The 144179-nt window shown below is 40.9% G+C and overlaps 4 protein-coding genes across 24 annotated transcripts in view; 3 read left to right on the top strand and 1 right to left on the bottom strand.

The window, feature by feature from the left end:
- The first annotated feature begins 2617 nt into the window (after window positions 1-2617).
- On the top strand, window positions 2618-65666 carry LACTB (lactamase beta). 16 transcript variants are annotated; one of them, XR_012330171.1, is made up of 15 exons: window positions 3013-4249; window positions 4701-4767; window positions 6235-6425; window positions 6710-7061; window positions 7988-8153; window positions 18464-18554; window positions 20774-20902; window positions 24000-24211; window positions 26239-26345; window positions 29524-31095; window positions 36979-37900; window positions 38214-38387; window positions 48633-48763; window positions 63211-63308; window positions 65069-65666. XR_012330171.1 is itself a non-coding variant. In XM_033851765.2 (9 exons), exons 1-8 carry the CDS (start codon window positions 3887-3889, stop codon window positions 22076-22078), a joined length of 1467 nt encoding a protein of 488 aa, XP_033707656.1. In that variant the 5' UTR covers window positions 2993-3886; the 3' UTR covers window positions 22079-22123; window positions 24000-24125. The 16 variants fall into 16 exon arrangements, 4 of the variants coding, with proteins under 4 accessions (XP_033707656.1, XP_033707655.1, XP_073657215.1 ...); XR_012330169.1 differs by lacking the exon at window positions 29524-31095 and adding an exon at window positions 36169-36275; XR_012330168.1 differs by lacking the exon at window positions 29524-31095 and adding an exon at window positions 54564-54756.
- On the bottom strand, window positions 27554-31076 carry RPS27L (ribosomal protein S27 like). The gene is made up of 4 exons (XM_004316253.4): window positions 30936-31076; window positions 29941-30049; window positions 28866-28976; window positions 27554-27751 (listed from the first exon to the last, which is right to left on the bottom strand). Exons 1-4 carry the CDS (start codon window positions 30939-30941, stop codon window positions 27723-27725), a joined length of 255 nt encoding a protein of 84 aa, XP_004316301.1. The 5' UTR covers window positions 30942-31076; the 3' UTR covers window positions 27554-27722.
- A 4970-nt stretch (window positions 65667-70636) lies between the features above and the next one.
- RAB8B (RAB8B, member RAS oncogene family) lies at window positions 70637-137954 on the top strand. Its single transcript, XM_019947818.3, has 8 exons — window positions 70637-70816; window positions 119227-119287; window positions 122359-122419; window positions 127480-127557; window positions 128535-128624; window positions 129834-129899; window positions 132690-132740; window positions 133663-137954. Exons 1-8 carry the CDS (start codon window positions 70693-70695, stop codon window positions 133753-133755), a joined length of 624 nt encoding a protein of 207 aa, XP_019803377.2. The 5' UTR covers window positions 70637-70692; the 3' UTR covers window positions 133756-137954.
- Window positions 137955-138938: 984 nt separating this feature from the next.
- APH1B (aph-1 homolog B, gamma-secretase subunit) overlaps window positions 138939-144179 on the top strand; it is a 120957-nt gene continuing 115716 nt past the window's right edge. For 3 of the 6 annotated variants that reach the window (XM_019947881.3, XM_073801127.1, XM_073801128.1), the window contains exon 1: window positions 138939-139275. The gene's annotated coding sequence lies outside the window, so the exon portion shown is untranslated. The remainder of the gene's footprint in view (window positions 139276-144179) is intronic. The other 3 variants (XR_012330177.1, XM_073801125.1, XM_073801126.1) reach the window with 2 other exon arrangements.

Genomic DNA, 144179 nt, shown 5'->3' on the forward strand with positions numbered 1-144179 from the left:
TTTTGAGTGACCGTTGTAACCTCAACACTTTGTCTGGCAAAGAGCAGATGCCCATAAATATGTGTTGGATGAATAAAGTAGGGTTTTGCAAAAGCTTTCAATGGACCTGAGGTCAAGATTGCAATGGGAAACATTCAGAAGAGGAAAAAAGAAGAGGAAATAGAAGTACTATCTTCATGATAGTACTAGAGGGTCTATCACACTAGAGGGTCACAAAATAGTCACAGAATAGCAATGATGAGCTTCCATCTGTTTGAACAACCATATCAAAAGAGTATTGGCTACTGGACCTCTGATCTCCTGGAGAGAAGTTTCTACTGGTGTACTAGTGGGTTCTACTTAAGGTCCAGCCCTATTCAGTATTTTGAACAAGACAGAAAGTTTGCCTATCTTGTTTGCAGATAAGATGAAAGTCAAAGGTTTATTTTGACAGAATTTAGATTTAAAATAATACCGTGGAAATACAAAGCCAAAACCAATAAGATAAACGTCAATAGAGACACTGTACATATTAAATCAATCTTGCAAGTACCTGATATGGAAGAGAAGCTGGGTTTGACTACATGGTTTATGTAAAAAAAGACTTGATTGCTGACAACAAATTCATTATGAACAAATGCCATGATACAACTGGTAAAAAATGGTAACTGTCCAGAGGATGGGAACTGATGGTCTCACTTTACTGGTAGATTCTCGAGTACTGTGTCTAGTTCTTAGAGCCAGTTTGAGGCTTGGAAACCTTGAGAAATGAAGAATAGTTAGAGCAGCTGGAGACGTTTAGCCTGCAAAAGTAAACATTAAAGGAAAACAAAAACTGACCTCGGATAGAGACAGCTCACCAAATTTGTACTTCCAACTTAGGAAGAGATACTCTTTCTAAAGCTCTCATGAGTTTTTATTTATATGATTTCTGATAAGTTCTTTTTCATCCTTATATTCTTGTTTCATTTATTATTTCATAATTCCTTGTTTGTTTTGTGAATATTATGATTCACTTCTCTCTTTGAGAATTCTTTGAAAAAAACATGTTTATTTTGTTTTCTATTAATCCATCTTTTTTTAGACAGGGAATGGCCTTTTTTCTCTTTCTTTCTTCCTTCCTTTTTTTTTTTCTTTTCTTTTCTGTAGATTGTTCTACTGTGTTCATTTGTCTGAGCTGATTTCACTTCTTGATTATTGATTTTGGTGCCAGTCTTTTTAGAAATATTTTCCTTATATGTTTCAGAAATTTGGTTTGTAGGTTTATTTTCAGTGGAAAATTTCTTTCCTTCCTCCTTTGCCTTCCTCTCCTTTTCCTTTCTTTTTCTGTCATCCCACTCCTCTCCCTGTCTTGTGGTTTACTTTTCTTCTACCTGGTTTCTGTGGCTCCCAGTCCAGAGCCAGCTGACATATCGGAGCTCTGGGCTTCTGCCTCACAGTGATAGTAAAAATCCTGCCAACATGTCTGCCAGCTGCTTGGTTAAGTTGCCTCCTAGGCACCTGGCTTTCACGGAGAACATCTATTCTTCACTACCTTCACAGAAGCCATACTTTGGGTGGTCTCTACCTGCTTCTAAACTGGAAGAAGTCCATCAGGACTTTGGCTTTTGCTATATGGCTCTCTGCTTCTGTTCCACTTCTGATCCAAGGAGAGGTACAGAAGAGTACATAAAACATACATGTATAGTTTTTAAAAGAATGATAAAGTGAGAATTTATTGTAACCACCACTGGCTATGTCTTTTACATTCTTCTCTTTATATTTTTTTCTCTCACTGACATGTGCTTGGAATAGTGGGGACCCCTATGATGGGAACCGCCAATACCATCTTGACAGGGTGCACCTGTCCACTCTAACAGCAGGTGGTGCTCCAGGAACCTCAGTGAGTTTCACTGCCAAACCCTCTGGGTCCTAAGATACACTGATCTCTTCAGGGTTGTAGGGTTTATGAACAGCCCACCACTTTATAATTATTTAGCCCCAGTATCTTCTGACTAGATGTGGTTACTGTTATTGCGTTTTCCTTAAACAGTAGCTCAAGATGTTTATATCTTTTTCTCTTGACAATAGCTTGTCAATTCAAGCCTGAAAATTCTCTCTCTACAAATTCCACCTGTAAGGAAAGACAGACTCATTTTATACATTGGGTATATTGTCCCAGTATTAAGGCTTACAGGCTTTCAAAAATCTTTGGGGAATATATATTTATTATTTATTTAAATGTTTTTTTAATATTTAAAATATTAAATATTTTAATTTTAAAAATAATAAAACATTTAAAGTAGTATAATTGTAATATATAAAAAATAATTATATATCCCAAAGTATAAAGAGAAAATTGTAAAAATTGGAATGGATATTTATCTTCAAAATTAACATAATTAACGGTTCAATTAGGATTATACACATTTTACATTTTGTAGTATTGATAGTTTGAGGTTAGGTTTCTTATTTCACAAGAAGCTCTGATCATCTACAGCTGTCAGAAATCATAGCTAACTAAATTATATGATTTACTTTTGGATTAAAAGTTTTAAGTGCAAATTTTATTTATATATTTTTAATTTTTTTCTTTTTTTTTTTTTTTAACTGCGTTGCATGTTCGTTGCTGCGCTAGGGCTTTCTCTAGTTGCCGCGAGTGGGGCTGCTCTTCCTTGCGGTGCGCAGGCTTCTCACCGGGTGGCTTCTCTTTGTTGTGGAGCACGGGCTCTAGGTGCTCAGGCTCTGTAGTTGTAGCACGTGGGCTCAGTAGCTGTGGCTTGCAGGCTCTAGAGCGCAGGCTCAGTAGTTGTGGCGCACGGGCCCAGTTGCTCGGCGGCACGTGGGATCTTACCGGACCAGGGCTCGAACCCGTGTCCCCTGCGTTGGCAGGCGGATGCTTAACCACTGCGCCACCAGGGAAGTCTGCACATATTATTTATAGTTTTTAAAAGAATGATAAAGTGAGAATTTATTGTAACCACCACTGGCTATGTCTTTTACATTCATTATGAACAAATGCCATGATACAACTGGTAAAAAATGGTAACTGTCCAGAGGATGGGAACTGATGGTCTCACTTTACTGGTAGATTCTCGAGTACTGTGTCTAGTTCTTAGAGCCAGTTTGAGGCTTGGAAACCTTGAGAAATGAAGAATAGTTAGAGCAGCTGGAGACGTTTAACCCGTGTCCCCTGCGTTGGCAGGCGGATGCTTAACCACTGCGCCACCAGGGAAGTCTGCACATTTTATTTACAACTTTCTTGTTTTACAACAACCACCAAGTTTTTTAAAAATATGAGGCGTAGATATAATATGTTTGATGTGGTATGGAGCTAGACTTTGAGAAGTCAGGGATTTTAAAGGGCCTCAGAGAAATGGAAGGAGCCCAAAAGAGACAAAGAATGGAGACAGTTAAGAGAGAGAAAAGAGGGTCCTGGGGGGAAAGGAGACGCCTGCTGAGCGGCTGCTGTGTGCCAAACGCTGTTGCAGGAGATGAAGATCCAAAAGTAAAAGTCAAGGTTCTGCAAAGGGTCACAGTCTGGTAAGAAATCAGATTAGTTCAGTGAAACATAAGTGTTAAGTGTTATTAAGGAGGCGTGCGCACTGGGGGTCTAGGTGTGGCGAGAGCTCCCATGGGGACGGGGACTAGGAAGGCTTCTCTGAGGAGGTGACACTTGATCTAAGGGGAGGCAGAGAAGGAAAAGTGTGTGGGGGGGAGAAAGATGAAGAAATATCAAGAGACGAGGCAAAAGAAAAAAGGAAAAGAGGAAGGACTCGATGCGATCGGCGCTCCGGCCATCGGGCCTCGACTGCTAGGGCCTGAACGCGGTCACCGCCCCCTCCCCTCCCCTCCCTTCCCTTCCTCGCGCCTCTGCTGCCCGCCAGGCCTGCGCGAGCTCTGAAGCTGCAGGCTCGCCAGAGACGCCATGTACCGGCTCCTGTCAGCCGTGACAAACCGGGCCGTGACCCACGGGAGCTGCGCCTGGGGCTGCGGGCGGCGTGCAGCTCACCAGCGCGCCGGGCTGCCGCCGCTCGGCCCTGGCTGGGTCGGAGGCCTCGGGCTGGGTCTCGGGCTGGCGCTTGGGGTGAAGCTGGCCGGCGGGCTGAGGGGTGCGTCCCCCACGCCGCCCACCGCGGCCCCAGACCCTGAGACGCCGCCTCAGGCCGAGCCGCTGCCGCTGCAGGAGCAGCCCCTCGCCCAGTGGTCTCCGCAGACCCCGACGCCGCCGCACTCCAGGCGCTTTGCCAGAGCCATCGACCGCAGCCGCGACCTCCTGCACAGAATCAAGGTGCGGCGACGGGGGGCGTAGGCGGCAGGGAACCCGGCGCCCCACCCCCGGCGTCACCCCGGCGTGAGGCCGTTTGGTGGTTATCTCTCGGGGCGAGCGGACGCCACCCCGGGCGGCTGGATGCCCGCGGTCGGCTTCCCAGAAAGACTTCCCGTGTCCCGACCTCCCGGCCACGGTCAGATGCTTTCGGGGGGTTGCCCAAGTCGGGGCGGAGGTCACGGCCCGCTTCGGGGACCGCCCCTTCCCCTTACTGCTCCCAGCGGGCACTCCCCTCACGGTTAACTCCCGGCCGGCCGAGCCGAGGTGGGCGGGGCCCCGAACCGAGGTGGGCGGGGGCCCGAACCGAGGTGGGCGGGGCCCGAGCCGAGGGAAGCCCCACCAGAGGAAGGCGCTGGCGGACGTGCGAGGGATTTCGGCCTGCTTTGAACCGTTCTCTCCCCTTGGCTCTTAGGATGAGGTGGGCGCACCGGGCATTGTGGTTGGAGTCTCTGTAGATGGAAAAGAAGTCTGGTCAGAAGGTTTGATTTATTGGCTTGTTTTGTGCCAGTCGGTGAATGAAATCTTGATGTGTTACTGTTTGGCGTGAATCCCATGAAGTGCTGTTCAGTTTTCATAAAACTATACATACTGTAGAGAAAACTAACAAACTAAAGAATTGGACTTTATATAAACAGCAGGGTTTAGTGTGACTCTGATGAGTAAACTGAAGTCTTAAAGATGGTTTGTTGTATTCTCAAAGTGGTGTATAGAACGGTCTGTTAACTGCACATTTGTAGATAACCCTTATGACTAGATAAAACGTCAGAATTTAATGTTTTTCTTTTTTAGTTCAGTCAACAATTTACTGAGTCCCCCATTCTGTAAAATGCACTGTACTAAGAACAAGGGATATACATGACTCCTTGTCCTTAATGAGCTTACAATCTACTTTATTAGTTTTTTTTTTTTTTTTTTTTTACTATGCAGAGGTGTCAGCTTTTTTTTCAAACAAAAAGCAAGCAGCTTTGGAAGAGAGACTTCTAAGCATTTTATCATACTTTTATCAAAGCATTTTATAATTTGATTTATTTTTTCATTGCACACAAATTGGTCCAACTCATCACAGCAGGTTTTTAGGAACTCAATTTTTAGGAAATGTTGTTTCAGACATCGTTTAGAGGAAGTAGTACCTTTTAGAAGTTGATAGGAGCGGTAAGGTTTTGAATTTAAAGAGAAATGATTCTTCCTTCAAGTTTAAGTGTACCCCGATCAACATTTATGACGGATATTGTAATCCAGAATTATATAAAAGTCAGCTCTATAGGTGAGGGCGTTGTTTTTATGCAGATATTTTCAGCATAATTTACATTTACAGGTGAAAATAATTATTGTATGCCTTTTCGTTCTTTTCAGATCTCAGTTCTTTGTATGTCTCAGATTTCCACATCTTTATCCTGTAGAAGATGAAACCAAACTTAAAATATTTTCTAGAAAGAGCTTTAAATTAGTGGTACACTGTTTTTCTTCTGACTTGCAGCTGAATTAAATTAATGATTAACTAGATTGGGTTTGCAGGGCATCTTTTCACATTTGTTTTTATTGGTTATTTTAAGGAATTCAGTAGAAAGTCACTCAAAAATCAAGAATAAATGTAATCTGAAGAACAATGATATTTTCTTTAAAGAATGTAGAGTAACTTATTTAAAATATGGAATAACCAAATTGTTTAGATAAGCTAAGAAACATTAGTAACTGAATCAGAAAATTACTGTTGTGTACCGTGTACAATTTCAGTTTAGTTATAAGGATAAATTGTTAGGCTTACTGTTGTCAGTATTGCTAAGACTCATCCCTTATATGTTGAGTTTTAATTAACTTATACAAGTGAAATATCTTTTCCTTTAGATAAACACATAGAATGTTTTAAGGTAGTATTATTACAGTTTTTGAAGACTCCTTTGACCATGAAGCCTATTAATAGTGACTTTTTGCTTTTTTTCCCAAAGGTTTAGGTTATGCTGATGTTGAGAACCGTGTACCATGCAAGCCAGAGACAGTTATGAGAATTGCTAGTATCAGCAAAAGCCTCACCATGGTTGCTATTGCCAAATTGTGGGAAGCAGGGAAACTGGATCTTGATATTCCAGTACAACATTATGTTCCTGAATTCCCAGAAAAAGAATATGAAGGTGAAAAGGTAATAAATCTCACAGTTCATTTTTCTACTGACATTTAAGTGGTTTAAAAGCTTTCATAGGATTCTTTGGTTTGTTTTTAATGTTAATGGATTAAAGTTTTGTTTTATCCAGATAATAACCGAGTGGGTATTTTTCTGAAATTTGAGGCTAAAGGTGTGTACATGACACATTATTCTAGTAGCAGTTTAAAATGGAAAATATTGCTGAAACATTATTCCAGGGCTACTAACTTTTTATTATGCAGTTTAATATTGTAGTTGAATTTTCATGTTTTTACAATTAGGTTTCTGTCACAACAAGATTATTGATTTCCCACTTAAGTGGAATTCGTCATTATGAAAAGGACATGAAAAAGGTGAAAGAAGAGAAAGCTTATAAAGCCTTGAAGATGATGAAAGGGACGATGGAATCTGACCAAGAAAAAGAGTTAAAAGTAAAAGGAGGCAAAAGTAATGAAAAGAATGACTTTGCTAAAGCTAAGATAGAGCAAGATAATGAAGCCAAAGGCCGAAATTCAAAACCTTGCAAGAAAAAGAATGATTTTGAACAAGGCGAATTATATTTGAAAGAAAAATTTGAAAATTCAATTGAATCCCTAAGATTATTTAAAAATGACCCTTTGTTCTTTAAACCTGGTGAGTGTTAATTTCTTCTTTTTACAAAGTCATCATTACTGAAGTATTAATTTTCAGAAAATGCAAAATGATACCATCCTGAGTGCATTCAGTGTGGTTGATGATTATGGCATGGGTTTTGTTGTCAGATGTTTGCTTTTTTGCCTGTAGTTCTTAACAGAGCCTAGCATCCAGGCAGCTAGTTGTTTGATTTAGCTTCATCGGAGGCTACCTAGACATTTAGAGGATTCTCAGTATCAAGATATTCATGGAAAAAATTAAATATTGGAAAAATTCTCCAAATAAAATCTAAACCGAAGTTGGCATGATAAAGTGTTGCTAATATTTTAGTATTTCATTAGTATTTAACTTAGTATTTAAATTGTTCAACTTCTTTTGTGCTTTCATTTCTTAAATTAATATGCATCAACTAAATTTTATTTCCCAAAAAGCTGATCTATAAAAATAACTTTTTCTGTATATTTTTTGATATGATGCCTACTGAAACCACTTTATCTTTAAATTTATTGCAGGCTTATGTACTTGTATTCCATTTTCATTTTAAAACTTGTTTGTGGGAATTCCCTGGTGGTCCAGTGGTTAGGGCTCCCGTGCTTCCATGGCAGGGGGCACGGGGTTCATCCCTGGTTGGGGAACTAAGATCCCACAGGCCACTCGGCGCAGCCAAAAAAGACAAAAAAACAAACAAAAAAACTGATAAGTATATGGATCATCATTTTATTCTTGTGTTAGAGACATGGAATAAGCAGGGCCATTGCAAAGTTGACTAAATTTGTTAATTTATCATCCATGATCTTTACCTAAATGCTAAAGTAAAATATTCCAGTTTTAAAGATATGCCAATTTTCAGTGGGAAAATATTTTACATGTTCTTAAATAATAATGAAGCATTTTCTTTTTTTTCCCCCTTAAAATGATGTCTCAAGGTAGTCAGTTTTTGTATTCAACTTTTGGCTATACCCTATTGGCAGCCATAGTAGAAAGAGCTTCAGGATATAAATATTTGGACTATATGCAGAAAATATTCCATGACTTGGATATGCTGACAACTGTGCAGGAAGAAAATGAGCCAGTGATTTACAATAGAGCAAGGTAAATGAATACCTTCTGGTGTGTCTGGTGTTCATCTTTACACTGTTATCAATTTAAAGTCACATTTTGCTTGTCTCCATTCCAGAATCAACTTGCCACATTTTGGGAGCTTTTCTACATGTCTGTTTTTCCACCTATAATGTAAGGAAAATAAAATATATTTTATTTTTCAAATACACATATATTTGAAGTACCCCAAGATCCTTAGGTGAAAGATAGCAATAATAATTTAAGCACATGAATAATTAAACTAAAATTGCACCCATCACAGGCATCTATAATTTGCTCTTCCATCATCCCTTTTTTTATGTTTTCGTTCATGCTTTATTTACCTTTTTTTAATTTTTTTTTTAATTTTGAAATTGTCTCATACTTGTAGAAAAGTTACACAAAGTAGTACAAAGAATTTTCATATACGCTTCAACCAGATTCCCCACATGTTAATCATTTTACCACATTGCTTTATCTGTCAGTCTCTATGTTATTTTTTTCTCAGCCGTTTGGAAATCAGTTGCAGACATGGTGCCCCGTATACTTAAATGGTAACCATAAATACTTGAGTGTGTATTTTCTAAAGATAAGAACATCCAGGAAATTAATATCAACACAAGGTTCATATCAAGTCTACAGACATTATTCAAATTTTGCCAGTTGTCCCAATAATGTCCTTTATAACAAAAGGAAAAAAAACTTGTTTTTCTGGTGCAGAATCTAATATAAGCACGCACATTGCATTTAGTCGTCAAGTCTCTCAGAAGTCACATGAGTTCAATTTGTTCCATTACTGATGATGGTAATTTTAATCACTTTGTTGAGGTGGTATATACCAGGTTTCTCCACTGTAAAAGTTTGAAAATCATTTTATTGAAATATATCAAACTAAAATTTTATCATAATTTTTACAAGTAATTTGTAAAAGAGGCATTGGAAGAGAATTTGGGGACTAAAGACTAACATGAGTTTTACTGTTATGGTGTTTTCTTTTTCATTTTACTCTTATTATTATTTGGTTTGTTAGAAAGGTAACAGCACATTTAAGTAACTGTGTTTAAATCAGCTGTTACTTTTACTTTTTACGGTTCCATTAGGGAACATGCTTTACAAATGGCTAAATGGTACTTGACTAGATGAAATGGTAGATTTTGTAGCTTCATCCTCCTATCCCCATACTAGTTTTGTTCAATTTTCTGTTGTATTTCGTTAAGTTACCATTTTTAAATTACCAGCTTATTCAAAAGGATCAAATATGCATTGCAAATCAGCCTGAAAGAAGTTTTTTTGAACCTAAAAGAAATTAGGTTAGCAGCAAGCAATGAATTTTAATTTTTAAATGGCCTGTAGTTTTTTTATTTTGGGTGGTTTTTTAAAAATATTTATTTATTTGGTTGAGCTGGGTCTTAGTTGTGGCAGGCAGGCTCCTTAGTTGCAGCTTACGGGCTCCTTACTTGTGGCTCACAGGCTCCTTAGTGTGGAATGCGAACTCTTAGTTGCATCGTGCATGTGGGATCTAGTTCCCTGACCAGGGATCGAACCCAAGCCCCCTGCATTGGCAGCATTGGAGTCTTAACCACTGCTCCACCAGGGAAGTCCCTGTAGTTTTTTTCTTTTTTATTCTCTATTTTTTTTTTAATTGAAGTGTAGTTGATTTACAGTGTTGTGCTAATTTCTGCTGTATAGCAAAGAGACTCAGTTATACACATATATACATTCCTTTTTTATATTCTTTTCCATTATGTTTTATCCCAGGAGATTATGGATACAGTCCCCTGTGCTATACAGTAGGACCTTGTTGTTTATCCATTCTAAATGTAATAGTTTGCATCAACTAACCCCAAACTCCCAGTCCATCCTTCTCCCTTCCTCACCACCCTTGGCAACCACAAGTCTGTTCTCTATGTCTGTGAGTCTGTTTCTGTTTTGTAGATAGGTTCATTTGTGCCATATTTTAGATTCCACATATAAGTGATATCATATGGTATTTTTCTCTTTCTGACTTAACTTAGTATGATAATCTCTAGTTGCATCCATGTTGCTGCAAATGGCATTATTTCATTCTTTTTTTATGGCTGAGTAGTATTTCATTGTATATATGTACCACATCTTCTTTATTCATCTGTTGATGGACATTTAGATTGTTTCCGTATCTTGGCTATTGTGAATAGTGCTGCTATGAACATAGGGGTGCTTGTATCTTTTTGAATTACAGTTTTATCCAGGTATATGCCCAGGAGTGGGATTGCTGGGTCATATGCTAACTCTTATTTTTAGTTTTTTGAGGAACGTCCATACTGTTTTCCATAGTCGCTGCACCAACTTACATTCCCAAGCAACAGTGTAGGAGGGTTCCCTATTCTCCACACCGTCTCCAGCATTTGTTATTTGTAGACTTTGTAATGATGGAAATGGCCTGTAGTTTTCAACCACTTCAGACAGTGTTTATTATTTTTAGATCCAACATTATATTCTACTGGAAAGCATAAGAAAAAATGACAAATACCTGAAGTTGTCAGTTGAATCTAGGAAAGATTCTCTAATAAAGATGGCATAGACGCATGACCTTATTTTGATTCAAATCTAGGCATTTGATAACAGATGCCTACACTTACATATAGGGGAGAATCATTGAGCCTCTTTTCTCAGCTGAAAATTAAGGCTCCATGAATGTGCAGACTGCAAGGCAGCTATCATTTACTGTTTTCTTAATGAGTGATTAATTTATGATGCACAGAAATCAAAATATGGCATATGATTGAGTTAATTTCATTTTATCTCCCATTCTTTGAAAAAGGCAGTGGGTTTCTGTTTCTATTGTTAAAGGTTGCTGTCAACTCTGGGTTTTTTCTTTAGGTTTTAGTTGTGCCCAGTGGTGCTAAAGGGGTAAGTGATTCATTTCAGGTAGATTAAATAGGCTGCAGAAATAAAATAGGACACTAAAAGAAAAGGAAATATGTTAGCAAGGAAAATGTTCTGTCCATTTGCTTTGTTTTTATTTTACTTGATACAGTATCTGTTTGGGCCTCTAAAGTTCAACTCTGATTCTTTTTTTATTTTTGTAGTAATTATTTCAAAAGAGCTTATTAATTATTTCACCAGCTTTGGGGAGAAGTTCAGGGAGTAAAAGAAATCTTCTCAAAGATGTGTGTTTAAAAAAAAAAAAACCTTAAAGTAAAATTTAGTAAATGCATATGTTTCCGTTCATTTGTTTTATGGTACCATTGTACAAGAAATAAAATTTCCAGCAAAAGTTTGCAGCTTTGTTATCTAGTCTACTGACCCCTTGGTATAATCATAAATTAAATATGTTTACATTATCTTGACCTAGACTTCTTAGAGTTACTATATCCCAAGAGTAAATATTTATCATCTTTATCATTTCTCTGTATGTATGTGTGTGTGTTTAAAATAGTGCCTCCCAGTGCCTGTCACCTGTTTAAGGTATTCCCCCAGAATCCCACTCCAAAATACTACTTACATTTCTTCGGCCAGAATTTTAGCAACAGGGCACATTCAGCTGTAAGGAATGCAGAGAAATTAGTTTTTAGCTGGGTGCACTGTTGTCCTGAATAAAACTGGGGTTTCTTAAATGGAAGACTGGGAACATTGATTCTGTATATGTAAATAGATATTGATTCTGTATTTCAAGTATAGTCTGTATAGGCAAGTAAACTAAATAACTCTTTAAGCAAACACCATAGGGGAATGGAGTGAATGTTCTTGCCACTGAAAGACACTCAGTTTGTTGATGGGGGAATCCTTAGTCAATGCATTAGCTTATTATTAGACTCTGTTCATATTTTCTCTGTGTTTGGCACAATACTTGCAACAAAAATCTCTTTCATAGTTGGATAGGACGAAAATCAAATAAAATGAATGTTTTCTGAAGGGTTTGCTGTATTTTGACAGTATAGATATGGTCTTACCTTTTCTTATTATCTTAATTATTATTTATTATCTTTATTTTCTAGAGTATCTTCTAAAATTAAGCATTGTTCCTTATGAAGCTGTTTTCTATGCTTTAGCTGATGGACTCTAGTAGTAGGTTCAGTCCATGTTAATGCTAAATGTTAGAGTGGGATTGGGTGTTTATAATATGTATTTTAAATTCTGTGGTTCTTTAAACTTCTCATAGCAATAAAATACGAAGTGATGCATAATTGTTTGTAAAGGCATTTAAGAAGCTTTTAAAAATTTATTTTGAATTTATGAGTTTGTAGATGTATATTTCTGTGATAATATAATCTTGTGTAGAAACTAGGGATTCTTAAATAAGTGGGGAGAGGCTGTTTGTCATCTGGCATCATTCTATCAATTATTCAGTTACAAAGATGTCCCAGTAACTTAAGAACTTGTGTCTATAATTCCATTCTTTTTAGTGCAGAAATTCCTTAAGAATTTGAAATAATAAAGTTATCATTCAGCTGAACAGATTTATTTTCATGAAAAGTCATTAATTTGTCCTCTGTGAAGAGGAATCAAAAGATTAAAGGCTGAATTTACCTTTTTAAAGTTTAGAATTCTAGATTAAAGTCTAAAATTCTCCATAAATTTATATTTTAAAAGAGGAGTGACTGAGTCATCCTAATTTCCAACCTTGATGTAGGTGCTTTGAAATGCTTTATTAAAAGTTGCACAAAGCTGATTATTAACCAAAATAGATTGATAGTTCTCTCCTACTTTAAAAACTTGGAGTTCACTTTAATAAATATATTTCTCAGTGAGAAAACATTTTTGTTATTCTGTTATGTGACTTCTTTGAGATTTGATTGGCGGGAAATAAAAGTGTAATCAGAGTTGGGGCAGAAAGTAATGGGAACCTAAAATACAGGAGTGGCCATAGGAATGGAAGGAGGGAGAATGGTCAGACAGAAAGCTGAGGTTGAATGAGGATTTATCATTATTGGTTATGAGAGATTTGAGGGCAAGAGAGGCAAGAAAGGTTTTAATGGAGAGGAGAAATATACGAAGGTTCAGAAGAGAGTAGTTTTGGACATGTTCATTTTGAGAACTGAGGAGACCATGTATCAAATCATTGGTTCTCAGGAGAGCATATCAAGATCCTCTGTAGACTTTTTTCTCTTTTAACCTTCAGAGCACATACCTGTGGTCACTCCTGCTTCACCCAATATTATGACTTGGACTTTTGGGGGACATATAAGAATCTTGACAGAAGAAAGAGAAGTCCTTTTTCAAATTATATATGCCCACTGTCCCTTCAAAGTTACGAATTTTGAAGGGAGGGATGAGGCCCAATGCTGATTCTGATAAACAACATTGAGAAAAAAAGAAATCTGAGAATTATTAATGCTAGTAGAAAATCCGATGGTAAATTTGGAACAGAGTTTGTGGTACAGCTGCAGTTTTGTAGTTATCTCTGTAGAAGAGAAGACCTCGGACACTGGAACCACTGGTGATTGGAGGGATACGGGGAATCATAGGATTGAGAGTGAGAAGAGAAAACACAGAGCAAAGTGGCCTGCGGGGAGTGTCAGCGGAGTGCTGGGTCACAGTGCTACAGGGGGAGTTAGGATGAGGACCATAAAAAGGGAATTAGAAGATCTTGATACCCCGCAAGAGAGCTGATTAGTAGAGATGGGGGAACAGAAGCCAGATTTTACGGAATTGAATGAATGGAGAGGGTGAGTGCATGGAAACGGCAGGTGCGGACTGTCTCATGTAGTTTGGCAATAAATGAGAGTGAAAGGACTGGTAGCTGGAAGCTGTAACAGGGGTAAAACAAAAAAGAAAAGGTTTTTTTTTCCCTTAGGATATAGAAAAGTAGAGCATTTTGTGAACTAAGGTGAAGGAGTCAAAATTCCTAGCATGGCGCAGAAAGTCCTTTGTGAGCTGTGCCCTGTCCCATATCTACTCTTCCGGCATCACCTTTTAAAGCTCTCTGCTTCAGTCAAACTGAACTATTTTGCTCCCCAGCAAAGTGAGGAACCATTTCAACAAGGCTAGCTCTCACTAGTGCTCAGGATTCCTCACATCCATCTTGCTAGTCATCCCACAACCTGTTACTCAAAGTGATATTGGAATCACGTGGGAGCTTGTTAGAACTGCAGAATTTGGGGCCCTCCCCAGATGTACTGAAGCAGAATCTGCATTGTAACAAAATCTCCAGGTGATTCATACAGTGCTCTGAAATTTAAGAACTGTCTCACAAGATTATTGGACAGTTAGCCCTTTGAGAGCAGCCACGGGTGTATGGTTTTTCTTTTCTCTCCAGTTCCTTGCAAGGGGTCTCCATTAAATACTAGCCAACAAATGATGCTTTCGTGTGTTCAACATATTTACCAAGTACTTAGTGGATGGCCAGTACTGTTCTAGGTAGGGGAAGCATCAATGAACCAGGTAGATAAGATTCCTGCCTTTATGAAACTTACATTCTATGGGAAGAGACAGACAAATATGTAAACTAAGAATCTCAGATATGAGAAGAAAATAGAACAGGGTGATGGGATATAGAGGGAGAGGATGTTAGTGGGGAGATCTATTTAAAATATATTGTTTTTAGGCCATGTTTGTTGAGTTGAAACACGAATAATAAGGAAAGCTAGTGTGCCTTATTGCAAATACAGAAAGAAGTCTGGCATGAAAAAAGTAAGGCAAGATGTTGTACGTGATGAGGTCAAATAGGTAAGCAAGGGCTAGATTATACTGAACAATGAGTATCAGTGCCTTTAGAACCACTGGCCCTTAATTTAACAAATATGTAATAACACCTCCTTTAATATCTGACTTCAAAGAGATCATATAACCTACACTCAATACTCTCTAAAATATAAAGAAGAAGTAAAAGGAATATTTTTAATTTATAATATCTCAATATGATAATGTTTACTCACAACAACATGAGAAGACATAATAAAGTCAACTGCAACTTAATACATAAAATTACTTTAAATGTGACAACAAAATGCAGACCAATACAGGTTTATTGCATTGGTGCTTCAACTCATGTCCTTGGTGGCTAACTCTGGCTGAAGTTTTGAGCAAAATAGAGTGTGATCTTCAGTTTTCATAGTGGTTACATTCAAGAAAAATACATTGTAGAGTACAAAGTACTTCGTATTTACATATAAAATGGAGAGGGTTCTAGGCTCAGCTAGTTATAAACAGATTCTTTACTTACATGGGTATCTCGTAGGATAGTTGATCTCACAGGATATAGGAGAATGCACCACTGTGTGGGACTTTCCCATACACCACAGGACATTAGGACCCTTGGGCCCCTATCCACTAAATGTCAGTAAGAGCCCTCTAATAATTGTGACAACTAAAAAAATGCCTCTTAAAAACAATAGGAAAAATTTTAAAGATTGGATGATGATGTAAATGCATTTTAAGATAAAGATGGGAGTTTCTAGCTCACTTTGGATGGCCTCAATCTTCTCAGTAAAATGACTGGGCCTGAGATAGGGTAGAGGACTGAGGGTGGAAGAGATTGGGAATACCTATTATGAAGAGTATACCAAGGAGTACCCAGGAAAAGAATAAAAGGATTTGAGAACAGCAGTGAAGACCCTTAGCAAGAGTATGAATTTATACCAGTCAGCTTTGTTATATGAATTCCTGGAGCCTTTCTTGATAGATAAGGGGTACCTAGATTTATTTAGGATTGATGGACTGGTGTAGTGTTAGTTCAAAAGAGTGCTAACGAGACCACAGCTGATATAGTTCAACCTAGAAGAGAAAATCAGGGGAAACCACTGGGAACTAAAAGACCTGGGAAAATTGGAACGACCCAATGGGGATGGATGAAGGTCCCATTGAGGGCAGAAAGCAGGTTCATTTGGAGAGCTGGAAGGGTTGGAAGTCATAGTCCTAGGAAGAAATGTCTGAGTTTGAGACCTTAGTGATAAAACAGTTTAAAGTGATGGTGAGATTCAGTTCTGACAGTGCTTTATGAATAATGAAGTTAGGATGAAGATGAAGGTCATTACGGGTGACACTGTCAGCAAACTGAAAACCTAAGAACACCATTTTTTAAAAATAAATTTATTTATTTTATTATTTATTTTTGGTTACATTGGGTCTTCATTGCTACACGCGGCTTTCTCTAGTTGTGGCGAGCAAGGGCTACTCGTCATTGTGGTGTGTGGGCTTCTCATTGCAGTGGCTTCTTGTTGCAGAGCACGGGCTCTAGGCATGCAGGCTTCAGTAGTTGTGGCACACAAGCTCAGTAGTTGTGGCTCACGGGCTCTAGAGCGCAGGCTCAGTAGTTGTGGCGCACCGGCTTAGTTGCCCCACGGCATGTGGGATCTTCCCAGACCAGGGCTCGAACCCGTGTCCCCTGCATTGGCAGGTGGATTCTTAACCACTGTGCCACCAGGGAAGCCCTAAAACACCATTTTATTATGAAACTTGAAGGAGGCTCATGAGCCAAGTGTCCTTTTTTTGTTTATTTTGTGATTTCATTTCATGTACCTAATGTTTATGGTACCATCTCCTCATATTAGAATGGAAACCCCATGAGGTTATTCTCTTTTGTTTACACTTTATCCCAACATCCAAACAGTGCCTGGCACATAGTGTTCCATCAATAACTGTTGAATGATTGAATGAATAACAGCTACCATTTATTAAGTACCTATCAGAAATATGCAAAGTGCTTTATACATTTATTTCTAACTCTGCAAAGTAGATGTTTTTGTCCCCATTTTACAAATTAGGATGGAAGCAGAGAGGTAACAGACTGCCTGGATTTTAATCCAACTCTGCCTCTTAAAAACTGTGGCTTTGGACAAGTTATTTATATTCTCTGTGCCTCAGTTTCCTCATCTGTAAAACAGGAATTATATTACCTATCTCCTAACATTGTTACAAGAATAACTTAGTTCATACTTATATAGTTCTTAGAAGAATGGCTGGAACATAGTAAGAACTGTATAAGTCAGGGGTCACCAACCTCAGGGCTACGGACCGTTACTGGTTTGTGGCCTATTAGAAACTGGGCCGCACAGCAGGAGGTGAGCGGCGCTCCGTATCGCTTGCATTACTGCCTGAGCTCCGCCTCCTGTCAGATCAGCAGCGGCATTAGATTCTCATAGGAGCGCGAACCCTACTGTGAACTGCGCATGTGAGAGATCTAGGCTGCGCTCTCCTTATGAGAATCTAATGCGTGATGATCTGAGATGGAGCTGAGGCGGTGATGCTAGTGCTGGGGAGTGGCTGCAAATACAGATTATCATTAGCAGACAGGGTTGACTGCACAGAGACCATAATAAATCAAGTGATTGTAGACTCATATCAAAACCCTATCAGTGGGCTTCCGTGGTGGCGCAGTGGTTGAGAGTCCGCCTGCCGATGCAGGGGACACACGTTCGTGCCCCGGTCTGGGAAGATCCCACATGCCGCGGAGCGGCTGGGCTCGTGAGCCATGGCCTCTGAGCCTGCGCGTCCGGAGCCTGTGCTCCGCAGCCGGAGACGCCACAACAGTGAGAGGCCCGAGTACCGCAAAAAAAAAAAAAAAAAAAAAAAAAAACCTATCAGTGAGTGACAAGTGAAAACACGCTCAGGGCTCCTACTGATTCTGCATTATGGTGAGTCATATAATTATTATATATTACAATGTAATAATAATAGAAATAAATTGCACAATAAATGTAATGTGCTTAATTCATCCCCAAACCATCCCCCCTCCACCCCGGTCCGTGGAAAAATTGTCTTCCGTGAAACCGGTCCCTGGTGCCACAAAGGTTGGGGACCGCTGGTATAAGTGTTTGTTAATCAAATCAAATAAGCATAGCCAGTAAGGGTGAGAGTTGGAATTCAAACTGAGATTTGCTAACTCCTGCTTCTTCCACTACACCAAGAAAGTACCACATCACATCATTATACACAGTATCTCTATGTATTTTTAACCAGGAGAAATAGTCTCCTTACAAATATTAATCTTATTTCTGAACATCCCCATATATACATTTTCAGTTATAAAATTTACATGTGGCACATGATTCATTGAGCCCAGGGACTGAAAATGTCTACCAAACATTAGGTGTTTCTGCATGTGCACGGGGAAAATAGCATGTGTAGTACTAATCAGTACATTTTTTACAGGTATTAGAAGTTTGATACACTTAGCATGGGCAAGCCTTGCCAATAGAAAAAACAACCCACTTTCTATACTTTAATTACTCACTTATCTCTGTTTCATTTTCATACTGAAAATTAGTGGTTAGTTTCTGAGAAAGTATGTTCACTACAGTGAAATACAATCTGTCTTATGTATACATTTTCCTATTCGTCTTCATGTATAAAGTCAATAATAGACTATCAAATTTTTAATGACTATTCTTATTTCATTTTAGATTTTATGTTTACAATAAAAAGAGACGTCTTGTCAACACACCTTACGTGGATAACTCCTATAAATGGGCTGGTGGTGGATTTCTGTCTACAGTAGGTGACCTTCTGAAATTTGGGAATGCAATGCTGTATGGTTACCAAGTCGGGCTGTTTAAGAACTCAAATGAAAATCTTTTACCTGGATATCTCAAACCAGAAACAATGCTTATGATTTGGACACCAGTGCCTAACACAGAGATGTCTTGGGATAAAGAGGGTAAATATGCAATGGCATGGGGTGTTGTGGAAAAGAAGCAAACATATGGTTCTTGTAGGAAGCAACGGCATTATGCCTCACACACTGGAGGTGCAGTGGGTGCCAGTAGTGTCCTACTGGTCCTTCCTGAAGAACTGGATGCAGAAGCTATAAATAACAAGTTTCCCCCAAGAGGAACAGTTGTTTCTATCATATGTAACATGCAATCTGTTGGCCTCAACAACACTGCTTTAAAGATTGCTCTGGAATTTGATAAAGACAGATCAGACATGCCTTAACATCACAGGTGCAAAACGAGCCGTTATGATTTTGTTTTTGTTTGTTTTTTTGAAACATTAAAGTCCCCAAATACATGAGATTTTAAAGAATAAATTTGTAATAGAGTATAATTGAATGCAGAGAATTATGTACCTCTAATTGCTTAATTTTGTAATTGTCTTTTATTGTAAGATGAATTCTTTATACTCAGGGAAGTAACTATATTTTTACTTTTTGAAAAAAGTGTTAATTCTTGAAATAAAACATTCTGATAAAAATGTACTTTTTAAATGTATAGTATAGAGAAAATCTCATTTGACAGGAACCTCATAATATTGTTCTTTTAATATGACAGCAGAAACAAGATTATGAGAAATGGTATATTAGTTATCTATTGCATCTTAAAAGAACACATATTTATTATCCCATGGTTTCTGAGGCTCAGGAATTTAGGAGTAGATTGGTTGGGTGGGTCTGGCACCAGGGTCTGTAATGCGGTTTCAGATAAGATGTTGTAGTCTTCTAAAGACTTCTCTGGTCCTGGAGGAAATCCTTGCCAAATGGCTCATTCACTCACAGATCCTAAGACCTGTGAACTGAAGATGTTATTTGTTCCCCACATCCAACCAGACACAGGTTGGCAGCTGCTTGATTAGTACTCAAGGCTTGAGAATAATTCTTGGCTCCTGGCTGTGTTCTCAGAGCTCTTAGTTCTGCCCTCTGAGTTACTGTTTTTTTCATGAGAGGCAATATGTGTTTGCATCTGAGTGGCTTTCTCAGCCTGCTTTCCGCTTGTACAAGTTTGAGGGTCCAAAGGGCTCTTTTGTACTCTCCTTTCAGTCTAAGTTAACAGTCTTCCTGCTAATATAATTTTTAAAAACTTTGTGAGTCCCATTGAGGTTCTTGCTAATCTCATTGAGGTTCATGCTAATAAAAAGAAGCCATACCCCCAAATCTCTTCAAAATATACCCCTCTCTAACTTAGAATTCTGCTGAGACAATTGGAGAAAACACTGTTAAGCTTCTATTAAGGCCTATTGTTTAAATAGCTTTCGAGGCACCATCTTGGTTCTTTCCACAGTCATAAAGGGTTTTATAGTCATACCCTCAACTTTGTCTTTAGACTGTTTTTTTCCTGGAAGTACTGTAAATTTTATCTTTGCTTTGAAATTGTTTCCTAATCTTAGCATCTTTTGCCATCTGGGGAGTCTGGGAACTTTCCAAACCATCAATTATTGATTCATTTTTGTTTAGTAGTCCTTCCTTTAGCTTCTCTCTCTCCTTCTTTTTAGCATAAGCAACAAGAAGAAGCCAAGAGTCAACACTGTGTCTGGAAATCTCAGCTAGATTCACCCAGTTCATTAGGCATATTTTCTACTTTCTGTGGTCTTGCAGGCAACAGTGTTGCTAAACGTTCTGCCACTGGAGAACAATAATCCTCTTTCCTCCAATTTCCAGTAACATTTTTCCTTACTCTCCTTTAAGTCCATGCCTGCAGCCTCCTCAAAGGCCACCATACTTCTAAACAGTTTCTTCAGGGTTCCTCAGGCTTTCACTGACACTCTTTTCAAAGTCCTTTCAACTTCTGTTTACTGTCCTCTTCCAAATTCATCCCCACGTTTCAGGTGTTTGTTACAGCTGCACTCCACTTCCAGGTATCAAAGTCTGTAATGTAAAAAAATAGGTAATTTCACATAGAATTCACAATTCACATACCTTAAAATTCAACCTTTAAAGTGTACTGTACAATTTAGTGGTTTTAGTATAATCACAAGATTGTGTACCCATTCAATTCCAGAACATCTTCACCCAAAAAAGAAATCCTATACCCATTAATATTTGCTCTGCATTCCTGTCTACTCCCGGGCCCTGGCAACCACCAATCTACTCTCTGTCTCTTTGGATTTGCCTCTTATGGATGTTTCATGTAAGTAGAATCATATAATATGTGGCCTTCTGTGTCTGGCTTCTTTTATTTAGTGTAATGAGCGTTAATTATCTATTGCTGCATAACAAACTACCCCATCTCACAAATTCTCTGTTTCATAAGTTCTGGGAGCAGTTTAGCTGAATAGTTCTAGCTCAGGGTCTCTCCTGTGGCTGCAGGCAAGATGTCAGCAGGAGTTTCAGTCACCTGAAGGCTTGACTGAGGCTAGAGGATCTCATTCCAAGATAGTTCACCCATGTGGCTATAGGCAAGAGGCTTCTGTTACTTGCTGGCTTTTGGGAACAGGTCTCAATGTCTCACTTCATGGACTTCTCCATAGGTCTGCTTGACTGTCCTATGGCTTCCCTCAGATTGAATGATTAAAGAGAGAAACAAGGCAAAAGCCACAATGTCTTTCATAATCTACCCTTGGAGGTCATACACTATCACCTATGCCAAATTCTACTGGTCACACAGACCCACCCTGATTCAATGTGGGAGAAGGCTACACAAAGGCTAAATACCAGAGGATAGGGTTCATTGGGAACTATCTTGGAGACTGGCTCCATGGATGGCTTATTGTAGTGTTGAGGTACTGGAAAATACTGTGTAACAGCCATAGATGACGAATATTGGAGACTGAATTCAGGAAAATTCAAAAAGAAATCAAAGTTTTTATACAGTCTAATAAAAGAGGGCTTTTCTATAGTTCTGAGCTCTCAGCCTGTTTCTTCACTCCACTTTGATCTGTGAAGGTAAGTAGATGGATATTTCTGAGGGGTCAAAGTACAGCGAAAGCAGCTCCCTACAACAGATGCATTTCATCTCCTTATTTCTTTCTGGCTTCTCCTGACCTTTAGGTCTTCTATTCATATTTGTCAAATTTTTCAATCCATGCTGTCTTTGATAAATATAAAATGCCTTCCTTTAATGTTATTAAATTTTAAACATTAAATATTGTGACTAAAAGCAAATCAAATTAATGGCAATTAAAAAAATACTTCTGATATTGGCAGATACCTGTTTTTAGTTTGATCATGTGATATCAATGTGAGCTTTGAACCTTAGCACAGACCACAGAGCGAACTGCTTGGAGCTGCCAAGGAGGTGACATTTACATTGGGAGAGGAGGGAAGAGCATTGTCTGGGTGTCCGGGAGAAGTGCAGCGTGACTGAACTGTCTGTGCGGGAAGAACCACGAAGTGTGAAGAGCCCTGTGAAGTTAGTGAATGTGCATTATGAGCAGGGTACTTGCTTTAGACTGGTTTTTCACCTTTTAAATTCTTGTTGAAGCTCGGAGAAGAGCTGGCAGTTTTCTCAGAAAATGAACCAATGTACAAACATCAGGGGTTCACAGACCTCAGATGGAGTTCCTATTTGCTATGATAACTTATTTTCTTACTTAATATTGTTAGAAACAGCATTGATAAATTTCTACATCTTCCAAAGTGGTAATTCTGGTGTGGCTGGTCCTTAATATTAGGGAAAAGAACACAAGAGAACTTGACACAAATTTCTTGTGTTTTAGTTCTTTTTTTTTTTTCCTGAAATTTACAACTTGTCAAGGTGATTATTGACAACAAATGATTTGCTTTACCTTCCTATCACAGAATACAAAAGTTTAAAATTCTACCCCAGATTTGAAAGCTGAGATTATGGAAATATGCCTTTGTAATTTTTAATAGAAAAAACATAGATGGGTTAGAGTTCATTGTTGCATTTTATAAAGAAAAAAGATTACTTTTATAGAATAATAACCTCACCTTGTAACCTTTTAGGATTTTACAGTTACATTTTCATAACTATAGGCTTAAAGAATTATATTGTTATTTGCTATTGATTCAGGTTCAAATAGTCTGAGTTCTGTTTCTTAGAGGATACCAGAATAGCTAATTGATCTTTTATTTTGTGAAAAGAAAAAAAAATACTAGAAAGCACAAAAGGTTCACATGGCAAATACCCATATAATCCCAATACCCAGAATTTAAAATGTTAACATTTAGTCAAATTTTCTTCATTTAAAAAATACTAGGGACTTCCCTGGTGGTGCAGTGGTTAAGACTCCGTGTCCTGGTCCAGGAACTAGATCCCACATGCATGCCACAACTAAGAGTTTGCATGCCACAGCTAAGGAGCCCACGTGCTGCGACTAAGACCCGGTGCAACCAAATAAATAAATATTTTAAAAAATACTAATAGATAAAACATAATAGATAAAGCTGAAGACCCCTAGAACCACCACCCAAAGTCCCACTCCTTTTGCCCTGCAGGAATCTGCTGTCAGGAGTTGGGGTATATCCTTCCAGTCCCTTATTTAATACTTTCACAGCCAAGTATATATATTCATATCTGATATAGTATTAAATTGTATTATTTACATTTACACAAATAGCACCATAGTATAGATGTTTTCTACACTCTCCTTTTAAATTTAACATTGTTTTGTGATCTGGTCAAGTTGGTAAATATAAATTCAGTTTAACTGCTATGAAATATTACACTGTATGACTATATCACATTATACTATCCATTTTCTTATTGATGGATTTTTTTTTACTATTATATGCAGTGCTATAAGGAACATCCTTTGACCATATGAAATTGCAGTTTTTCTACCTCAAAAATGCATGAATATAAACAATTTTATATGGTTGAACCTAATTCTGTTGTTTATATGACAACACTGACTTTCAATTTTTGACTATGCAATGGATGGGAAATGGTATCTGGTTGTTTTTACTTGCATTTACCTATTGTTAGTGAAGTTAGACCTATTTTCATATGTTCATTGGCCATCTGGATTTCCTCTAATGTAAATTTCCCACTTATATTCTGTGCTCATCCAGAATAGGGAAATGAATACAGCATTTCTTTAAGAATTGATTGTGGACATGTTCATGGGTTAGAGAATGAATAACCTTGATAAATATTGGAGTTCTCCCAACATGTGGTAAAAATTTTAATAGCCACAAATTCCTCCCATTCCATTGTGCATGCTCCTTTGCAGTGTGATTTTGCCTCTCTTCTCAACCAGAGGTGGTGTCTATTTCTCCACTCCCTTGAACCAGAGGTGACCTTGTGACTTGCTTTGACCCAGGGAAATGATGTTTCACAAGTTCCAGCACTTAGGCTTCAAGAGGCCATCAAACTTGCATCTTCACCCTCCAAGAACACTGCCCCCAAGACGGCCACGTAAGGAAACCAGACTACCTTACTGGATAACCCAACTGACGGCCAGTACCAGACATGTGACTGAAGCCATCTTGGACCTTCCAGTCCAGTTGAGCCTCCATGCATGAGTGAGCCCAGGTAAGACCAACCCACAGAATCATGAAAAAGAATGTCGTCATTATTTTAAGCCACTAAATTTTGGGGTGACTTCCTTTGCAGCAATAGTTAACACAACTATGCTCCAGTGTGGTAATGAAGTGGGTAAATAATTTGGAAGAAAAAAACAGAACTTGAAAGTGCTTGATTTTGAATACAAAGGATCCTTTTTTATTTAAAAGAATACTATTAACAGAGTACTTACTATGTGTCAGGCATTGTGCTAAGCACTTTATATATGTTGTCTTCAAAACAACCTGATTAAATAGAAATTATTGTACTTATTTTGCCCAAAGTCACACAAGCGTTAACCATTAGAACTCATTTCAAATCCAGGCATATCTGACTCAAAAGCCTGTTCTAAAATTATCTTGTCTTCCCATAAAAAAAGCATCTCTAAAAATTTACAGACCCAATAAAAGGACAGTTAGTGGCATGCAATTTTATAGATGGAGCGCTTAGCAAAAATAAAAAAGTTAAGTCACATAAACTGAATAAACATGTAATTGGGATTTTAATTAGTAAATCTGGCTGCAAATAAAAAATACACAAGTTTTGTTATTAATATGCAAATTAAAGACAAAGATGGCACAGTAGAGTCATGCTTTTACACACCCCCTCTCTTATATACATAGCATGATATATAAAATGTGAAATGAAAAAATGAAAAAGACACTCATGGACTTCAGAATACAAACACAAAATATCGACCAGGGCTGAAGCTGGCGTCTCCTGAGCTCTGGGTCCAGAAGGCAGTGGCAGCTCCAGTATTCTGTTCCTGTAGAATAAGCGAAACTAAACCTGCTTCCCTAAGAAAAATGTAAGATGTAGGCTTTTAACTAAATCGGACAGGACTAGTCTCCCTAATTTTTTTCTAATGTGAGGATTTGCTAGGTAAGAAAATAACAGTCAACCTGGTATAGGTCTGCTATGAATATTGGGGTACATGTATCCTTTCGAATTATGGTTTTCTCCAGATATCAATATATGCCCAGGTGTGGGATTGTTGGATCAAATGGTAACTCTATTTTTAGTTTTTTAAGGAAACTCCATACTGTTTTCCATATCTAATTAGATAAATTAGACTTCATAAAAATTTAAAATGTTTGTGTTTCTAAGGACAAAAGGTGAAAAGACAACCTACAGAATGGGAGAAAATATTTGCAAACCATATATATAAAGGATTTGTATCTAAAATACGTAAGAACTCTTACAACTCAAAAATAAAAAGGCAACCCAGTTAACGATGGGCAAAGGATCTGAATAGACATTTCTCCAAAGAAGATACACAAATAGCCAATAAGCACATTTAAATATGGTCAACATCATTAGTCATCAGGGAAATACACATCAAACCCTAATGAGATAACTCTTCACACACACTAAGATGGCTATAATAAAAAAAATAGACAATAGCAAGTATTGGCAAGGATGTAGGAAATTGGAATGCTTGTGCATTGCTAGTAGGAATGTAAAATAGTGCAGCTGCTTTGGAAAACAGGCAGTTCCTCAACAAGCTAAATACAGAGTTACTGTATGACCTAGCAATTCCACTCCTAAGTATATACCCAAGAGAATTTAAAACATGTCTACAGGGCTTCCCTGGTGGTGCAGTGGTTGAGAGTCCGCCTACCGATGCAGGGAACACGGGTTCGTGCCCCGGTCCAGGAAGATCCCACATGCCGCGGAGCGGCTGGGCCCGTGAGGCATGGCCGCTGAGCCTGCTCAATGAAGACAATATAAATAATAGTATTAAAGAAAAAAATTCAGTAAATAATGTATGTGGCAAACCTTGAAGTTTGGAAAAGTCTGAGTGTTTTCTACTGAGCATTTTTCAAACCCAGTAATATGTTTAGATTAATAATGAAGTAAAACTTAATATACCATTCAGTTCCCAGTGCCAAGTATCTCTTTAAATTAATCCTTAGATAGGTTCTTTAAAGTACAATACTTTCTTCCAATACTATTTCCAAGAACATTTTCAGGAATTTGCTCCTTATTTACCACAGATTTTTCCAAGGTTCCTAAACTGTGCAAGCTGAGGTGGCTTGGAGCATCATGGGAGAAACATTGATACTTGACATCTTTTGGATACCATGCAAACTTCTAGTTCCAGGTAATTGTTACATTAGATAGCACCACATTCCCTTTGATGATGTATCTTTGTGAAGCTGGGTTTTGAGCCATTGCTGTGATAAAAAGCTAGTACTATGCAAAAATCAATGTGAAAAAAAATGAGGATGGCAGTGTCCAACATGATCCCAATTTTGAGAAACTGCAGTGCCCAAAAGGCACACTCATTCCATTAGTAGGTAATTTAAGAATGAGGTAAAAATTATCACTTTGCTTTTAATTTATGTGTTCTTTTTTTTCAAATGGCTACTACAGTTGCTAGAACCTAACTACTTAATAAATTTAACTGTTAGGTATTTCTTTTGGCCAGGGCACTCCATGAAAAAATTACTGAGACTAAAGATGCCATAAACCAAGAAAGTTTGGGAAGCTCTGAGTTATTTATTTCTCCATATATTAAATACGCTCCAAACTTTCCATAGTTCTTCAGTTCTCATGCAACATTCCTCTGATATACCAATCAGTATGTTAAAGGATCAGTCTCTCGGATTGGGGGTGTATATATGTAGGAACACCTCTTGATAGGAAATGACTGTCTTCAGTGCCTGCCTTAAAGGTAACAGGTAAAAGAGAAGCAGTTATCTTCCCAATCTAACGAGCAGTCATATAGGTGCTAGAGAGGGAAAGATACACTCTACCCCCTAACTCCCGAGGGCCACTTCATAAACCATAAAAGTGACAATGAGATAACAGAACCACTCAACACATTTTTCAGTCAGGAGTGCTCACCTGTCTGGACCAGAGAATTCAATACCATCTACTGCCCCCTGCTAGAACATCCTGGGTAAATCATGCTACTCCTGATTCCTCCTCTCAAATTTTCTGCCCCAAAAAGAGCTTTCTATAACTCAGACCCCAGCTGCAGTTACTGTACTAAAATATACAGTATGTTATGGGCATATAAATCCAGTGATTATTACTGCATTAAATATGTACTTCTATAAATGTTTCCATAGTTACAATACCAAAACTATATTTAGAATTAATAAATAGTGAACTTCTTTCCATTTGTAATCATTTAGCCCCCTCACAGAAATTTGGAAAAGGACTGAAAATCAAATATTTAAAGTTTCTACTCCTGAAGTGAGACACAAACTAATCAGAATACCCTTTTAAAAATGTTTAAACCAAATTCATATACACAGCATATATAAATGTATAGTACATTAACACATACTTGAAAAAAAGAAGTTTGCCCATAATCAAAACTTTATTGAAAAACTGACAGCAAAATAGGAGAGCACTGTTGTATACCTTACAAAATTAAACATAATTACATTATCTTGGTAGATTAACTGGAATTACTGAACTGATAAGGCTTTCTGTGATAGAACACAAATTCAGGAAGTTGTGTGGATCATTAGTGTTGCTTTCTTCTAAATGAACACCCTGCAAAGGAATCACAAGAGCATATTAAACACAAGTCTATTCTATCTTTGGTACAGTTTTAATGACAAAAAATACTTTTTACATAAAAGCTTAAGTTTTAGAAATACTAGAGTAATATTCATATATAGGTTATTTATTTTTTTATACCAGAAATTTGCTAAAAGATATCTTTTATATTTGAATTTACTCTGATGTGACTGTCACTCTCTGTTCTCAAATGTTATAATGGAGTTCAAGAAAATAATTCTGATTAGAGTTCATTTCAGATCTTTTAGGAAAATTCTGGTACAGATGCACCCTTTTAATCATCTGTCGGCACATGGACACAAAGTTCTAAAATCATGGCATGATATAAAGGTTTTGGCAATCTTGCAAGTACATTTTTAAGAGCAATACTGCATTTAAATATTGTGTTAATTTCAGTTAGATCTCACAAAGTGACACCAAATAGATCTTGGATTTATTGGCAATCCACTTATAACTCTTCCAATGAGAATAACATGGAATTCACAGCTCCTCAAAATACCACAAGCAAATTTCAAATATCACTATTGAACTGTAAATCTCTAAGTACTACTATGGAAAATTATATACATATGTATTATTTTTTCTTCACAAAAGTGAAAGAATTAAAATTAGACTATATTAATCATAAGTTGCTCAGAGAAATCAAACCTCTGACATTTTCATATAGTTATCTGTTGCTTAGCTAGCAATGATTAAAACTATCTTAAATCATATGTACCAAGTACATTTGAAACAAAATATTTACAGGAGAAATTTTTAAATCCTATGTTTTTAGATATCTTATGTATTTATTCTTTTGCTCCATTCTGATTTATGTCTAACATTCCAAGTTAAGCAAACTGACTAAATACAACAGAATCAGGTGCTCTAAACTAAGAAAAATAATAGATAAAGCAATTCTTTACAAGGTCAAGAGTACAAACTTATCTAATTGAACAGGGCACTCTTTACTAAAAGAGCAATAAAAGATAAAAATTATTTTGGTAATTATGAATTTAAGATTTCTTTTAAACTGATTTTTAGTAAAGAGAGAGATTTTAAAATCATAAAATCTGATCACTGGGTTAGAAAATGCCAAATGATTTACCTTCTGTGAGTCTGGCCTTTCCTCCTGTCGGCTGGCACAACACGGTTGAACAACCTACACAAAGCACCACTGTCTGAGCATGGCTGAAAACCGTGGTAATCTTGTAGCAGCCTGAAAAAGGGAAGTGTTAAAAGTGAAAAGCAGAAAAAAACACAGTACCTGTTCAACATATTTCTAGTAAAGACCCTGTAAAAGATTAGGAACTTCAGTGCTGTGCAGTAGCAAACCATATATGTAACAAACTTCTCTAGTAGCCACATTAAAAACAAGTTTTTTTTTTTTAAAGTGAAATTAATAATATATTCTATTGAACCTCAGTATTTCCAAAGTATTATTATTTCACCATATAATCAAAGCCTTTTTGTTTTCAATGCTACATCTTCAAAATCTGGTGTATATTTCACACTTAAAGATACAGCATAAAAAAAAAGATACAGCATGGTGACTATAGTCAATAATACCATATTGAATAGTTTAAAGTTGCTAAGAGAGTATATCTTAAAAGTTCTTATCACAAGAAAAAAAATTTTGTAACTATGTATGGTGACAGATATTAACTAGACTTATTGTGGTGATCATTTCCCAATATATACAAATACGAATCATGAGATCACACACCGGAAACTAATATAATGTTTTATGTCAATTATACCTCAAGAAAAAAAGAATGAGAAAGAATTTTTCCATTTTGACTAGCCACATTTCAAGAACTCAGTAGCCACATATGGCTAACGACCACCATACCGGACCCCGCAGCTTTACACTGAAGAATCAATATACTTTTCATTGCATCGTGAAAAAGAAAACTTATCATCTGAACAGCTTAAAGACTTAATAAGTCCAATGTCATGTCCCCTGTGGAGTCCCATCTTCACACACACACACCCCCACCACCCAAATGTTTCTAAAGTGGTTTATTATGGAAATAACCCTTATGACATTCCAATTCTGTAATCCCACTTCGGGTCCTAATATCGAAACGTAACAACACACTATGAGTAACCCTTACAGAAATTCTGTAAGTAATCCTTATAGAAATTTTCCTTAGGAAAGGAGTTAAAGTTTGAAATTTTACCTGGACATTTTACATCCATAAAATAAGAATTTGGACTTTGAACCAGCCGTTTCTTTTTATGTTTTTTCTTTTCCTCTTCCAAGGAAGGATGCAGTAAATCTCTAGCCAACTGAATAGAAAAGCATATTATTACTACTAGAATGACACCACAACTCTGGCCGATTTAACCATATGTGAAATATACATGCAAAAATAGGAATAACAGTCATATTCAGCAGAGACAACACTTTAGATGTTACTTATTTTAAAGCCTGTTAACTTTCATCAACACTTTTTATAATGCTTGTGTTCTCCAAGTTCCGGTTAAGGGGAACGATCAGGAAACATGTGGTAAGGTTAGCTCCGTTCTTCTTAACTAATAACAGTCGCCAGTGAAAATAAAACTGTGGTGCTAAGTAAGAACGTGATCCGGACCCTGGACCCGCTGAGAGTACAAGTCGCTGAGGTAGACCCGGCGAATGCCAACACCGAGGTGATTTCTGCCCCCAGGGTTCAACATCTGATAACTCTTTTAAGTGGCTGACACGAGACGGTCCTTGATAATTTGTAAGGCAACTGCGAAGACAGTTTTCAAAAAGGAAACAAGTAGGAAATCGCTTCCGAGAGAAGGCACGGGGGCAAGACCCACGAAGCAAAAGGAGTGCAAGAAGACTTCAACGGTCACAGCCTCGCGGGTTCCCACCGAAACCCAGGAGGGCTGACTAAGGTACCCGGGGAGCTGTCCCCTCCCAGCCATGGACTCCAGACTGCACCCAGGGCGGCGCCGGGTGCAGTCCCAACGGCTCCACGCCCAGGCAGGGCCCGACTTGCCGCGCCGCCGGGCAAGTCCCAACAAGTCCACCACGCGCGAAAGAGCCGCGGGATCCGAGCCGCCGAGCCGCGTTCGGCCGGGAGCCCCGGGGGCCCGCGGAGCCATCGAGCTAGCCCGCCCCTGGGGCCCCTCGGCCTACAGAGAAGGCAGACACAAACGCGAAGCCCGAAAGTAAACAACTCACAGGCATGTTGATCCTTTCGCAAGCCCAGCCCGTGCAGATCTCTAAGGCGACACCCCAAGCAAGCAGCACGCGACCGGGAGCGCGGCGTCAACTTCCGGGATAGAGGAGGCTGGGAGGAGCGGAGCGGCGGGCCCGTTGACTCTAGGCGCTCCTCTCTGTGGTGAGGGCTGGCTCCGGCCGGGATCCGCGGGCGGCGGGCGAGGGGAGGTGCCGAGCCCCTTGCCCATTCGAGTTCCAAAGCCCGCGAACCTAACGGGCTCCTGGGCTAAGGCCGCCGTCCCCAGGGTTTCGCCCTGGGCAAGTGGTTCCTGGGGCCGGGCTCAGGCGGTGCACGCCCGGATGGGAAGCCCCCTCGGGCTTCGGGAGCGCCGGCACCGCTGCAGAGCGGACCCGGCTGGGCACGCTTGGTCACTTGTCGTAGGTCCCGCCGCCAAGCCTTCCGCTCTAGGCTGCCCTGCGGGCGGGCACACGGGTGATGCCTCTGTTCTTTTATGTATTAAAAACAATATTATTAATTAAAACCATTAACACGTGCTAGCGAGATTATGAAAGAAGCTCGTTTACTTGCGCATCCTGCTTCCAAGGTACCGGTACCGGTTATTAAGTTCTTCGCGGGATGTAGCTGTGCCTTGGGTTTGCTTGGCCTTGAAAAAAGTTTTTAAGAAGCAGCGATTCGTTGCCGTGCTTAAGTTCATCGTGTGGCTCCTTGCTGTCCTCCGTGGGTCACACTTTCCAGAGCAGACAGCTGGAGCATGAAAAAAACAGCGAGTGTCGCCGATGGCCAGACTTGAAATATTTTTGATGAAGAGGACCATCCTGTGAGTGCGTGTGGTCAAAAGCTAAGAAACCAAGGAGACGCTTCATCAGAAAATTGTCCTAGATAGACGTTCTAGATCGATTTTTATTTCTCTTCGAAAACATAGTACATGTGTAATGTACATTTTGGAAAATGCAGAAAAACAGAAGAAAATTTAAATCACCATCCAGAGATAAGCATTATTAATATTCTGACCTTATCATTCCAGACTTTTTTTTATTCACTTGCATGTAGGTTTGTTTTGGGTTTTGGTATTACATAATTGGTATCATCTTGTACATATTCTTTTATAGATTTGATCCCCTCCCCCCACAACTTACTGTATAATGAAAATCACTCGATGTTACTACATGTTCTCCTACACTATGACTTTTAATGGGCACATAGCATTCATCCTGTGAATATATGTCCTTATTTCATCCATACACTATAATAGACATTAGGGGGACTTCCCTGGTGGTGCAGTGGTTAAGAATCTACCTGCCAATGCAGGGGACACAGGTTCGAGCCCTGGTCCAGGAAGATCCCACCTGCCATGGAGCAACTAAGCCCATGCGCCACAACTACTGAGCCTGAGCTCTAGAGCCTGCGAGCCACAACTACTGAGCCCGCATGCCACAACTACTGAAGCCCATGCACATGGAGCCCGTGCTCCGCAACAAGAGAAGCCACCACAATGAGAAGCCCGTGCACCACAAGGAAGAGTAGCCCCCAGTAGTGGCAACTAGAGAAAGCCCACATGCAGCAACAAAGACCCAACACAGCCAAAAATAATAAATAAATAAATAAAATAAAAATTCTGTCTGGAAAAAAAATAAAGTAAAATAGACATTACAGCTGGGTTTTAAATACTTAATATTTAAAATATTAATATTATATACTTTCAGACAGATAAGTATATGGAATAATACAATTGTGTATGCAGAATCATGGCCCCCAAAGACTTCTTAATCCCCAGGACCTGTAGTTATATAGCAGGTGGGAATAAGATTGCTAATTAGCTGGCTTTAAACTAGGAAAATTATCCTGGATTATCCTTAAAAGTGGAAGAGAAAGAAAGAGAGAGACATGTGGTGATGAAAGAAGAGCCTGAGAGATGCCATGTTGTTGGCTTTGAAGATGGAAGAAGGGGATGGTGAGCCAAGGATTGCAGGCAGCCTCTAGAAGCTGGAAAAGACAAGGAAATGGACTTTCCCCTAGAACCTCCAGAAGGAACACAGCCCTGCCAGCACCTCAATTTTTCTCCCAGTGAGACCCAGGTCAGACTTTGAACTACAGAACTGTAAGATAACAAATTTGTGTTGTTTTATCTATTTTTAACATTTATTTATTTTTTTGAATACAGTTGACGTCACATTGTATAAATTTAAGGTATACATGTGTTACTCTGATATATTTATGTAATATGGTTGCCATTGTAACAATAATTATCACATTACATTCTTACAATATTCTATGTTCAATAAACTGTATATTAACTCTTTATACACTAATGATGAAAAATCTGAAAGAAAAATTAAGGAAACACTCCCATTTACCACTGCAACAAAAAGAATAAAATACCTAGGAATAATCCTACCTAAGGAGACAAACGACCTGTGTGCAGAAAACTATAAGACACTGATGAAAGAAATTAAAGATGATACAAAGAGATGGAGAGATATACCATGTTCTTGGATTGGAAGAATCAACATTGTGAAAATGACTCTACTACCCAAAGCAATCTACAGATTCAATGCAATCCCTATCAAACTACCACTGGCATTTTTCACAGAACTAGAACAAAATGCACAATTTGTATGGAAATACAAAAGACCCCAAATAGCCAAAGAAATCTTGAGAAAGAAAAACGGAGCTGGAGGAACCAGGCTCCCAGACTTCAGACTCTACTACAAAGCTACAGTAATCAAGACAGTATGCTAAGTATGGTATTGGCACAAAAACAAAAATATAGATCAATGGAACAGGATAGAAAGCCCAGAGGTAAACCCACGCACATATGGTCACATTATTTTTGATAAAGGAGGCAAGAATATACAATGAAGAAAAGCCAGCCTCTTCCATAAGTGGTGCTGGGAAAACTGGACAGTTACATGTAAAAGAATGAAATTAGAACACTCTCTAATACCATACCAAAAAATAAACTCAAAATGGATTAAAGACCTAAATGTAAGGCCAGGCACTATAAAACTCTTAGAGGAAAACATAGGCAGAACACTCTGTGACATCAATCACAACAAAATCCTTTTTGACCCACCTCCTAGAGAAATGGAAGTAAAAACAAAAATAAACAAATAGGACCTAATGAAGCAAAAGCTTTTGCACAGCAAAGGAAACCATAAAAAAAGATGAAAAGACAACCCTCAGAATACGAGAAAATATTTGCAAATGAAGCAACTGACAAAGGATTAATCTCCAAAATATACAAGCAGCTCATGCAGCTCAATATCAAAAAAACAACCCAATCCAAAAATGTGCAGAAGACCTAAATAGACATTTCTCCAAAGAAGATATACAGATTGCCAACAAACACATGAAAAGATGCTCAACATCACTAATCACTAGAGAAATGCAAATCAAAACTACAATGAGGTATCACCTCACACCAGTCAGAATGGCCATCATCAAAAAATCTATAAACAATAAATGCTGGAGAGGGTGTGGAGAAAAGGGAACCCTCTTGTACTGTTGGTGGGAATGTAAATTGTTACAGCTGCTATGGAGGTATGTATGGAGGTTCCTTAAAAAACTAAGAATAGAACTACCGTATGACCCAGCAATCCCACTACTGGGCATATACCCTGAGAAAACCATAATTCAAAATGTGTCACATACCACAATGTTCATTGCAGCACTCTTTACAATAGCCAGGACCTGGAAGCAACCTAAGTGTCCATCCACAGATGAATGGATAAAGAAGATGTGGCACATACATACAATGGAATATTAGTCATAAAAAGAAATGAAATTGAATTATTTGTAGTGAGGAGGATGGACCTAGAACCTGTCATACAAAGTGAAGTAAGTCAGGAAGAGAAAAACAAATACTACATGCTAACTCATATATATTGAATCTAAAGAAAAAATGGTTCTGATGAACCTAGGGGCAGGACAGGAATAAAGACACAGACGTAGAGAATGGACTTGAGGACACGGGGAGGAGGAAGGGTAAGCTGGGATGAAGTGAGAGAATGGCATGGACTTATATACACTACCAAATGTAAAATAGATAGCTAGTGGGAAGCAGCTGCATCATTCGGGGAGATCAGCTCGGTGCTTTGTGACCACCTAGAGGGGTGGGATGAGGGTGGCAGGAGGCACAAGAGGGAGGGGATATGGGGATATATGTATGCATATAGCTGATTCACTTTGTTATACAGCAGAAACTACACAACATTGTAAAGCAATTACACTCCAATAAAGATGTTAAAAAAAATCTTTATGGCTATTTTAGTACTCGTTACAAGTTTGTACCCTTAAACACCATCAATCTTACCCCCCACTTCCCATTCCTTGGTAACCACCATTTTACTCTGTTTCTTGGGGTATTTTTTACAAGTTTGATTTTTTTAGATTCTACATATAATATACAGTACTTGTTCTTCTCTGTCTGGCTTATCTCACTTAGCATAAGGTGCTCAAGGTCCATCCATGATGTTGCACATAAATTTGTGTTGTTTTAAGCCACTAACTTTATGTAGTAATTTGTTAGAGCAACAACAGAAAATTAATACAATAATGAATACCCCTCTACCCACCGCCCAAATCTGTCAAATATAACACTCAATACTCCATCCCCACAATTTTTCACTATTAAAATAACGCTATAGTAAACATTCTTGTAGATAAGTCTTGGTGTCCATCCTTGATCATCCTTAGGATATTCCTAAAAAGGAATTGCTGAGTCAAAAGTTATGCACATTTTAAGATTTATAATATAAACTGCCAAATTACCCTCCAGAAAAGTCAAACCAATTTACAATCCAGATGTAAATGTCTGAGAATGCCCCTTTCTTCACAACCTTGACAATACTGGATATTAAGTTTTTCCCTGTCTCAGTCAATCCAAAAGAAGTAAATGGTATTTTGTCATAATATCATGTATTATGGAATAGTAAATGAAACTTTGCTGTAAGTCTTCCATGAAAATTGAGAGTAGTTGTTTGCAAGTGTCTGGACTTGTCACTGTCTTCCCCTAATTTGAGGGAGAACGTTGTGTTGTCAGCTCTCTTGTGAGCCAGATGCAGACATTTTAGAGACCCATACACATTCTCTTTCTCAAAAAATTATCACTACAAATTACAAAAAAAAAAGCCTGTAATAACAAACAGGTGTGAAAGACTACGCTCATGGTAAACACTGAAAATGTTTAACTTTTGGAAAAGCTGACTATGCTGTCTTCTCATTTCCCCATAGAGCAGTAAAAATACTTCACCATCTACTAGAGTTTGGGAACTACTCTCTGGAAAGTCTCCAAACACATGCAGGGATAAGACTGAGTATTAAAGGAAATTCACTTTCCTGTAAGCTCTTTAATCTCTTCTTCCTACCTAAGATTTCAATTCTTTGCACATAACTATATCCTTTTCCATCCCCTTTTTTTTTTTTTTTTGCAGTACGTGGGCCTCTCACTGTTGTGGCCTCTCCTGCTGCGGAGCACAGGCTCTGGATGTGCAGGCCCAGCGGCCATGGCTCACGGGCCCAGCCGCTCCGCAGCATGTGGGATCTTCCCAGACCGGGACACGAACCCATGTCCCCTGCATCAGCAGGTGGCCCCTCAACCACTGTGCCACCAGGGAAGCCCCCATTTTTTATTGTAGTAAAATACACATAAAATTAACCATTGCAAAACATTTTTTATCATGTTTCACTGTTGTCTTCATTAATATTTTTCAAATGCTTATTGGCCATTAGCACTTCTAAAGTGAGATGATCATCTATTTCTTTATGTATCCTTCTAGATTAACGATATTAACCACTGGTCATAAATACTGCAAATATTTTCCCAACTTTTTTCCTATTAAATTTTGGCAATTTTTTAATCATAGAGGAATTTATATATATTTCAAATCTATAATTTTTTTCCTTTTTGCTATTGTGTTTAGACAGGCCTTGGCCCCCTTAGGATCAGCTAAATATTTGCCTATGCTTTCTTTTAATTCTTTTGTTGTAGTATTTATTCTTTAACTTTTTAATTAACCTGGAATTTTTTTTCTTGCCTTGCAGCTCAGCTTGCAGGATTTCAGTTCTCCAACCAGGGATTGAACGTGGGCCATGGAAGTGAAAGCCCAGAATCCTAACCACTAGCCCACCACAGAACTCCCTAACCTGGAATTTATTTTGGCACTTGATGTGTAGTAGGTCTCAGAACAATTTCTAATCATCAGGCCTAGTTATTGCTTCAGTTACTTAACCAATGCCCAGTACAGTCACATTGTCAAAAGCCTTCAACTTCTGAGACACTGTAATAGTGTGAGAAATAAAACTCAAGGTCAAGAAGACCTGGACTCTATTTATAACTCTGCCTCCTCGTCCAAAGCTCAGTTTCTTGTAACATGTCCCCAGGCCCTTGCACTGATGGCAGATAAAGGGACATGCAGGCAGGTGCAGGGACACAGAGTCCCTTTGCCTTGGCAGCCTACTCTCAGGCCTGCACAAGGAGCTCCTGCCAGGCTTCCCAAAGGACTGAGAAGTGCCAGTTGAAATTCTGTGTGCTGGGGACTTCCCTGGTGGTGTAGTGGTTAAGAATCCGCCTGCCAACGCAGAGGACATGGGTTCGAGCCCTGGTCTGGGAAGATCCCACATGCCACAGAGCAACTAAGCCCGTGCGCCACAGCTACTGAGCCTGCACTCTAGAGCCCTCGAGCCACCACTACTGAGCCCATATGCCACAACTACTGAAGCCCACGCATCTAGAGCCCGTACTCCACAACAAGAGAAGCCACCGCAATGAGAAGCCGGCGCACCTTAACGAAGAGTAGCCCCCGCTCTCTGCAACCAGAGACTTTCCAGCTGTTCTATCTGGCCAGGTCTGAGAAGGTGCTGCTGAACCCTCCTTTTCAGCACTTCACCTTAAGTGTGCGGCCATTTCCACCCCCTTCCTCCTTTGCCAAACTTCAGACGCTGGGAAAACTCACAGGTGTTCAGGGTAAGCCAGGAACCCACTGATGCTAAACTTCAAACCAGCCAAAACCAGTTCTAAATAGGTCAGTTAGCCACTTTCCCCTAGGTTGGAGTTCCTCAGGCTTGTGCCCTTCTTTTCCCAGAAAGATGGTCAGAGGTTTAGTTTAGTCTTGATGTTTAAGAAATTCAGGGTGTGAGGTGGGGCCCTAAAGTTAACTTTTCTTACCCCTGCCTTTCTAAGTATTTTTCTGAGAAGCTCAAAGAAATCCACATTGTCAGGAAAACTTTAACAAGGCAGCATTCTTTTTCTCTTCCTTCTATTGTCCACCTGTTGGCAGGTTGCAAAGCATGTGTGGCTTATTCTCAACACATTCCTGAAAGCAGCAGCAACTTCTGAAACCCACCTCTTCTCTGCACATCAGCTCTCCAACAGGTTCACAAATATTATCCCCAGAGCTCTGCTGTTCGGGTTGCGATTCATCTGCCACTCATGAGGATCCTTGACACTTCAGGTAAGCTCCAATCTTAAGGGGTAAGAGTCTCAGATGCAAACGCTGGTGTCATTTTCTTTATTTTCCATACCAACTTAATTTCTGACTGAGGCTGAGCCCCCATTGGGCTGGTACTATAGACCAAATGTTTGCGTCCCCCACAAAATTCATATGTTGAATCCTAACCCCCAATGTGATAGTATTGGAGGGTGGGGCCTTTGGGAGGTGATTAGGTCATTAGGATGGAGCCCTCATGTTGGAATTGTTGTCAAACCCAAGTTCGTGTGCCCGACACGCAGTGAGGCCAAACAAACTGAAATGCTGGAGTTGGGATGAGAGCAAAGAAAGGTTTATTGCTGGGCTGAGCAAGGAGAACAGGCCACTTGTGCTCAAAAGACCTGAACTCCTCAGTGGGTTTCAAGGAAGCATTTTTTTTTTTTGGCGGTACGCGGGCCTCTCACTGTTGTGGCCTCTCCCGTTGCGGAGCGCAGGCTCCGGAAGCGCAGGCTCCGGAAGCGCAGGCTCCGGAAGCGCAGGCTCCGGAAGCGCAGGCTCAGCGGCCATGGCTCACGGAGCCCGATCCGCGGCATGTGGGATCTTCCCAGACCCGGGCACGAACCCGTGTCCCCTGCATCGGCAGGCGCACTCTCAACCACTGCGCCACCAGGGAAGCCCCTCAAGGAAGCATTTTTAAAGGCAAGGTGAGGGAGGGGAGTCACAGGGTGTGTGAATCGAAGAGTTGTGGTTGATGGTGAGGTAACAGGGTGGGGTCACAGGGATCAACATTACCAGTCCTTAGGCTCCAGTAGGTCTGGGGGCTAAGTGCTTATGGTCATCAAATAGTTAACTTCTTCCATTTGGTGGCGATTTTAGCATCTGTAAAACAACTCAGGAAATGTGCATCAGATATTGTTATTCAGGTACTTCAGGGAGGAACTAAAAATTCTGTGACTGCCATATGGCTGTTTGACTGTTTAAATTCTTAGCAGTTCTCCTGGCCCAACTGCTAGTTTTGTCATTGCATGTTCACATCCTTTCAATCATTAATTCTTGAGGCAGGCTTTTGTGACTCAGCGGAGGCCTGGGAGACTACAGCTTTTCTACAAACAAGAGGGCGGGGAGGACATTGAGTGGGTGGGGGGGTCTGTTCCGGGAAGGCCCCATAGGGTCCTACTCCATTATAGAATTCATGCCCCAAAGAGGCCCCAGAGAGCTCCCTCACTCCTTCTGTCGTGTAAGGACACAGAAGTATGCCATCTATCAACCAAGAAGCAGGCTCTCACTAGACACCAAGTCTGTTGATGCCTGGATCTTGGACTTCCCAGCCTCCAGAACTGTAAGAAATAAATGTCTAGTGTTTAAACTACCCAGTCCATAGTATTTTGTTATAGCAGCCCAAACAGACTAAGATAGCTGGCCTGGCGAACACTTCACCTCATTCTTGAGGATTGTGCTAAGTTTCCTGTATGTGTCCCCCACCAGGTCTGTGCCCATCCTTCGCCCTGCTCTATGCCCGGGAGGCTGACTTTGATGGGCCGTATCAGCTGGCTTCTCTTGCTCTCTGGTTTCTAGACCCCTTTTGAATGGGTCATCTGTGACCTGCCAGTACCCCCTGACAGGATATGCTCCCCTTTTAGTCTAGAAGGCTTTGCAGATGGGGTCCATCTGCTTCTCGGTTGTCAGTCTAACCAGGTCACTGCACAGATGTCTACTGTCCCTGTCTGTGGAACCCTTCAGGTTTGACAGGTCATGGCTCCTCCTATCTGTTGCTTTAGATGGATACGAGAATCTTAAGGTAGATGGCCTAGGTCTTGGCTATGCAGATCTTTGCCAGTTTGTGGACCAGCAGCATTGGGATCACCTAGGAACTTTTTGGAAATGCAGACTCTCAGGCCCCATCCAGACCTACTGAGTCAGAACCTACATTTTAACAAGATCCCCTGTGATCTGTGTGTATATCCCAGTGTGAGAAGCCCTGGCCACCACACAGCCACTCTCTCTGGAGTCTTCCTACCTCCCCCATGGGGCTGTGGGGAAGCCCGACCCAGATCCCTACTACTCCAGGGTAGCAAGTCAAGACTATTTCTCTAGATTGGAGCAGGGAAGTTCCCCAGCTCTCCTGTTTCTCCAAGATACTTTGTTCACTCTGGCAAATTTCATTCTCTCTTATCGTGTCAAGGAACCCTTTAAGTCAATGATACTCAAACTTGATTGCTCATTAGAATCACCGAAGGAGCACCCTAGGTCAATTAGAGTATTTGGGGGTGGGACCCAGGTGGCAGTGTTTTAAAAACTCCCCAGGTGATTCCAAGAGGAGCCAAGGTTGAGAGTTCTCTGGAGGGCTTAAAAATTTCAAAAGCAAAGTCCAGGAAGAACTCCAGGCTACTTTTGCTTAAAGGTAGAAAGCGGGAAAAATACAGAGAGAGAAACATCATTAATAATTCAGAACATCCAGGCTCAGTAGCCACGTGAGCTGTCCCAGCACCATCTTGCTGGTCTTGATCATCAGGTCTCTGGCTCTCATCATCTCATCTCTCTGGCTACTTGCTGCAAACCCTCTCATGATCTGCTCAAGTCTCCGGGGAAGAAAGTGAGCTCCTTGGAAGCCAGGTGCTCTCTCAAACTTCATTGTCTTCCCACAGCTCATAGTGAAGATGCTGAGGTCAGCGTAAATTTATGCAAATATAATCGCTCCCTTTTCTGAACTCCTGCAATGCTTATTGCCTGCGTTAATTGTTTCTCAATGACCACCGCTGTCTTGTCTGCTTTTCCTTTTTAGTCTCTCGTACTGCAAATTCACTTTCCTTATGTGTATGTGTCTCTGTCTTCTCTTCCCTAAAAGCCCATAGGCTTCTCAAAATCAGGATTTGGTCTTATCTCCCCCATGCCTACTACAGTGCTTAGTAAGCACAGAACTCTGTCCATTGAGTGACATACTCAGCAGAACTGACTTGTGGTCACTCTCTGAGGACTGTTTCCCTCCGGGTTTATCTAGAACCCTTTTTTCTGGTCATAACTTTACTAGGTTCTTTTTTTTATTATTATTGAAGTATAGTTGATTTACAATGTTGTGTTAATTTCTACTGTACAGCAAAGCGATTCAGTTATACATATATACCTGCTCTTTTTCCTATTTTTTCTATTATGGCTTATCACAGAATATTGAATATAGTTCCCTGTGTTATACAGTAGGAACTAGGTTCTTCTTAATGCATGCCTTTGGTCTTTCCTCTGCCTTGACTTGGTGTGATGAAAACATCAAAAGACAACCTAATTCCTGCTAAGCCTCCATTAACTTGTTTCTAAAATTGGGAAAATAATTCTATGTCATTGTAGGGTTAATGAGATATTACAGGGAGCTCTGCCCTTGGAATGTACGTAGAAGCAAAATAAATGAAAATCATTCTGATTTTCCATTAGATAAAAGCTGCTTAAAAGGCTAATAGGTCAAAGGGCTCAAAGTATTAAGAAGAATGGTGCTCTATTTATTCACATTAAAAAACTGATTCAACTATGTATGGAATGTCTGCTGTATACAAAGCAGTAGGCAATGTAAATCCTGTTTCCTAGGATCACAGAAACTTTTTAACTCTAATAGCCACTTAACCACTTGAAGTTGTTTCCCCATCTGTAAAATGAAAATATTTATACCCATCACATAAGGTTAGATGAAGATAAAATGAGAGAATGCTTGTAAGGTACATAGTATACTGCGAGTGCTCAATAAATGCCGACTATAATTCCTGGAGCTTGTTGATGATAAAGAAACCAGTTGGCCCTGGGAATCTTGGGCTGATGGTGATTTCCCTCATAACAACGCATACAATGCAAAGTTTTTACAATAGTTCTGCCTTAAGGAAGATTACGAATATGTTCCATCTGCGGAAAATACTTGCTGGAGTCTTACCTTTGAATCAAAAGCTGAGAGATTGTTCTTTCAAAATCCAATAGGTGGCACAAGGAGTACTGGCCAGCAGAGAGCTTTATCTTCCCACTTCCAGAGGGCCTTCATCTTGGACATGTCTTCCTAGTCTGTCACATGGTCACTGCATAAGTAGCTGTGCATAACAGACTCTTCAAATATACAGACCATGGTTATTATGGGGTTTCCTTAAAGAAAAAAGAGATGTGGTCTAGAAAGCAGTTGAGAATGAGTCCAGTTTTTCCCAAATACTTTCCCCTAAATATTCCGCTCATCTGAAACTAGTTAATTACACTAAACTACTTAAATTCCAAATTGCCCTTATATGAAAGTTAAATACCGTTGTCTATAAATGTATTTCTTATAGAGACACATGGTCCAAAAATCTAGTAGAAGGTCTGTCATCGTTATTAACAGTGCCAGCTCTGTCATCACTGGGTGGTGTGGATGCTAAAGCAGTGGGCACTGGTCGATGAGCTGGGGGAAGATGGTCTGCCGTATTTGCTAATTTCTGTAGGTGTTTCCACCATGGCGAGTTTCAAACGCTAAGATGCAGTCCCTTACACAGAGCAGGGAAGAGATGAGCACAATATCCTGATCAGGTAATGCCAAAGTCTTATTTTAGAAATATTTCCATTATCATCAGAAGTGCTAATAAAATACCCATATTGACGATTTGGGGCTTTCTTTTCTCTTTCCTCTGATCAAAAAGCAGAGAGTGGGAATGAAAAATGGGAGGAAGAATGGACTACTAGACTCACCCAAACTGAATGATTAGCCTTAAGTAAACAAGGGGTGACCTACTTGATCATTTTACCCACCTGAGCTCGACACATAACAGAGTCAAAGCTCTATAAGGTGTAGCTCTCTGACTTGCTATTAAAGAGGTAATATATTAAATACAGAATTTCAGGTTAGGAAGGGACGATCCACCCCAATTTTAGACAGCTTTAATTGCTCCTTTATATCATGTCAAAATCTGCTTACTTCTATGTACAATAGCCAGGACATGGAAGCAACCTAAGTGTCCATTGACAGATGAATGGATAAAGAAGATGTGGCACATATCTACAGTGGAATGTTACTCAGCCATAAAAAGAAACGAAATTGAGTTGTTCGTAGTGAGGCGGATGGACCTAGAGTCTGTCATACAGAGTGAAGTAAGTCAGAAAGAGAAAAACAAATACCGTATGCTAACACATATACATGGAATCTAAAAAAATAAATAGTTCTTATGAACCTAGGGGAAGGACAGGAATAAAGACACAGATGTAGAGAATGGACTTGAGGACAAGGGGAGGGGGAAGGGTAAGCTGGGATGAAGTGAGAGAGTAGCATTGACATATATACACTACCAAATGTAAAATAGCTAGCTAGTGGGAAGCAGCTGCATGGCACAGGGAGATCAGCTCGGTGCTCTGCGACCACCTAGAGGGGTGGGATAAGGAGGGTGGGAGGGAGACGCAGAGGGAGGGGATATGGGGATATACATATGCATATAGCTGATTCACTTTGTTATACAGCAGAAACTAACACAACATTGTAAAGCAATTATACTCCAATGAAGATGTTAAAAAGAAAAAAATCTGCTTGCTTTTAACTTAAATTCACTTATTGAGGTTCTGGCCTAGCGAAAGAACATAGAAAATACATGTCATTCATTTTCCAAATGACAACCCAGAGCTAATTGAGGATGGGGTTTCATTTCCTCTTTGGATTTACTTCTCCAGGGTGAATATCATAGGCTCCTACAAACAGTATTTGCTGTTTCTCGTCACCCTTTTCATGTTTCTCTGGACATGCTCCAATTTGCCCATATCCCTCTTAAACTAGGCCCAAGGACTGAACACATGTCCTGCTCAGAATAACAAGGAACCACTATCCATCTTGTTCTTATCATCACCTGTGTATCTGTACAGCCCAAAATCGCATAAGTTTTTTGACAATGCAATGGCATCACACTCTTGATTTACATAAAATTATAACTGACTAAAATCTTACATCTTTTTAACTTATTAATCCTCATATCCCTTATGCTATAATTACATTTTAAGAAATCTAAGTCCAGTGAATATACTAAAAACCATTGAATTGTACCCTTTAAATCAGTGGGTTGAATGATATGTGGATATCTCAATAAAGCTGTTAGAAATATAAGTTCAAGAAAGAAAGACAGATGTGTTTTATTAAATGCTAAATTTGGTGGGGACTTTCCTGGCAGTCCAGTGGTGAAGACTCCACGCCTCCAATGCAGGGGATGCAGGTTTGATGCCTGGTCGGGGAACTAAGATCCCACATGCGTGGTGCAGGCCCTGCCCCCCCCCAAAAAAAGCTAAATTTGGTATTTTATAAAATAACTGCTATATTTTGACAGGCACATTATCTCATAATATAATTCTTTCAACAATACCTTGTACCTTTGAGTCCTACAGGCATTAGGGAACAGGTGCAAGTGGAGGAGCAAGGATTTGAACCCAGGTCTGCTCGGGATGCCCATGTTCATGTCATGCTCATTCCACCATGCCACCCCGCCTCCCTGTCACCTTGCTGTGTGCAAGGCTTTGTGATTGGTGCCCAGCTGAAATCAGTGGAGGAGGTCTGCCAGGCAGGCAGAGCTGCAGGACCACATGGGTCCTGAGAGGAGTAACAGGTGACATGATAATTGAGAGAGATTCAGTGTTAGAAAGACCTAGAAGGTAGCAAAAGGTAGGTGTCCCATACGTGGAGCAAATATGATTATTGGCAGTGGTGAAAGTGGGGGTGGGGGAATGGGAGAAACAGTGGGAGTGACCTAGACAGTGTGGGCAGTGTGGGACAGACAGGACAAGTGACAGCAAGCTCCCAGCTCGGTCTGCCTTTCAGGGGTGTTACCTGGAAAAAATAGACGTAAGCAAGTTAGAGTCCTGATTTTGAAGAGACCAGGGTTCTGGTCAGGTTATGGAGGCAGGAGCTAAAGCCTGAGGAATCGAGAACTCAGGCTCTACAACAGGGAATTAGAAGAGGGACTCGATGCCTGGTTGAAGGCAAAAGCCCAGAGGCCAGAACCAGGGCATTTGATCAGAGCAGGACAAGTTACAGGATATCCTAACTTTGTCCCCTGCACTACTGAAACAGGGCCTTAAAGCCTTCAGCTAGAGACAGGATTGGGCCCTGAATCTGGGGGAGGGCCAAAGCTATAGATGAATGTCAAGTGGCACAGTGATGGGGACTGATAGCTCCTTAGAAGAGACCAGTGCCTATCGCGTTGTGTTTTGCTTTGTTTCCTGCAACATGCATGACCAATGACAGCTGTAGGTACACGTACCCCTTTAAAAATATTCAGGGTTAGACGCAATTATGGGTGTGCCATCTATAATGCCAGCTGCTTCCTACTACACAAAAAAGCATTTCAGGAAGTGACTAGGAGAGAACACTGTTTTGGAATAACTATGAATCTGTTCTATTCAGTTTTATCATCAGCAAAAATTACTTGTATGCATGTCTGATTTTGGCAGGCCAGTGTGATGGGATCCCCCTGGGTGGGCATCCCCATGTGGACCCCGCCTGGTGTGGCCTCTCTCTCAGTGCCAGCTCACTCACTCAGCCAAGGCTCCTTGGGTTTCACGTAACAGATACAGTTCAAGGTTGCCTGAGCTAAAACAGAGAGTGGACTGGACATGGGCCAGAGCCGGAAGGGCAGCTGGGCCTCAAGGGGGTTAGAACAAAGCCCTGAGAGGCCCATGGGAACGCAGACAGCTATTCTGTTGCCACCTCCCCTTTTCTCCCAGGGGCGACCTGGTTTCTCATCTCTACTTCTCCCTGACGCTTTTAGTCATCTTTTGCTACATTCCAGTTTTTTCTGCCTCCCAGAGTACATCGTGAAAATGGCCATGCCAGCCCCTTATTGTATGCTGTCCTAGATCTAGGCCAATAGTGACTGACCAGAAGGGTTGTGTCCGCATTCCAGACGTCCTGCAGACAGAATCTCAGCTTGGGTCAGGAGCGTCTCCTCCAATCAGCCGTAGGCACTTGGGGTGGTAGTGACTCCTGGGGCCCACCCCTGTGGAAGTGGATGCACAGAAGCTCTTTAAAAAGGAGGCACAGACTGAACTAAGACCCCCTAAGGTGCCTACTCCCTCCAAACTGTTGTCAAGGCAGCCAGTGGCTCTAAGTCCTCCCATTCAGACTGCCTCACTGTAGCTCTGCCTTCAAACACTGAACAGTACCTAAACATAGTTTGTTAAGTGAAAAGGCCTTCATCATGAACTTCATTGATGATGAATGTCTGCAACAAAAACTTTTGTTTTCAAATCTAGGGACCACACATTAAGGGGAGAAACCAGTTTAAACAAAAGACCCACCAAGGACATTGGAAATGAGCCTGTTTACAAGGATCCACATCGCCTAACAATATATTTTACAACCAACAGAATTACTGAGGCATATGTACAAGAAGTTAATTTGCAAAGTGCCTTTTTAAACAGCCCTCAAATTATGTCTGAATGAAAGCTATCTTATTCATACTTCTCTAGGTATCCAAAGAATAAAACCTGAAATCAAAGACTAGAAGCAGAAAATCTGGAGGTTCTGACTTACATGGGCTCCTGCTTCAGATTAATAAGGTAACATTAATGGAACCATGGGGCAGGTTACTAAATCTGAAGGCTGTACTCTTAGGCTCTGAGAGCAACCGAGACTCCTTCCCCTATAATCTCTAACAATGATGATGAGGAGGAGGATGAGGAGGATGGTATTATCTGAGCACTGATTTTGTGCCAGGCACTGTGCTAAACACTTTGCATAGATTATCACATTTAATCTTTATAATTTCTCTATGAGATAGATTAGGGGTCCCCAACCCTGTTAGGAACCGGGCCTCACAGCAGGAGGTGAGCGGCGGGCGAGTGAGCAAAGCTTCATCTGTATTTACAGCCGCTCCCCATCGCTCGCATTACCGCCTGAGCTCCGCCTCCTGTCAGATCAGCAGCGGCATTAGATTCTCATAGGAGCGGGAACCCTACTGTGAACTGCGCATGCGAGGGATCTAGGCTGCGCGCTCCTTATGAGAATCTAATGCCTGGTGATCCGAGGTGGAGCTGAGGCGGTGATGCTAGCGCTGGGGAGTGGCTGCAAATACAGATTATCATTAGCAGACAGGTTTGACTGCACAGAGACCACAATAAATCAACTGCTTGTAGACTCATATCAAAACCCTATCAGTGAGTGGCAAGTGAAAACACGCTCAGGGCTCCCACTGATTCTGCATTATGGTGAGTTGTATAATTACTTCATTATATATTACAATGTAATAATAATAGAAATAAAGTACACAATAAATGGAATGTGGTTGAATCATCCCGAAACCTTTTCCCCACCCTCCGCTCCACATCCCACTCTGTGGAAAAATTGTCTTCCATGAAACCGGTCCCTGGTGCCAAAAAGGTTGGGGACTGCTGGGATAGATAGTATTATTTTCCCCACTTTACAGATGAAGAAACTAAGGCACCATGCTAGTTAAGGTCTCATGAATGGTAATTTGCAGAACAAGCATATAAACCCAAGTCTGGCTGAAGCTGAAGACCTTAACCAATATAAAATACTTAGATCGTCCAACAAGAAATTTTTGTGAAAAGTTGAAAAGGAAGCTCCCTAATGGACAGTGGGAGTTCCTATCATTTTTTATCTCACGAGGAGTTTTCATTTTCAATGCATCTGAACAAGTTCTTGGGGGTTTTGTTTTTGTTTTTGTCTCCTATAAGGAAGGCACTAATGTCAAGGGTAATGCAAAAATGATTACGACCCTCTTGGGTTTCTCAAGGAGCTCAAGGTCATCTAATCCTTAACAAGAGGCGGTACAGAATAGTTAGAACGCTGAATATGGTGTCTCATTCCAGTAACATCCTAGCTCTAGGAGATGAAGGGAAGGAATGATCATGTCTACTAAGTATATAAAAGTTACGATTTGCTGCTGTTAGCTGAATCATGTCAGGGGACGGAAATCCCGTTAGCCAAAGTAATCAACAATTCTCAGCAGGACCAGTACAACTTCTGGTTAATCATGTACCCGTGTCTTTAAGTGAACTGTGGGTTGTGATCCTTATGAATAAGACACAAGACTAAAGGAAGGAATGGATCCTAGACAGGACTGATCCTTGTGGCCTGTTCTCAGTAAACACTGTCCCTGAAGAAAACACCACTGCTGTGAGCTGTCAGCCAGCAAACCGAGGCAGGGACAACAGGGAGAAAGGCAGGGGAGATCTTTGGAAAGAACTCTCCCCTCAGCGTGACACTTTCAATCTCAAGGATCTTTCCAGAACAGTCCCAGGAATAAATGGGTACACCTGTTCTTTGTATTTTGATTGCAGAAACCAGTCCATCATCTGCCGCCAGCTGGACCCAGTGGATCTCAGTGCTGCCTGCCATCAGAAATCTGAACCATGCACCGATTGCTTGTTCTGTGCTCCACTTCCACGACCCAACCCTGCTTTCTGTTCAGGTAAGGCAAGCCCAGCTGTGTTTTTCTGCACCCCTGAAGTCTGCAGCGGTCTGTGATCAGGACGTAAAGTCTTATCGATGGCAGTGGAAAGCAGGATGCACTCCAGATTTTGGATAAAATAGCTCCAATGCTCCTTTTCATTTATATATGACTTTACATGACAAAGCCCATCACATTCATCATTAATTAAGCCCGCCGCTTGGTGCCCTCTGAGGCAGGGCTGAAATAGTCTGCTCATTTTACAACTGACAAAACAGATAGCAAGGCTTAGGGGTTTGCTGAAGTGAAGTGGTGTTCAACCGAGGAAGGCTGCCCCAATTCCCTTTCTCGTTCATTCTTTTTTGGCCTGGAAGAGGCCTTCAAAGTGCCCAGCTCTTAACTCCAAACAGCTTAAGGAAGTCAGCTGGGAAGAGTTGCTTGGCAGGGGAATGGCAGCTGTCACAACCAGAGCACAGTGTGGGGCTTGAATTCTTTGAAAACAGCCAAGTCATATTTCTCTGGCTCTCAGTGGATGCTAAACACACATGCACATAAGGTTTCTCCTGCCAGGCCAGAGAGCAGGCCAGGAAATGTGGGCAGTTGTAGCAATGTCACATTTGACCTGGTGGAAAGCCGCCTACCCACTACCCACACTTCACCCGTCTCTTACCAGATCCTTTATATTAAAATTTTAAATGAACCCAGAATTGAACCTATTCCAAGAGCAGGCCTAGTCCCATATTTGTGGCATGTGGGGAACAGGAAAAATGGTGGCCCACATATCATGTGTCTAAATATAAAAAAATTATAGCTGAAGCTAACAAGTTAGCCTTGACAGGCCAGTTAGCCTTTCCTACCTTGACAGATATATGTTTATAATGACCTATAAAATCAGTTTGATTGATGCAAAACTCCTCAGAGCTCCACACCAGAATGTGGTGGTTCCAGGAAAGCACTTCTGGCCTGATGTCATTTCCCACTCGCAGGCCTGGCCCATATCATAAAGGGCCTTATATACACACGACGATGATCCCACCCCACATACGTCCAAGCTCCTGCCACTTCAGCACCCCCTCACAGCCACCGCTTTGGGCCTGTGGTACCACACCAATGGCACGGTCTCCCTTTGGAAGGGTAGATCAGGAAAAGAGGTTCATACCAGTCCTGGAAGCAGGGACTTTGGCAGGGAATTCTGGACCTAAAAGCAGAGCAAGGATCTGAGTGAATAAATCACTTGGCCTGTGGATTCCTCACCCAGTGAAGAGGAATGACCAGAAGAGAGCAACAGTAGAGCTGTCTAAAGAGTGGGCCCCAGGGAGGGGCCTCTTGCCAAGACCTAAGAGCAAATGCTATCCGGCCAAATAATAAATCAGCCAAAAGTGTGAGTTAATACTGGAGACGGCACAAATCTGGATACCATAAATAATTTCACTTCAGCTACAAGGCACAGAGGCATGAGCGATTTCAAGTGTTATGTCTGCTGCCTCCCACAAATAACTTACTCTGGGCAGTAGGCGTGGTCTCCAGTAGGTGTAAAGGCCAGAAACCAAATGAATAAGCTCTGTAATTAAATATTTTACTCAAGAGGCTGAGCTCCCATAAAAAAAGCAGATACCAAAGCTCTAGGTGGTGACCCTAGGTTGGGTACCCCTACTATTGCCTCCCCAAAATGGACCAAGTGGGTAGAAGGAGAGATTCCCCGGGCCCCTGGGCGTGTGCTGCATTGGTCTTTGTGGAGAGGTCCTTGGGTCAGCTGAGGTTTCGAGGGGCCGTGGGACAAAACAGACCCCTCTGTCCACATCGCTTCCCTTAGAGTCAGAGCCATGATCCCAGTCCTGGGGCTTGAAATGCAAAGAGGTTAACATTACAAGCTCCCGTATTAACTCATCGATCAACTTTGTTTAAATTAATGATTTACAACATTTAATTTTAAGGGAACCATGTCCACATCTAAAAAGTATTTTTATCATCAAATTCTCAAGGCAAAAGATGTAAATAAGGAAATGTGTAAGATGTATATTTTGATGCTAATTTGTGGCTGTGCTGTATGTCAATGGTAACAGCATTGAATTCTGGATTCTTTTTTTTTTTTTTTATTTACTTTTGGCTGTGTTGGGTTTTCGTTTCTGTGCGCGGGCTTTCTCTAGTTGCGGCGAGCGAGGGCTACTCTTCATCGCGGTGCGCAGGCTTCTCATTGTCGTGGCTTCTCCTGTTGCGGAGCACAGGCTCTAGACGCGCAGGCTCAGTAGTTGTGCCTCACGGGCTTAGTTGCTTCGCGGCATGTGGGATCTTTCCAGACCAGGGTTCGAACCCATGTTCCCTGCATTGGCAGGCAGATTCTTAACCACTGCGCCACCAGGGAAGCCCTGGATTCTTGATTCAAAGGCTTTAGTCCAACCTTTTCTGCCAGCACTATTCCTAATATATGAAGGACATATTTCCTTAATGATCTTTCGATGGTGGTTATATAAATTAATACATTAATTTGTTTTTCTTTTAAAATGGAGATAAAAATAGAGCCCAAATCAGAATAAAAGAGTCAATTCACATCATCACATAGTGGTCACATCTGTGGAGTGGACAGACAGATCCTCTTCCTGCCCCTACAGCCTTCTCCCCCACAGATCCACTATCTGTTCAGACAGACCCATTCTATATAGCCAGGGACAATCTGTGTGCCTATACTGACCCCATTTCTGGTTGTCACTTGATAACATGGCCCATCTACTTTTGTGTTGCCACCCACACAAGTATCCAACTTCCTGAAGGCATGCCCTCAGCCTCCCCACCACAGTTCAAGTTTCCACATTATCTGATCCATCCTCCTCACCCATCCAGTTCAGGTGAATTGTATGTCCAAAGAAGGTGATGTGATGCTGTCAATAAGACCTTGCTGGAATGGTACAGTCCTGTCATTGAATGAGAAGAATGACTCTCAGACAATGCTGATGGCTGCTAGTAATACCTGATGTCACTGATATCGAGGAATGTAACCTTTCATTTATCTAGAATAGTTAGGGAACAGGGAGTTCTAATATACTGGATAATCGCTTAACTATAGACTACCAGTTTTGAAAGAAAAATAAACTAATTTGGAAAGAACTATAAATAACACAACAGCACATTCCTGGCAGATCATAATTTTACCTGGCATTGTAATTATTTACGAGTGTGCTCCACCTCCCCTGCAAGGCCATCAGCTTCTCTCCTTTTTTTTGGCCCCGCTGTGTGGCATGCGGGATCTTAGTTCCCCAACCAGGGATCGAACCTGCACCCCCTGCATTGAGTGCAGAGTCTTAACCACTGGACCACCAGGGAAGTCCCACCACCGGCTTCTTTTTTTTTTTTTTCTTAACCATCCTTATTGGAGTATAATTGCTTTACAATGTTGTGTTAGTTTCTGCTGTATAACAAAGTGAATCAGGTACATGCATACATATATCCCCATACCCCCTCCCTCTTGCACTTCCCTCCCACCCTCCCTATCCCACCCCTCTAGGTGATCACAAAGCACCGACTAGCTATCTATTTTACATTTGGTAGTGTATATATATCAATGCTACTCTCTCACTTCGTCCCAGCTTACCCTTCCCCCTCCCAGTGTCCTCAAGTTCATTCTCTACGTCTGTGTCTTTATTCCTGTCCTGCCCATAGGTTCATCAGAACCTTTTTTTTTTAGATTCCATATATATGTGTTAGCATACGGTATTTGTTTTTCTCTTTCTGACTTACTTCACTTTGTATGACAGACTCTAGGTCTGTCCACCTCACTACAAATAACTCAATTTCATTTCTTTTTATGGCTGAGTAATATTCCATTGTATATACGTGCCACATCTTCTTTATCCATTCATCTGTCGACCACCATTGGCTTCTGAAGAGATGGTCTGGATCAGTTTCATCTTTATTACCCTTATAGTACCTGGAGAGTTGCTTTATATATTGTAGGTGCTAAAAAATTTTTTTATTAAATGAAAATGTAGTTGACCCTTGAACAATGTGGGGGCTTGGGGTGCCTACCCCACACGGTCAGAAATCTGCATATAACTTTTCACTCCCCCGAAACATACTGCTAAAAGCCTACTGTTGACTGGAAGCCTTACTGATGACATAAACAGTCCATTAATATATATTTTGTATGCTATATGTAATGTATACTCTTCTTATAATGAAGTAAGCTACAGAAGAGAAAATTTTATTAAGAAAATCATAAAGTAGAAAAAAATTTACAGTACTGTACTATACTTATTGATACTGTATGTTTATGTTGTCTGTTTACAAGATGAATCTTCTGTCAGTATCTACATCAATATTGTCTTATATGATACAAAACACTGTAGATGTTATCCAGATAACTAACACTATTACCCAAAAACTGGGTTCACCTCTTGGTGGGTGTTGAGCCAAAAGACACAACCAAGCCAAAGAGCAGGAGAAGGAAGGACTTAAGCAAGTAAGGAGCACACTGGGGATCTTTCCCAAAGAAGTGTCTCCACTTAAGCTAAAGGTACATGCATATTTATGTAGGGGCTTGAGCAGAGGAGAATTCAGCATAGAATTGGGCAAAGGTCGACAGAGTCCAAGCTTTAGTTGATTGAAGTCACAAGGGTCAGAAAAGGTCAACATCATCATCCTTTACGTTCTGGTTGATCTGGTGATTGACTGCTTCAGGCTCATCTTTACCACTGAAATAGAACTGGAAGCCTTTACAGCTGATTTGCTATCTTTGCTATTGTTACTTCTCTTGCCTGGTAACAGTCATTTGTTCCTGCTTCTTTTGTTCCCTTAAGATTATTAATTACTGAGATCTGTTTGAGGACAAGCACTGTGGCCAGGCTTAGATCACAAAATGACTTAGGCCAAAAGTGGCTTCTCTTTGTCAAGAAAGCCATGCCTGGTTCTCTTTCTCTGGGGACCCTCTACCCAATCTGCTTACAAAATCCCCCCTTGAGATATTTCACTCTTCAGTCCTGAGGGGTACTGGACTGAAGGTAAGTCTTCTGTAATTGCTTCCTGCTGAGAATGGATGTTTTAGTCTTCCTAGTTAGAGGAGTGAAAATCTCTTGCTGCTAGAGCTAGGTAGGTTTTGGGGTCCACCAAAGTAGTGTCTGAACCTTGCTTGAATAGCATTATTCTAGCAGGTGTAGAAGAGGCACAGTGGGAGAGACAGTTAACAGCAACTTTGCAACATCATTAGCACAGACTTGAGCCAAGAGTCCCCTAAACCAAACCATTTTTCTAATATTTTCCCTAAACTGGGAAGGGGATCATTCAGAGACGAGATTTGGTTTTTCATGTGCATCATAAGTTGAGTTATATTAGAAGACTTATCAGGTATTAAAAACAGCATTTGGTATATATTATAGCATAAGTTCCTCCTTGAGAGGCTGTTAAAATATCAAGGGCCATGCAGTTTTGTAGGACCGCTTTTTCATCATAGAAACTTTTTTTTTTTTTTTTTTGTGGTACGCAGGCCTCTCACTGTTGTGGCCTCTCCCACTGCAGAGCACAGGCTCTGGACGTGCAGGCTCAGCGGCCATGGCTCACGGGCCCAGCCGCTTCGCGGCATGTGGGATCTTCCCGGACCGGGGCACGAACCCGCGTCCCCTGCATCAGCAGGCGGACTCTCAACCACTGCGCCACCAGGGAAGCCCCATAGTAACTTCTGAGTTCATTAGACTGACAGCCTGATTACTGTTGTTAAGGCTTGCTGGGTAAATTTTGTTAAAGCCTCTATGTGAGTGATGATGATGTCCTCTGTCTGTTTGATTTCTTTCTTCTTCTTTTTTTTTTTTTTTTTTTTTTTGGCCACACCATGCAGCTTGCAGGATCTTAGTTCCTTGACCAGGGATTGAACCCCAGGCCCACTGCAGTGAAAGCTGAAAGCACCAAGTCCTAACCATTGGACCACCGGGGAATTCCCCTCTATGTTTGATTTCTAAAAGCATCCTCTCCTCAATGGCCAAAGCAGATGTACAATGCATGTTCTACAGGCCACAAAACAGGCCATTCTGGTCAGTAAAGGTTAAGTTAAACCATGTATAAGCCAGCATGACTTGCCCATATCTCAATATGAAGATTTTTTTTCATCATTTCCCCTCTTGATTGAAAGTCTTTCAAGAGACAAAAATATTTGTCCCTTGATGCCAGGGTGGTTGATGCCTGCCCTGGGTTCATCATGTCCCTTGGTGCTAAGCCTCCTTTTTGTTAATATATAGATATTCTTCTAGTTATCCACATTGGGGGAAGTTAATCAATATTGTGAACAGGCTCAGAGGTATGTTAATGGGGAAACATTTTGTAGGTTATATATACATTTATCCATTATACCAGATTGTAACACAAACATTGTACATGTGCTTATAGCAGTAGACTTAAAGCAAGCAGTGATACATGTCATGAGTAGTTACACTCTGTGATAACTTCACTAGATAATTTTCTTTTCCTCCTGAACATCAGGGCAAACATATGGCTAACACAATAACATTCAATTTTGATAGGGCCTTGACATGGGGCATCTGATCTTCTTCTAAAGATACATTGTTGTGATAAGCTTCAGAAACAAACTTAGAGTGTCTTTTTAGCAATTCATTTAAAATTTACAATTATGTAATGTAACAATAAGTAGCTATCTGCCTGAGTCTCAGGCAGTAAATACAGACCTCAATTAACAAAACTTGATTTTAGTATCCACTGAAACATAATTTTTCTCTACAATTACCCTCATTTTTAGCAAATATAGCCAAATTAAGACTAATTTGCAAAATAAGTCTGATTAATTGATTACTTAGGCTCTTCTAAGTTGGCTCGGCTGGAGCTTTTCATAAGGAATCTCAATTGAACTTTTGAAAGGTCTCTTAAAGCCAGGAAAGCCATGCCATGGGCCTGTCACAGATTTCACATGAAATATCTATAGATTTGAGTGAATTCCGCCCTTTTCAAGGTCCCCCAAATACCTTGAGGTTCCTGTACCTTTTAGGTGGTGGCCTTCTTTATTTACCTGATAATGCTGCTGGGAACTTAAGAATTTCTAATTTTTGGAGGGATCAGGTAGAAAGAAAAAGACAAATGTTCCTGTTTTACTTCCAAAGGTATAATTTACCAAATTGCTGTTAGTCATAATTAGCTTGAGCGGAAGGGTTTCTTTATATTTGGAAAACACAGATTAAAGCCAGTAACATTTTAGACAAAAACAATAAAAATTATAACCATATTCATTAGTTCACTCAATAGCTAATCCTTTTTGTTAACAGTTTTATGAAGCCATCAGGTTTTCATTAAGATTCTTTAATTTCTTACCCAGTTCAATGGTATGATCAGAAATTTATCAGAGACCTATACTTATCAAAACATCCTTCCTAAGAATCTTCTTGAAGATGAAGCACTTTTGCAGAACATCAGAGTAGAACAATAACTGTCTGTAAATGACAAGACTTAAAAAGGCGTGATTGGGCTTCCCTGGTGGCGCAGTGGTTGAGAGTCCGCCTGCCGATGCAGGGGACACGGGTTCGTGCCCCGGTCCGGGAAGATCCCACCTGCCGCTGAGCGGCTGGGCCTGTGAGCCATGGCCGCTGAGCCTGCGCGTCTGGAGCCTGTGCTCTGCAACAGGAGAGGCCACAACAGTGAGAGGCCTGCATACCGCAAAAAAAAAAAAAGGCGTGATTAACACCTGATTACAATGTAATTGACAAAGAATGTTGGTTACTGCTGTGACATACAACATTTTAAGATAATACCTAGAATTACGACAGATAACATTATATACCAGGACATATCCAAATTTTATATAATTTCTAGAGTGTCTATATTAATAATATATTAATAACATTTATCCCTACAGTATAACCTGAGAAAGCTTGTCACTCATTTGACAGTGCTTCCCATGTAATTTAACATACCAAATAATCCTAGTTAATTTAATATCTCTTTCTGAGGTGCTTCAGGGGTCCTCTGAAGCATCATAGTTAGCTGGAGGTCAAAAGAACTTCAGTTAGAATTTGATATTTGGGGGACTTCCCTGGTGGTCCACTGGTTAAGACTTTGCACTTCCACTGCAGGGGGCACAGGTTCAGTCCCTGGTTGGGGAACTAAGATCTCATAAACTGTGTGGCATGGCCAAAATTTTTTTTAAAAAGAATATGATATTTGGGAATTTTGTCAAAAATATCAAAAGGTGGGGTGGAGTCAAGATGGAATACTAGGAGGATGCAGAATTTGCATCTCCTCACAACTAGGGCAGCTACCAGGGACCGGTGGGGGACCACAGACACCTAAGGGGACAGGAGGAACCTCCAGCGACCGGGTAGTACATGGGGTGTGAGGGGAGTGAAGGTGGGGGGAGAAGTGGAGGTGGGATGGGACTGGCGCCCCTGAGGGGTGGCTGGGGGAGGGGAAGGGATCCCACGCCCAAAGGGGGAAATTGGGGGACCACTGGGAGGGCAGAGGATCAAAAGGGAACGTGGCCACACTTCCCCTGCCCACTTGGGCCCCCAGGAGCCTGCTGAGAGCTGGGGCCTGATCCTCTGCCCACCGAGGCCCCCTCCTGCTGCGGGTCCTGAGGGAGTGGGAGGGAGGGAAGGGGGAACAAAAGTAAAGGCCGGACCTCCTGGACCGGCATCCCTGAGGGGCAGCTGGGGGAGGGAAGGAATTCCTACAGCCAGCGGGACCTACCCACGGTTAGGGGTCCAGTGACGACGGGGGAGACCCTGGGTGAGATGATGGGTGAGGGGTGCAAAGGACTGGAAGGGAACGTGGCCAGTGCTTTCCCTGTCCACTTAGGCATCACACCACGTGCTCCTGGGCCGAATGCTCTGCCCTCGGAGCCTCCCTCCTGCTGCACAGAGTCCAGGCCCCGCCCCTACACCCCCACCCAGGGCCCCATCTCTACACTCGGAGACATATGCGCACTCCAACTGCGCTAAGCGTGAAACCCACCCACACACCCTCACTCAGGACCCTACTGCCAAACTCCGGAACCCCACACTCCAGAGGACCTCCTTTCCACGTGCTGCCTCTCCCCTTCTGCGCAGGTCCTAAGCAGAGGCCCTGCCCCACATTCAAACGTCACCCCGCCACCTGCTTAAGTCCCGCCTCACCCTAAACCCCGCCCCTGCCTAAGTTCCACCCCCCCATCCCCGCCTAAACTCCACCCCCATAGCCAAGGCTTTTTTTTTTCTTTTCTTTTTTCCTTTTTTAGATTGGATTTTGTTTTACCTTGTTGATTCATTGTTGTTGATTCTTTTATATTTTTATTTTTCCTAATCTTTTATTTTTCTGATTTTATTTTATTCTTTATACTTTATTAGTGATCCCTCCTTTTGGTTTGTTCTTCCCCCTCCCCCCTTTTCTGTTTTCTTTTTTCTGTTGTGGTTTTATTTTACCTTGTTGCAGTTGTTTCAATTATAGTTTTATTTTTCCTAATTATTTTTTATCTTTCTAATATTTTGTTTTTTATTCTTGGATATTGTACTGCTCCTTTTTTTCTTTGTTCCTTTTTTTTTAACTGTGCCATGAAGCTTGTGGGATCTTGGTTCCCAAGCCTGAGGTCAGGATTGTCTGACAACCCCTCAGAGTCCAAGCTAACCTGGCCAGACTGTCACCCAAAAACTGGGTTTGCCTCTTGGAGGGTGTCAGGTCAAAAGCCACAACAAAACCAAAGACCAGGAGAAGGAAGGATTTATTACTTGGAGCAAGGAGAACACTGAGGTTCTTTCCCAAAGCAGTATCTTCCTGAACAGCAAAATTAGGGAATTTTTAAGCTAAGCATACATGCATATTCATGAATGGGCTTAGGTGGTAGGTAGAGTCCAAGCTTTAGATGATTGAAGTCATGAGGGTCAGAAAAAGTCAACCCTATCATCCTTTAGATTCCAGTTGATCTGGTGGTTGAGCACCTGAGGGGGCATTTAAATTTTGCGAAATAGCTCAAGATGGTGCTTCAGGCTAGCCTTTACCATTGAAATAGAACTGGGAGTCTTTACAATTTGTTATCTTTGCTATTGTCACTTCTTTTGCCTAAGTTTGTCCTTTTGTTCTCTTAAGATCATTATTACTGAGACCTGTTCAAGGACAAGTACTGTTGCCAGGCTCAGATAACAAAATGGCTTAGGCCAAAAATGGCTTCTCTTATGTCAAGAAAGCCATGCCTGGTTCTCTTTCAACAGGGATCCCCTACCCTATCTGCTTACTGGACAAGATTAACTGCACAGTTCTTGAGTCATTCCTCCTCCCCTGTTGAGATGGGGACAGAAGCTGATTTGTTGGGTGAATGCCACTCACTTCTTCAAAGGGACACTCCAGATCAAGATGTCTGGAGTAGCCTCTGAGTCTGATAAGTGAGCTGAGGTGCATGGACCTGACAACTCAGGCACCAAGAGGGATTCTCCTATGCCCTTGCCTGCAGGACCCCAGCAACATAGAGCTGGGAGAACCCAAAGGGGCTAGGCGAGATGTCCCTGCGTGGTTGCCAAAATTTTTACCAAAAAACTGTATTGACCTCTTGGTGGGGGTCAAGCCAACAGATACAGCCAAGCCAAAGATCAGGAGAAGGAAGGATTTGTTACTTGCAGCAAGTAAGGAGAACACTGGGGATCTTTCCCAAAGCAGTGTCTCCCTGAACAGCAAAATTGGCAAAGTTTTTGTTGTTGTTGTTTTTTGTTTGTTTTAATATTTATTTATTTTGGCTGTATCGGGTCTTAGTTGCAGCATGCGGGATCTTTGCTGTGGCATGCAGGATCTTTCGTTGCAGCATGCAGGCTCCTCATTGAGGCACGTGGGCTTCTCTCTAGTTGTGGTGTGCGGGCTCTAGAGCATGCAGGCTTAGTTGCCCTGCAGCATACGGGAATCTTAGTTCCCTGACCAAGGATCAAACCTGCATCCCCTGCATTGGAAGGCAGATTCTTAACCACTGGACCACCAGGAAAGTCCCAAAATTGGTGACGTTTTAAGCTGAGGGTACATGCATATTCATTCATGAAGGGGCTTGAGCAGAGAATTCAGCATACAGTTGGGGATTGACAGAGTCCAAGCTTTAGTTGATTGAAGTCACCAGGGTCAGAAAAGGTCAACAGCATCATCCCTTAGGTTTCAGTTGATCTGGTGGTTGAGTGCTCCAGGGAGGTTTAAATTCTACAAAACAGCCCAAGAAAGTGCTTCAGGCTAATCTTTACCATTGAAGCAGAACTGGGAGTCTTTACAACTGATATATTACCTTTGCTATTGTTACTTCTATTGCCTGATAACAGTCATTTGCTCCTGCATTCTTTTGTTCCCTTAAGATCATTAATTACTGAGACCAGTTCAAGGACAAGCATTGTGTCCAGACTTAGATCACAAAGTGGCTTAGGCCAAAAATGGCTTCTCTTATGTCAAGAGGAGCCATACTTGGCTGTCTTTCTCCGGGGACCCCTTACCCTATCTGCTTACAACACTAGACATCAAAAATGAAAATATAATGTGAAAAAAATCCATATTTATTTACAGATAAAATGATTCATGCATTGATAACAAAGAAGGAGCAATATGATTGCTTTATGGTAGCCTAGTGTAATTGATACTATTGCTTCACTGTAACTTAGCATATACCCACATGAATGGTTATACCATTTTTATGGCATACAGTATTACAGTCATATTCATACTACAGTATTAGAAACATTGTTATTTTTTTTTAAAAACCACATACCTGTGATGATAGGCAGATATGCAGTTTCTCCAGTTACGAGAGAGACAGAGAGACAGAGAGAGAGGGAGGGAGAGAGAGGCATAGTATATGGTCATGTAATTCTTTGAAAGCAAATTTATGAAACAGTAAGAAAACTAAAATTAATTTCGTATTAAATATCACTCACTTCATGCTTACGTATGGATAGGCTATCTACTTCAAGTCTTGCACAGGATGTTCTATATGTATATTTTTGGATACTTATTGAAAAAAAATCTGCATGTTAAGTGGACCCATGCAGTTCAAGCCCATGTTGTTCAAGGGTCAACTGTACAGAACACATACTATAATTTACCAACATGACTTAATCCTTCTTTGATAACTCAGAAGGCCCTCCAGGATCACACATTTCTTCAAGCTTATTATTATGTGTTTTATCTCTGGGGATGTTTAATATAGGCCAAGTGACGAAAGCAGAATTCTGTAATGACTGGAAGACAGAACTTGATGTCCACTGACTCATTCCAATTCTAAGTCTATGTGCGTGTGTCTTAAAGTCAAATATAGAAGTGATCCCATTTATTACTACCTAAAAGAAACACCACATCACAGTGCAATTGTTTATGAAAATAGGTTACAAATAAGGAGTGTTAACCAGCTTCTGATTATAAACCTTAACCAGGGCAAGGAATGTATCTTAGAGATTTTTGAAAAGGTAGGCTATCATTAATTAGTACCATTAATATGTTATTACCAGCGGCCTCCCCCGCCCCCGTCGGCCGGGGTGCTCTAGATGCTGCACGGAGACCCCCTGCGCCCCTGCGAACATGGCGCTGGAGCGTGCGGGCCGCGGTCTGCAGCCTGCGTGCGCGCCATCTCTGCGCCCAACGCGCCTTGCTCCCCGCTGCCTTGGGTACTGCGGGCGGGCGCCCTCGGGGCAATGCGCCCCGGCCATAAATTCACAAACATGAATAGGTAACAACAGAAAACAGTGTTGGAATAGTGCGAATCAGCAATTTTGCATAGGAAGCTTTGGGAGATGTTGTTTACTGTAGTCTGCCTGAAGTTGGGACAAAATTGAACAAATGAGGAATTTGGTACTTTGGAAATTGTGAAAGCTGCTAGTGAACTCTATTCTCTTATCAAGAGAAGTAACTAAAATTAATGAAACTCTAGCAGAAAATCCAGGACTTGTCAACAGATCTTGTTATGAAGATGGTTGGCTGATCAAGATGACACTCAGAAAGCAGAAACTAACACACCATTGTAAAGCAATTATACTCCAATAAAGATGTAAAAAAAAAAAAAAAAGATGAATGACACACAGTAACCCTTCAGAACTAGATGAACTAATGAGTGAAGAAGCATATGAGAAATATATAAAATCTATTGAGGAGTGAAAATGGAACCTCTAAATATACTAGTGTGAAACAAACAAAAATATGTTATTACCATTATTTTATTAAAGCCTAATCATCAGATTATAATCTACTAATTAATGCAAACGTATTTATCATTATGTGCCTGATATATGCCAAACCCTGTGTTAGTCATTAGGGATACAATGTAAATATAATTCATGCCCTCCAGAAATTTAAGTAATTCACCTTTAAAACCATTTTATTGTGCAGATCATTTTACAGAACTTTAGATGTCACTGTAAGAAATTAGCCTGGGAGTGATGGGACTGTCTAACACATCCTGTAACTCACTCAAAATATAGAATAATAGAAAACAAAGAACGCGAATGTTAGCTTAATTACTTAACATTCGCCTTTTTTTTTCTGAAAAACACAGCATCCAGAATGTTCCTTTAAGGATCTAGTCTTTTGCACTTTCAGAATTCTGGGTGAATTTGCTTCTGCACATAAAATGATTTTCATTTCAGTTAGTACAATACCTGTCAGTCCCCCAGGACTTGAGGGTAAAGCCCCAGGCAGGAAGGGAACAGCCATCACATTGCCCCCAGCCCTTGGCTGGCCTTTCTTTGGGTGTGATGGTGACAGAGGCAGCATGAGGGAGCCCTGCCCTGGGAGTCGGGAGAAACCAGGAGGCAGAGACAGGTGCTCTCAGTCCAGTGTGTCAGGCACTCTGCTAACGGATGCCGCCTTGCTTCTGGACAGCTTCTCGTAAACATGCTGATTCTCATCGTGACAGGAGGACTTTACAGCTTAGATCTTCATGTCTAAAACGAAGGGTTGAGGTTACATCAGAGTTTCCCAAATTAAATTCCGCAAAACACAGGTCCCATAAGACGTTTCTTCAAAAAGCAGCCTGGGGCAGCAGTGTTGGAAAAGCTGCCCACCACACCCAGTGGTGGAGAGTCACAAGGCACAGCAGCATATGAAGGGTTCGGAGAAGCTGTACCTTCAAAACACTTTGATAGCAGCATTTCTCAAACGAGTTTGACCATGAAACCCTCTCCTCTAGTTTCACCTACTAACATCTGCTGATTCACTTAGTATCCTGAGGTACAAACTTTGGAAACATTAGAATGAACGATCTCTTAAACGCATTGATTTTATAGCATCTTAAAGCAGAAAATAGTCTTAGAAATCAGAGGGCCATGAGGTTAAGATCTCATAGCTAGTCAATGGCCAAACTAGGTCCCTTTCAGTTGCCAATTTTTCACATTCTATGTGCTAACAATCGCAGTGAATGAAATTTTACTGTGAGGAAGTTTAGAAAAAGCATCAGTAATTGAAATCTACAGATAACCTTAAAGCTCCAGGGTTTCCACTTTTGGTAAAACTCTGTTGTTTGAAGTTACTCCTGATGAAGCAAAACTAATGGTGTGTGTCCATAGGCTGGTGGAGATGCTACTGAGCAGAGAATTATCCACAATTCAAGAAGCTAATGAGAATTGGGGAAAGAGAAACAAATGGCACTGAGTCCAAAGCCAAGGTAATTAGCTCCTGGGTGACTAAGAGTAAATTATCTTTTTTTTGATACTGAGCTCAAGGAGATCCTTGGCTTTTTTTTTTAAGTACTGAGTCATATATTCCTTTGGTGTCAGAACTAAGAAAAGAGAACCGATGCTTGCTACACTGACCTCAATGTCCTGTGCTCTGGTAGTGTCTCCTTAATGCCAACTCAGAAAAGCCTCACACATCACTTCACAATGGTCTTTGCCTCTACTTAAAAGGACAAATTTTAGGCTTCAATTTCTTTTCATGCCATTTGCTTGAAAAGAATTCTTTAAGTTGGTGGCTAAGTAAACAACAGTATTCTCCTAGCAGTGAATTGGCTGTCCCACAATCCCAACTGTAGTATAGCCTAACCCCAAAGTAATTAAAGAATCAAGTGATTTGCATTCTTTGTCTATAAAACTACTCTCGAGTAGCAGATGGCAAACACAAATGATTTGCTCTAGAGACATATGGAAACCTCTCTGTTTCGTAAAAGCCTCAATGAATATTAAACGCCGAGTGATGTCACTCACTGCAGAAATAAAATGTTGTGATAATCCCCAAAACAGGCCTAATTAGGCCATACAGCTACTTGAGTTTCAGAAAGTAATAGGAGGGAAATTACTATGTGATTGGGATTTCATTAACAGTTCTTCTTAATCTGAATATTCATCCTGGCCCCAAAGAATTACCTATTCAGCCTTATTTCTTCAGCATTCTATTAGATTGTACCATAATTTATAATTGTAAATCTTCAAAATGAGTAATCAAAGAGATCTGCTTGATTTCATGTTAACTCTTCAGTTCTGCCTGAACAGCAAGAGCAAAAATTTCAAGAGAGATAGGGCGTTTTATCACAGGTTTGGGAGCATTCACTGTGCTCCCTGATAAACTCCGTTTTATAAGCCCTTGCTGCTGTTAAATTGGTGGTGGGAGTGAAATCTGTGTTTAAGGTTATTCAGGAAATGATTATCCATATTAAGCAGGAATTGGAGGCAGGAATCTGATTGAATATGGCTCAAAATACAAAGGAGAATTTCATTTTTCTCTTCATCCTGTAGATTGGCAATCCAATAAGTTGTTGGCAACCCAGTAACTTGTTCTCGTCACAGAAAGGACTGAAACTTTGCACTCCTTGGAAAGAGAGAAGTACTGATAACTGAGTCATAGGGTGAACTGAATGCTTTTTAGAATAAGGAACTAGGTGTCTTGGGCTCCTTTCCAGCCCCACACTCTGCCTGGCCTCCAAGGCCTCCTAGGCCTGTTGATGAATCTCCTCAATTCACTAGGGTGTTTAGTTGGCCTTGGAGACCGAAGTCTGTAAGACCAGAACCCCTAAGGCAGATCTCAGGATATCTGTTAGGAGCTTGGGTTCAAGAGCCAAAGGATTTTATAGACAGAAATGGATTCTCTAGTCCAGCCTCTTTCATTTTACAAATGAGGAAACTGAGGCACAGAAGGGTTGTTGTCCTTCTTTTAGGTCACAGAGCTAATTAGGGGCAGAGCTAGGAACGGAACCCAGGTCACCTGATGCTTTGTCCAATCTTCCTTCCATTAAAAAATCCCTGGACAGGCTTGTCAGGGCCTGATAGAGAATTTAGAAAGTTCAAGGCTATCAAAGTGTTTAACCTTACCTGGTTGCTGAAGTGGGGTAGAAAAGGGACCAGGTGTCTAAGTGCCTGTGTTAATTCTAGCTTTGGACCGCCCATCACCTCCTCAAGGAAACAGTATTTCTCTCTTGCCTCTTCTTTCCAGTTCAACATCAATCCATCTGTTTAAGAGAAAGACAAGTCAGAATTTTCCTGGATTCAGCCCCATGACCTCTCCAGAAATTTCAACATAACTGAACACGATATGAATATCTATATGCATTTGACACTGAAACAGGTTGTAGTTTTCATTGGTTGCTTCTACAGCATTGTTGCCTCCTGTCTTCTCTATTTCTAACAGGATCCTGTGATTTAGGGTGAGTTTGACCCCGTATTCAGCTCGAATGACTTAAGCCAGTTGGCTTACGCCATTCTCTTGGACCCTAGGATTGGTTCACGGAAGGGCAGTCAGGGCCCATGGAACTGAATTCTAGGGTATTTATTTGAACTCCTGAGAAAGAGGATTCTTTACATTCTGCTCTCTTTGAATCTAGGTGTCCCAGGAGTTTCAGCAAGACATTTTGCAAGCACATGAGGCTGGTCTGTTGAAATCAGTGTTGCTTTGAGGAAGCATTGCTAAGAAACCAAGAGAGAGAAACCAGGTCCTGGGCATGTCATTTGAGCTGCTGGATCACTCACCTGTCGCTAGTTCTAGATCTGATTATTTTAGTATATGATTAAGTAAATATTTTTATTATTTGGCATTTAGTATTCTATTATTTACTGCCACACGTATCTCAATACCTCTTATGATGCTGATTGTGAGTTTCATAACATCTTGACTTTGCCATTGGATCAAAGTCCATTTTAAAGTTGGTTCCAAAAGGCTTTCTTTAATCACTCATTCTAACAAGAAACTCTACCCAAAGCACATAGTACTTACTGTGTATGTGCCTTATTTGACACAAAATCCTATGTAGCGATGCCCAGGCTAATGAAAGGAATGAATTTCACTAACATATTTTATTGTCAAAAACTTTATTATTAGAGAAAGAAATAATACAAGTGTATTAGAATAGATTCCTTCCAATCCACCCTATAGTAGAGTAAATTTCATGTAGCCATTTTTTGGTATTATCATGTCATTTTTATTTAATTTTTACATTCAGTGGAGATATGCAAAATATTTAACAATCAGTTTGGCATAAGCACTTGACCAATCAGATTGGATGTCTGACCAATCCGAATTAAAAGCCAACCAATCAGAACAGACACCTGACCCATCAGAATAGATGAAGTGTGTGTCTGCCACGTATCTGCCTCCCATTTATCATTGAACTTTTCACTTGTGGGATCTCCCCTCAATTACCTGGGAAGCAAACTGAGGGCAGGGACCACATGACAGATACCTTTGCATCCTCCAGGTAGGCCTTGCTGAGCTGGTTTCACAGTGTGAGCTTGTTTGAGTAGACATTATTCAACCAGTGATTGCTCAGGAAACATCAGTGGGTGGAAAGAGTACAGTGTGTCCCTCTCTGATGAAGATAATTGTAGAATTATCCCACTGGATTATCACTAAACAAATAGCATGGTTTGGGATGACAGACAGTTGATAAGAGAAATTGGTATTTTTGAGGAGTTATCATTCAATATGGTCTTGACAAGCTAGAGAAATAATATATAATCACACTGATTTTTTAAACACAACAATAAATAGTATACTTACAAAATGAATAACATATAAATAGAAGGTAAAGTACAACCAGAAAGGTATTGGTGAGGCTAAAAATACCTAGGTCTTATAGCAAATAATAAACTGAAGGTGTCCCAGATGTTTTATAAATACCTAGACTGGGGACTTCCCTTGTGGTCCAGTGGTTAAGACTCCGTGCTTCCATTGCAGGGGGCACAGGTTCTTTCCCTGGTCAGGGAACTAAGATCCCGCATGCCATGCGGTGTGGAAAAAAAACAACAACAACCTAGACTTCTGGCATGATAGTCAGATGTTCATTCATTCGTTCAACAACTGAGTACCTACTATGTGTAAGGCATCATTCTAGGCATGCTGGCGACACAGAAATCAGCAATGTCCCTTTCCTCAAAAGGCTCAAGTTTTAAGGGAGAAGACAAAGAAGTACACAAACTTTAGATAACAGAGAGAGAACTTATTCGATGACTGAGTCATCAGTCATTGAAAATAATCACCATGAAGGACATCTCTGTAGCCTACCAGGACAGCTGTGCTCAACAGATGGCAGAGGACCAGAACCCAAGGGTGGTTGGACAGAAGCATCAGCACTGATGGGTACAGACTGACAACCAGAGGTTGCTTTGTCCCTAATTTTTCAGGACCATGTAAGCACCTGGATTCTTGTAGGATACAGTTAAGGGGAGGACAAGTCTCAATAATGTTTGGTACCAGTTTTGCCAGCCCTTGAGGAGTAGGGGTCTCAGCCAAGTTTAATTTCACTTAAGCAATTAAGAAAGGTGACATTTCTCACATTCAAGTGTCATGGAACAATTTAAACCAGTTAAGGAATGCTTGAATTAATTTGAAAATTTGCCTAGAGAACACACAGACCCTCAAGAATGTGTTTGTAGATTCTTGGGGGTTAAAGACCCCCAGGATGAATAAACTACTGTAAGAAGTGAATAATGGCTCTTGCAATTGTGCAACATGGCAGTCCTGCTTGCTACCATGAGAAAAGCCAGACTGAGGACAAAGTAACCATATAGAGGAGGGCAGCAACAAGATAATACAGGAAAATGAACTACATTCTGATCAACCAGCCTGAAGCTCACGAAGACCTCACATCAGCGAGAACTCCTTTCATCATCATCACCCCACCTTCCTAGAAAATTCACGGGTAAGAACTCAGTTTGACCTAGCCTGGCCATATGCCCACCTCTGTGGCTGAAGGAATAAAGTACCATGATTCACAGCCCCCAGAGGGGGAGGAGTGGCTGCCCCAAAGCAGGAGGAACAGAGTACTGGCCTGACAAAAACCACAGAGGGTAAACTCCTTGGACAGCTAGATTCCTGTTAAGTCAAGCTGCCATGTACATGTTAAACTTATCAAAGGCTTCAATAAACATTTACAGAATTAAATTGAAAGTGCTGGTCTGCTTAGTATCTGCAGTGACATAGCATTTTAAGGGTGGGTTTGGGCAACTGGCAAAAAAGTATTGATGCGGTTTTCTCAGAACATAGTAACGTGCCACTGGTAGAAAGAAAAGAAAGTGGCAGCCAGCAATCTGTGATCTGTGGGACCCTTAGGTCTACAAATACACTTATTGTCCAGTCTTTCGAGCAAAGTGCCTTGATTCAATAATAGTTACTACCACCCAAATCTGATCTCTAAGTAACATGTTGTTATACAAAATATGAAAATTCATAATTCACAAAAGGAAAAAAATTGGATTCTTCTTGAAGTAGTGTCAGTATATCAAAATGCTTGAATGGTTCAACAGTGGTATAAAGACTGATCAGCTAGAAAGTCCCAAATGTTATACACACTTGCTAATAGAGAAAAGCCAGGGAAGTGAAAACAAGACAAAAAAATTTTTAATTCCCATCAGTTAACAAAATTCCCCTAAGGAAACTTAGGGACTTTAAGATTCCTAACCCTAGCTTCTCTTATGAACTTAAGTTCTTTGCCACATCAGCGTGTTCTTATGCATACAGAGAGAGAATGCCAGTAGTTGCATGCAGGTAGTGGAACTAAAAGTTACTTTAATCAGTACACGTTTTACAGAAGAAAGAGGATTCCAGTGGTCTTTGAAGATTTTTTTCACTTCTTTTCCAAATGAAGAGGAAGGTGCTGTCTACGTTTGTTCAGCCCTGGCTGAGGCCAAGTTCACAGACTTGCCCAAGAACTGTCTGGGACAAGGAGGCTCAGCCTGTGCCAGAGGACAGAATCCCTCCTCATTAGGGGATAGAAACTGTGACTCTGACCTTCTTAGAGATCTGTTCCCATCAAGTGGACTCTAGAAATTAGACATTAGATTAGCAGCAACCCTCTGGGTACTGTAAGAAGTGTGAGTTAATGACACATTTTATCTTTTTTTTTTTTTCACAATAGAAGGTGAAAGCAGCTCCTAGGCCCAACTGAATTTTCTCGTCTTTCTTGTCTCGCAACAAGACGAAGAATGGAATATCACTGGCATTGAACATAAAGTCACAAGGCACACAAGATATGTTTTAGAAAAACCTGCTATCTTGGTCAACTAACTGTCCAAGTTTTCTCCTTAGTCTACTAATGGTTGAGTCCACTGGTTCCCTTAATAACCTTCTCTAACCTTCCAAAAGGTGTTTCCTTAGACCTAAGAACCATAGACTGTGGTTCTCATATGCTTTGGCCTCAGGAACCCTTAATCCTCTTAAAAATTATTGAGGACTCTAAAAAGCTTTTGTTGGTATTTGACATGTTAGAAATTACAAGGGAGAAGAGATGAGAGACAGAGAGCCCTGAATGGATAGAGCTTCTGGTCCCAGACCTCCTTAGCTATTCGCTTGCCCTTCTGCTTTACCTGAGCCATTAAATCCCCCTTTCATGAGAGCGTGATATGGTTGGGTTTCTGCCCCTAGCGACTGAAAGAGGCCTGAATCATACATCCACAAAACAAAGAATAATCTAAGGCAAGAAATAAAGGATTAAATTGAGTATAACAGAATGCTGCTTTTCCCCCATTTGTTATCCATAAAAGTGAGAGCCTACAGAGGGTTGAAGAAGGTAAGCATCACCACTAACATTTTTCTACATTGCCTTAAGGATTTCAGAGTGCTTTCACATTCAGTATTTCACTTAATTTTTCCTACAACTTTATGAAACAACTTGTTTTATACCCATTTTACAGATCAGAAAACTGAGGTTCAGAAAGCCTATGTGCTATTAAGCAGCTGAGCCAAGACAAAATCCAAATCTTATCCTCCAGATTCCCACGGTCATAGTTCCTGCCTCGCATGAATGCTTGCAGTTTTATAGGGCACAGGCCTGCAGCACAAGCCTTGAAAATTTCAATTCCCAGACTTTTTGTCCATCTTCCTGCGGGAGGAGATGAGCGGTCTGCATAGCAGATCCTCTAAAATACCCACTGTATTTCGCTCTGCTCTGGAGGCGTGAAGAAGAGAACAGGAGTGGGGTTCAAGTGAGAACCGCAATCATTCTTTTCGAGCTCCGTAACTGACGGGCTGCGGGAGGGGGCTCAGACGTGGTGCTGGGCAGCAGCTGGAGGAGAAGCCAGGTAAGGCACTCTGCAGATAATCCACAGCCTGCGCCAGGGCAGCGAGAAGGAAAGAAAGCATCTCAGCTGCGGGTCGCGGTGGAAGAGATGCGGGATCGGCTGGACTCAGATTCCGAGGTCCTGGATTTGAAAGGCACCAGCACACAAAGAAACGACGAAGTTAAGTTCCGGTGGTAGGAAACGCAGAGTTGGAAACCGGCCCTCCCTGCCTACCTCGAGTGGAAACGCCTAACCCCCGATCACCCAGCCCAGAGCGGCTCTTCTTTTATCCTTTGGGGCCGCGGGGACAGCCTGCCCCGGGCACGCCCGAAGCTCCTCAAAGGAACTACAAGCCCCACCAAACACTGGGGCGCGGGCGGTGATGACGAAGCCTCCGCGGATTGGCCATGCGGGGCGGGGCGCGCAGGCCTTCTTTGAGGAAGGGGGCGGGGAGAGGGGCGGGGCGAGCGGCGGCGGCTCAGCGGGCACGCCCCCTCGCCCGCGGCCCCCTCCCCGCCTCTCTCCGCCGCTCCTCTCGCTCCGCGGTCAGAGGGCCGGAGCGAGAAGATGGCGAAGACGTATGATTATCTGTTCAAGCTGCTGCTGATCGGCGACTCGGGGGTGGGCAAGACCTGCCTCCTATTCCGCTTTTCCGAGGACGCCTTCAACACCACCTTCATCTCCACCATCGGTGAGGGAGGGGCCGCGGCCGGGGACGGGGAGTGAGAAATGGGGAGCGGGTGCGAGGGGGCCGGGAGAGAGGGGTGGGAGGGCTTGGGAGCCCCAGGGAAGGGACCCCGGGGACAGCAGGGCTGCGAGGGCAGTGGGAGAGGGTGAAGGCATGAGGGAGGGGGGGCCGGTGGGGACGTGAGGCTGGGGGGGCGGGCGGTTGAAAGGAGGAACTTGGGGGCAAAGGAAGGGGAGGAGGAACCAGAAGAACAAGGACTAGGGGTGTTGAGAGGGTTGGGGGTGTGACAGGGAGGGGTCTTAGAGGGACAGAGTCGGGGGGACACAGGAAATCTCATGGAGAGAGAGAAGGGAATAGTGGGTGTGAAATGGATTAAAAGAGAGGAAAGAGGAAGGAAATGTGAAGGGGGAAATGAAGGGTTGGGGGAATGGGAATGGGAGGTCCGTGAAGTAAAGGACAGAGGACACAAGGGACAAGAGAAGTGAGAACCCGGGAATCCGGAAGGAGTTCGGAGGAATGAGTGATCAGGAGGTAAGGGATGAGGGGCACTGGCTACAAGAAGTCTGGTCATAGATATCATGGGAGGGGGCAGAAGAAAATTGCAGGTAGAAGATGAGTTCAGGGAGCCAGAGGATGGAATGAGGATACTTGGTGGAGAAAGTAAAGGAGAGCTGGCTGTGAAATAGAAAGGAAAAAGGGAAGCAGAATATACAGTAGAGAGGTTGAGCAGAGAAGAGAGAAGATGGGATAGGGAGAGGAAATGGAAAGTAGGACTTTCTCCAGTAACTGGGAGCACTGGTTACCATTTCCTCTCTCTTGACTCCCTTTGGATCAAGTGCAGGAGAAAGAGCAAAAAGTGACTAATAATGAGATACGGTGTATGGAGCATTAAATTGTTCTGTGAGTGTTAAGGGGTGTTAAGAGGATGGGTGACTTTGGGAATGGTGTGGTCAGGAAAATGTGGTTCATTCCTTTACTATCTCCTGTGCCACAGCACTTCTCAATTTTTAAAGTTCTTAGCCTTGAAGGTTTAATAATCCTCAGCTGGGGAATTGATCTTACATTCTGCCTGCCTCCCTGTATATTTTCCTTTGGTTTTAATTATTACTTGCTAAACGAATCACAACATGCAATATACCCCTCAGTTACTTTCAATTGATTCTGATTTTTCTGGTCTTGGCTGGGAGCTGTCCTTCCTACTTTTGGAAGACTCTGGTCAGGTAACAAGATCTCTAAACGTAAACCTAAAGAAGAGCAAATCAGAGCTGGTTTTAAGCTGCCTGTACAAGTGATCTTAACATCATTTCCCTTGTTAAATAGCTGCTGTTAATTAAGGCCCTTAAGAATCTTAGCTCTTGGTTGTCTGGATAATGTCATGGCTTCTCATAGCGGCTCACTTAAGCATCTTTCAAATGGTTCTTACAGCATATTTCGCCATGAATTGCTGGGATTATTAGGGGGCTAGTGCTATGGTAATGAGTTATGTTTTAAGGATAGTTTATCATTTATAAAAGAAGAATATTGGGGTGTAGAGCACTCTTCAGCCAAGCACTAGGAAAGGCTATGGTTTGTTTGTTCTGGCGTCTTTCATATGGATTGAGTGGTCTGAAACCTCCTGGGTGTTATGAAGTCTGGGCTTAGGGAAGTTTGAGTTGCCAGTTCTTGGCAGTCATTCTTGAGTGGGACTTTTTCTCTTCGGAGGAAGCAGATTTTAAATGTCATGTCTCAAGTATATTCCTAAGAGATTTGATTGGAGCTGTTGCGGCAACCAAAAGGCATTAATTTTTGATGCTGGTACTCATTTCAAAACCCCATAACCCTTTTTCATTGTTGAATGCACACTGCAGTCCAGATGGTAAAGGACGGTTTCTAACAAGTCGAGTGGGTTGCCTTTTGTCCGTTCTATGAGTGACCCTCCCAGAAGTATTCCCCTGCATCGAAAGTGACTGAATCTCACTGATGCTGTTTCCATTAAGCTCCTTTTTTGCTTGTTTGTAATAGTTTTATTAGTTTCCTCTTTTTTGGTCTTAATTTTTGCCCCACCTTTTCTGTGAGGGTGCCTGCTTCCTTTTACAATAACAGCTTTGAAAAGTTACCTTTCATTCTGAAGGAGTACAATCTTTCTTCCGTGGATTTTTAAATTTTTTTTTTTTAATGATTGAAATTTCGTTTTGTGGAGGGTTGCAGCTATTAAGGCAGGAAAACAAGTGTCCTGAAAGAGCTTAGAACTGGAGGTAGACGTTAAATGGGGTGAATCTCACGTGTCATGTTGTCCTTTGTATTTTCCGTGGGGTGGATGTGGTAAAGAGAGGCTCTGAGCTTTGTCTTCAGTTGACATGGAGGAGGGGAAATCCCATTCAGCCCCAGAGCTCTGACAGGAAGTGGTGGCCCACTGCCTTCAAACAGCACAAAAACTGTACATACGTACAACCTAATGCTTTGGAGTTGAAGTTAAGCTAGGAAAATAAGGTGAATGTTAACATCATTCTAGTGAAAAGTTCCACACACACCGATCACAAACATAGGCTTGGAGCGTCCACATCTCTGGCAGCAATATCTACCCCCCTCCAGCCATCACCCCTGTTTCCAGGTGATCTGAGGTTGCTGAGGGGAGAGTTGGTGGTCCATCTCCTCCCAGTCGTAATTATTTCTTGAGGCACCTCAGTGTAGAAGTTTCCAGGGCTTTTCTGACTGCCACATCATTGCTGACAAAACTTGATAAGGTCTACGTCCCAGGAATTGTCCATTCCTTAATGGGCATTTCTTAATACATGGGGTTTGTGTGTGTGTGTGTGTGTGTGTGTGTGTGTGTGTGTGTGTGTGTTGGGAGATATGTATGGATGCCTGTTTCTTCCCATGGAGATACATTTACAGTCTTAATTTTGCTTCGTTAAAATTTAAGTAGTTTTAAAAAAGGACATCTGCCACCTCTAGACACTGTTTTGATAGGGGTTCTGCATTCATGAAAGGAAGGAGGCAATCAGTCATTTTGATTACAGAAACAGTTGTCGCACAGATGCTTTCTTCTTTCATGTATCTAAGGTTCTGGTATCTTCTCTGATGTCCCAGCTCCCCTCATTTCCTTTCTGCTCTTGGGGGTGGTAGAGGGTACAGATTTTTCAACTGACCTGTTGGGACTCTTTTCGTATATCAGTCAGATAATATTTAACTTTTGAGTAGGGATGTTTTATCCATTTGAAGTTGTAGGCCCAGTGTCTAGGACCAACAACCAACTAGCATTTCAGTTCAAACGAAAAACTCAAGAACTGAAAAAAAAAATTTTGATTGACTCCCCAAGCCCCTTACATGATCATTAATAACGATTAATTAAATGTATGTAAAATGTAGCATTAAGAAAACTAGGAAACGGTAATACAGTAGCTCTGAATTATATTTCCTATGGGATGTGGGTACATTTTAATATTGATGCGAGGGTCATATCGATGTCTTGGAATGACCTGTACCGAACAAGGTGCTGGGAGAACAGAAAGAGAAAACCCAGCCCTGTCCTCTAACAGGACAGTCTAAGCTTCCTCCCTTAACTGTCTCTCCCCTGCCCTGCCCCCTTCTTCCTGTTAGGGTATTTCCTGAGTGGTTTTATTATTTAGTATAGTCATAGTTTGACAGCAGAGTCTTAGAAATTATCTACCTTATGCCCATGGCCCAGTTTTATAAGTAAGAAAACTGAGCTTAGGTTGATACTGTCAAGATCACACAGCTGATTGTAGAAGAGCCTCTAGTGAAACCCCAGATTCAAGTCTGGATCACTTTTCACGACTGAGCTGCTGCTATTTCTGATCAGTATGATCACCACCATAAATTCAAGTCACCATCTTTTCCAGGGAGGAATTCGATTTTGCACGTTTGCTTTTATGTGAGGAAAGTTAAGGTGTTCCCATTTGGAGTAGCTGTATCACTTTAGGGAAACAGTAAATGCTAATACAACTCAGAGTCCTATAGGAGTTTATATGGGCTAACTCGGCATGTTGTAACTGTCCTTTGCCCTTTCTATGTCTGTAGTTTCACGTTAAGAGATCAAAGTATCCTGCCATTAAAATTCCTTCCATGTGCAAAATAACTAATGACGTCATATTAATGTGTGCTGATAATTGTTGCAGCCTAGTGCCTAACATGTTATTCCCTAACATTTTTATTCCTTAACATTTTTTTCTTGGATTCACTTACTTTCGTTTAGGGGTTGGCAAACTATCGCCCACAGGCCAAATGTGGCCTGCGGCCTGCAGCCTGTTTTTGTGCAGTCCACAAGGGAAGAATGTTTTTTACATTTTTAAAGGGTTATTAAAAAGTAACACAAAACAAAGAATATGCAACAGACACCATATATGTCCCACAAAGCTTAAAAATATTTACTAACTGTTCCTTTACAGAAAGAGTTTGCTGACCCCAGCTTAAAATTAAAAACTGTTTTTGGTTGGTAGCAATTCAAAGTTTTTATCAAGACTGATTGACTGAAAAACAAACTTTGTCGTATTTACATTTTTATCCAAGATGATATCAACATTTGGCTGAGTATAATCCAGATACGTAGTGCAAGTAGATTTTAATTTTCATAGTTGTTTTCCATGGTTTCAACCTCTCAAACAAAAATATGTAAGGGACAGGCAACTTCAAATTGAACATTTTGTACATAAAGCCTTATTTTAATGTCACTGTGTTTTTTTTTTCCTCTTGTGAGTGTCAGTATTTTATTTTGGTGTGAAGACGGGAAGCTGGAAGATACACTGTATTTAAAATTTTCTTGGTTCCCCCTCACATTGTGGAAACCCCCTCCCCCCAGAGCTAATCTGTTCAAATACTTAAAAATTACAGCAGCAAAACAAAAGCACAGAAAAAAGAAAACCGGATAGAGAAGGTAGCCAGGCCAGTAGTGTCACTTGGTCTGGACGACTGAGGTGCTGGACAGGAGCTTCTGTTTCTGTTTTTTCTTTTCTTCCTCCTTTCTCTTCAGAGAGGGGATCTGGAGTAGCTGGCATGTCCAGTTTCGTGAATGCTGCTTCAATAGCTTGGCTGAAGGAATTCTGGAAACTGGGCACAGGAACACTGTCTGCGTTATCACTCTCCCCATCGCTGTCCACAGTGGCAGGAGGACCTAAGCTGTTTTCATCTTTCTTTGGAGCAGTTTTGGGCCACACATCTGCTTTTGCTTTTCCAATTCTCAGCATCTGGGCAAAGGAAGGGAAGGGAGAGTCTTCTTCCAGACTCCCAATGCAGAATGAAGAACTGCCCTGACCGGCGGTGGGTGACAGAGGGGTCCGCAGAAAGTCTGCTTGGGAACCTGGACTTCTGCTAAGAGGAGAAAGGGAGAGAGCCCCATGGCCCTTTCTTTCAAAGCTGTCGATAGACTTCCCATCTAGGTGATAGCTTTGAAAAGAACACTGTTTCAGGATTTTAATACTTGATCATAAAGGGTTAAACTCATCTCCTCAGTTAGTGTTCTAGCGAATGCAAAATGCCATTCCACAAATCAAGGATGGGAGTGGGAAACTGAGTCTTGGAGACAGACCTAGATGTGTCTTAAGAATAAGCGTACTTTAACAAAGAGCTTCACCAGCTGTTCTGCATGGCAGCAAACCAGGGAGGAGGTTCTCTTGGCAACAGCACCAAGATTGTTTGGATCCTCTAAGAAAAGCTGGAGAGAGATAGGTTTGGATATTGTCTTAGAGGAAAATGTCTGGTCTTTGAAGACAAGGAAAAATTTAGCAGTTGATATTTTAGTGGAATCTGATAACTGAACCTGGAAGGAACCATGGAACCAGAAGTGGGAGACCAGGGAGCTGCCGACATGGCCTGAGGACATGGCTGGCTCTAGGTCAGATCTGCCTGCCTGCACACAGGACCGTTCTGGAGACCAGCACTCTGGTGTGTGTTAGAATGACTACGTGGGAAAATTCGGCAGGAAAGAGTTTTCATAGCAGGATGAGAAGAGGGTGGGAGTGGGGAATGGGGAAGTAACTGTTAGCTGGTGAGTAATATCGTGGAACATAACATAATATGGATCTTCTGAAATTTAAGTAGCCGATGTAGCAGCTTGGTTCATGTTTGGTGTTAGGGAGATTGCATGGTCAATTAAGAGCAATAGGTCTGGGTTCAGATCAGGGTTCATGTCCTGACATCTGCCGTTCCTTCATCTCTGGCCTTTAGTGAGTCAGTTGTCCTTCTAGGGCCTTCGTTCCTTTATCTGTACTAGAGTATACTAATACTATACCAACTTTTCAGCGTTGATGTGAGTTCCCTAGGGCAGGAATCAAATCTTATTCACCTTTTAAGTCTCCAAGGCCAATCAATTGGATGAATGAATTACGAAAGCACTATATGAGCTATAAAGCATTGCTTAAATTTTAGTTGTTATCTTTCATAATATTCTAGATAACTAGACGATGTCTGAGGCAAGATTAAAAGTGCTTAATTTGAATTCTTAATACAAGAATGGTATTTCCCCCACTGTAAAATGCTGTCTTTCTATAATCAGTTTTAAAGGGATATTTTAGACTCTGAAAGATATTTCACTTGTCTTTCGGTCTCCATAATAAACTGTTTAACACCCTGCTTCCAACCCCCCACTAACATAAATACCAAATAGAAAATGAGTGAAATCACTGGGTTTGCTTTAGAAGAGCCATTTCAGCTTTGTCTTTGCCCATTAGCTTCAAACAATGCAACAGATGCCTATTAACAGTTTCATGCCCGGTTTTAATTAGCAGATGGAGCTATGTTTGTGTCTGTGTTCTGCCCAGCACTGTTTGAGTGACAGGGTAGTGAGTGGTTTGGAATTGGGCTGGGCGTTTGGGTTGAATAAAGCCAAATTCTATTTTTAAAAAGATGAATATAAACATTTATTATATAGAACCACTTGTGTATCTCAGTGAAACAGCATAGTGTCTAGAGTAAAACTAATGTTTGCAGTTATGTTTTCTGCTCTTATTATCCTTTAGAAATTACATAATATGGAAAAATACGTTTTTATGACTTAAATGAAGGTTTTGGGGTAGTCTTGAAACTATCATGTAGTGGCTTTCTCTGAAGATCTGTTTCAGTATTTTGGTATAGCGGGTTGAGGACTATGCAAAGCTGGGATGAAATGGGCTTCAGCATGAATGTCGATGCTGATGGGTTGGTAGCTGCCTCCCAGCATGCTGTGTTGTATAGAGTTCTGAGGTCCTGTCTGAGCTCAGCAAGACCGAGGGCTGTGAAAGATTCCTGATGTGGGCCATGGGCAATGGACGGAGAGAGTGGATGGCAACATCCTACATATTTGCTATCTATTTTCTTTTTCTTTTCTTTCTTTTCTTTCTTTTTTTTGGCTGTGTCAGTCTCAGTCGCGGCACACGGGATCTTCGTTGAGGCATGCGGGATCTTTCACGAGGCATGCAGGATCTTTTGTTGCAGCGCTCTGGCTTCTCTCTAGTTGTGGTGCACGGGCTTAGTTGCCCTGCAACATGTGGGATCTTAGTTCCCTGACCAGGGATCGAACCCGTGTCCCCTGCGTTGGAAGGCAGATTCTTTACCACTGGACCACCAGGGAAGTCCCTGCTGCCTGTTTTCTAAAGTGAATATGTAGTATCTGCTGTCCAGTGTGTCATGGTTAAATTTCAGTGTTAAAACATTATCTGTCAATGACTATTACATATATATATATATATATATGTTTTTTTTAAATAAATTTATTTATTTTGGGCTGCATTGGGTCTTTGTTGTGGTGCATGGGCTTCTTATTGGGGTGGCTTCTCTTGTTGCGGAGCACCAGCTCTAGGCATGCGGGCTTCAGTAGTTGTGGCACACGGGCTCAGTAGTTGTGGCTCGTGGGCTCTAGAGCGTGGGCTGTAGAGCACAGGCTCAGTAGTTGTGGCGCACGGGCTTAGTTGCTCTGCAGCATGTGGGATCTTCCCGGACCAGTGTCCCCTGCACTGGCAGGTGTATTCTTAACCACTGAGCCACCAGGGAAGTCCTTATTGGATACATTGTGTCTGGAGATGTGTCCTTTTCCTGTGTTCAGTTTTGACTTTTGGGATTTTCCTTATTTTGCGTTGAATTATTAAGAACCTTAAAGGAAGTAGGTGCCTGATTGTCCTTAGAGGAAGAAATGTCTGCACTGCTTTTTTTTTTAAAGCTACTTAGTTACTTAGGACTTCCTTAGGGAAGCCACATAAAGTGATGGAAACAACTTGGAACCAGTTCTTGCAGCACTGTGACAAAGTATTTTCTTGCTGTCTTGCCTGTAGCATTCAGCATCAATTTAATTAGGCACTTTGGTATTTACCTGTTGCTGAAACTTTGGACATTTTCCAAGGAGCTCTCATCTTCCTCAGCCCAGAATTTTAATTCTTGGCTCCCAGGAGAAAGTGCGAAAGCTCTGCATGTCCTCATGTTCATCAGATTAGGTTTGCTGTCACTAAGACAGGCTGGATGACAGTGCTGCTTGCAGTCCCATGAGGCATTGCAGATTTCAGAGCACTTAGCAGAAGCTCGGTTAGGTATGGAATCCCACCTCATCATGATAAAAACCAACCACAAAGTCGTCAAGCAGTATGTCGTGTTTCACGGCTTCCTGCTGGCAAAGTTGGGACTGGCGTGACTTCCCCACATCATGTCGTAATTTTTGAGGGAAGAACTTGGCAGTAATTCGTTTAATAATTCATAGATATTTTCCTGATGTATAAAGTAGAAGGGCAGTCTCTAAAATGTATGATCAACTTTTGACCTGAAATATAGGGTGGTCTACTTAAAAGTTGAATTATAAGAGTTCATTTCTTATGACTGTATGCAATATTTGTTTAGCTGGAATAGGTATCGCAAAATAGTTTAATCTCATGCAAATCTCATACACGAAATCCATTACGAAAAAAATAGTTTGCATTGTGAGATGTCAGTGACTAACCCTACTGTAATTTGTTGCTTATGAATTTGGATGGGATAGCTGTTTATGTTTTTCAACAAGGAATTTTTTTTCTTAAGGTCTCTGAATAAAATCTTGAGATGGCATGGAAAACAATTCTTTATTGAGAGTTAACTGTTCCATTTTTGGAATGATTCAGACCACTTTCTCATTTCACTCTCCATTAACACCTCACCCCTATCAGGGTTTGGGGAGAGGGGATTGGATTGGGAAGAGAACAATGAAAACAGCATTCCACCCTCCTCCTGTATCAGTTTCTTTGACTACTTGTTCAGTCTCTTTTGCTTTTGTTAACAGTTGGAGTAAACTGTTGGGTGAGGAGTTAGAAACTTCTGCCTAAGATATGGTGACTTTTGACTGCATTGCTTTCTTACATTGTTTAAAACTAAATAATAAAAAATCGTCATAACCATGTCTCAGTCATAACCAGCAATGAACAGATTAGGATGTTGTCCATGAACAAAATAATTTGAGTGAGTGCATTTCCTATTTTGTCTACTTACTATTGTTTTGAAATTTTCCAGTCTTGTAGAAGCATGAAAAATTAACAAAACAAGCAAAATAATTTCTTTCACATCCACAAAATTCCATAAGAGTTAAATTTTAAAACATGTATGTATAAATATCATCAGAGGTGTGTCTCTGTCTTGGCCCTTCAGCCTTCAACTTCGATAAACACCATTGTATTTTATTTTCTGTTGGAATCTCTTTATATGATTTACCATATTTTTTTGGTCAGGTTGTCTCCTTGTTATTGCAAAGTAAAGTATATAGTACTCTGAAAAACAATTGTTGCACGTTTCCAATCAGTGATGGCACAAGTCCTTCCTAAGGGCATTAGGCCAGGCCTGTTTTCTCTTCGTGAAAGGCAAGTTCCGGCTTCGATGGTCTTCAGTCTCTTCTGGCTGCAGCATTCTGTGAGTCTATGAAATCAAGTAGTGTCTGTAAAGAAAAAAAGGGTTTGTCCTTTTTCAGTTAATGATTGTGGGGAGGTTTCTTTTTGCAGGTAGACACTAGCGTTTTGATGACATGAAAACAGAAGGAAGAAGAAGTAGCATTAGTTAATTCAAGCAGAGCCTATGTTGATCTTGTAATTTGATTAAACTTTTTATAGTACCAAAGAGACTGCTTAATGTTTTTGAATCCTGTCCTTAGAAATGTCTTGGTTTAAACAATAAAGCTAAATGTCACCAGAAAAATAACTATAGTCAGCCCTTTGTATCTGTGGGTTCCACATCCACAGATTCTACATCTGAGGATTGAACCAAACTTGGATTGAAAATAGGAAAAAAAACTCCAGGAAGTTCTTAAAAGCAAAACTTGCATTTGCCACACGCCAGCATCTATTTACATAGCATTTACATTGTATTAAGTATTGTAAGTAATACAGAGATGATTTAAAGTATATGGGAGGATATGCATAGGTTATATGCCAAATACTGTGCCATTTTATATAAGGGACTTGAGCATCTGCAGATTTTGGTATGCATACTCTTCGGGGCGGGGGTGTCCTAGCACCAGTCCCCCACAGGTACCAAGGGATAACTGTACCTGAAAGCTGTAAAAATATTTCTTTGAGATGTATAAAGTATTTTCAGATTACCTCATTTTTGTCACATGAAACATGGTGAAGTAGGTGAAAAATAAACTAAAATAATAGGAAGCCTTTTGCTTCTTAGGTATGCTGATGTTAAATTTCTGTTTGACAGTTGGGGGGCCTGAGACCCAGAGGCAAGGTCACACAGAGCCTGGCCTTGAGCAGTAGTTTTCTGATTTCAAGTCTCTTTTCTCTTATAACTCCTCTACCTTCAATTCTCTTGTTATGGAAAGACATTGATGGTATAGCATAAAACCTGGACATAGTAAGTATTTTGTGGGAGAAAAGTCAGAGATTGAACTAGGAGACTAGGGTGATTAGCCATTTGCTTTCGGGCAAGTCTTTTAGCTTCTCGTGGCCTTTGTTTTCTTTCCTCTTTTTTTTTGGCCTTTCTTTTCTTATCAGTAAAAAGGAGAGGCTGGGGTTGGGAACTGTAGTGATTTGTTAGTAGGCTACTAGTGTCAGCCACTGAGTCATTTTCACTAAATTCACTCATTCAGTGAACAGTGTTTTTTAGTCCATGAAATATTGAGAGGAGAAAAGAGTAGCGAGTATCCAGGCAGTTTGAACACAATGATGAAAAGGGCTTCAAAGGGATTAATGGAAGATGTTAGGAAAGCATAGAGGAGAGGTAGAGGAGGGCGTCTAGGAGGGAATGACGTGGAAGTTAAAATCAGGCCCCCAGGACGGGTTAGTTGGGTAGAATGTGGAGTGTCAGGAGGGGAGGCTGTCCCCTGCAGGTGTGGGAGTCACAGCCCCTGGAGGAACTCCTCAAGTGATGGGGCATGTGGCAAGAGGTCAAGTTGAAGGGTAATTAGAGGGCAGATTGAGAAGGGACTTTACACCTGTTCAGGAGTCTGGACTTATATCCTGAGAGCAGTGGGGAGTCCCTGGGGATTTTGCACGCAGAAACCAGTTAGGAGATAAGCAGACTTCCTCAGCCACCCCTTCGCTTCGCTTGGACCTTTACTGTTTACAGAGTACTTTCACTTACGTCTCTGTTTAAACTCCTCAGTAATCATGTCCATGGACAGAGATTGTCTTCCTGTTCTAGGCAAGGAAGCTAAGGTTCTGAGAGGGGCATAGACTCTTGGTCAATCAGGCAGGTAGGTGCAGGAGCCAAGACTTGAGTCTTGAACTTCAGTTCTGGACTGTAGTCTGCCCACAGCAACCTGCTCCTATCAGAATGGGCCCTGAAGTTTTCCGTGGGACTCAGTGCCCTGGCACTTAGCCTGCCTTAGCGGTCACTTCCAGTGGTCTGTAAGAACGGTGTAAACTGACCAGCAAACCCTTGAGAAGTGTGTTGAGTGGAAGGGTGAAATCAGCCTCTCCCTGGACAAGGCCCAGTAACAGCTAATACAAACATGCATCGTGTTGCCTGTTGGCCTGGGACGTCAGTGAACTGTGGTTTCAGGTTGTCTCCTGGTCTCTAACCCAGTCCCTCAGGAAAAAATCAAATATATACACAGCAGAAGGGGGGCAGGAGGAGACAGAGTTTAATTGTGAATCCAGCTCTTTTGTGGAAAGGGAACTAATTATGTCAGAAATCTCAGCATTGCTTCTCCGCATGGGGCCAATGGTTTGTTATGCTTGTACTATGCTGTTGGCCTCAGATAGACTGTAGTGTGCTAGGAACAGCCGCTTTAATTGTGAGCTTCCTTCCTTTGACAAATAAAACTTCTCGTTAGCCTGTCCTTTCCTTTCTTCCAGGGTGAAATTGTCTCTACTCTGGGTTTTGTTTGTAAAGCCTCATTCGGCAGTTTTCCTCGGATTCACAGTGACATTGTAGACCAGACTGACACCTGATTTGTTTGCTAACCCTGAGTCTCCAGAACGCTGCTGTGAGCCAGAAAGCGGAAAGGTCCAGGCAGCGAAACTGGATATAACAAAGTCCATTTGCTAATGAACTTGCCTCACTGGGGAGCCCCTGGGTCCAAACTTAGCCTTTGCATTCTTGATTTATACAGTGGTCGTTGGAGCAGGGCTGGGGGCCTCCTAGAGACAGGCCACCGGCATCCAAGAGGAAAAAAGCGGCAGCGTGGCACCGTGGCGGTGGCATTCATTATGTGACTTTGGGCAAGCCAGTAGCGAGCCTCCCAGGCTTCCATTTTTCTTCATAAGCAAACAGGGACTGTTGTGCTAGATACACTCAAAAGTCCCTTCCAAAACTCCGATCCTAATTGATAGCAGTGGACTCACCAACACAATGGGAAACGTAGACGTAAGAACTGAAGATAACATTGTGTAGATAAAAGAACTTGGGCTTTTGAGACAGAAACTCTCAAATTCCAATCCTGATGCTGCTGCTTCCTACTTGCGAGCCTTGGGCAAATTATTTAACCATTTTCCTTATTGACAAAGGAAGGGTACTGACTCTCTTGCAGGAATTTTGTTATGTTTTATTTTGAGAATGAAATGCATTGTTGTGTGCATAATGTCTTTGGCGCATGGGAGATACACAAAAAGGTGTGTCTGTGTGTGACTGGGTGTGGGTGAACTTAGTCTTGGTTCCCTGAGGGTGGGTTCGCTAAGAGAACCTTTGTGATCTGTGGGGCTTCATTGTTCTAACACTTGCTTTTAATGATAAGAGCTTTTACGTTTACCTGGTGTTTACTATATATCAGGTACAGTTCTAGGCATTTTACATGAATTAACATTTTTCATGGATTGACCCATTTAATTCTCACAACAACCTCTCAGGTACATTCTGTTATTATTTCCACTTTTTCCAAATGAGGTAATTGATGCACAGAGTGGTTGAATAACATCTTAGTGTCACACAGCTGGTAAGTGGTGGAACCAGACCCAATATGAATCCAGGCAGTCTGGTTCCAGAGTCTATGTTTTTAACCACTATGCCTTTCTGCCCCAACAGTGACTCAGAAATATTAAAAATGAAACAAAAAAAAGATCAGCTATCTTTAAGGAGGTGATGTGGTGCAAGGTGCACTGTGGCGCTACTCCTTACCAGCTGGGTGACATCATCACATCCTTTAAACCTCCTTGGTCCCTGTCCCCTCTTCTGCAGAGAATTGGCGTGAGGCAGTTTAATGAAGTACTGTAGGGGAAGCATTTAGCATAGGGCCTCGCACACAGCCAGGGTCAGTAGGTGGTGAGGGTTTGGTTTTTCTCCAGGTAATAAGAAGCACCTGCTAGAACAAGTTCCATAAAAAATATGAACGGGGACATTTTGGTTGCTTAATGGGGTGCGCTTTAGTTTTCTGGAAAATTAGTCCTTAAAGTTTAGGACTACATGCATTTTACTAAGCTAGAGTGAGAAGTATTTCTTTAAACTCATTTCCAAAGTGAAGGTGATTGTCCTTGGCCTCAGCTGGTGTAAGGAGGTGTCCAACACAGCCCTTGACCTTGGGTGCAGGATGGCAGTATGATATAAGCAGCAAGTTCTTCAGAACCTTTTAGCTGCTGCAAACTCTCAGGCATCTTGAATTCCTCCTTCTGGTGAAAACAAAAACAAAAACAAAATCAGTGTTGAATGCCCTGTCTAGAAAGGACAAATGTTTCAATTTAAATATTCCAGCTCAATGTCCTCTGTTAGGGCCCTGAATTTTAAGTGCAGTGAGTTTCTGAGTGAGGTCACCTGAATTTTAATGAGTTTGTTTGCATACATGAATTTGAACAATACATTAAATCTTGAAACATCGTAGCTGATTTTAATGGAGTAAATTACCCTACTTGAAAGTTAGTTAATAGGCTTTTCTTTACCTAATAATCAGGATGATGATACTTTCATCTCAAAAAAGTCATTAATCATATTTTTGCAATATTGATACATGCTATTATTTTTTTAAATTATTAAACTGTCTCATCAAGAGAATTAGGGAAATAAATGTGTCAGTGTGAGTGTAAAGCATGATCTTCCCCCCTTTTAACCCTTTTCCCCCCTGTGATATTTTGTACATACTGAATGCTTAAATGTACATGGTAGGAATAAAGGAATAAAGGCTTGGTTTTGTATGGTGCTTGCTTGGACCAGGAAGGTGAAGTGAGATGCTCTTTACTAGCTTAAAAATGTTTTTAAACATTATAAAAAAAATTACACACACACATGCACACACACAGACACACAAGGATGGTACAGGAGGTGACAGGGAACAAGTCATGAAGGGGAAGGGGTAAGGAGGATAGCTTTTATTGTGACTGTAGTTGAAAGTACATATGTAGCGTTATGTGCAGGGAAGTGACACATTTAATTTATAATTTTAAAAGCTGCGGTGAAGAGAGTTCGTCTTGGGGTTTAATGGCACTGAAAAACCATGCCATGGAACTTTCTGGTCCAGTCCATTCCCTAAAATCATGGTGCATCCAGGAAAGTATTTGTTAAAAATGTTCAGGTAGCCAGTCTTACTTACCTCCTAATGAAGCATAAAGATTGTGAGGGTTGGTTCAGTTAATGTTCTGAGCACTCAAATGTGCCAAAATGTTGGAATGAGCAGAAGCTTTCAGGACATCCCATCTGATGGTGACCTTCTGGAGGACAGGAACCATGGCTTGCCTCTTCAGAGCTCATTTGTCTGATGTTCAGGCATGCAGTATCTGTGGAATAAATGAACTAACACCATATATTTCCTTCTGAGGAATGGATTTGGGCTCCTGTAATAGTGAGATCTCATCCATTAGCACATACATAAGCTTCAAAGGATGTGTAATTATCACCTGTTACTGCTTATGGTCTTTTTCTAGATGTGAGAGTGATAAAATCAACCTGTTTCTCTTTTACCCAGAGTATTTGCCTATAGTAAGAAATGCCTGCTGACTTCACTTATACCCATGTGTAAATGCACAGTTTTTGGTGCCTGGAAGGCCCTCCGTAAATGTTTGCAGTGTGAATGAACAGTTGGTGGCCAACGGCACTTTCCAGCTGTTCATGTCTCACTCAAATCACAGCAAATGTCTCCCCCTTTCCTCCATTTTCCAGCAAAGACCCCATGACTCCATGACAAGAGCTTCCTCAACATCCTTTCTTGCCATTATAATTTCTGCGTATTTTCATCTTCCCCTTGTTTCCTTTCACCTTCTCTCCCAGGAGCCGGTGCTGACCTGCTGGTTGATGTTCTTGATGTAATACCCTCCTACTCCTGGGGCCGGGCCCTGGCAGTCGTTCTCCTCCTCTCTTACGTCTTCTCTCTCCTCTTTCTCTTTCTCTGCTGGCCCTTTCTGCTCTGCTTTCAATCGTGTTGAAATCACCCCCATTTTGATAAGGAGATTGCTTAAACTCACCCCTTCCCCAGGTCACCTTTCTCCCCATCGCCTTTCCTTTTGTCGTTTAACTTCTTGAAAGAGAAGTCTTGTCACTTGCACTTTTCTACCATCTCCTCACTCATTAACGCCTTGAAATCCTGCCCCGCCTGCTTCCACACTGCGCTCAGGTTGTCCTGTCCTCAGTGAACAGGCCAGTGGCCTTTGCTCATTCCTCATCCCCCTTGGCCTCTCAGCAGCACTTGGCACCGTTTGTCACTTGTTCCCTGAAACTCTTCCTCCACCAGCTTCCAGGAATTGTCTGCTCAATTTGTTTCCTACTAACTGCCTTCTGGTTCCAGTGGCAGTCTCATTTTGCTTTTTAATTGAAGTCATTTTCCAAGTATCTGTTCTCTATTTTTTTTCCTTTTTCCTCTTTTGGAAATTAGACATTCTAATGCAAGTTGTAATCACAACTGCCTGTGTGATTACTGCATGAACGTTTGTCTTTCCTGCCAGATTGGAGGTCCATGAGTGCAGGTCCCAGGTCTGCTGGTCTACAGCATATCTGTAGCACCTAGTACAGTGCCTGGCATGTAGTGAGGGTTCAGACATGCCCAAGTGATGAAGGAGGTAAGCTTGCCCCCTTCCAAGCCTTCCATGTCTGACTCTCCAGCGTCTTGTCTCATGTCCCCACCCTTTCCCAAACTCCTGCCCTGTATGTCCCACCCCAGCATGAATTCATTTCCTCCTCTTATCTAGTCCCCTAGATCTAGTACCCTTTCATGAATTTTCATGTATCTGTTGACACTACTGTCATTTTTTTTTCATGTATCTAGGTTCAAAATCTGGAAATCTCTTTGACTCTGTCCTTTTCCTCAAATCCTATTCAATATATGTAATCTGTTGCTAAGTCCTTTCCATTCTTCCAGCACCCTGCTTTAGGCCCTCAACGCCTCTCACCTGGACCTTGCAATATTCTCCTAGGTGGCCTGAGCACTTCCAGTCTCACTTGGGCAGCAGCACCTCCCTACCCGCTCCGTTCCATCCCACACATTTTGATCAAATTAAGTGTGGAGCATAGCCCTGATTATACATCATGTTAATCCCTAACCCCTCCCCAAAAAAGTCTTATTCTTCACTTTGCCGAATTGAATATATCTTCCTCAGTTTGCCATTCCAAATCCCTACCATGTGGCTTCACCTGTATCTCCTTCAGCTCCATACAGGAGTCCTAGACTCTAACCCACAGACTCCTACTAAACAGAGGTACCCGGTGGGCAGTGACCAAGTTTTCACGTGACCAGTGTAAGGTTACTAGCTGCCCTTGCATGAGAATGAATGCCATTTTTAAGTTTCTGAGATGATGTGCTTCCTACATTTTTGGAATGAAAATACTCCTTTACTTATAAAATGACGAGGCTAATAGATAGCCATTATTTATTTTATTATCATTTGCAAAATAAAAAAATGCAATAGAATTCTTGCTGTTTTGTTTCTCTGAGGGAGAAAAATCTTTCCAGTCCAGTTTTCTCCCCAAGCAAATTTTATGGAATACACAGTTCCTAGCTTAGTATGTTCCGTCTTTTAACTTCTTTCATTCTCCCTACAACTACCCTTTTTTTTTTTCCCTGAAGATTTTACTAATTCACAAAATTAAAGAGTCTAAGAATCACTGTTCTACCAGAATGGATGGTTCCACGAGCACACCTCGTTCTGCCTGTTGACATCCTGCCTTTCCTTGCTGATGCTCCTCAGGTGTTAACTTTCTTTATGCTGCCATGTCAGAGCCTTCTCTCTGCCCCCTCCCTGCACTAGAAGTTGCTTTCTCTTTCCTCAGTGGTACTTTTCGCCCTGTAGTACTTTGGACTTTTGCGTGGCACTTCCCGTGTTCTTCCTGTGTTAGAAGTAGAGCCGGCTTCCTTCTCCACTTTCCCAACTCCCCACTCCAATGATAACTTTGCTTGGGGCAGAAGCTTGTTTTATCTTGGTGTTCTCTGCATTGCCAAACATTGTACTTGGCACATATTTGGTGCTTGGAAAAATTGTCATCAAACTGAAATTTCAGGATGATACTGATGAAGTGATTAAGTAAAGCTCTCATCTTTGGGGATAGGGGTCCCCTAAAGGTACTAGTTCAGAATTTTTTTCTTGATGATTCCGAATTACAGTCACTTACTAAAACACGTTAAGAATGATTGTCCGTTTATCTTTTAAAGATAAAATAATCTTAGACTGCAACTCTAGATATCTCAGTGTGGAGTGAAGGTCTGCTGTGGTTGAGTTGAGAAACTACACATTTCATTTGGCCTTTTTCTGTGAAACTTTTTTTGGAACGTTGATTTTGATTTCATTTTGACAGAGGAGGCCCTGAAAATCTTCTTTCTCCCAGATGATAGGCTACAATTTCTTTACCTCTGTCTTTCTCTGTAGCTGTCAGCAATTGGCCTGATCTAGACAATGAGGCTTTCTCTGTGTCTGTGTGAAAGCCATCTTTGAACTATATACAGGCCTGTCACTTTTATTCTTCTTAAAAAAAAATTTTTTTGTAATGAACTTGGTTTTTCTTCCCACTTTGTCTACGTCTACACTCTCCCACCAAATCTTTTGTTACTGAATTTGGATTGTGGAAAGTAAACCTGGCTGGGAGATAGACAGGTAGCACCACAGCTGGGCCTCCTAGTATACACGTCCGAGACAACCTCTGTGCAAAGTACCTTCTACCTTGACCTCCTGTGCTGGAGCCATTTTTCAACTTTTTCCACAGAAGCACTGAGATTATTTTGGAGTTGGGGAAAATGGCAGGGTTTCTAACATGGAAGACCCTGAAAGGAGAAGGAAGAGGAAACCACTGCCTCTTCTGTCTTGTCTTTTCTACTGAAAGAGGGCCGGAGAGCGTGGTGAATAGTGATGGTAATGGTGGCGGCTGCAGCTATGGGTAGTTCTTGGCCTTCTTTTTCTAAACTGGAGGCTGGATTTGTGTTCTGAGTGACTGGTGTGTAAATAGAAGATGAGAAATTGAATTGTGTCTTGAAGAGGATGAAAGCTTAACATCATATGACAGGCCTCAGGCCTGTTCTAGCAGCGTGCTAAACAGTGCTATGTGGTGTGGTTCTTTTTTTTTTTTTTTTTTTTTTTTTTTTTTTTTTTTTTTTTTTGTTTTTTTTTTTAACATCTTTATTGGGGTATAATTACTTTACAATGGTGTGTTAGTTTCTGCTTTATAACAAAGTGAATCAGTTATACATATACATATGTTCCCATATCTCTTCCCTCTTGCGTCTCCCTCCCTCCCACCCTCCCTATCCCACCCCTCCAGGCTGTCACAGAGCACCGAGCCAATATCCCTGTGCCATGCGGCTGCTTCCCACTAGCTATCTACCTTACTAGGTTTGTTAGTGTGTATATGTCCATGACTCTCTCTCGCCCTGTCACAGCTCACCCTTCCCCCTCCCCATAACCTCAAGTCCGTTCTCTAGGAGGTCTGCGTCTCTATTCCTGCCTTACCCCTAGGTTCTTCATGACATTTTTTTTTTCTTAAATTCCATATATATGTGTTAGCATACTGTATTTGTGGTGTGGTTCTAATTAGCTTTGAAGAGCTAGGACTTAACTCCTCCCAAGGAATTTTTTTTTTTTTTTTTTTTTTTGCCGAAAGTTACCACTGCATGGTGATCCATTGGAGTTCTTGCAACATCAAAAGATAACAGCAGGAGTAGAGTTCGGGAGCGTTCTGTGCTTTGTTTCAGATGTGCGTCTTATCTGCAAAAGCCCAGATAAAAGTGAATGATCAACTCTGCTCTCATTGACTTAAGTGTTTTACATTTAAATCTCTTTTGGCTTTTTTGGCCTAACTTCTCTGACAGGGGAACAAATGAATAGAATATTACTGGTAGATCACAAGTATAGAAATTACTGGGATTAGGGGGAAATGTTTTACAGATGTTCCTGAAACTACAGCCAAATTGAGTGAATTCTTGCCCCTTTACGTGTTGGGAGCTTGGGAGAGTACTGTCTCACTTACTGGGCTATTATAACTGTGCTCTGCTCCAGGCTGCATTCACTCACTGTATCTCTCATTGACAGGCTTACGTAACCCCGTCATACCTTAACAGTGATGACCTTTTGAACAGGAAAGAATGTGTAAGACTTTAGAGAGAGTCATAGTTTGAAAATTTCCTTATAAAGCTTCTTGATATTGTATTTAGAAAATACTTCCTTTAAATATATCTTGTTAAAAGTTAAAGTGAGTCTGGTAGAGTTCAAAATTAACTTCCACTTAAATCCAATTATGGCTTTGGTGGATTTTTGGCCAGGCACCTACATTTTCCTTAGTCTCACCACATATCGACTGACCAGTGCATCTCATACGTACCAGATCTGAAGAATGAAATGCCCCTAGTTGATTGTTCCACATCATTCGGAGCCCTGTCTTCCTAGGACAGTGCATCGTGGTCCTGCCTTCTAAGTTGTCGTGGAAGCATCCTTGGTGCAGGACAAGCAGAGCATGCTGCACTAGTTCACAGCAAAAAGCAAACAGCAACAAAAAGTTGAGATCCAGGTTGTTGCATAGGTCACCATGTTTATCATTTTTAAGGATAGGTTTTTTTGTTTTGTTTTGTTTTTTGCTGTACGCGGGCCTCTCACTGTTGTGGCCTCTCCCGTTGCGGAGCACAGGCTCCGGACGCGCAGGCTCAGCGGCCATGGCTCATGGGCCCAGCTGCTCCGCAGCATATGGGATCTTCCCAGACCCGGGCACGAACCCGCGTCCCCTGCATCGGCAGGCGGACTCTCAACCACTGCGCTACCAGGGAAGCTCTTAAGGATAGTTTCTAAGGGAGGGATTTCACCAGCACATTTGCTGTTTCAGTTCATGTTCAGCTGTGACTCATATTTATTCTGGTCTAACCCAATTTTTGCTTGGAAATTTTTTTGTAGTAGAAAATGTCACTGTCAACCAGGGGAGGGGAAATGCTGATTGGGGATCAGAAGAGCCAAGATGCTGTAGTGATAATTTGCCATCACTTTTGACTCGAGGAAAAAATAGAGAACCCTTACAAAGAGAGTGACTCGAGGAAAAAATAGAGAACCCTTACAAAGAGTGTTGAAAAGTACACAGTGATTCTTATAAACAGATAGGGGAAAGGAAAGTCACCTCTGAGCTTTACTGTGGGAAGGAGCAGGGGTGCAGGTCAGGGAAATTACTATAGAATTTTTATATGTGGCAGGGAAAGAGCCTTTGGACTTCCCCGCGTGTTGCCCCATTCACTAAGCCAGATCTAGTGAATTGCCTCACGATCGGTGTATGAATAGAGAGAAAGACACTGGAACTCTCACATTTGATCTTTTTTTTTTTCGTAAACATCTTTATTCGAGTATAATTGCTTTACAGTGGTGTGTTAGTTTCTGCTTTATAACAAAATGAGTCCGTTATACATATACATATGTCCCCATATCTCTTCCCTCTTGCGTCTCCCTCCCTCCCACCCTCCCTATCCCACCCTCCCTATCCCACCCCTCTAGGTGGTCACAAAGCACTGAGCTGATCTCCCTGTGCTATGCGGCTGCTTCCCACTACCTATCTATTTTACGTTTGGTAGTGTATATATGTCCATGCCACTCTCTCACTTTGTCCCAGTTTACCCTTTCCCCTCCCTGTATCCTCAAGTCCATTCTTTAGTAGGTCTGTGTCTTTATTCCTGTCCTTCCCCTAGGTTCTTCATGACCATTTTTTTTGGTTAAGATTCCATATATATGTGTTAGCATACGGTATTTGTCTCTCTCTTTCTGACTTACTTCACTCTGTATGACAGACTCTAGGTCTATCCACCTCATTACAAATAGCTCAATTTTGTTTCTTTTTATGGCTGAGTAATATTCCATTGTCTATATGTGCCGCATCTTCTTTATCCATTCATCCGATGATGGACACTTAGGTTGTTTCCGTCTCTGGGCTATTGTAAATAGAGCTGCAATGAACATTTTGGTACATGACTCTTTTTGAATTATGGTTTTCTTAGGGTATATGCCCAGTAGTGGGATTGCTGGGTCATATGGTAGTTCTATTTGTAGTTTTTTAAGGAACCTCCATACTGTTCTCCACAGTGGCTGTATCAATTTACATTCCCACCAACAGTGTAAGAGGGTTCCCTTTTCTCCACACCCTCTCCAGCATTTATTGTTTCTAGATTTTTTGATGATGGCCATTCTGACTGGTGTGAGATGATATCTCATTGTAGTTTTGATTTGCTTTTCTCTAATGATTAATGATGTTGAGCATTCTTTTATCTGTTTGTTGGCAATCTGTATATCTTCTTTGGAGAAATGTCTGTTTAGGTCTTCTGCCCATTTTTGGATTCGGTTGTTTGTTTTTTTGTTATTGAGCTGCATGAGCTGCTTGTAAATTTTGGAGATTAATCCTTTGTCAGTTGCTTCATTTGCAAATATTTTCTCCCATTCTGAGGGTTGTCTTTTGGTCTTGTTTATGGTTTCCTTTGCTGTGCAAAAGCTTTGAAGTTTCATTAGGTCCCATTTGTTTATTTTTCTTTTTATTTCCATTGCTCTAGGAGGTGGTTTAAACAGGATCTTGCTGTGATTTATGTCATAGAGTGTTCTGCCTATGTTTTCCTCTAAGAGATTGTTAGTGTCTGGCCTTACAGTTAGGTCTTTAATCCATTTTGAGTTTATTTTTGTGTATAGTGTTAGGGAGTGTTCTAATTTCATTCTTTTACATGTAGCTGTCCAGTTTTCCCAGCACCACTTATCAAAGAGGCTGTCTTTTCTCCATTGTATGTTCTTGCCTCCTTTGTCATAAATTAGGTGCCCATATATGTATGGGTTTATCTCTGGGCATTCTATCCTGTACCATTGATCTATCTTTCTGTTTTTGTGCCAGTACTATACTGTCTTGATTACTGTAGCTTTGTGACGTACTTTGAAGTCGGGGAGCCTGATTCCTCCAACTCTTTTTTTTTTTTTTTTTTGCGGTACGCGGGCCTCTCACTGCTGTGGCCTCTCCCGTCACGGAGCACAGGCTCCGGACGCGCAGGCTCAGCGGCCATGGCCCACGGGCCCAGCCGCTCTGCATCATGTGGGATCCTCCCGGACCAGGGCACGAACCCACATCCCCTGCATCGGCAGGCAGACCCTCAACCACTGCGCCACCAGGGAAGCCCCCTCCAACTCATTTTTTTCCTCAAGATTGCTTTGGCTATTCAGGGTCTTTTGTGTTTCCATACAAACTGTAAAATTTTTTGTTATAATTCTGTGAAGAATGCCATTGGTAGTTTGATAAGGATTGCATTGAATCTGTAGATTGCTTTGGGTAGTAGAGTCATTTTCACAATGTTGATTCTTCCAATCCAAGAACATGGTATATCTCTCCATCTCTTTGTATCATCTTTAATTTCTTTCATCAGTGTCTTATAGTTTTCTGCATACAGGTCTTTTGTCTCCTTAGGTAGGTTTATTCCTAGATATTTTATTCTTTTTGTTGCAATAGTAAATGGGAGTGTTTTCTTAATTTCACTTTCAGATTTTACATCATTAGTGTATAGGAATGCACTGTGCATTAATTTTTCTCACACTTGAACTTGAAAGGCCCATCTTCATATATAATCATCCACAGATGTCTGTGTATGATTATATATTCCCGTAGTGAGGGAATGATAAATGTAAATGAGAACCATGATAAAATTTTGCCTCGCTTTCTTGCACATTTTCAGAATATGATTGAAAGCACATGCCCCTGTCAGTAGTTAACTATGAGGTTTGCGTTAAGTTTTTTTTGTTTTTTTTTGCTGTGTTAAGTTTTTGTAAGACTTTGTCAGAAACCTAAAGCATGTTTTAGTGTCAGAGTCTTCCCTCTCCCCTCTTTCCTTCCCTCCCTTCCTCCCTCCCTTCCTGCCTTCTTCCCTTCCTCCCCTTTGGAATCAAAAGGAAACTCTCGTAGGTTCTAACTAATCTCTTTTCAAAACTAGGGACAATTCCAGCCTGTACACAGATTAAATTAATTCTCATTTCTCTGTTTCCTAACTAGTACCTGAAATTGTAATTGAGTTATACTAGATAATTGCTCTCTGACGTCTTTCTTCAAATAAAATCTGAAGGATAAATGTTTGCTAGACACTATTTTGCTGCCCCAGACAGGTGGATACATAGGGAGGTGCGCTTGGGAAGGGAGGCACAGGTTAGGTTAGGGAAGCAATCATAATATGACTTAGGTCAGTGGATCCGTGTGTGGTAAATCTTTTTCCTCCAAATAGTGCCAGATGCCCAGAAAAGCCACTGTAGCGCATGAAGAATGTCTTGTTCACTTAGTAACTCGTACTTATGCTTAAAATTAATGTGTGTCTCTTTTAAATTCAGTAGGCTGTGCATTTATGACTACCAATAAAGCAACTTTCATTTAAAAAAATGATGATAACAGCTTATGTTGTAATAAGGACACTTAAAAAAAAACCAAGGAAACAAAACAATCTTCCTCTGATTAAGGGGAATTCTTACACGAGGTCTCTTTCCAACCGCTTTTGTTTATGAGTACTGAAACTTAAAATGAGTAAATTGCCTTCCGAATAACATTCTACATTTTCCATTTATCCCTATCTCTCATATCTGCTCTCAAGAACAAAACAAATGTGGCTTCCTTCTCTCCACCAGTTTTCTATAATGTAGAAATTTCCAGTGCTTAAAAATTCAAAGTGGTCATTCCTTTCAAAGCATTACAGTGTGGAGGTAAAGGGTCTGTTTAATGTAGTCATCTGAGAGCTTAATTCCAGTTTGGAAAAGAATTCTGCGATGATGTTGAATTCCTTGGAAATGGGTGTGCTCAGCTGCTAACACTTTCCAAAGCTTGTGCATTTGACAATGGATGTGACCAGGGCGGGCATTTCCCGCCTCCAATTTCAGCAGCATGTCATTTCTCTTTTCTTACATAACCATCGAGATTTGAGTTTCTGCTTTTGAGAGTTCACATTTCCTTTTTTTCCCTCCTAACTTAAAAACTGCATTTTTTTTATTTCTAAAGAAAAACATATTTTCTGTGGAATATATATAGTATTTATTTTTCCTGTTTACTAAGGTCTTTAAAATTGAAGAGCTCTTATGTCCTCATACCTTCCACCTCATTAGTGTAGAGTCAGGTGTCTGCAGTCTCTATAAGATTCTGAGCTGCTTCCCCATTCCAGATGGGCCACATACCTACTGTTCCTGTTTGTGACCAAATACCATGTTGGTCCCAAACCACCAACTGGGGCTCAGGGAGTCTGGAAGTTGAAGACTGATGTCTGCATAATTCAGTCCCAGGGCCCTTCCTCTCTCATACGCATCCCTCTTCCACTCTCTGATTTAGACTCCTGCCTTCCTCCATCTGGACCTCAGTTTCCTCTTGTGTAAAATGGGAATAACAGCCCCCATGCAGGCTTGTTTTGAGACTAGTGATAAAGTATATTAAGTACTTAGCACAGTTCTAAAGTTGTCATATTTTTTCCTCCTCTCTCATTAAAAAGTGAAGCTGGAGTGGCTTTTCCTTATCAGCAAAGGATTTTTTAAAAGGAAAGAAATGGCATGTAACCTTTGGTTGACTTCCAGAATCTTTTTTAGGCCAATGTTTTTTAGTGTGGATTGCAACCCATTATTGGGTCATGGAGTCAGTTTAGTGCGTCCAGACTTACTTTTTTTTTTTTTTTTTTTGATGGAAGGGAAGAGAATAGATCATAACATAAGAATAGAAAAGAAAGTACAAAAGAATAGAAAAGAAAGATAGTTTCCAAAATATACAAACAGCTCATACAACTCAACAACAAAAAACCGAACAACCCAATCGAAAAATGGGCAGAAGACCTAAATAGACATTTCTCCAAAGAAGACATACAGATGGCCAATAGGCACATGAAAAGATGCTCAACGTCACTTATTATTAGAGAACTACAGATCAAAGTTACAATGAGGTATCACCTCCCACCAATCAGAATGGCCATCATTAAAAAGTCTACAAATAACAAATGCTGGAGAGGGTGTAGAGAAAAGGGAACCCTCTTACACTGTTGGTGGGAATGTATATTGGTGCAGCCACTATGGAAAACAGTATGGAGGTTCCTCAAAAAATTAAAAATAGGGCTTCCCTGGTGGCGCAGTGGTTGAGAGTCCGCCTGCCGATGCAGGGGACACGGGTTCGTGCCTTGGTCCGGGAAGATCCCACATGCCGCGGAGCGGCTGCGCCCATGAGCCATGGCCGCTGAGCCTGCGTGTCTGGAGCCTGTTGCTCCACAACGGGAGAGGCCACAACAGTGAGAAGCCTGCGTACCGCAAAAAAAAAAAAAAAAAAATTAAAAATAAAGTTACCTTATGATCCAGCAATCCCACTCCTGGGCCTATACCCAGACAAAACTATAATTCGAAAAGATACGTGCACCCCTGTGTTCACAGCAGCACTATTTACAATAGCCAAGATATGGAAAGAACCTAAATGTCCATTGACAGATGAATGGATAAAGATGATGTGGTATATATATATACAATGGAATATTATTCAGCCATCAAAAAGAACGAAATAATGCCATTGAGCAACATGGATAGACCTAGATATTATTATACTAAGTGAAGTAAGTCAGAAAGAGAAAGACAAATACCATATGATATCACTTATATGTGGAATCTAAATATGATACACATCAACATATCTACGGAACAGAAACAGACTCACAGATACAGAGAACAGACTTGTGGTTGCCGGCAGGGGTTGGGTGGTAGAGGAGGGAAGGAATGGGAGTTTGGGACTAGCAGAGGCAAACTATTATATATAGGATGGATAAACAACAAGGTCCAACTGTATAGCACAGGGAACTCTATTCAGTATCATGTGATGAACGATAATGGAAAAGAATATGAAAAAGAATATGTATATATATACACACACACACACACATATATACAAAACTTAGTAACTTTACTGTTCTGAAGAAATTAACACAATATGGTAAATCAACTATATCTCAATAAATTTAAAAGAAAGGAAAGAAAGAAAGAAAGGAAGGAAGGAAGGAAGGAAAAGAAAGTACAGAGTCCACTGCATATACAAGAGTAAGCAGGGGTAAGGGTCAAATGTGATTTTATGAAACCTTTTCTTTTAAGTATTTTTAAAAAATATTTATTTATTTTTATTTGGTTGAGCTGGGTCTTAGTTGCAGCAGGTGGGCTCCTTAGTTGCAGCATGCAAACTCTTAGTTGCAGCATGCATGTGGGATCTAGTTCCCTGACCTGGGATCGAACCCAGGCTCCCTGCATTGGGAGCGCAGAGTCTTAACCACTGCGCCACCAGGGAAGTCCCAATTTTTTTTTTTTTTTTTTTGGCGGTACGCGGGAAGTCCCAATTTTATGAAACTTTTGTTTCAGTTATGTAAGTATGTATAGATGTGTAATGTACTGTGGTGTAAAAAGTATTTCTAAACTGTGGGTCAGAAAAGCTAGAAAGCCACTGGTGTGGCTGCTTTTGCCACTGAAGACTTTTAAAAAAAAATTTAAGCCAACTCTATGGAGGCTGTATTTAATTGGATAAATCCTTTTTTTTCCCCGTGAAAGAAAATTGGGCCTTTTAACTGTCAAGGTTTTATTGATGGAGGGCTTCCACTGATGGTTTGACCTGCTGTGTCTCTGTTAGGGTCTTTTGGGTAATCAACCTATTGTCTCTCTCCTTTTCTTGGCTTTCTGCTTTTTCTCTCTCTAAGTGGACTTAGTGGAAGCCATTCTAATTGTTGGAGCAGTGGCAGAAGTTCCCACACAGCAGAGACATCTGTAACATATGGTTTTGTGGTTGTTGCCAAAGTTTTAAGAAAATTATGGTTTCTGAAGAAAGTAAAACTCTCTAACCAACATGAAATATCCAGTTCTTCCCCCTTCCCCCACACCCCCACTGGGTGGTATATTGGTCCTTCTAATATAACTGCAGAATTGGTATTTATTTCACTGTGTGTGTATTTTTAAAAATCACCTAGATTCCTAAGCCTATCTAAAGTGACATGTGATTTTAAGGGTTAGAATTGAGACCATGGTAAGAGAACCTTTTTTTTATAATAAATTTATTTATTCATTTATTTATTTTTGGCTGCATTGGGTCTTCATTGCTGCGTGTGGGCTTTCTCTAGTTGCGGCGAGCGGGGGCAGCTCTTCGTTGCGGTCTGCGGCCTTCTCATTGCGGTGGCTTCTCTTGTTGCGGAGCACGGGCTCTAGGCACGTGGTCTTCAGTAGTTGTGGCACGTGGGCTCAGTAGTTGTGGCTCGCGGGCTCTAGAGCACAGGCTCAGTAGTTGTGGCGTACGGGCTTAGTTGCTCTGTGGCATGTGAGATCTTCCTGGACCAGGGTTCGAACCCGTGTCCCCTGCATTGGCAGGCGGGCTCTTAACCATTGTGCATGGTAACAGAACCTTTAATTCAGTTCTACTTCTCTAGAAGAGACTGCATTGCTGTCTCTTCTTCATTCTAAAAAGAAAAGAAATCTGTTTTATGTGTGCTTAGTACTGTGTTTTTGATTTGTTCTTTTCTCAATAATTGTGTTTGTGTCTCTCTCCTTTCTTCTTCCCTTCCTCCCTCCCTCCCTACCCCTCTCTCTCTTTCTTTCTTTCCCTCTCTCTCTCTCTCCCCCTCTCCCTCCCTCCCTCCTTCTCTTTCTCTCTCTTTCTTTATCACCTAAGGTTTTCCAAGTATGTAACTTAATTGTTACCCATTAAGATGCATTCCAATAGGATCAGTTTGGAGATATGTGACCCTAATTGTTTTCAGAAGTGATTAATCAATGTCAAGAAGTATTTATTGAGTGCCTGTGATGTGCTTGGCATGGGAGGGAAGTTTACAAAGAGAATAGCTTGTAAAAGGTGAAGCTTAACTTTCTTTCATCTCTTTAAACATGTATTGAGCACCTACTTAATCAGCTGCATACTGTGCTAGATGCTGTGCCTCAATCTAATCGGGAAGGCAAAACATCACATGAAACAAAAATAATTAAATGCCACTGCTGGTGATATTCTAAATTCAGTAGGAATTTAAGGCAGAGAGTAAGCAGGGCTGGCTGGGATATCTGGAGGACAGAGGAAGTGGAGTTACTGAGTCTTAAGGCACTGTCAGGATTCCAGTGGGAAGGATGGAGAATATTCCAGACCGTGGGGGAATCCTGGAAAATGCTTCGAGGCAGGGAATATCAGAGTGGAACATGAGGGAGACATTTCTGAGGGTGTGTATGGAGGCACTGTGAAAACTAGGGTTGGATATGTTGGGTGAGGCTGTGTACTTCAATGTGGGTAATTGTAGAGATTCATAAGCTCAAAAGGCACTCCACATACTGTGGGTGTGTACAGTGTACTTTGGAAGAACGGATTATAAATAACTAACCAGGATGTCCTGTGAATACTGTGATGGAGGCTGGTACCATGATGGAAGTAGTATAAGGAAAAAACTTGGAGCCACCACGTTGGTGGCTACCCTTGAGCTATATTGGTACTGCTGTGGCTTAGGGCTTAGCAGCATTGCTGACTCAGTGACAAACTTCCCTTTTGGAAGCCTGGCTCCTGACTTGCCAGCATATGACACTCTAAGTTCACCAGGTCTTCCTGTCCCGAACTGCCCAGTTGATTGTGAAGCTGCAAGATAGTAATAGCCAGGGCTGCTTTCTACTTCCAGCTGGAGATCCCGAATGTGCTTTTCTTTCAGGACCAGGGCGTGGCTGGGGATCTATATAGGTGCTTGCCCTCTGCCTCAGGCTCACATATTAATGGTGGAGATGTTTTCCTTAAAGCAATTATTGAAAACAATTATTCATATGATTTCACGTTTGAGTCTCCATTTATCTGACATTTCTGTCTGCTTATTTATTAACCTACTTGGTGTTGTTTGTGGAGGTATACATCAATCAACTTTTGCTGTTACACAGCCCCCAAATCTCAGTGGCTTAGAACAGTAACACACATTTAATTCTTGTAGCTAAAGGCTGATCATATCCTTGGTCAGTTTTCCATCAAATCCGTTTCCTCCCTCTTCCCCTGCCCAGGCTCATGAGTCAGCTGGCTTTAGACTGAGTTCAGCCAACTAGAGACACTGGAGGGAGGTTGGAGGGGAAGAGAATGGGAGCAATCAGGGTATTTCTCCTCCCTTTCTGCCTCAGGTGGCTTCTTCAGCAGAGACTGTTTCTCCAGCTGGGGCTCCAGCTCCCACTGGACAGGGCCACTATGGTTCCACCCTCTTGTTATTATAGGCCTTCAGCTCCAGTAACACTGTCTCCTTCTTTTGTCTGTCTGGCTTGGGGGTGGTAGTGGCTCCCTGCTGTTGCTAAACCTATTACCATCCCTTCTTTGGTGCTCCGCAACTTCATGGCTTGTGTAACCAATTCCCTATATTAAATTCCTACTGTGTAGATACTTGAAGTGGTTTCTTTTTTCTGATTAAATCCTGACTGATACATTTTTCCAAAAAAGGAGTATTTCTTTTGTCCTTTATGTTTTTCTTTCTATAGTGCAGCCTCAGAAATAGGTATCAAACAACCCATTTTATTATCCCATAAAACACCTCCTAATAAAGCAGTGTAATGTGAAAAGAGCACTGGGTTTGGAGCCTAACTGATGTCACAGAACAGTCTATCAGCTGGTCATATTTTAATTTTTTGTGATTATTTGTAGTTATTTCCAGCACAGTTTCTTTCTCATTATGAATTCAGAATTGCAAGATGCATCTACAATTATAAAGTTATATAAAGCATTCATGTCATATTGGAAGAAATTTATGTGCATTTAAAGGGTATTCTCTAAATGGCCAGGAAATACATTTGACCACTGATGATACCCTAGGTATTCCAAATTTTTTGGTTCTTCCTAGCTTTCCTGTGGAACCAGAAGCATGTTTCCTGGGGCAGCATGAGTGTCGCAATCCCTGTCTTGCAGGCCGACTTGAGATGGATTTCCATCTCAGGAGCAAAAGTTGCCTCTTGCCCCTTCTCCTGAACATCCACTATTTGGGGCCTTGCTGGAGGGGAGAGGTTTGCTTTGGTTCAAAACAGACTTGCTGTGATGGAGTCTTTTCCAGTTTGAAAGATGCCAGGATGATCAGATCTATTTTGTATTAATCTATCGATAGAATAAGAATTCTTTATGGAATGGCTATACTAAACATACTGAGAGAGCTCAAAGAACTAATACCTAGTATTCAGGTCCACCCAGAGTGGACCCATTCTCCTTTTGTGATCTAGAGATGACCTAGAGCTAGGTTCAACTTTCAGGGCTCTGTTGGAAACTGGTTCCTCCCAAATCCTTTGTAATCTGAGTTGGTACCTTCAAGGCTGACTCTGAAGGGTGATTCCCCTATTAGTGCCACTTGAGTCCCAGAATTCTCATAGCGTATAGCCCAGTGAAGGGAGCTAGGCAGGCACAGATAAATATCCCAGCTCTGCTCTTACTAGCTTGTCATCTCAGACAAGTTACTTCTTTGAGCCTCAGATTCTTTGGTGGTGAAATCGGAGATAATCGTGGCTATTTCTTATGGTTATACCTGGCACATAGTAGGTACACGGTAAGTGGTAGCTCTTTAATATCATTTCATCATACTTATCAGACAAAAGACTTTTGAGTCAGGGGCTCAAGACTACAACTGAGCCACAGAGGGTAGCTGAGCCCCCTAGCCTTTGCTAATATAACTTAAAAACTGACAGTTTTTATTTAATTAATTTTTAAAATTAGAGTATAGTTGATTTACAATGTTTTGTTAGTTTCTGCTGTCTAGCAAAAACTGACAGTTTTTTTTTTTTTTTTTTTTGCGGTACGCGAGCCTCTCACTGTTGTGGCCTCTCCCGTTGCGGAGCACAGGCTCTGGACGCGCAGGCTCAGCGGCCATGGCTCACGGGCCCAGCCGCTCCGCGGCATGTGGGATCTTCCCAGACCGGGGCACAAACCCGTGTCCCCTGCATCGGCAGGTGGACTCTCAACCACTGCTCCACCAGGGAAGCCCAAAAACTGACAGTTTTTAATATTACCATTCTTCGTGAATGTGATGTTTGCTCATTTTGACTTTTAGCTGGTCATCAAAGCTCTTAGAGTTCAGAGAAAATGTTAAACTTGACCAAGACTATTGTTTATATATTGGAGTGCTGGGAGGGAATGTGAAGGTGATGGTAGAATGAGTCCCTTTTTTTTTAGACTGTTTTAAATCCTAAGCCAAATTGGCTTCTAAACAACAGTGAAAAATTGCTGTTACCATTTTTGCCATTTGTGATAGACAAATGCCACTTGTTTACTCTCAGCCTTTAGGAGATAATTGTATGCTTGTTTGCAGAAAAGACAGAATTAAAGCAGGCAGTTTCATATCTTAGGAAATCATGTTTTCTGTTGGTTTATCATCTGTTGTTAGTTCCTGCTCCCGAAGAGCAAACCTTATAATATTATCTTTAACAAAAGATGTAAGTATGACGTGGGATTTTCACGTTAGGAGATTTTAGTGCCTACTGCCCTGGGAGCTCCCTGAGACCCATAAATGTTCATCTTTGTATTCCTCAGCACGTAGCGTCATGTCAGGCTCAGGACTTCTTGTCAAATTAAATATTGAAATTTGCCCTTTCATTAGTCAACTTGATTTTCATTAAGTGTGACTTAACATCTGACTAAGCTAAACTTCATTGTATCTATCATATGTGGTTGAGCACTCTTTAGCCATGTTTTTATGTAGCCAAAATGAAGCAGTCTCAGTCAGTTTTCTGTTTTATAATTTGCGTCGTGGATTATACTTACAGGCAGGCTGAGAAACTGGTTTCACAGTCAAAAGGGGGGCCATGTCTGCCAGTTCTGTGCCTCAGTATCATAATTTCCACACACGGACTGCAGCCTTGAGGTCCGCAAAGACTTATCTGAAGTAGATGAAATATCAGTTTTTCTGAATGAACGATTTTTTTCTGGTTTTTTCTGTCACTTTCAGAAATTCATTCAAAGAACTGCAGTCCAATGGGTGTGATCTCTTCTGTTCCCAGAATGGCCAGTGACATTATTCTTCACCCTCCTCAATTCTGCTGACAGACCATTTGGGGTTAAAAATACACAGTCGTTGTGTATCATGTTTCTTAACGTCTTTGCATCACTGTCTTATGCATTTCCTGACCTAGTGACTACACTGTCCAAACTGGGAGCACTGACATTGTGACCACCAGATGTGGAAATCCTGCCCCAGGCTTACCCGAGGACATCACTGAAATGACAGTGTGTCTATAAAATGATCACATGCGTGGAGAGTTCTGTTTTTGTTTTCCACTTTAGTAACTGAGGGTTACAGTTAGGGTGTTGCCAGTGTACTTTTGGATCAGTCAGAAACTGGGTAGATGAATTTAACATTGTAAAATACCACCTTTTCAATTGCAGGAGTAAAATTTTCAGCTTGATGATCAAGTTTGTTTTGTTTAGTCTTTTCTCAACCGTTTATATGTAGCAACACTCTGGCTTGATCCACCCCTACACACCCAAGAACCTGGAATTATCTACCCTCTGTACCCCTGAGTTTACTTTTAAAATAATCTGTATATACCTGCTGTTTCTTTTTTCTAAACCACATTGTAATATGGAGCCTTAAGTAGAAAGATGAGTTAAAAATATACAAAGCAAATTATTCACCAAGGCCACTCGTGCCCTTTGTGTGTGGGAGGGAATTCATCGTGAGCCTCAGCTGAGCAGCTTTTAAAGTCCAGTGAGCTCCCTTTATTAAAGCTTGCACTGTTGGACTTCCCTGGTGGTGCAGTAAGAATCTGCCTGCCAGAGCAGGGGACACGGGTTTGAGCCCTGGTCCGGGAAGATCTCACATGCCACGGAGCAACTAAGCCCATGCACCACAACTACTGAGCCTGTGTTCTAGAGCCCATGAGCCACAACTACTGAAGCCGCGTGCCTAAAGCCCGTGCTCCACAACAGGAGAAGCCACCGCAATGAGAAGCCCGCACACCACAACAAAGAGTAGCCCCCAGTCGCCGCAACTAGTTTTTCAAAAAGCCCGTGTGCAGCAATGAAGAGCCAACACAGCCAAAAATAAATAAATAAGTAAATTTAGTTTTTTAAAAACAGCTTGCACTGTTGCCTTCTCCTGTTTTACAGCTGCTTAGATTAATTGAATAAGATTAATAAATTATAGTATGGCAAACTCAGAATTATCTTGTTAATTAGGGACAGGGATAGCATGGGAAAATGAAATCTGCCAATGATGCCTTTCCTCCTGGGTTTGTTCTGCTGTTCACGTGATGCCACTGAGAAGCATCATGTGAAAGCAAGCTTACATTTCTTTATCCCTTTCTTTGTCTTCCCACACATTCTATTGCAGGTGACAGCAAATAAACTGGAACTGAAGGAATTAGGGGACAAGGGACACATTTGTCCAGGCTGTTTGGTAGATAATGGTTGCAGTCTTCAGTTAAAGACCCTTTCAGGAGCATATGAATTACTTATTTGGTGTGCCTTTTTATGCTTTTTTTCCCCCCATAGAAACAGTATTATATTCATTGGTAAGATTTTGTACGAGCAGTCTCTCAAAGCTTCTTTAATCCAGAATTTGAAGTATAGTTGTAGTGAGTACTATTTCATCTATAGCATAAGTAATATTTTCTTCAAAATTGCTTAATACAAAGGTAATACAGGAGTATGTGAACATTTTAAGTTCATAAATGTGAAAATCATCTCACGGTAACATACCCTAACATAACTGCTTTATTGCTTTATATGTTGCTTTCCATATATATTTTCTTCATAGTTATAGACATAGTGCCTTTTATATTTTGCTACTTTTATCAAATTATAACATAAATACTTTCCAAGTTTCTGTGTAATCTTGATAATGATCAAGGATTACTTTTTTTTTTTTTTTTGCGGTACGCGGGCCTCTCACTGTTGTGGCCTCTCCTGTTGCGGAGCACAGGCTCCGGACGCGCAGGCTCAGCGGCCATGGCTCACGGACCCAGCCGCTCCACGCATGTGGGATCTTCCCGGACCGGGGCACGAACCCGTGTCCCCTGCATCAGAAGGTGGACTCTCAACCACTGTGCCACCAGGGAAGCCCAAGGATTACTTTTAAAAGACTTAAAATACTCCCGCTTGGTGAAAAAGATGCAAAGACTTCAGTGGCTACTCTAGCATAGGAAATAGGGGAGGAACTGTCGATGGGGGGATGGGCAGCAGGCAGATGCTGTTTTCAAGGAAGTGTATCTGTGTTTGTACCTGTCTAAGAGAAGATGTAGCTCTTGGTCACTCACTCATCCTGGTCACTGACTCCTGGTATTCTGTTGTGGGAAATAAGGGGCATTGCCCTCCAGGACCCAAGGAGACTTCTGAATGAGTCGTTTGTATCTTACATGGCCTGTTGGTTGGGGCAACTGCCTGTTTATGACCTGTTTAAAGAACATACTTGTATTTGTAACTTTGAAACACTTGCCTGAGAAAGACAGGTGCTAACGGACATCCTTTGATCCTTAACGTGTTTCTCCAGGATTTGGAAAGAGCTGTCTATTTTGAAAGAAATGGGTAAAAAGAAGCATAAGGTAAATAATTCTCCTATCCAAGATTAAGAACCAGTCAGAGGAAACTGTGCAGGTAGTTTCTTGCTAGAACGCGCAAGGCCTTAGTTATTGGGGATGGGGATGGGGTACCTTGAATGGGACATTCCACTTTGAAGTTGGTTTTATAAAAACACGCCGATAAAAATATAATTTGAAATAGATTTTTTGTCAATTTTAGAAAAGTTATTTTATGTGGCACTGGATGAATCTCCCAGCCATTAAAGTATCAGGATGGCTTTTAAAAAACGGTCTCTTGTCAATATTGTCTAGGTTTCCTTCTCCCCAGGCCCCTCTACCACTCCCCCCGCCCCCGACCAAGCACCCCGCCTCACCAAAACACAGGGCTTTGGAAGTAGGGAGAATAATGACTGAATGTGAATCCCCTGTAGCATATCTTGACAGCCCACTCATTTTGTGCTTTGAATATAGTTATTACTCATTCTTTGCATATTTGAAGTTTAAAGTGGCAATTAGCCCCGGGGGACAGGGGAGAAAAAAAATATGACATGTTCTAGCTGCTTCACTGGTCCAGACCATAGGTTAGAGAAGATCATGGATTTACCAGCCCAGTTGTAACATTGTATTCTGTTTTAAAAGTCAAGCCAAGGGCTTCACTGGTGGCGCAGTGGTTGAGAGTCCGCCTGCCGATGCAGGGGACGCGGGTTCGTGCCCCGGTCCGGGAAGATCCCACATGCCGCGGAGTGGCTGGGCCTGTGAGCCATGGCCGCTGAGCCTGTGCATCCGGAGCCTGTGCTCCGCAACGGGAGAGGCCACAACAGTGAGAGGCCCGCGTACCGCAAAAAATAAAAATTTAAAAATAAATAAATAAATAAAAGTCAAGCCAAGGAGGTAGTAGGCGGCATAATCCTTTATCGCCCTATAAAGTTACAAAAATGTCTCAAGTATTTAGAGGTGGATGGCTGTATATGAGATATGCATAATAGGCTGGTAGAAGTGTTTATTACATGCATGAAGGTTATAGGGTGTTGTCAACTTTAAACTTTTGTCTCGTAGGGAAGTGTGTTTACAAATCAGAATGATACAATCACCTGAAAAAGTTTTTCATTTTTGATTGGGAAAACTGTATTCTGTTTGTGCCATTTTTGTTGATTTTTGTCTCATCCTTTTGCTTGCATATACCCCATCTGTCTTTTTAAATCCTACTCATTAGCAATAGCTTATTATAATTATACATCTGCTACCCTGGCTCCAATGAGCTGTAAGTGCTTCTTAATTTTACTGTACTTTTTGTGGCATTGATGTTGGTTTTGATCAAGAAAAGCCTTTTTTGCTAACTAGATTCAGAGCAGTGTGAGTTTGTAGTTTGTTTATTTTATAATCTCTGATCATCTTCCTTTTATCTAGAGAAAAGTCAGTGAAAGATGAGGATGGGAGGGGTGAAGTGGGTACTGTATGACTTTAGATGATTCTTCTCTTCCAGCCTCCAGTAATTTGGTTCAGACCCTTACCTCCTCCCCCATTATAAGATGATCTGTATTAACTGGCTGAGGAAAATTACTGAATTTTTACATTGTGCACCAATATAAGCTGAAACCTTAAACAAGTGATTTGGATATTTTCCAGGAAAATAATAAAATTGTAGCTAAAGTTTATTTCAGCCCTAGTTGCTAACTGGTATATTACATTGATAACGGTCTTTTTTGGTTTTCCTCTTTTATGAACTCATTCTCAAAGGGAAAATATATATCATTTGTTTTTAGTTAGTTGTACCATGTAATATTGTTGCTTAGTTATTTTTTTCTTTTTAGCTTTCATTTACCTCCAAACGAATGGAAAGTATGATACATAGTACTTGGAAAGATTTAAAGGATCAGTTTTGCTGCATTTTTGGTGCAACATCATTGGAATGTAGTTGTAATTTTTTCCAGTGGTAATTCCAGTGATTTGGCAGTATGGTTTTCCCATGGCAGTAATATGTAAAATCTGGGATTTGCTTTTTTATCTTCATCTTTTGAATAACCACAGTATTCCCTTCACCCTTAAATGAAACAGACCTGACCCTGAGTTGTCAAAGTACACACAAAGAAATTCCAGGTTTAGGACTCATACTGGAGGGCTTTGCCTGTTACAAAGGTACAGCTTTTCAGAAACAGTGGATAGAGCAGAGGAGATGCAGCTGGTTTCATTGGGGAGCAGTTTGGTTCTTGGAGTGGTCATGAATTAATAACGGGAAAAGAGATGGAAATCTCAGAGGCATTCTGAACTTTTACCCTTCAAGGAAGTCTAGTTTATAAATTAGGCTTTTTACGAAAAGAGATTTTATTGAAGGGAAAACATCTGTTCATTGAAAGCTTTTAAAATCCACATTTTGACAACTTCAAGCACATTGCTACTTCCAGATTGAGTAACACTTAAAACACATTTCCTTTTGAAAGTGCAAGATTTGCAAAAGAGACTTGTGCATTCTTTGGCCATTCTCAAATTGTGAGTTGAATTCTGGGTAATCGCTGCTGGCTCCTTAATCAGATTTAAAATTCTCAATCCTTCCTAGGTGTTTCTGCATACTTTATCTGAGTTGTTGTAGCTGTGTTATTACACCTTATTTGCCAATTCTGTTTTTCTCTCTTGACATTTTGGCAGCTCTAGCATTAAAACCCTTTCATTTGTAATTCAGTTATATTTTAGTAGTTATCATTTGGTATTATACTGATTTGTTGTTGTTTTTTTTTCTTTACACTGGTGTGAAAGTGATGATATTATAGTGATTTGTTATTTTGCCCTTTTGTTGCCCAAAGACATTTTAAGGGTTAATTAAATCTTTATATTTTAATTTATAAAGCCCTTTGAGACTCTCCAATATAGAGATTCCTTAAAGCTATTCTTTTTTTTTTTTTTTTTAATAAATTTACTTATTTATTTATTTTTGGCTGCATTGGGTCTTCATTGCTGCGTGTGGGCTTTCTCTAGTTGCGGCGAGCGGGGGCTACTCTTCCTTGCAGTGTGCAGGCTTCTCATTGCAGTGGCTTCTCTTGTTGTGGAGCATGGGCTCTAGGCGTGTGGACTTCAGTAGTTGTGGCACGGAGGCTCAGTAGTTGTGGCTCACAGTCTCTAGAGCACAGGCTCAGTAGTTGTGGTGCATGGGCTTAGTTGCTCTGCGGCATGTGAGATCTTCCCAGACCAGGGCTTGAACCCGTGTCCCTTGCGTTGGCAGGTGGATTCTCAACCACTGTGTCACCAAGGAAGTCCCTAAAGGCAATTCTTTTCTTTTTTAAGAATTTTAAAAAATATTTATTTTATGTATTTTTTTGGCTGCATCGGGTCTTAGTTGTGGCACGCAGGGTCTTCGTTGAGGCGTGCGGGATGTTTCGTTGAGGCGCGCAGGCTTCTCTCAAGTTGTGGCACGCAGGCTTTCTCTCTAGTTGTGATGTGCGGGTTTTCTGTCTCTAGTTGTGGTGCGCGGTGTCCAGAGTGCATGGGCTCTGTAGTTGAAACTCGTTGAGGCGCGTGAGCTCAGTAGTTGTGGTGAGCGGGCTTTGTTACCCTGCGGCATGTGGGATCTTAGTTCCCTGACCAGGGATCGAACCCACGTCCCCTGCATTGGAAGGTGGATGGATTCTTTACCACTGGACCACCAGGGAAGTCCCTCCAAAGCTGTTCTTAAATGCACTGTTTTTGTATCTGTCAGGCATATGTTTATGGCTCAAAGAAAAATTAGTAAATCCTTCCTAATTTCTAGAATTAGTTTATGAATTTGTTATCTTTTGTTGGCATGATTAGATTTTATGGGTTCAGCTGTCTAATGAAGAATGCCAAGAATTGAATTTAATTCAGTAACAAGTAGGAAATTCCAAAACAGTGTAAAGATGTGCAGCTTTTTCAGCAGGAAGTGGTGATAAGTGTTACTGCTGATTTATACCATAAATGGGGTTTCATTTACCACTTCCTATTCACAGAGTAGAAGAACCAAAGAAATCTGAAAACTTCTAGTCTGTCTTCTTTTTAGTATATCAGGTGTCCTTTCCTTTAAGGGCAAATAATATTCGCAGACCACTTGTTAGTCCACCTTTAAAAAAAAAATCCCCTTTTTCTAATATTGGATTTAACAAAATTAACATATTTGGCTGCCAGTGATCATTTCACGCTGTTGTCAAAACGTCTTCTAAATTTACTTTTAATGTGTTTTTCCTTTTGAACTTTAGACTTTCTAATTCTCAAATAAGAAAACAGATAGTAAATTTGAATATAAGTGAATAAAATAAAAAATAGTTCTAAATATATGCAGCAAATTTGGCACTTGGTGGAAATGTGCTTTTATGAACTTACAGAGTATGTTTTTAAAACAGAACAATGCCTTGAATGCCTCTCTTTCAATCTAAGTAACATTCTTAACTTTATTTCTACTTTTACACATTTTTTCCAAGTCCCTTCTTTATTTTGGAAAAAAAATGGTTTAAAGCTTCAATCTATGGCTCATATTTTATCCTATTTCATTAATCTCTTTTTCTAATTAGAGCTTTTAGCTAATTATCCTGAAGTCAGCTACTCTAAAATTTTATTATTCTCCATGTTTAAAAGTCCACAGAGGGCTTCCATGGTGGCACAGTGGTTGAGAGTCCGCCTGCTGATGCAGGGAACACGGGTTCGTGCCCCCGTCCGGGAAGATCCCACATGCCGCTGAGCAGCTGGGCCCGTGAGCCATGGCCGCTGAGCCTGCGCGTCCGGAGCCTGTGCTCCGCAACGGGAGAGGCCACAACAGTGAGAGGCCTGTGTACCGCAAAAAAAGAAAAAAAAAAAAAAAAAGTCCACAGAAAAAATATATGGTTGTCAAAGTTTCAAAACTGGCAGGATCCATTTATTACTGTATCTTCATTATTAAAAATAAAAATCTTGAGTAAGGAAGTGAATGTAACATTTCTTTAAAGTGGATTTCAATATTTGAGAAACTTTTTTTCTATTCCTAGAGTATCTCTGAAATGTAAATAGAGAAACCACAGAACTCATATTCAGATAGCCTGGAATCACAGATGTTTTTTGTTCCCAAATGTACTTTTGAAACAAAGTACATTTTTTTCTTTTTAATTGTAAAAGTGCAGTGTTAAACTTGTATTTCTTAAAGTGGGTCAAAGGGGATAGATGACCCATGTTTTTTCTTCCTCCATGTGCAACACTGGGGTAAACCCAGCATTGGAATCTTACACTGCTATCATTCATTGAAAGGCTCAGTATCCCAGAAATCTGATTTTTTTTTTTCATGGCTCTCTTTTTTTTAAATTTATTTATTTATTTTTGGCTGTGTTGTGTCTTCATTGCTGCGAACTGGCTCTCTCTAGTTGCGGCAAGCGGGGACCACACTTCGCTGCGGTGCACGGGCCTCTCACTGCAGTGGCCTTCCTTGCTGTGGGCACGGGCTCTCGGCACGTGGGCTCAGTAGTTGTGGCTCGCGGGCTCCAGGCACGCAGGCCCAGTAGTTGTGGCGCAGGCCTAGTCACTCTGCGGCATGTGGGATCCTCCCGGACCAGGGATCGAACCCGTGTCCCCTGCATTGGCAGACGGATTCTCAACCACTGCGCCACCAGGGAAGCCCTCATGGCTCTCTTGACTTCAGCCAAATTGGACTTTTAGAAGAACATCAGTGGGAACCACATGTCTAAAACTTCAGTTGAAGGAAGGTCCCTACTGTTTCTCCACCCCTGATTTTCCTGGGCCGGGCAAGGAAAAGTGACCAAGTGACCCAAGATAGAAGAGAGAGTTGTGTGTGTTGTGTTCTAACCTCCAGCACCCACAGAGCAAAAATAAGTCAAGTCACAGCTTAAGCTGAAAGTTGAGACAACTCCCTGGCCCCCCAGAGTTCTGAAGGCCAGGAAAAGTCCTTCTTTGTACTCTTTTCCCACACTTAAGCAATGGTATCCTTTTACCCATTCACAAACCTGGGCAACCTCCCTGTTCTCTTGAAACAGTAAAGGTTTTGTTATTATATCTGTTGGCTGACTAATCTGACTTTGGTGTAAAAGAATTTTGTCCATCTGTTCGCTCTCCATGTAAATCGTATCTAACTTGCGGAATGATAGGAGGCCCAAGACTGCTTATTCCAAACTCCTTTTCCCTTTAAGGTCTGTTAACTGTGGACTTGGGCCAAGTTCAAAGTTTCTGTCCCTTTCTTTTGCTGGTCAAGCCCTCCCTCCCGGTCCACCACTGGTTTCTGAGAACTGTGATTGATAAGTAGTGCTTTGGGCACGTGCTTGGTTCATATCCCTCTCTAGAGCCTCACTGCCAGCCTCTGCCAGGTCTTGTTCCTGTGCGTCGCCCTGAACAATGCAGAAGCCTCAAGTATACTCCACCTTCTCAGAGGTGCAGGGCAGACCCCTGCTCCCCTAGCCGAAGCCTCTTCCCTGTCGCATTAGAGGTGGAAAATCAGAGCTCCTCTGTCCCTCTCCCACGGTACCATTCCCAGCAGTGACCACATGTGTATTCCTCCCTTGTCCTTGGCCCACATGGAAGCTCCTTTTCCTCCAGTTGGGGAAGGAAATGTCCTTGATACCCCTACTGGAAATCTGAGTGGCCAGCACTCCTTGCAGCCCCAAGCCACTCATCTGTCCCCTCACTTTCTGAGCTTGATCCAGTCTTTCTGTCACCCTGTAACTGGTCACCAAGGGCTCAGTTTATTGAACTGAGCACCAAAGCCCTCTTTGTATTGAACAAGTTGGGGAGGGGGTCCCTGGCCTAAATCTTCTCAAGTGCCTTTCATCTCTCAAATTTGGTTTGATTTTTCTCCTGCCATGAATAAATGTGTGCCTCTCTATGTCATTTTTCCAGTAATTAGCCATTGCTTTTAAAAAATCATGAACAAATTTAGGCATACAAAAGTATACCTAATGGAAAACACTCCCACGTTCATGTACCACCCCTCACTTTTAGAAATAATAAATAACAAGTAGAGTTGAAGTCCCTGTGAACCCCTGCCTAATCCCTCCTCCTCCGTTTCTCTCCAGAGGTAACAGCTATCCGGATTTTGTTGATAACCATTGTTGCGTATTTTTTTGTATTTTAATTACACGTGGATAGATGTATAAATGATCCATACTGTTGTTTTTGGTATTGAAATTTTACAGAAATGGTTTGACTCTGTGTGTATGTCTGCAGTTGCTCTTTTCACTGGACGTTGTTTTGAGCTTCATTCATGTTGACACACATGACTCTTGTTCACTGCTCCCTAGTATTTCCTTATATACCAAGGTATTCTTGGCCTTGTATACCAGGGCATTCCTGTTGTTGCTAGTGCTTTACTACGACCCGTAAAGAGGAGGCCTCCTCAGGGAGATGTGGACATTCTTGTATGCATCTCTTCAGGAAGGCCTGATCTTTAAATGCCCAAATTTGATTTTAACCCCGTTTTGAATTGGCCTTTGTGAATCTGGGTAAGTTGCTGCGTCTCCCTGAGCCTCAGTTTTCTTCAGCACAGGGGGAGGACTGGACTAAATGGTCACTAGAATTCTGTGATTCCTTTCATTTTTCCCTCGGTGCCTCCTTATGCTACATAACATGTATCAGTGATGAGCAACCGTTTAGCATGAGAATCAATTCAGAAAAAATAAAAATCTATTAGTGAGTGTGTGTGTGTGTTGTGTGTGTGTATTTAAATTCAGAATGAAAAATGGTTTTGAGTCCCTTGTGAATGTTTTCTTACAATTTAGATTTCCTATTTTATTGACTAGATAAATATTAATGAGAAAACTGGCGCTTCTTTAAAGCCATCACAAAATTAATGTCAGGGCGTATTCAAGCAACATGGAAGCAACGATGGAGTCTTCTCTTGAGCATAGATGTTGGCTGTGCTGCCAGCCAGGTAGGCTGCATGAAGCCTGGTGGCTCATGGATTGCTCATGAGGTGGGATGACTCAGGGTTGTCATTTTGAACATGAATTATTGTATTATGTGCTGCCAAAAAATGATGCTTTCTAAAAGACTATTGAAATACAGGGGGCTTTGGACTTCCCTGGTGGTGCAGTAGTTAAGAATCCGCCTGCCAACGCAGGGGACACAGGTTCGAGCCCTGGTCCGGCAAGATCCCACGTGCCGCAGAGCAACTAAGCCCGTGCGCCACAGCTACTGAGCCCACGTGCCACAACTACTGAAGCCCATGCGCCTAGAGCCCGTGCTCCGCAGCAAGAGAAGGCACCACAATGAGAAGCCTGCGCACCGCAACGAAGAGTAGCCCCCGCTCGCCACAACTAGAGAAAGCCTGCGCGTAGCAACGAAGACCCAACACAGCCAAAGATAAATCAATAAATTTATTAAGAAAAAAGAAATACATGGGGCTTTTTGACCCTAAATGTAATCCTCTTCAGGAGCTATGTTTTTTGAGATTGTATAGTCGTTTTAAAGGGAGGAAAAAAAAATTGCTCCCTTACTGCTAGGATGAGCTTTGGTTCTTGCTGCTACCGATGACTGCCTCCTCCTTTGCAGTCTCTAATCATCTGGGACTAGAGCACAAGCCAGGTCTTTGGAGCTGTGGGCTTGGGAACTCTCCTAACAGCAAAGATCATGGTTTAGCCCAGAGATGTTGTGGCAGCTACCTGGGTTGCTCGTTGTCCTTTGTCTCCTTCTTGTTCATGGCTGAACATGAGGAGAAATTACCTTCAGAGAAGTACTGTAGTTATCATGAAATTTAATAACATTCGTGCCAGAGTAGTAGTGATAGCTGTTAGGATCTCTCTGTTTCATGTAGCTATGAATATAAACTTGTATTAAATAAACTTGTATTATTCTAACAGATATTATGATGGATCCAACAGCTTTCCCCTCTCTCCTATTTTTAGCAGGATCAGGGGAAGTGACCCAGCTCCAGGGATGGGCCTTGATTAATCTCAGTTTAGGGATGGGTTTAGATTAATCCAATCTTGGTAACTGCCCGGGGCAGTGACTAGTTGAGGAGCTCAGTCTTGGCCCCCAGAACATGACATTCCCTTGGTTATAAATCCAGAAATGAGACATGAAGGAAAGGTCACTGGAGGCTTTGGGGAAACATTTCCTCACTTTTAAGAGAGAGGCACAGGAAGATGATCTCTTTTCTTCTCAGTATTGCTCTTGTAGTCAGGAACTGCTATCAGTCAGAGGATGAAATTGATACTCCCACGAGGGCAGAGCCAAAGGAGATGCAGAGAAATGAGCCAGAACTACTGGATTGAGCCATCTCGGAACCTCAGCTTACCACTGGGCTTGTCATATGAGTCAACACATTACCTTAAGCTCGTTTGATTTGGGGTTTCTGTTATTTGCAGCAGAAAGCATCCTAATGGATATAATTATATTATCATTCTTATGACTGGTTATTCTTTTAATCCTGGAGTAGCCTCAGAAAGTTGTCTTTCCTTTATAGTAAGTATTAACGCACTATATATTCTACTGATATCATTGTCAAAACTAATTGTAATGTAGAGATCTTCATTTTCTTAGTGTCATAAGATTTCTCAGCATCCCTACTATTTTCGCGAGTGTACGCTGACACAACTTTGAACTTGCAAGGTTTTCTTAGCTGTCTCCACACTTAGTAGAATTTAACCTTTACCTAGTTACACGGAGGTATTTAACCTTTCATTTAGGATCTACTGCATACATGTTTCTGTGTGCAACCTAACTGGCAAAGAGAGGATGGAACCCTTGCTTGATGTGAGAGCAATTCAGGACAGTATGTTAATAAACCCAGTAACACAGTATTGAATTGCTGTGCAAAAGCCAGGCCTGGAGGTAGGGATGGACAGGCCTGAGTGGAGAGGACCGCAGGGTAGGGTGGCACCCTCAGAGAAGGCTGCCGAGTGAGGTAGCCATGCACGGGCAGAGGGGAGGAGGTGCGGGGCCCAGTGAGAGAAACAGAGGCTGAAGTTGGAGAGAGGCTGGGAGGGTGGCGGCGTAGGGAGAGCGGTGCACCTGGGGGGAAGGCTGGATTGCCAGGCCGAGGAAGTTGGATCCATGGCTTCTTGAATAGGGAGGTGACATTACCACAGGGATTGTTGAAAGCTGTTCTCACAGTTGCATGCTGTGAACTGGGGAATCAGACCAGCAAGAGGTGTTGGCACAGCGCCCTGGGAGGCTATTACCATAATCCATGCATGAGGTGACAAGATCTGCCGGATAACGGCATCTGAATGTGTAATATCTTACATCTGTGTGGAATTTCAGAGTTCCCACAGCACAATCAAGCACATGATCTAATTTATCTAATGAGATTCTCTTAACCTTTTTTATGGATGAGAATGTGGAGGTTCAGAACAGATAGGCAACCTCCTAAAAGTTATTAATGACAGAACCCAACCTACAGTCTAGGACTTTTTTTTTTTTTTTTTTCGGTACGCGGGCCTCTCACTGTCGTGGCCTCTCCCGTTGCGAGCACAGGCTCCGGACGCGCAGGCTTAGCAGCCATGGCTCACGGGCCCAGCCGCTCCGCGGCATGTGGGATCTTCCCGGACCAGAGCACGAACCCGCGTCCCTTGCATCGGCAGGCGGACTCTCAACCACTGCGCCACCAGGGAAGCCCACAGTCTAGGTCTTTTGACTTCCAGGGCCAAGGCTTTTCAATAATAACATAAGTGATATTTCCCATTTTTAGTGAAATTCAAGTTGTGTTAATTTGACTGTGCTCTACAGCATTTGTCTGTCACCTGGCTCCTGAAAGCAGCATCAGCCAAAGCTAAATACCAGTTCACAACTCTTATAAAATGTTGAAAACCTCTGAATAGTGAACAGACAGTTAAGTATCACAGATAATGGTAGAACCTCCTCCAATAACAGAAAGGTAATCCTTCTAACAAATACAAAAAACAAAAGTCTGGGTCAGGAGAAAGTTTCCTCAATGTTTCACGTGAATGGAGAGTAACTGAGACTTAAGGGCGCCTCAAAATGGCTTTGTTGAATGAAGGTGGAAAAGTTGCCCATGACTCCTGACTACAGGTAAAAACAACCTTGAAAGAACCGGAGTTACATCTTAATAAAATAGAATAAGGAAAAGTATTCATTTGGCAGGCATTTTGATAGACATCATCTTTTACTTAAAATGTGAATGAACTATTAAAAGATGGAATGTTGGATGACTTTAGTCTTCCAGTTAAGAAAGTTATTTTCTGAAGATACAGTAAGTATTTTGAAAGTCATGAATTTTTCTTCTTTTTTACTGTGCTAAAAAAAACCCATACACACACATAAAATAAAGTTTACCATCTTAACCATTTTTTCAGTGATCAGTTCAGTAGTATTAAGTATATTTACATTGTTGTGAAATAGATCTCCAGAAATTTTTCATCTTGCAAATCTGAAACTTTATGCCCATTAAACAACAGCTCTCCTGCCCCGCCCCCTCCCTTCAGCCCTTCATAACCACCATTCTATTTTCTGTTGCTATGAATTTTGAAAATTGTGAATTTTTAAGAAACGTTAACATCAAGAAACATCCATTTCTTGCCTACCGCGTGTTTGGCATTGTTCTTGATGCGAGGACCAAAAAGAGATAGAGGCTAGAGAGAATCCCTAGAGGGTCTTTGTTACACTGGATTTGGAGATATATAAAAAGATAAATCACAATAAAAATGTGTTAAATGAATGATGGCCACAGTGAATTCTGTGTGATGCTGACAATAATACTTGTGCTGTGTTGCTCAGTTTTGCTTCAGTGACTGCAGACCCTGCAATACTGAGGTGCCTTACAGGAGGAAATGTGAGCCAGATAACCTGGGGGTATTGGGTATGAGATTGTATTTGTTAACATTACATGGTTATTAGTGAAGGGAAAGAATAAGAAGCTGTTCTGCTGGATTAGCTTGGGTGTGATTGTTGCGTATTTCAAGATTCACAAGCGTACCTGAAAAGATTCCCTGGGGGAAAAGTGCCACGCAGAGAAGAAGGGGCGAATCCACTTGGTTTATGCCTTTGCCATATATGAAGCTGGAGCCGGCAAGCAGCCTTTTTGGGCGTTCTCAGTGTTAATATGTAGAAATACTGTAATAATGTAGCCGTTGAAGGCTTTTCTCCCTCAAAATAGCTGCAGTTAATGTTTCAGTCACTTTAGAGGATGCATAATTGACCGTTTTCTTGAAATGTCTTGGAAACCGCTTTAAGGGGCTCTACAGAGAATGTGAAGGAGTAGAAACATCTGAAACAAAGCTGAGTAGCCAGATGATGAGGATTTAGCAAATTGCAAGCGAGCTGTATTCACTGACTGGTCCCTTCAGAAAGAGCAGCAGCCTGTTCCTGTTCAATGGTAGAGGATGCTGGTATTTGTGAGCGACTTTGTGGTTCTTTGTAGTTGAAATTGCTGAGTTAAGTTTTGAGCTACCATAGTGGGGGGAAATAGGTGAGGGAGGGGTTGAACTGTTGAGTGCTGGAGCCACAAATGACTTTCACATGCTACCTGTCAGGCTGGTTGAGTGCCTTCTTAGCTTTGGCTTCAGGTTGGAATCACTTGGGGAGCTTTAAAAATTACTAGTGCGCAGATACCATCCTTGACCAATTAAGTCAGAATCTCAGAATTTGGGGAAGGGAGCAGGCCTAGTCATGAGTATTTTTCTTTTTCTTTTAAGTTCTTGAGGTAATTCTAAAGTGCAGCCAGGGCTCAAAGCCCTTTTAGCTATTTCAGCACTAGCCAGAAAGATGCAGGGAACATTTATTAACATGTATGTAAAGTACTTGCTAACTGTATAAAATAAATATGCAGGCTTTCTCATCCCTGCCTTCAGATAGGTGGGTTTTTTTTTTTTTTCTTTCTTTTAGCCAGTTGCAGATTCTAAAGAAACAAATGGAAGGAGGTGGAAATAAAACAAAAAGAGGCCTCACGGCCTTCTTTAGGGAAGGACGGGGCACGAGGGGTGGGTAGGAAGCTTTGTTTATCTGTATTTCAGGAAGTGGAAAATATGGCATGTTCTCCATCTATCTAAATTATGTACCTTTGAGGGATGTGTTCCATTTGTGTCAAAATAATGAGGCATATAATACGCTTCATTTAACATGTGTGGGAATTCTTTGCAGAGTAATTAGCATTCCTTTCTTCAGCCTGTATTCAGAGGAAACATACCATTCACACCCTTTCTGTGTTCACATTTTCCAGTGCGTTGGAGAGCTTTTTTTCAAAAGAAATCTTTGTCCTTTTCCTAATAAGCCTTGGATTATATTTGAAGAAATTTAGCATGTCTTTCTTTCTTTTTCTGGCAGGAATTGATTTTAAAATCAGAACGATAGAACTAGATGGAAAGAAAATTAAGCTTCAGATATGGTAAGTAAAAAAAAATATATGCACACAGCATTTCTACCTTAATCAGGAATTGAATGTGGGAATTAAAAGGTGAATTGTGGTAAATTAGAGGTACCGTTTGGTAGCTAAAACTTCTTTATCAGAACCAAGGGGAAATGGGTAGGTGTTCAAAGGTGTCTTTACCAAGAGTGGGATGGTAAGGATGATATCACTAAGTCTCACAGCCAGGAGAAATTTGAGAGCTCATTCTTCCAAAATGCTAATTTTATAGGGGAGGAAACTAAAATTCTAAAGCGTGTCAGTTATTTTTCCATTGTAGTTGTTGCAGCTGTGAAATCAGATAAGGCAAAGTAGGCAAGTGGTAGGAACCCCAAAGTTCCTACCCCAAAGTGCTGATCTGGAGTCCAGCCTCTAAACTAAGGACTTGGTGTTCTTTGCTTCCCTTCTTAGGGACTACTTGTCCTCATTTGTAAATTGATTGGTCAGACTGATGACATCTGAGTTCCCTTCCAGCTCAGATATTTTCTCATTTATTTGCATATTTCTTCTTAAATAAAAAATGGGGAACACTGCACTGGGGAATAAGGAAGGGAAAAGGCATGCCTGTCATCTCTCGTGTTATAATATGCAAGGCAAAGATCTCACGATCAGCCAACTCCGACTGGTTAATTCCTCAAGAATTTGTCACACTACAGTGAATAAATATGGTTCCTGCAGATTGCCTGGTTGAATATTTTTGGCTTGAACTCAAACTCTTAGATTTTTTCTTTTTTTTAACCTCTTTAATTGCTTTCAGTGTAGGGCCTTCCATGGAGCCACATAGATTTGGAGCCTTGAGGAAGGTTTTGGATGATGTTCACTGACCTAATGTGTGACAATAACAGCAGGAAACAAAGCTTAGAAATTTAGAGCATCATAGACGTAAGAAGGAAGCAGGGCAAAATAATAAAGTAATACATATATATCAGCTTTTTCCATAGGCTGTTTTTCTTCTTTGAACTTCAGAACCGGGATAGAACTAGAACCTTATATTGAAATCCGCCAGCCTTTCTTTTATAGGAAACTGGGACTTAGAGGGGTTAAGTTCATCTGAAGGCATATGTCTGGGTTAGTGATGGAGCTGGGACAACTACCCAAATCTCCTGGAACCTTGTGTCAGCTTCATGTATTAGCCTTGTGTAGAGGGTTCCCCGTATACTTCACTGGAAAACATTGTGTAGGTCACCACAAGCTACTCTTCTCATCTGTTGGTATTTAATAAGAGTCAAATATTTTAAAGAAAAAAAAATTTTTTTTAAGGGGGAAGCAAAGAGAATCTCTGACTCTATGCTGTACAGTCCTGATCATAACAATAAGGAATGTTTCTAGGAGCCTGTGGGTAATCAGCTAATTAGAACCCCATGGCACTATTTATCAGTCCTCTTGGCAGCAAAGTAGTCTCCATTTAATCTTCATGACCTGCATTTAGGATGCCAAATGCATCCTTGCTGCAGAGCTGGTTCTAAATCAAGTAGCATGTTAGAATCAAAATATGGTTATTCTGGGCTTCCCTGGTGGCACAGTGGTTAAGAATCCACCTGCCAATGCAGGAGACACTGGTTCGAGCCCTAGTCCGGGAAGATCCCACGTGACTTGGAGTGACTAAGCCCGTGCGCCACAACTACTGAGCCTGTGCTCTAGGGCCCACATGCCACAACTGCTGAAGCCCACACACCTAGAGCCCGTGCTCCGCAACAAGAGAAGCCACCGCAATGAGAAGCCCGCGCACCGCAATGAAGAGTAGCCCCCGCTCGCCGCAGCTAGAGAAGCCCGTGCGCAGCAACGAAGACCCAACGCGGCCAAAAATAAATAAATAAATAAAAAATATATGGTTAGTCTGCTCAACGGTGTTTGGCCCCTGTTTTCCTCATGATTTGTTTGCTGAGTCCCAAACAAGTGCCTGTGTATCTAATCCTGATCGGTGAGAGGATGGCAGGATAAGATGATGGTACTGTGAGGCCAGGGCCTGCACTAAACAGCCAAGGCCTAGAATGCTTGAGTCTCATTCAAGGGTATGAGCTGTTTAGTGGCAGAACTGGGACCACAGCCCACCTGAGCCTGTTTCCTTTTCTGTAGAACAGGGATGATGGTAATACCACCACATTGGGCTGTGGTGGGCATCATTTGAGCACCATGTGAAAGTATTTTATGTAAGGTATACATTTTATGTAAGGTATACATAAATGGTAAGGTATTTATTAATGTTTTAAATTTACTATATTTCCCTTAGGCCTTTATCTCATTTGAGTTTGGTGTGTGTTAGATTTTTAGTATATTTCCACAAATGCTTCTTTTTTAGTGTATTTCCACAAATGCTTTTTTTTTCTTTTAGGAATATTGATTTTTCCCAGATATCAAGGAAACTTGACTTCCTTTATAGGGGTTGCTTTGGTAAATGTAATTCGAAATGTTGGCATTTTTCAGAATGTATTCAAATGGTACGTCATCCTCCAAAAAAGCAAGAATAAATGCAAGTTGATGTAATTTTGAGGTATTGTTCATATTTTGAAGTCTTTGTCAACAATTATGTGTTGAACTCCATGGTCTCATTTAATCATGGGCTCTAGAGCTGAAAAAGTTCTTGAGGAGACCCATTTTAGTGTGCTCTGCAGAGCAGAATTTACACGGTAGTAAGTCCAGCCCAACTGCTTGCTTGGTACAGAAATCAGACTTTCAGTCAAGAGAGCAAAGTGCCTTAATCATTGGGCATTTATAAAAAGGATTAGAACTGCCTCTAGGAGTCCAAGAATTTAGAACTATTCTCTATTCTGTTCCTCATCTGACTGACGAACACATGCCAGTTCCTAGCAGGACCATGCATTTTCCTGTTGATGCTTTTGTCATCAAGGTCCAAGTTTTTCACCCAAGTCATTGTGAGCTCCCAACAGGCTTCCAGAGGCGCAACAGGCTCCCTTTGTGTCTCGTTCCCCATCTCCCTGAAACCACTGCATTTGTGAGCAGACCACCATTATATCTCCTACAGCTTCGAGTGTCTCCTCAGCGATACTTGTGATGACTTTGCAAACCACTCTCTCCTTTGTTTTAAATTTTAGGGACACAGCGGGTCAGGAAAGATTTCGAACCATCACGACAGCATACTATAGAGGAGCTATGGTGAGTGTGTTTTAGGGTTTTGTGGAAGTAAAACATGAATATTCATTTGTCAAGTTTGTAGGATTCAAGCTAGAGTCTAGTACATTGGAGAAAATAGATTTTTTGACGTGCAAACAAGACATTTAAAGGGTTTTTTACGTTTTGTGTTTAGTAGCTGTGTACTCTACCATTGGTCTTCATTATATTAATCATGTAATTAGCTTGGAGATGTTTTAGAACTCCTCCACACATTCTGAGTGATCGTATATTTTTGTGCTTTGTCCTTTTATTAATACCTTTGCCAAATCTTAGCAAACCACAAGCCCTGTGACTAAATATTCATTTCTTGCACCCTCTCCCCATTCAGCCCTGCCACCATCATCCCTTATCTCTCACCAGGTCCACAACATCCACTCCTATTGGCTCATCTCTCTGGAGTCTCCTCCACCAGCATTCTGCCAGCTGGCCAGGAAGTAGCCAAATGATCTGTGACTCTCTGAGGCTTAGAATCTGGTGAATCTTGACTACCAGGTCCTTCTGTGCTATATCCTAGCCTTATCCTTGTTATCATAACCTCGTCACTTGGCTCTTTTCCGTCCTAAGATGCTTCATCTATACAACCCATTATACTGTTGGCTCAGGGTAGATTCTGTGTGGTGCTGTGAGTACAGTGGTGAGTAAGGTAGCTTAGAAGCTGAGCTCTACGGAACCAAGCCTAAAACGTCTGAACCAGAACAGGGCTTTATCTCTGGCTTTTAGGCCTAAGCCAGGTATAACTTGGAGCTTTAAATGATGATGAAACCCAATATGCTTTGGGAGTCTTGGAAAGTTGAAAAGTTGAGATCACATAGCCCAGCCTAGTAGACTCTGGGGTGCCAGCTGCCAACTTACCCAGCTCATTGCGTAAAAGACCGTTGTGCTTCTGAGAGTGGTGTGGACGTGACGGAGCTGTAGGGGTCTTAGCTGTCCCTTTGCCGCAGGAAGGTGCGATCTGAATTCACAGATCCCTCTATTATCATGCTGCTCTCTCTTCCTCCTCCACTGCCACTCACCCTCCAGTATTTGAGTGCCAGTGACATCCCCACACAGAAGTTGGGGATTCCTTTTGGGAATTCCTTTTTGAAGCTCTACCACCTTGGGACTCTATACCACTAACCATTTTATATGTATGTGTTCTCCACCCTATAATACTTTGAAGATTGTAAAAGGTCATCCTTTTAAGAAGGGCAGTTGTCAGCTACTCTCTGCTTAGATTGGAATCAAAGGGAAGGGACTTATCTTGTGTGGAGAAGTTTGTTTGTTGTTTATTTCCTCCAGAAAGGATTTTGGGGGTAAATAAGAACATCTTAACAGGGATGATTTAGAATAGTTTATAGGTAATTTTGATTAGAGGCATCTTATAAACACAGGCCTTTATATTGACCAATTTCTTTATTTTCTAGGAATGATGTATTGATACCACTTGCAAGCTTGTTTTCAATACAGAGTGGGCAAGAACACTTAGAATGTGGAGCAAGTGTCTTCCTTGGCTGTGCAGCTCTAGTTCATGGTATAAGGAAAGAGATCATTGAAATGTGTTCTTTAATTTAGATTTCATTTGTCTACTGCCTAGCCTTTTTTCACATTACTGCAAATAATTAGACATTGTTGCTGTTCTAAGATATCTTGTCCTTTTCATTTTGAAGGTAGGGATTTTTGTCTCTTGTTTTACTACGAATGCCAGTGCCTTACACATAGTAGATGCTCAATAAATACTTGCTGAAGGAGTGAATCAGTGAACAATTTCAGACCTAGAAACAATCTTAGATACATGTTCAGGAAATCCTGCTCTACTTGAGTCTTGGATCCCGCGTGTCATCTGTTCCAGTGGGATGTGGGGCCGTTGTGTTCTCATTTCAACAGGTGGTGGTTCTGGCAGGTTTAGTTTGGTTGGCTCAGGAATGCAGCGTTTTGGTAAGCACAGTACTGAGTCTGACACCATGGCAGAGTCCTTTGGTCTGTTTCAAACTATTGAGCAACATTTGTAGGCATAGCAGTAACCCTGACGGACAATCTGGCTTTGGGGGGAAAAGGCGCCATATCATTGCATTATCGCCATTTCTCAGTACTGTCTTGTGAACTCTTAGGAGGCCGTTGTTGTTATAGATATGTATACTAGATATATAAAGTTTTTACCTGGTATACCGGAACTTGTATTTCCAGCTGATTCATAATATCAATTAGCTTACAAACATAGGGAATAGTCAAAGGGTTTCTGCTACTCAAACCAAAGATATAAATTAATAATTGTTGCCAATTATTGAGTCCAAGCTGTGTCCTGGATTCTAGGTAAAGTACTTTACAAATAACATCTCAGTAGATCCTCAAAAATCCATTGTGGAAGATGTGCTGTCCTCATTTCCCAAACGCAGACTGAGAGGGATAAAATAACTTCTCCAGGATCTCCCAGGTAGCATGCGGTGGAGCCCAGACCTGATACCTCTGACTCCAGAATCTGTGCCCTTAACCACTACACTGTGTTCACACTTCCTGTGCTAACCACCCAGAGTGCTACTTGACAGACAGCAGTAAAGATCAAGGTTGTCCACATAGCCCAAAGGGAAGTAAAGCTCCGGCAGTTTTTTGCTTAATTTTACTATTGTAGGTAGCTAAGCTGTTTGAATCAGGAATTATTCAGATTGCATTTTGAGACTTTTAAAAATTATGGTAAGATATATGTAACATAAAATTTAACATTTAAGTGTACAGTTCTCCACTTTGATTTTTTTTTTTTAATTACCTTGGTAATTGTAAAATCTACAGTGTAGCCAAAGTTAAACATTTGCATTCGAGGCTAGGAGGAGGGAGGATAGAGAAGAATGTTGTTTGTCATTTAAATTTAAATAATTATGTATATTTTTCTGGTTGTCAGAAGGTTACATGTAGTATAGAAAGCTTTGAAGATCCTAAGAAATCATCTAAAATCCCACCACCATAAGAGATAGCTTCTGTTAACATTTTACTATGTTTCCTGGATTCTTTTATCTATGTGTATTTTATATGATTTACATTTATTTACATTTATATTTTGTATTTATTTACAAAGTTGGAAGCCAGACCCTGAAAGACTTTGCCTGCTATTTAAGGAATTTTAGTTATGAGTACAATGGCGAGATGCCAAAGGATTTTAAGCAATGAAGTGATAACTCTGGTGCCCTTATGGAGAGTGGATTAGAAGAGGTTAAGAATGAAAGCAGGGAGACGTAAGTCATCCAGGTAAAGGCTAATTGATGAGAATGTGAGTAAGGCCTTGCGTGTGGGGTATCAGACTGTGGAAATGTGGAGGTTGTTGAGTCTACAGGGCTTAGTGACTGACTAGTGGTGGAGCAGATTACTCCCAAGGGTCTGCTTGGGCTGGCTGGCAGGGATGTATTGCCCTTCTTCAAAACGAGAGTACAAGGAGGAAGAGAAGATTTGAAGGGGACAAAGACAACTTCCTATTTCACTGAGTTGAGTTTTCGGTGACCACAGGGGCCATCTGGGAGCCGATGCCCTGTCAGTGTTCTCCAAGGCACACCTGACCCCTGTCTGTGTCTTCGGCCTCATCTTGTGCCCTTCTCCCATTGGATCTGGGCACTCTTGCCAGGCTGACAGTCTTTTTTTTTATATAATTTAAATTTATTTATTTTTTTATTTTTGGCTGTGTTGGGTCTTCGTTTCTGTGCGAGGGCTTTCTCTAGTTGTGGCAAGCGGGGGCCACTCTTCATCGCGGTGCGCGGGCCTCTCACTATCGCGGCCTCTCTTGTTGCAGAGCACAGGCTTCAGACGTGCAGGCTCAATAGTTGTGGCTCACGGGCCTAGTTGCTCCGTGGCATGTGGGATCTTCCCAGACCAGGGCTCGAACCCGTGTCCCCTGCATTGGCAGGCAGATTCTCAACCACTGCGCCACCAGGGAGGGCCAAGCTGGCAGTCTTTTACTCAACCTAGTAGGTTCTGGGCCTTCCTGGTGAGCAAGATATTTATCACATTTCTGCTATGTCCCAGGCACTGAGGGCTTCCCCTCTTCACTCCAGCCTCTACCCCTTTGCCCAGTTCAAGTCTACTCAGCCCTCAGGCCTTGGCTTTAATGTCATTTTCTCAGGGAAACCTTCCCTGAGCCACCCCAGCCCCTCAACCAGATTAGGTTAGCATTTTTACTCAGAGCTCCTCATGCTTCTTCATAGTGATTGTCTAAATTATAATTAATTATATAGTTATTGGTTCATTGTTTTCTTTGCTAGCCATCCATGAGAAGAAGGGGCCTTGCCTATCTTATTCACTACTAGTAGCATTTGGTATACTACCAGGCACATAGTAGGTGCTCACTAAATATTTGTTGAAATGGATGGACGGGGGGTGGATCTAGCACTTAACACACAAATGTGGTCTTGTGATACAGATTTTGGAATAGGTAGCATACAGGTGTCAGTTGAAACATTTAGAAGATAAACTGTTTAAAAATACCAGACGTGGGGTCTTCTAAGATATGATGAGGATGCTTTTCATTAAACTGTGTAACAAATGCATTATATTTTAAGTGTCTGTGATTTACTTAGACAAATAGTAACTTTTTTTAGTCTAGTAACATTTCAGTCAGTTCATATAAAAAGAAATAAATCTAAAGCCATATGGTTACAGTCTTAGTATAAGAGTCAGAAACAAGATAATTTCTACTCAGAATAAACAAGTGCACAACAGAAGCGATTACCTCTTACTCTCAATGTTATCTCTATTTTAACTTAAACATCCTTTTAGCTTCAGTTGGTGCCAGTTTTATTATATGAAGTCAGGTAGAAAGGGTGTATCACCTTTACCATAATCACTAATTCATTACAGGTTAAAAGTGAAATAAATGTTAACAGAGTATTTATTTACATGGTGAGACAATGGAAGGTTTTATTTATTTCTGTTTCTCTGTACTTTAAATTTTTATTATAAATTCCTTCTATAAAGACAGAAAAAGGACAAACACAAGCTTTCTGGAGGAGAAGAGTACATTGACATTATATTCTTTAACTTTAAATGTATAAAGTACTAAATAACGGTCTTTTTTCCTCTTATAGGGAATTATGCTGGTCTATGACATCACAAATGAAAAGTCCTTTGACAATATTAAAAATTGGATAAGAAACATTGAAGAGGTATGTATGGAAAGAGAATGGATACTAGAGAAGAGTCCTGCTGGGTGCTTATAAAGGGCTCCTCCCTTTATGAGTGTCTCCCTATCACTCAGCTGAGCTGCTAGGAAGTAGGGCATGGGCAGGTCAGGCCCTCTGCTCTGAGGAGTGCCAGGGAGGGTGACATCTCTGGTACCGCCAGTCTGACTTCTCTGCTGGACTGGGGGGAGGTCCAGACAGAGGAGCAGTTTCACAGAATTTTAAACTTGGCCCTGATCTTGAAAATAATTTAATCCAAGTCCCCATTTTACACATGAGAAGACTGAGGTCAGAAAGAGGTGACTTGCATGTGCTCATAGAGCCTTTAAAAAGGAGAGCGAGGGTTCTCAGGTTCTGTCTATTCCACCATGCTATGCTGTTTGACGGGCAAAAATATATCTTTATTCCGGCAGTTTATCATTTTGCCCTTCTAACATTTTCTTCATCTTAGATATTTAAAATTTGGTTTAGTTCCAGTTTGATTGGTATGAAGATTTTTTTTAATGTCTTTGACATTTCAGAAAGAAATCTGACTGTGAAATAATTTCATACACATTTATATTAACCCACGTGAATTTATTGTTTAAGTAGTTCAGAATCCAGAATACCTTCTGCATTGGCTCACTTACTACCGAGGTGTTCTCCCTTTTTTGACCCAAACTAACATTTGGAAGTTTTTTTGTTAGATAACTTTAAGTTTTATTTTTGTTTGTTCATGTACCAAAAAAGACATGAGAATGACTGCAAGCCTTTGGGAAAAATGTTCGCATGGACTCTTATGCTGTAGCTTTCCCCTCCTCTCATCTTTAAAATTTTTCTGTGAATCAGGCCTTATGTTGAGTGAAAGATTATTTGTCTTATAATTAAATTTCTGGATCTGTTTCTGACAGGTTAAGATTTGCCTGTTGAGTAACTGTGTTTTTCTCAGGTTGTTTGTCTAACATACTGTTTTCTCCCTGCAGCATGCCTCTTCAGATGTTGAAAGAATGATCCTGGGCAACAAATGTGATATGAATGACAAAAGACAAGTGTCAAAAGAAAGAGGGGAGAAGGTAAATTTGAACTGAATGCATAAAGATTGGAATCTACTCACGTTAAGCATTCATTTTCTTACTATTATTGATTTAAGTTTTAAAAACATCTATATTTTAATCTGTTAAAAAAACAACGAAAGGGTTGTAATCCATACTTGAATGGTATGAATTAGTATTCGAGCTCCAACTCCATATACTGTGTAGTCATGACTCATTCCTAAAGAATTTGCTGTTTTCTGGGAGATACAAATTGGTCCTTTTTCAGATTCCTGCAGCTTAGAGTTCAGGTTATTTCTTCCATATCTGTGTGTAAATGCCCAGTTTTGAAGTTAAACCAGTTCATTCTCTTTGAAAAAAAAGTAGTAGGATAGGTGAAGTTTCAACAGTAATCATTTTTCAATTCATTTTTTTTAAAGAATATTTTACTGCACATTAGATTTAGGTCATTATGGAGTTTTAAACTCTTCATTAAGCTACGGATATCATTTATAGGCATTTCTCTATTTTATGTCCTGTAAAACAAGAGTTTATTACATGTACATATTCATTTCTTTGACATTTTCCAAATTGACTTAGAGGCTTCAATTTTTTAAGTCTTGGAATTTTGCTTTAGACTTTTTTTAGTGATATGTGCAAAATGCATTTTTCGATCTGACTGCGAACTTTTTCCCCCTAAAAACATTCACTTAATCTTGGTGTTGCAAATGAACTGGGAACTCTTTGGAAATAGATGGAAATGTAGAAGAGTTCACAATTTGCCACAATCAGTAGAAACCCAAGCAGTGAGTACTTAGTATTTTAAGCTTTTGTTCTTTTATGCACCAATTTGTTAAAAAATAATGAAAAGTTACAATACTAACTGTTGGAGGTTTGTACTTTGGGAGCAGATAAAAGGGGCAGATGTATCCCAAATTAATGATAGGGGTGAATGTCTCATAGGTTTGCTAGTGATTTTATTAGAGAACTACAGGTATAATCGAAAAGAAGGGAAGTACTTAAGTTATGTTTTGAGTGGAAGTGGTGCCATTTTACTTACTTGTGGTGATGAAGTTAGATATCTAAATTTCAAACATGATACAGTAGAAGAAAGCAAAGAAATTTGAGAACCACAGGAGTTCTGCACTAGGTACGCTCCCTTTAGGACTCTGAAAAACCTAAAAAATATAAATGCTCTGTATGCATTTATTTATTTTGCACTGAATTTAAATGTTTCTTTTTGTCTTTCAGTTAGCAATTGACTATGGGATTAAATTCTTGGAGACAAGTGCAAAATCCAGTACGAATGTAGAAGAGGTGAGAAGGAATTGTTTGGTGACTTGTTACGTAGTAGCATTAGTGTCTTAGGTGCCTGTGTTCAAGCAACTCTCCAAGCCTTGATATTTTCTGCCTTAGTGAATGCCTTGTGGGAACTCCACTTCCATTCTGTAAGCGTTTATGCTTCTGACTTTTATGTGGATCCTGGTTGTTGGATTTCTAACACCCGTCCTCCACATGGGATATATTAGATTGCTCAATTAAGAGTCACTGAACAGGGCTTCCCTGGTGGCGCAGTGGTTAAGAATCTGCCTGCTAGTGCACGGAACACGGGTTCCAGCCCTGGTCTAGGAAGATCCCACGTGCTGTGGAGTAACTACTGAGCCCTCAGGCCACAACTACTGAGCCCGCAGGCCACAGTTACTGAAGCCCGTGCGCCTAGAGCCCACGCTCCTCAACAAGAGAAGCCACTGCATTGAGAAGCCTGCAAAGAGTAACCCCCGCTCGCTGCAACTAGAGAAAGCCCGCGTGCAGCAATGAAGACCCAACACAGCCAAAAAAAAACCCAAAAATGGGTCACTGAACAGAAGATGGAAGTTCAGGTTAAGTTCAGTTTTGCCCTTTGTTTGGTACGCGGGCCTCTCACTGCTGTGGCCTCTCCTGTTGCAGAGCACAGGCTCTGGACGCGCAGGCTCAGCGGCCATGGCTCACGGGCCCAGCCGCTCTGCGGCATGTGGGATCTTCCCGGACCGGGGCACGAATCCGTGTCCCCTGCATCGGCAGGCAGACTCTCAACCAGTGCGCCACCAGGGAAGACCCAGGTCTTCTATTCTTTACCAAGCGCAGAGTTGTTGATAATATTTTCTTTTTTAAAAACATTTTTAAAACTTATCATAAAAATAATACATGTACTATGTGTTAATACATGTAATTTATTTAACAATAAAACTGATGGTTTCATAAACATTTAATTTCTCAAGCTATTCATTCTTCACCATGACATGGCTAAAACTTGAGACTTAAGTGACTCAACTAGTGGACACGGATCAGAACTTTTTCTTTCTTTTAAGTAACTAACAGTCATTTTTTCAGGTTGGCAAATGGGTGTCAGGAAACAGGAAGCCTCTACTGATTTATTTACTCAAGCATAGATATGCAGAAAAATGCTTCCCTCTGCTTGCTACAAAAGGATTTCCTTTCATCAGAAAGAGGGGAGCCTCTTCAGTCAGGTTTAATGGTGGAGACAGGAGAAAAGCTTGCTCACTGAGATGGCCCACGTAGGATTGCTGCCACAGAATGAGCTGTGTACCCTGGCTTAATGGAGCAGGCTTCGGTCTCTGTTAGTCCTGAGCCCTGATCATACCTGTGACTTAGAGAGAGTATTGAGTTGGGAATTCCCTGGTCAGGGAACTAAAATCCTGCAAGCCGCTCGGTGTGGCCAAAAAAAAAAAAAAGAGAGAAGAGAGCGTTGAGCTATGGAAATATAGACCTGCGGATTGCCCGAGCTGCTTACTGGCCAGGTATTCTGCAGAAGTTAGCAGTTTTCCCAGGGCTTTAACTTAGCCTCAAAAACTGAGATGGGCTTACTTAGAAACTTTGACTCACAGGTGACCAGTGTGACAATGAGACACTGACAATGAGTGATAATAGTACTTATCATATTGCTTCTTTTTGACTGGTTTAATAATAATCCTTTTGCTGAACATTTTTGGGGGGCATTAGGAGTGATTGGGAACAGACTGACATACCAGTGGGTTTAGCATGGCGACAACTGAGGAAGCCTTAAGAGTCATGTAGAAACAAAGTAGGGATGATAGGGTTTTTTTTAATTATTAATTAATTAATTTAATTATTTATTTTTGGCTGCGTCAGGTCTTAGTTGCAGCACAGGGGATCTTTCGTTGCAGCGGGCAGGCTCTTCATTGCGGCAGTTGGGCTTCTCTCTAGTTGTGGCACGCGGGCTCCAGAGTGCATGGGCTCAATAGTTGCAGCTCAGGGTTCTGTAGTTGTGGCACACAGGCTCTCTAAGTTGTGGTGCACGGGCTTAGTTGCCCTGAGGCATATGGGATCTTAGTTCCCCGACCAGGGATCGAACCCCTGTCCTCTGCATTGGAAGGCGGATTCCTAACCACTGGACCACCAGGGAAGTCCCAGGGATTATAGGTTTTAAAAATGTTTGGCTTGGGTTTGGGTCAAGAGGCACTAGGCATAAAATGCCACTGAGATTTGTCCTGCTTCTATTTCACTGATTTCCACGGTGGGGAATTTAGCTGAGCTGTAGGAACTGTTGGGATTTTTCAGTGTTGCGACACAGGAGGTTATATATTCTCAGGTATAAGAGTGAAAGCAATTTGAAAGAGAGGAGGTTGGGAATAAAAGGTGGAGATTTTTGTGAAAACAAATTTTAGAGCTATAGGGTAATTCATAATTATTCCTTCACTTATCAAACAGATATTCAGCATCTCCTAGACCAGGAACTGTGCCCTGCTCTGGGGATGCCCAGGAGCTTTAGAGCCTCTGCCTCCCAAGTGATCTTATTATACCCATAATTCAGCAAGTGTCATATTAGGAACTTGTGCCAGATGTTATGTGCAGAAAATACTTGATGAATGACAGTTTGATTACACTGGAAAACCTTTATGATATGATAAATGAAAAGTAAGTTACAGTAGTCATGTGTCTACTGTGATTGCAATTATGTTCTTTTCTCAGTTAAAAACCTCAAAGTAATATATTTATATTTTATAATGAAATAATAAAAAAAGGCTACATTTCTATTTTAAAAGATATTATAAACATATAATAATGAAATCTTTGGTTTACCTTTAGGCATTTTTTACACTTGCACGGGATATAATGACAAAACTCAACAGAAAAATGGTTTGTATGACACATAATTTTTATTTTCCTTATGCTGTTTTTAAATTTGTTTTCTTATTTGTGTTGTTTATTTATTTAATTAAAGGGATAGGCCTGATTATAATATAGTCACATAAACCCATTTTTTCCCTGACTTACATTTTCACCCGCTTAAACTTTGATTCTTATTTCTGTTTCTTCAAATTTCTTATTTCTGAGCTGCAGTTGTTTCAGTTCTTTCCTCTGGCTCTTTAAGTGGTCTTTATTTTTATTATTATTTTTTAACATCTTTATTGGAGTATAATTGCTTTACAATGGTGTGTTAGTTTCTGCTTTATAACAAAGTGAATCAGCTATACATATACATATATCCCCATTAAGTGGTCTTTAATTGAATTTTGATCAGAATAATTAAAGTAATAATGGCAAAATTAAATTTTTTATCTCTCTCTATATCAGTATATAATTATGATCTCAAAGACGCTGAAGTTTGCTTAAATTTGAAACAATCTCAGTGATGAATCATTACGACATCCTGGAAAGTTTGTTTTAACCTGAATCTTGCATATAATTGTATACCTTATGTTACCAACTCTTCTTACCTCCAAGAAAGGGGTTGCCTGTACCAGTATCTTAACATTATTTCCATTATTCCCTTGAAACTTTACACTCTTTTGGTTATAATTTTTTTGAACTGGAGTTAGGAACTTCCTAATATGTAGTTAATATATTAGGTGCTAGCCTTAAAATATTTTTCCTATATTAACCCACTGTTTCCAAAGAAACAGACAACATCAGAGCTTAACTAGTTCCCTTCCTAATTAACCACACTACTAAGGACACATTTATGGCATAGTTAGATATTTTTTTATTTCTTAGGTAATTGGGCTCAAACCATGAAACTTTTATTTCCTTGCTAACTCCATCTTCTGTTTTTTTTTAGAATGACGGCAATTCATCAGGGGCAGGTGGACCAGTGAAAATAACAGAAAACCGATCAAAGAAGACCAGTTTCTTCCGTTGTTCGCTACTTTGATGAACTCTTTCTGAGAGACTGCAGCACACCTAGAGGACCCCTTCCTGCTTCTCTGAAAGCACAGGTCACCCAGCCTCAGAATCATCCTGCCTGGCTGCTACTGAGAGCACCACTGAACCTAGACCTAGATTCTGCACACAGAATGTGCAGTGGATTCCAGCCTCATGGCCCATCAAGATAACAGGCTTCTTCTTTCAAACGTGGAAACAATGAAGTGGAGACACGTGCAGGACTTAACTTGTTTTTCCTCTGTTTTATTGCGTGTTGCAGAAGCTGCTATCTTTTTCTTTTTCACTTTGCACATCAGTTGTTAGCCTTTCCTTGTTACAGCACAATCTGAGATTCACATCTGCACACTTCTGTCTGATGAGGTTCTAGACAAATTTGCATTCGGGAATGTTTAAAAAAAGAGTAGAACATTTAAAGCAGAGGTTAATATACGAAAATTATAGCATATTTGGTCAGGTTCATATGGCCAAATGTTATTGCATTGATAGCATTTATTTAAGGGCTCTGATTTTCTTAAATAAAAGAGTCATTAAATTCTGATAAACTTTATCTTAAAAATTCATAAAAATGCTCATCTGCTCATCAAAGGCCACAGTTTCTTTATTTCTTCAGATTGTTTACAGTTTTGCTTCATTCCTGACTTTTTTACCAGAGAGTCTGGGTAGCTGAATAAATCACTTTTTCAGGTGATTTATTGATTACCTCTGCCTAATCTATTGACACTGTATTTGGAAATCACTTTAATGTCGCTTTTCTTGAGTTTTGTATTTGCTCTTCTTTCCTGTGTTTGACCTATTATAGTCACTCACCTAAAACATAACATATTTGAACACTGTTGTCTGTTTCTAAGTGTAAGCTTCTTAAACTGAAATTTTACATGGACAGAGAGACACACTATTTAGGGTTTTATTTCAGCATCTAATTGTTGTTCTGTCACATCAGCAAACATAATATATTTTTTCTTAGATTCACTCCTTAGCTGTTGGTTTAGTAGTAATGCCCAATTCTTATCATAATCCCTGTCTGCAAGAATTAACGAGTTAGATTTAGACTTAGTTCACAGAACGCTTACCTGTAGGGATAGAAATTAATTTGTGGATGTAAATTTCATAGAGATAGCTGTTGGTAATGGTGAAAATAATGATTTTTTTTAATTTGGGCTTTTTTTTTAAAAAATAAGATTAATTAGACCTAGTGCAGCCTCTAGGAAAAGTCTTGCCTTTTCATTAGAGCAAATATGAGCATGGTTTCAGTTTTACAACAGCTGTTGTTGAATGTGTAGAACCCAGTTCCCTCTGTTCAGGTGCATTGTTGTAGAACTTGGTCCAGCCATTTGGACCAAAGCCAACCAAAAGACTTAGCTGCCTTTCTCACCAAACACTGGTACTGGTATGCCTTTTGTAGATGAAACCGTCACGTGAGAAAAAAAGGTATTTAGTGTTAACTTAATGTGCCAAATTCATTGTTGTTATTCTAGCCTTCAGTGTCATAACACAGAAGGGAGTAATAAAGAGGTGATTAGGAAATAATAATTATTCTTCCTGTTAGGCCTGTTTCGTTTCACAAAGGTTATCATCATGCTTGATAGTTACGTCTGGGAGATGAAAGTGGAAATGGATTGCTTGTTACCGCAGAGAATTCTGCTTCAAATTAAGATGTATCATTAGAATACTTGGACCAGTCAACCTTTACTACTTGTTTGAAAACTTATGCACAATTTAGTGGCAGGAAATATATACCAGAGCTATTTTTGATGGGTTCACTAAATTTATTGTTCACAAATTTCAGTCTCCTTGCTTTTTGCTTTCTTTTTTTTGTACTTACTTATAGGCTTAAAGGCACCAGTTGGTGTCCCAGTAAAATCAGTAGTTCCTTGATCAAAAGTTGACTGTAAGTCTACCATCTTAAAATTAGATAGATTTCTGGAACAAAAAAGATAATTTCTTAGAAACATCTTGTATTCACTGATTTTCAGAAAAAGATCCCAGCAGTTAAGCTTTCTGGATGGTAACAAGGTAATTTCTAAAAGGCAAGTGCTATGACACCATGTATGAATGTAACTCTCTTAGTAATTTACCTCCAACTCTTTGGTGTCTTAACACTTTGGTTTATATCTCAGGGGTTGTCTGCAAACCAAAAGTGACATATTCTGTGGTTAGCCTTTTTTTTTTTTTTTTTTTTAAACAGGATGCTTTGCTTTTGTTTTTTTTCCTTCTCTCTTCTGTTGTCTCGTATGGGTTAATAACTAGTCTCCATGAACTTCCCTTTGAAAGAGCCTATAAAAGTTAGATGAGTCTAAAAGTGTTCTTTGAAGTAGCAGCGAACTGGGGGTATATACTGTTATATAGAAATAAATTGTCCTTGCTATTTTCTTACATTTAGCTTTGCTAAATTGTATATAATTTGAGCTAAGACCATAGGAGATTCACTTTCTGCATGGTAAAATGCCCTAATAAATATTCCACTTTGCTTAATAATGTACATATAGTGCATTATTTTTTCTATTTGTAGATGAATTTAGTGGCAGATAATTGTCTGTTCCCTGCTGAAATCTAGTTTTGTGTGAAGATTTTTGTGGTTTTATGGATAAAGGTACATGAAGGTTTATTGCAGCAGTATTAGTGGTTCAGTGGCTGCATTTTATTATCAGTGTGCTAATTTTTGACAATGATTGGACTAGACCTTTTCAAATGGAGTCTGAGGGTATCAGACAATGAAAATGTGCTGTAACTAAGTAGCGTGTAAATCAGTTGATTGTAAAGCGTTTCACTGGGAACTTATTTTAGCTATATTTTACTTCAGACAGATTATGAGAAAATAATCCACCTGTGCATCAGTTAGGAGGTGCTGCAGGGTTTCTTACTATTTACATGAACATTTTGTGCAGTCTTTGTTATAAATTTTCAGAAGACTATACTCTTTACTTTGAAGGACTATTTTTTAATTATACCTCATTTAGCTAACTAGTATTCTAATACCTAGTAGAAAAACAGTGAGCCAGCCTTTAAGTATCCAACACAATTTAGACTATATGTTTTGTTTTGAACTAAAGGCATCATTGGAAAAAGTAGCAGGTAGTTTAGGATAGAACATACATGTCATATCCAGTAGCGCAAAAAAAGTATTATCTTCCTGTCTCCATTAATAAATTTAGCTGTGAAATATAGATAAATGTTTGCAGAAATTTCTAAATAAGAGATTATAACTCCATTTTACAGGTTCTGAATGCTGAGAATCTGTATTAAGGCTTATAGTTCTTCCTGTGAACAGTAAGTGATACGTGTAAGCAGACTTCCTTTCCTAGTTCATGACTTAGATTTCTTTATAAATTTAGTTCTTAATCTTTAAAGATGAGCTTCTAAGCTTAAAATTTTAAAATAGCATTTCATTATGTTGGTTTACTTTTCTCTGATTTTAAGCACTCATTTCTGCTGTCAGATTTTTTATAATTTTTCTTTTAACAGAAAGGACATTCCTTTTTCCTTCTTGTTATATCCAAAGAAGGGGGTGGGGGAATGTCTAAAAATGAAATTCCTTGTCCTAGAGGGACCTAGATGGACAGGATATACTAATAAAATTTCAAATGCTAGCACAATTTTACAGTAGAATTGGTCTTTTTTCAGACTAATAAAATTAATGGGTGTCATGTTCAGCATGAAAAAAACTAAATGAAATTTACAGAAATGAAAATTAGCAAACAACTAGGGATATTTTCAAATTTTACTTCATTTTTTGAAATGCTTGTGCCATACGCAATTGCATTTCTTATTGCCAAGAACTAATAGAACTTCTTGTTTTATTTCTTAACCTTTTTTTAAAATGTGAATTTAATTATAATTCATTCCTATGGCCTTACACATGGGTTTTGTTTATTTGCAGCTGACACTGTCCCTTTAAATACTGTAAACTGTTTGACTAAAATCATGCCCCTAATGGGAAATATCCGTTTTTTCCATAGAGTCATCCTACTGTAAGTTTCAGCATATTTTACTTTTGCTCCAATGGCTTACTGTGAAAAAGCTCCTGCAGATAAAGTGGACCTGTCATGTTGTTACTCTTGTTTAAGCCAATTCATTAACTGTGTACTGATAATGATGCTGTGTTTTTTTTAAGAAAAAATGGATTTTATTCCAGGTGAACTTTTTTTTACAATAATGTTCGTCTAAAATAAAAACTACATAATGAAAATACTTATGTCTCTCTGAAATGGATTGCACATTTTTAAAATGTTTCTTCTAATTTGCTAGGTGTGTGTCTCAAACCATGGTAGACTTGAGGTATTTTAGCAAACTTTACATCTTACTTCGAGTTCTTTTTGTTTTTTTGGAGGGAAATTTTATTTATTTATTTTTTAACTGAAGTGTAGTTGATTTACAATGTCATGTTAGTTTCAGGTATACAGCACAGTGATTCAGTGATTTTTTTTTTTTCAGATTCTTTTCCCTTACAGGTTATTACAAGATATTGAGTATAGTCCCCTGTGCTGTACAGTAGGTCCTTGTTGGTTATCTATTTTATATATTTTAGTGTGTATGTGTTAATGCCAACCTCCTAATTTATCCCCCCCACCCCCGCCCTAGAGTTCCTTAAAGACTGAGAAAAATGGCCAGAGCTCCTGCTCATTCTTAATTCAGCATACATTGAGGTTATTCTGTTATAGAACTGCAGCCTTAAATTGATCGTCCTTCCCTTCTTAATCCTTGCAAGTTTAGTTTCTGTTGTTTTCACTTTCAAATAACACAATTGGATGTGATGTTCTGCCAGTGTTCTACCCCTGGGCTGGTGCATGTTTCCGGTAGCTTTTGCCGTTCATCCCCAGAACCATTTTGAACCTTCACTATTCCTCTCAAGCTTAATTTTCCTTTCACTCTTTTTTTTTTTTTCTTAAAGCTCAAGTCTTTATTTTTGGCTGCGTTGGGTCTTCGTTGCTGTGCGTGGGCTTCCTCTAGTTGCAGCGAGCGGGGGCTACTCTTTGTTGCAGCGTGTGTGCTTCTCATTGCCGTGGCTTCTCTTGTTGCAGAGCACGGTCTCTAGGCGCGCGGGCTTCAGTAGTTGTGGCTCACGGGCTCTAGAGTGCAGGCTCAGTAGTTGTGGCGCACGGGCTTAGTTGCTCCGCGGCATGTGGGATCCTCCTGGACCAGGGCTCGAACCCGTGTCTCCTGCATTGGCAGGCGGATTCTTAACCACTGCACGGCCAGGGAAGTCCAGCCTTTAGGATCTTGAAAAGGTGAGGTTAGAGATTTTCCCCTAAAGCCTCTAGAAGGAAACTATCCTGGCCCTGGCACCTTGATTTTAGCCTGGTAAGACTCATTTCATAATTCTGACCTCCAGAACTATAAGAGAGTAAATTTGTGTTGCTTTAAGCCATTAAATTTGTGGTAATATGTTTACAGCAATGATAGGACACTAATACAGTTTTCACATTTGTGTCTTTAGCCCCAGCCTCTTTCCAGAGGGCCAGACTTCAAAGTTGATCCGCCTACTGGACACCTCCCCTTGAATCTGCTACAGGTACATCAAACAACATGTCTGAAACTCCAACTCAACTCTCCATCTTTCCTCCTTCTCCAGCAATTCCCACCAACAACTCTAAATCCCAAGAGGAGAAACCTATTCTTTCTCCTCTTCTCTCCATCTTGATAGCACCGTCATCTACCCAGATCCCCAAACAGTTAATCAACCTCCGAGTCTTACACGTCCTAACTCCTTACTCTCTAATCTATCTCCTTGCCCATTATTTTTGCCTCTTTGTTCAGGCCTCCTTATCTTTTGCCTAGATTTCTGCAACCCCTCCTAACCAGTCTTCCAGTCTCTAATCTTATTTTCCTCCAATCCAGTTATCACAGTGCTGACAGGTTTTTAAAACTGAAGTCTTACACCCCTGCCAAACTTAATCCTCATAACCTTGAGGAAAAAAAAAAAAAACTAAACTCTGTAGCCTGGCAAACAAAGTCCTTTGAGATCCCCACATCTTTCTTTCCCGCCTTAGATTTTGTCACTCTTTAACTCATATGTACCTTTTTTTTTTTCCGGTACGCGGGCTTCTCACTGTTGTGGCCTCTCCCGTTGAGGAGCATAGGCTCCGGACGCACAGGCCCAGTGGCCATGGCTTGTGGGCCCAGCCGCTCCGTGGCATGTGGGATCTTCCCGGACCGGGGCACGAACACGTGTCCCCTGCATCAGCAGGCGGACTCTCAACCACTGCGCCACCAGGGAAGCCCTCATATCTACCTTTTGAACCACGCCAGTAATTGCATTTCCCTGAACATAACATGCTTTGTCACTCCTTTCCTTACGCTGCTCCTTCTGCGGACTCCCTGCCCCTCGTCTAACTTCTCCTTATCTTTCAGTAACTTTTACTTATCTTCATTCAGTAAGGGTTTCTCTGGGAAGACTTCAGCCACAACCCATCCCTGGTTAGGAACTCCCTCCTGTGTCTGCCCAAAGTGTCGCTCACTACCCTGGATTCGAATCATCTGTTTACTTTCCTTCCCCACTAGACTCAGCTCTTGTAAGGTGGGGACCGAGTCTTTGGTTTTTGTAGTCGCAGTATCAGGCAAAGAGCCTGGCATATAGTATGTGTTTAATAAATGTTGAAAGAATCAGTGAACTTCAGTAGTCATCACAATCAACACGTTGCTGAAGAAAGCTAAGTGTAATTTAGGAGTTGTTTGGTTCTCCATTTACTTGTAATTTGAAGAAAGAATGGAAGTAAATTCATCAGTGCCTCAATAAGTTTGGCAATAAAAAGAGAAGCTTCATTATCTGGTTTTTATTCTGGCCCTCATCTTACACTATTTTAGTCTTTGTTAAATATCTTATACTCTTTTATCCTTTATTAAATATAGAAGAATTTTCTTTTAATAAGATAAATCACCCAGAATGCTCTTTATGTATTGATAAATTGAGTAAACCCTCTCTTCCCCTTTCTTCATGTTTTCTACTCTCAAAATTTAGGTTTTTCAATATAGTTCCAGGGATATACGAGAATGCCCCCATAGCAAGTGTGGATGAAAAATGTCGCATGCCATATCAGTAAACAAAGGATGCTGCGACCATCAAGCCCTCAGCCACTGCAGCTGCCCCCTAAAACTGCACCCAGAGGGAACTCAGGATGAAGAAAAGCAGGATACTGACCCTAGATAGCTAAGGTGCATATCAAAGGAATGTTTTCAATGAGCAAAGACTCTTGCGTCTTCCCACACGTAGAAAAGTGCTAAATTCATTCACTTGAGATGTCTGGTTTTTCTTTAATTAACAGTAATCATCAGCTGTCCCGACCACCAGGTTTTGTTTTTGTTTTCAAAACTCCTATATATCTGGCTCCTCCCTTTGGCCCTTTAGAGCAGTCCTGAGCCCTCAGCAAGTCGGCCGAATAAAACATAATTCTCAGCTTTTAGGTTGTGCATTTTTTTTGCAGTCAGTACAAGTAAAATTCATTAATATTAATTAATTAAAAAATATATATACCTTTCCAGAAGCCATCACCCTTGATTTTTTCCCTCCCTCACTCCATGTAGCTCATCAGGTCATTAAATTTTGTTTGCACAGTTCCTAAATCTCTTCAGTCTTTCTGCTTCTCTCCAGACCCCTGCTGTTTCCCTGATTCATCTGCAGATGCCAAAGACCTCTTATCTGAAATCCCATTTTCCATTATCTTTACAAAGGAGATCTGAGCCTGTCACTCCCTTGGATAAACTCCGGACTTGAGGTAAACTCTAACCTGCTGGCCTTTTCTGTCTTATCTCTCCTCACACTGAGAGGACATCCTGAACTACTTTCTGTCCCTCAGAAATGCCCTGCTTTCTTTCACTTTGAGGCCTTTCCACTTGTCCTTCCATTTCTCCCCTACTTCCTAGCTTTGCTAACTCCAAAGCTAAGACCTGAATGACTGGGTGTCATCTTCTTTAGCAACAGCTCACAAGTTTGGATTGGCTGTCCTTCCCCCTTCCTGCATATCCTCATAACCCCTCTACTTGCCTGTCTGGCTTCTCCACTAGACTGTAAGTTCAGTGGAGACAGGAGCACAACTGTTTCATTGGTGTACTCCCAATCCCTAGCATTTTGCCTGACACTTCATACTCACACAGCATGCGTTTTGAATGAATGAATAAATGGTTGAGTATAAATCTATCAGCACTATCAGAAAATAAAGCTCAAGCGAATTCATTAGTATATTGTGAATTACTGGTAGGTATGTCCAAGCTTTATTGGATAAATTGCTAATATGTGGTATTGCTTTTTGCACCCTCCCACTCCTCCAGGCGCATACCCAGCAGATATCCTTATCCATAGTGTGTGTCAGCCTCTATCCCCCAGGCACCTTTTAGAGATTTAACTCCCAACATCACTTAGTGTGTTTTCAAGTCTTTGGAGAAAACTCATAGTAAGTTCGTAAAAACTTAAGGAGTCATAGCACTGCTTCTTAGCCTCACATTCCTCACTTGTAAAAGAATTGTGGAAATCAGTGTAAAAGTGCTTTTTAAACAGCCATACATCATATAAATGTAATTCAGAGAAAACTTGAAATAAGTGTTTCTGGTAAATAACCATGAATGCTGAAGAAGTCTACCTTATTGGTGATTTTGACAGTTTGGTCTAGTTATTTCCTTTTCTATTTTATTCCAACAGACATCAGTTAAAGATGTCTTCATAGATAGGGGGTCAGAGTCATTACATTTTGCATTGCCGTCCCATTTTTTAACTGCACTTGGGGACTAAAATTGAACTGAGATATGGTCAAGATAACGTAAGTGCAAATTCCCCCAATTTATAGCTCTGCATGTTGAGTTGCCTACTTCCAAAGTATTTGAGGCACCTTTAATGGAGACACAGATCTTGGTTAAAATCAGGATAGTCAAATCAAAATAGGGATAAAAGAATAAGCCATATTCTGAAGTCATGGCAGTAATTGTAATTTAAAAAAAGAATAGTTGCTACAATTGACTACTAAATTTAGCTCCAAGCTTCCTGGGAATTAAGATAAAGCCTGAATATGATGAGTTAGCTCTCAAGCTGAGCATATGCATTTGTCAGGAGAAACAAAACTTTTTTCTAGCCCTGAACTCAAACAGTAAATTAGAGATATTGAATAATGATAATGAAATAGTTTATGAAATATGCAAGAAAAAATGTAGATGGCCATTTTGCTACCCAAAAAACGGGGTTCGCCTCTTGGTGGGTGTCGAGCCAAAAGACACAACCAAGCCAAAGATCAGGAGAAGGAAGGATTTATTGCTTGCAGCAAGTAAGGAGCACACTGGGGATCTTTCCCAAAGCAGTGTCTCCCCAAACAGCAAAACTGGGGATGTTTTAAGCTAAGGGTACATGCATATTTATGTAGGCGCTTGAGCAGAGGAGAATTCAGCATAGAATTGAGGCAAAGGTCGACAGAGTCCAAGCTTTAGTTGATTGAAGTCACAAGGGTCAGAAAAGGTCAACATCATCACCCCTTAGGTTCCAGTTGATCTGGTGGTTGAGGCTTCAGGTTAATCTTTACCATTGAAACAGAGCTGGGAGTCTTTACTACTGATATATTATCTTTGCTATTGTTATTTCTCTTGCCCAATAACAGTCCTACATTCTTTTGTTCCCTTAAGACTATTAATTACTAAGGCCTGTTCAAGGATAAGCATTGTGTCTAGGCTTAGATGACAAAATAGCTTAGGCCAAAAACAGATTTTCTTATGTCAATGAAGCCATGCCTGGTTCTCTTTCTCTGGAGACCCCCTATCCTATCTGCTTACAATTTCTTGTATTAAAAAAGCTTAATTTACACCAAGGATGTGAGTAGGCTATGCCTCTGTGATGGCATTTCTGCATGGAGCTGAAGTAATGTAATTGTATTTGACAAATTTGGTTCAGGGTAGAACCAAAAGAGTCTAATGGAGAGTCACTCTATCAATTTCAACTGTTGTCTCAACCTGAGTTTTAATAGGTGCTGGACAAGACATCTCAAAATGAAGAAAAATTCTGTGGAGTAATAGGAAAATATATATGTCTGTTTTAAATGAACGAAGGTGACATTCTACCATAAAAATTAAATGCTTATATTATTTGAAGGCTCATTTTTCAGAGGTGAGCTGCAAAAACATCTTCAGTCAGGTCCCAACTTTTGTCTTTTCAGTGTTGATTTCCAAGAGCTTTATTCACGACAGGCATTAAAGAATAAATAGGAATGGCTAACACTTACATAGCACTTACTGTGCAGGCACAATCCTCAAAATAACCCATGACGTATTATTATCCCCATTAGACATGGAGATAAATCTTAGATGTGAATGATTACGGAAATTAGCCTTCTGGTTTTAACTTGTAAACCTTTCAGAAATTGTTTAATTAATGTAAAATAGCAAGTGTTTGTAAGTTCCACTTTTAAAATTATTTCATTCATTGAACAGATATTTAGTTCAGCA

This window comes from Tursiops truncatus, chromosome 2 (genome assembly GCF_011762595.2).
Source record: "Tursiops truncatus isolate mTurTru1 chromosome 2, mTurTru1.mat.Y, whole genome shotgun sequence".
NCBI lineage: Eukaryota > Metazoa > Chordata > Mammalia > Artiodactyla > Delphinidae > Tursiops > Tursiops truncatus.

Bases quoted from the DNA above. Each gene is read 5' to 3' on its own strand.
- RPS27L (XM_004316253.4), bottom strand. The intron at 28,977-29,940 runs GTAAAATTTCAA...TCCCTTTTTCAG, and splicing joins TATGGATGTAAAATGTCCAG to GCTGCTACAAGATTACCACG. The intron at 27,752-28,865 runs GTAAATCATTTG...ATTCCTTTGCAG, and splicing joins AAAGGCCAGACTCACAGAAG to GGTGTTCATTTAGAAGAAAG.
- LACTB (XM_019947793.3), top strand. From the start codon at position 3,887: ATGTACCGGCTCCTGTCAGCCGTGACAAACCGGGCCGTGACCCACGGG. The intron at 4,768-6,234 runs GTTTGATTTATT...TTTTTCCCAAAG, and splicing joins AAAAGAAGTCTGGTCAGAAG to GTTTAGGTTATGCTGATGTT. The intron at 7,062-7,987 runs GTGAGTGTTAAT...TGATGTCTCAAG, and splicing joins CCCTTTGTTCTTTAAACCTG to GTAGTCAGTTTTTGTATTCA.
- RAB8B (XM_019947818.3), top strand. From the start codon at position 70,693: ATGGCGAAGACGTATGATTATCTGTTCAAGCTGCTGCTGATCGGCGAC. The intron at 70,817-119,226 runs GTGAGGGAGGGG...TTTTTCTGGCAG, and splicing joins CACCTTCATCTCCACCATCG to GAATTGATTTTAAAATCAGA. The intron at 128,625-129,833 runs GTAAATTTGAAC...TTTGTCTTTCAG, and splicing joins CAAAAGAAAGAGGGGAGAAG to TTAGCAATTGACTATGGGAT.